This window comes from Coturnix japonica, chromosome 1, assembly GCF_054131305.1.
Source record: "Coturnix japonica strain WE chromosome 1, WE-NBRP24, whole genome shotgun sequence".
In the NCBI taxonomy this organism is placed as follows: Eukaryota; Metazoa; Chordata; class Aves; order Galliformes; family Phasianidae; genus Coturnix; species Coturnix japonica.
The window spans coordinates 155141162-155282098 of NC_140663.1; the positions used below are offsets into that span (position 1 = coordinate 155141162).

The 140937-nt window shown below is 44.5% G+C and overlaps 6 protein-coding genes and 2 long non-coding RNA genes across 20 annotated transcripts in view; 5 read left to right on the top strand and 3 right to left on the bottom strand.

The window, feature by feature from the left end:
• Positions 1-762: 762 nt before the first annotated feature.
• Positions 763-26775, top strand: THSD1 (thrombospondin type 1 domain containing 1). Of its 3 annotated transcripts, none has more exons than XM_015851881.3 (5): positions 763-892; positions 6366-6512; positions 10760-11713; positions 19074-19232; positions 22660-26775. In XM_015851881.3, the coding sequence occupies exons 2-5, from the start codon at positions 6455-6457 to the stop codon at positions 24033-24035; spliced, it is 2547 nt and encodes an 848-aa protein (XP_015707367.1). In that variant the 5' UTR covers positions 763-892; positions 6366-6454; the 3' UTR covers positions 24036-26775. The 3 variants fall into 3 exon arrangements, with proteins under 3 accessions (XP_015707367.1, XP_015707370.1, XP_015707368.1); XM_015851882.3 differs by lacking the exon at positions 763-892 and adding an exon at positions 1054-1179; XM_015851884.3 differs by lacking the exon at positions 19074-19232.
• Positions 26529-33952, bottom strand: LOC107308192 (fibrinogen-like protein 1). Its single transcript, XM_015851885.3, has 9 exons — positions 33834-33952; positions 33517-33575; positions 32544-32625; positions 31460-31670; positions 30862-31021; positions 29690-29787; positions 29523-29611; positions 28809-28999; positions 26529-28096 (listed from the first exon to the last, which is right to left on the bottom strand). Exons 3-9 carry the CDS (start codon positions 32613-32615, stop codon positions 27907-27909), a joined length of 1011 nt encoding a protein of 336 aa, XP_015707371.1. The 5' UTR covers positions 32616-32625; positions 33517-33575; positions 33834-33952; the 3' UTR covers positions 26529-27906.
• A 5133-nt stretch (positions 33953-39085) lies between these two features.
• LOC107308193 (phosphatidylinositol 3,4,5-trisphosphate 3-phosphatase TPTE2-like) lies at positions 39086-53339 on the top strand. 7 transcript variants are annotated; one of them, XM_015851888.3, is made up of 19 exons: positions 39086-39403; positions 40037-40102; positions 41875-41952; positions 43402-43449; positions 44134-44295; positions 44380-44499; positions 46216-46315; positions 47085-47148; positions 47609-47673; positions 48218-48278; positions 48499-48580; positions 48659-48747; positions 49728-49789; positions 50078-50158; positions 50803-50908; positions 51454-51551; positions 51848-51943; positions 52088-52158; positions 53071-53339. In XM_015851888.3, the coding sequence occupies exons 2-19, from the start codon at positions 40053-40055 to the stop codon at positions 53171-53173; spliced, it is 1536 nt and encodes a 511-aa protein (XP_015707374.1). In that variant the 5' UTR covers positions 39086-39403; positions 40037-40052; the 3' UTR covers positions 53174-53339. The 7 variants fall into 7 exon arrangements, with proteins under 7 accessions (XP_015707374.1, XP_015707373.1, XP_015707378.1 ...); XM_015851887.3 differs by having other exon boundaries at positions 39268-39403; positions 40034-40102; XM_015851892.2 differs by lacking the exon at positions 39086-39403 and adding an exon at positions 39511-39726 and having other exon boundaries at positions 40034-40102.
• Positions 53340-54682: 1343 nt separating this feature from the next.
• On the bottom strand, positions 54683-67986 carry SLC25A15 (solute carrier family 25 member 15). 4 transcript variants are annotated; one of them, XM_015851895.3, is made up of 8 exons: positions 67908-67986; positions 67278-67385; positions 65285-65414; positions 62380-62638; positions 58632-58769; positions 58141-58310; positions 57003-57161; positions 54683-56281 (listed from the first exon to the last, which is right to left on the bottom strand). In XM_015851895.3, exons 3-8 carry the CDS (start codon positions 65337-65339, stop codon positions 56157-56159), a joined length of 906 nt encoding a protein of 301 aa, XP_015707381.1. In that variant the 5' UTR covers positions 65340-65414; positions 67278-67385; positions 67908-67986; the 3' UTR covers positions 54683-56156. The 4 variants fall into 4 exon arrangements, with proteins under 4 accessions (XP_015707381.1, XP_015707380.1, XP_085392375.1 ...); XM_015851894.3 differs by having other exon boundaries at positions 67756-67986; XM_085536249.1 differs by lacking the exon at positions 62380-62638.
• A 3162-nt stretch (positions 67987-71148) lies between these two features.
• MRPS31 (mitochondrial ribosomal protein S31) lies at positions 71149-90297 on the top strand. 2 transcript variants are annotated; one of them, XM_015851896.3, is made up of 7 exons: positions 71149-71251; positions 73044-73316; positions 74310-74468; positions 79090-79236; positions 81790-81863; positions 85593-85736; positions 89996-90297. In XM_015851896.3, the coding sequence occupies exons 1-7, from the start codon at positions 71175-71177 to the stop codon at positions 90205-90207; spliced, it is 1086 nt and encodes a 361-aa protein (XP_015707382.1). In that variant the 5' UTR covers positions 71149-71174; the 3' UTR covers positions 90208-90297. The 2 variants fall into 2 exon arrangements, with proteins under 2 accessions (XP_015707382.1, XP_015707383.1); XM_015851897.3 differs by having other exon boundaries at positions 73115-73316.
• Positions 90298-93197: 2900 nt separating this feature from the next.
• Positions 93198-99430, bottom strand: LOC146762798 (uncharacterized). The gene is made up of 3 exons (XR_014942144.1): positions 99201-99430; positions 95281-95407; positions 93198-93592 (listed from the first exon to the last, which is right to left on the bottom strand). It is a non-coding gene; the product is annotated as an uncharacterized LOC146762798 (long non-coding RNA).
• A 6223-nt stretch (positions 99431-105653) lies between these two features.
• LOC146762799 (uncharacterized) lies at positions 105654-111788 on the top strand. Its single transcript, XR_014942147.1, has 2 exons — positions 105654-106072; positions 106172-111788. It is a non-coding gene; the product is annotated as an uncharacterized LOC146762799 (long non-coding RNA).
• A 1197-nt stretch (positions 111789-112985) lies between these two features.
• The window catches only part of FOXO1 (forkhead box O1), a 57624-nt gene continuing 29672 nt past the window's right edge, over positions 112986-140937 (top strand). The window contains exon 1 of the mRNA XM_015851898.2: positions 112986-113817. Within this exon, the coding sequence (XP_015707384.2) occupies positions 113212-113817 (606 nt within the window). The 5' untranslated portion in view covers positions 112986-113211. The remainder of the gene's footprint in view (positions 113818-140937) is intronic.

Here is a 140937-nt window from a genome sequence, read left to right on the forward strand (position 1 = left end):
CAGGCACTTACCTCGCTGCCCTGAACCTTCCCAACAGCACTCCAGATGGCACTCTGCCTTTGGAGCTTCAACACATAGCTGGTAAATGGTAGAGTAACAAACAGGGCCACAGTAGGAAGGGCTGTGGCATAGGACTGCTGCCGGCTGCTTGGCCTTGGCATGCCAGTGGGGCAGAGACTTGTGCTGCATGGAAGGCAGATGGTAACCAGGAACATCTCACCTGTGTGACATTGGTGTAGGGAGCCTGCTTTGGCAGGGGGGTTGGACTCGATGATCTCTAGAGGTCCCTTCCAACCCCTACAATTCTGTGATTCTGTAACAACGTTTTCAGTTCTGGATTAAAGAAGCATTGTTTCCTCTCTGTCTTCTGTAGGCCATGCCTATGGAAAGCGGGGAGATCCCCTGCATGGCGGCAGTTAACACAGAGGCCTCCTCAGATCCTTGTTTTGTGTGAGAGTGGGTATATGAAGCACAGACCGCACGTCAGGGAAATACAGGCAGCAGTGGTTTGGGATAAATTAATTGCTGCTGTGTAAAAATGGATGAATTCCTCTTATAAGAAGCCTCCCTTTAAGGCAGATTCACCCCGTACCATCCCCTCCAGTGGCGGCAGCCCCTCAGTCTCACTCATGACGGGCCGTGAGGTATCACGGGGCCGCCATTACCTCAGTCCCAGGGGCCGGGCGGTGTCATCCCCATCCCGGACGGCTCCGGTTGTGGGCGCGGGGCGGTGGAGCCGCCACACCCCGGCGGGCGGGCGGACCGGGGCGGTGCGGCCCCAGCGGGCTCGGGGCGGGCGATGCGGCTCTTCGCTTCGGCTCTTCGCCTCGCCTCGCCGCCAGGGGCGCGGGCTGACAGCCGCCCCGCCATTTACCCCGGCCCGCGGCTTGAGGTGAGCGACGCGCGCGGATCCGCGGAGCTCGGGGTGGGGGGGATCCCTTGGCTGCGGTGTGGGGATGAACGCGAGGCCGGGGGGGAGGCGACGCGGGGCGGGCCGTGCCATAGAGCCGGAGCGCTGTGCGTGTGAGGAGCTGCGGAGTAACTTCGGGCTCCGGGCACGGTACGGGCTGCCGTCGCCGGGTTGCGGCTTTCTCTTGTTCGTATCGGCGCTCGGTGACATTTCGGAGCTGATTCCAGCTGATTGCTGGAGCTGTGCGGTTCGTGCGCCCCATCCGTCAGGTAACTTCCCAAGTGGGGGATCCCAGAAACAATGGGCGATACGGGGAATAACAGCACGATCTGAAGCGGATGGCCGCGTCCGTCTCTTAACGCCACGAGGGTCGATCCAACGCCTTTAATTCTGCACGGTCGGCATTTATTATCGCTTGGACGTTATCCCGTCACGCTTTATGCTTCATAAACTTATCGTCGCTGTACATTTGCCACAGCAAACCTCATCCGTATATTCCGTAGGCAGCTCTCGTATTGCCGAGCCGATACCGGTCAGAGCTGAGAAATCACGGCGTTTCTCAGTATCAGCCCCAGATACTGGTGGCAAATATAATACCATCTAATTAGTATTATTATTTTCTTTTCACCTTGCACACGCGCCGTCGTTTTCAGCCCGGCGAATTGAGATGCCTAATTTCACCGCAGCCATTATCTGATAACGACGTCAAATTGTCTGATGTGTAAATAAGAAGGAGCGATGCCTTTGAGGCTGTGGCAGCCCCGGCCCCCCTGCTGCGGCATGCAGCCGTATGTGTCTGTATCTCCTTGAGCCCAGCTCCCAACCAGGGCTGTGCATACGGTCAGCAGCAGCGGGATGTCAGGCAGGTGATGCGCACCTGAGGAGCTCGTGCATTCGTTGCAGGGAGGGGAGGATTTAGTGAGAAGTTCTGAAGTTCCCAGCAGGTGGTGACGCTTCAATGGCTGCCTGATCCCAACAGCGAAAATCATTCATCTCCTTCCCGACGGACAGATGAAGTATCTCACAGTGGCAGATGGACGCTTCTTTTTTGTGTGTGCTGCTTGGCCGCTACCTTAAGTAAGAAGTAGGAAGGGTTAGGACTCGGTGACTTAGGCTGGAGCAGCTCTGAGCACTGCATCGAGCTGTGGGTGTCCCTGTTTGTTGTGAGGGAGTTGGACCAGATGGCCTTTAAGAGTCTTTTCCGACTCTTTAATTCTGTTCTTTAATTCTGTGACTTCCAGGATCTGTCTCTGGGCTGCTGCACCGTTGGCTACTCTCGCGCATGACACAAATAGGACTGCAATACTTTTCCTAATAGGCAGCAGTTAAGGAGACTTCATTTACCCGACAGCTCCTGGCTGGGTCCCTCGAGGTGATTGGGACACAGAATCAGAGCTGCGATGGGATGAGGTGGGTGAGGACAGACCTCCCTGCTCCTGCAGGAGGGTGGAGTGAGGGCAGGGGCTGCACTCCCAGGGATCTGCAATGAGAGTACTCATAGTTAGGGAGAATACAGGCTCTGTCTGATGCTCATATCATCTCAAAGCCTGGGGCTTGTTTGTGTGGTGGGTGATTGATTGATTCCCGATGACCCCTTCTTAACTGCAGCGCTGATTTGTCTCTTATCTACCCTATGAGGGGAGAATAGTTGCTGCATGATACATTGGTGAAGCTGCACACTTGCTGTCTGTGCACACTAGCAGTGATAGCACCGTCCAACAACCAGTCTGTTCTGTAGCCTTTGGTACTCGTGGAAAATGCACTGGAGGTCATAAATCCAGTAGGTTTTGTTGTTGTTGTTGTAAAAGCTGTGTGCCATCCAAAGTGATTTGGTTCTTGCATGGTTCCTGACACTGCAGTTCCTGCGTGCCTCACAGCTGGCAGTGGATTTGTTCTAACACCTCTGTCAGGCAGCAGAGTGCAGCTTCCAGCAAGGGGATGTGGCAGAGGAAAGCTAAGTGATGAGACCAAGGCAGAATAGGATAGGATAGGATAGGATAGGATAGGATAGGATAGGATAGGATAGGATAGGATAGGATAGGATAGGATAGGATAGGATAGAGTAGAGTAGAGTAGGGTAGGGTAGGGTAGAGTGGAGTAGGGTAGGGTAGGGTAGGGTAGAGTAGAGTAGAGTAGAGTAGAGTAGAGTAGAGTAGAGTAGAGTAGAATCATGGAATCATTTGAACTGGAGGGGACCCTTGAAGGTCGTCCAGTCCAGCTTCCTAGCAAGGAACAGGGATCTCTAATGGGTGTTTGTGGCAGAGGAAAGACTCAACATTTTCCTGTTGTTTGTGCTACACACAAACCTCTTGGTCTTCATCTCCAAGGCCTTTATGGCTTATGCCTTCCTCATCTGCCATTTCCAGTTCCTTTTGGAGAGGAAGTCTTTATTTCCAGTTGGCCCCTTACACCATCTCTCAGAGCAGAAAGCATCTTTTTGTGCTTCTGTGCCTCTGCTGCATCTCGCACAATGGAGCCTCAGTCCCTGCTTGTCCACCAGAGTCATAAATTAAAAAAGCCAATTATTCAAAGTCTGATAGTCTGCTCTGTTCCATCATTTTTCATCTCATCAAGCTAATGAACTCGAGGTAAAAAGATCTGCATACAGAAGAAACCCTTTAAGGTACGCTGTCTGTCTTGAAAAGCAAGATTTATGTGAGTATGAGAAAGGGAGAAATAGTAGAGCAGGGGGCAGGAGGAGAGGATTTGGGGAATATTTAAGCAAGGGAGGGAAAAGTTCTAGGAAGAAGATGGCTGAGGGAAGGCTGAAGGGGGGAAACACGAACCAGGCGTGGAGGTCAGTGCCATGTGTGTACAAAGCTGGGATGGGGAGGGAGAGAAAGTCTGAGAGGAACAAACATATGGGGAAAAAAGAGTGAAGGGAGAGGGGAAATGCAGTGCTAGGAATGGGTGGGCAGCTGGCTTTGTGTTGGATCAAAGCTCCATGGCCTTGCAGGGGCTGCAGGGCTGCACAGGACCCAGCCCCAGCGTAGGCTTCCCCAGGCACCTGGGTGAAGTCCCTGGAAGTTGGTCTTGGTGCTGGTTCAAACTCTTGTCTGAGCTTGGGTGTTGCCTGTGCACCCTGCTGGAGCCTTTTCCTAAGCAAACTGAGATAACGCAGATGAAAGAGCAAAAGGGAAGAGGGCTTGTGGTCGGGTTAATGGAACGCCCCAGAGGTGCTGGGCTGCATCCACAGACATGGTCTGAAAGAGCTTCCACCCTGCGGAGTTTCTGGTATAAATACAGCACAGGGGAATGGGATGAGAGGAGCTGATTAATGCTGCTATTTTCTAACACGGTGCATCTGACGGAGGCAGGAATAGGAGCAGAAGTCAGGTCTCCTGTGTCTCCCTCCAGTGCCCCATCTAATGAACCACGCTGCTCTTCCATCTGTCAGCCTGACATGTGTGAATTAAAATGTATGGCCTCTGTCTCAGGAGAATTCTCCCTCTCAGCCTTCTTCCTTTCTTCCCTAGGATGTGTTCTTTTCTTCTGTCGCTTTGTTTCTTCCTGCAGCGTGTCACTTGTGAGGCCTCAATTAGGATTATTTGGATTTTACCTGCCGGTGTGTGATGGTCTAAAAACAGCATGTGTGAAACACACTGGAGAAATACATAGCTGGGAAAGCTGGAGAAGGAAAGGACCCGGTGAAGCTTTCAGTACAGCGGTGATTATTGCCCACAAAGCATCTTTCTTCCCTCTTTAGCGCAGTGAAATTTCAAGCATTGCTGCTTAATTTGTGCTGTTTTCCTTAAGTGGTTGTGCTGTGGCTCTGCCAGCAGCCTGGCCCTGTCTGGAGGCAGGAGGTTTGTCTTCTGGTAATTCACAGCATATCAGATGTGGGTGTTTGGGGTATCGCTGATGCTATCTAATTCAGGAGCCCTGTCAGGCCTGTGGGCAGGTGATGATATTCCCCATCAGATGGGTACAGCTATTGCTGCAATGGGCCTCTGCTGAGCAAGCCAGAGAAATTATTCTCCCCAGCCACTTGAATCATGTGCATAAGAGAAATCAGAGAGCAAATTGGCATGGAGAAGACAGGAAAAGAAACTAAACCAATTTGAAAAGCTTTCAAAGAACACATCGGCTGCGTCGTGGGTCAGCAGCTCTAACAGCATTATTGTTGAAATACCTCATTATTTTTATGATTCCTGAAGATGCACCTCATCTTTGTCATAGCCGGGCCTTGTGTTTCATGTTTACGTTCCACCATGCCTGCTGCCGTGCCAGTTTTCTCTCATAAAATTAGGCTGTAAACTCCACTGAACAAGAACTTTTCTGCTTGTCTGAGTGACTGTGAGCGCAGTGAGTCTGACTTTCTGACACTCCTTTGCAATACAAAAGAGAGCAATTCTCGTATTTTGAGAGTGGCTCCTTTGAGCTGCATTTTCTCTTTGTGGATTCTCTCTGTCTTCTCTTTCTGTTGGTTTCACTGCAGTCCTTCTCTTCCAGCCTGTTTTATATGATTGCTGTGAGACTCGTGATGGCTGCTTTAAAGCACGTTGAAGTAAGATCCTGAAACTTTCCCAAAGGATCTCTGTTTTTGTTTGCACAGACTATGCTGCAGGGATTGAAAACTTAAGAAACTATGGAGAGGAAACTGCAAGTTGGCACTTGGGGTCACACAGCTGATGGATCTGAGAGACATAAAACATAGTTACAGGTCCTTTATAGAACCATGGAGATTACTAGTATTACATAGAGCCAGTGAGATAACAGTAGATTACTGGACCTGCAAACAGTTTGAATTGTGTAGCAGCAATAAACCTCTACTATCTACACTTGCTGAAGTGAGTTACATTTTGTACAAAATACTTGCTGTTTTGCTGTCATGAATCATAGAAAGGCCTGGGTTGAAAAGGGCCACAATGATCATCCAGTTTCAACCCCCTGCTACGTGCAGAGTCACCAGGCACCAGACCAGGCTGCCCAGAGCCACATCCAGCCTGGCCTTGAATGCCTCCAGGGATGGGGCATCCACAGCCTCCTTGGGCAACATGTTCCAGTGTGTCACCACCCTCTGAGTGAAAAACTTCCTCCTAATATCTAACCTAAACCTCCCCATGTCTCAGTTTAAGACCATTCCCCCTTGTCCCATCACTATCCACCCTCGTAAACAGCTGTTCCCCCTCCTGTTTATGTGGAGACTTCAGACTGGAAGGAGTCTTGATCTTAATGCATGGCAGCAGTTTCTGCAGCACAAAGGTAAATTCTTGTGGCCTATCTTTGTTGTTCTGGCTCAAGGGCTGACATCTCCAGAGGGAAAATTTATTCTGCAATGAAATACAGTTGTGCTTATCCAGACCCGTTGATCCAATATTAATAATGGTTGGATGAATGAGAGAAAAGTGTTAATTAATGTTAATTAATTTACTTTTTCTTACCAGTTGTAGAGTCTTCCTCCTTGTATTATATGAAACAAAGCCATCACAGCTGTAATTTTTTTAACTTTCAGGTGTTCTTGAAAACATTGCTGGCACTTTGAAACTTTGGAGCTGGAGAAGGACATGAGGAGTAAAAGGAGCTGGGATCTCACTGGTCAGAATGAAACAGATGTTGAAAGATTTTTCAAATCTATTGTTAGTAATGCTCTGTGACTGTGGTGAGTATTAGAGCTGACAAGGGATGTGACTGTGAGTTGCATGTTCATAAAGTGGTTTTGGATAGTGCTGTTTTCATTTTGTCTGCTGGAATAAAATCACTGCTCACACAAGCCACCAGTGATATGCCCACGATGTAGCCGATGTCTTATGCAATATGTAGGTGGAAGAGACAGCTTTCAAGAGCTGCTCCTTTGTGTCAAAGTGGCAGGAACCTGCCAGAGAAGTAAGCAAGATGGATGAGCTGATTTGTGTGGGCCTCTTGGAGGGACTAACTGTGTTAGAAGCAGTAGCAGGAGCTCTGCTCTCTTCTGACACTTGAATTTGGTAACATTTAATGCATGTTAGAAGATAGATCATTGTCTAGATAGATAGTTTTAAGTGTCTGTATCAGGGTGAGAGGAACCACAGCATACAACTGCCCATTTCTATAATATGGTGGCGGGATGAAATCTACTCAGTAAGTATGCAGATGACACCAAGGTGGGAGGAAGTGTCGATCTGCTCCAGGGTAGGAAGGCCATACAGAAGGATCTGGACAGGCTGGATAGCTGGGCTGAGGCCAATGGGATGAAGTTCAACAAGACTAGGTGCTCGGTCCTGCACTTTGGCCACAGCAACCCCAGGCAATGCTACAGGTTTGGGGCTGAGTGGCTGGAAGACTGTGTAGACAAAATGGACCTGGGGGTGTTGGCTGATGCTTGGCTCAACATGAGCCAGCAGTGTGCCCAGGTGTCCAAGAAGGCCAATGGCATCCTGGCTTGTATCAGAAATCATGCGGGAGCAAGGAAGTGATCATCTGTCTGTATTCTGCACTGGTGAGGCCAGACCTCAAGTGCTATGTTCAATTTTGGGCCTTTCACTTCAAGAAGGACACTGAGGCCTTGAAATATGACCAGAGAAGAGCAACAAGGGGTTGAGGTGCCTGGAGCACATCTTACGAGGGAACAGGTTGTTTAGTCTAGGGAAGAGGATCCTCAGGGGGGACCTTACAGCTCTCTACAACTGTCTGAAAGGAGGTTGTGGCAAGGTGGAGGTTGGCCTCTTCTCCTGCGTAACTAGCAATAGAAGTAGAGGGAATGGCCACAAGTTGCACCAGGGGAGATTCAGGTTGGATGTTAAGAACAATTTCTTCTCTGAAAGAGTGGTCAGGCACTGGAATGGGTTTCCCAGGGAGTCACTGTCTCTGGAGGAGTTCAATAAATGTTTAGATGTTGTCCTAAGGGACGAGGTTTAGTGGGGAAATTTTTGTGGTAGGTAAATGGTTGGTCTGGGTGGTCTTGGAGGCCTTTCCAATCTTGGTGATTCTACAGTCCTGTAAAACTGAATTCACTTAACCTGAGAAGGGAGGTGAAGGATTGCGATATCCACCGCTTCTTGGTGAGCCAGTCATGGAGGCATTCACAACTAGTTGACTCAGAGGTTAAAGCTATTATTCCAGAACTTTATAGAGGGTGTCACAGTGAGTAGTTAAAAGGTGCAGTTGAACGGCTGAATCTCTGTTGCAAGCTGTAGCTATGTAATATTTTCCCCTATTTCTAACGAAGAGTAGTCCATACTGCAGAAAATAACTTTCAAACAATTCTTTGTATGCAAATCTTTGAGTATCACATGTGCATACTTTTTAATTAACTGTTTCCTTCATATGCTTATCTGTATTACACCAAGACTGTGTTTTAAGTGTGTTTTAAATCATCAAATATAAATTACTGTAATGCTACAAAAAAAAAAAAACCAACAAACAAACCCAAACAACCAAACCAAAAAAGCCATACAACAAAACTCATTTCTTCTCATTTCTTATCAGTTTTTATGGTGTGTTTTTAATTCATAGCCCTGTGCTACTGGTTGCTGACAAGCCAACGTCACAGCCCAAGTTGGCTTAAACACAATTAAAAATAAATAAATATCAGAACAGTGCACTCAGTTCTTCTCACACATCAACAAAACAGGGTTTTCCTTTTGATCTTTCTAAGAGGGAGCTCTTGCAAAGACCACTGTGGCATTTTGTTGGCGCCGCAGCCAGGCTCCATTCAATGGGAGAGCATTGTAATGACAACTAAAAATATACAAATTGAAAACTGCCCTGACTGGCTGTCCAAACAATTGGGGCCAAGGTTTGGCTTGTGACAGAGATGTTCACATGCAGTAGGCTGGAGGGCAGTTGAAGGAGCGTGCAGTGGAAGCTGACTTCTGCTGATTGAGTGGCCTTCTGCAGAAAACATTGTTGCCCATATGGAGGTTTGCTTGGACTTGGTTCTTACCTAAGTCCTTGCAGATGAGTTTGCAATGAATTTCTCCAAAGGGTCAAACATACTCCATCTCCTTTTGGCTCCTCTTGCCAGCCCCATACAATACTCTGCGTGCTTCAGCCCAGGGCAGCAGATTTCCCCATGCTTATAGTATCAGGCCCTCAAGTTGCATATATTGGGCTCTCTGCTTCCTGTGCTGGCATGCTTGTGTTGAGAGATGGTTGTTTAGTTAACGTTTGACTGTTTTCACCTTTATGTCTTTGCCTTGGTTCCTAACACTCTAAACAAGAATAATGACATTTCCTCATCTTTCAGGGACATTGCAGGGATAAACTCATTAATATTTCTAATGCGCTAGTATACTATGATAAGAGCACAATAACAGGGTCCATGGGGGAAGTGAATAATTCTGTATTATCAAGGTGAATTTTGAATGGTGCACAGTCAATAATACATGGGACCACCCATGGAAGAACAAGAATAAAAGAGCCCTATGGTAACAAGCAGTATCCATCTGCCAAACGAGGCAGAATCTTGTGGAAAAAAATAGTATTGAGTCATTCAAATTAAAGACTGACTTACAATACATGTATGTAAGAGTATATACATCATTTATGTATGTAGGCTGTGCATACAGTCTTCACTCAGACATTATGGATGTGGTTGGAGCCGGCTATTTTAACCACATTATAGCTGGTGGGTCTTAACTAGTGCACACTGTGCCTCACCGTGACGTAAGTAGCCTTAGCTGGTCAGATGAATTTCTTCCTGAAACTATTTTTCTGTTGACAGGAAAGTGAATCCAAGGTGACAAACTCAAACTGAAGCTTACAGTGGTAGTTGTCTAGTATGCTGTAAGATGAGTCCTGCTACTCCTAAATGCTGAGTGCTTGCTTTGGCACTTGCAGTGTTTTTCCAGCAAAGCTTTCTTTGAGGTAATCTTAAGACATATGTAACAGATTTAACAAGTCGAAGTACTGTTAGTTGGTACTACTTATGAAAGGATTGCTTTAACTGAGGTTTTATGCTTCCAGAGCACCTTCCATCCAAGACTCAGAAGCCCTTTTCCAGACAATTTATTATATAGAGATGTCTCACGGCACATTCTGTATCTGGAATAGGTGTATATTTTAGGTGTTCCCATTTTTCAGGTAACCTTTCAATGTCTGAAATCCTTAAGTTTCAGATAACACAGAAAAACTAGCTGAGCTGAGAACAGAAATGTGATCTTCCCAATCCAGTGCTTTAGATATCATCTATCCTCACTAGTTACAGCATGTCTCGAGATAATTTGGCAGCTTGCACAAACATGGTCATGCAAGAAGTGCATCTAAAAAGACCGTGCCGTTTATTATGAAATTATGTCATTTAGACATGTTGCACCACATCTGAGACAAGAAAAGTGCTGCAGTCACCATCACTGTTATTTTCAGCTCTTTCACTCAAGTGTCTCTGTGATGCAAATGAGCAAAATGAAAGATTCATAAGACAGAGCAAGGGAAGAGGCTTCAAAAAGCATCATGCAGACTTAATATTTTATTTAATTTGAGGGATATTTTTCATGTTTCTGTATTGAGAAACTACTGTACTTTTTTACTGTGTTACCACTAAAGAAGATAGAACAGCTTGCCATGGTAGACTCTAAGAATCTGCAAGTGAAGGGAAGTTGAGGATTTTCATGGCCTATCCTTAGAAATGAAGTTTTCTGTAAGTGTTTTGTTTTTATTTGGGAAACCTTCTTTTAACCTTCCTTCCTAAACATGTTGTTACAGTGGACTTTGAGCTTTTGCAGATCCCATCCCTGCACAAAGGAAAAACAGTGAGCTATAACTGCTCTAGCTAGGGCATTCTAGTGAACCGATTCATTCACATTTAAGAGTTTAACAGCCATTTCTCAAATATCCACTTTATAAATACGTATGTTCTTCTGTATGTTTCATAAGCGGTTGGCTGCTTCTTTGATTCTTAATACTGTTGTTTACCTGTTTTCCTTTCAGTTCTCGGTGAAGTGGAGGACCTCCTGTTGAAGCACCCAGGTCATGTAGCCTTCAGCAACGACACAGTTTCTGTGGAATACCACTACTACAGTGGTAATGAGGCAGCAGAGAACCTGTCCATCCTATTGCTGGATGCCAACACCAACAAGATCATTGCAAGAAAACAGCTCCCAGCGAATCAGTCCCGGGGGATGGTAGAATTTGAGTGTTTCTATTTCACAAGTGCTGGAGACTTTTTGTTCAGAATGATCTCTCCTAGTGATAACAGCAGCGCTGCTGCAAGCAGAAGAACGTCCACCCTCCATGTGGAATGGCCTGTATTTCACATTGATTTGAACAGGACTTCAGAGGTGCCTGGGAGCTCCCTTCAGGTTGGAGTTTTTACAAATGAGCAGTTGTGTGCCATGAACGAGACGGTGGTTTCACTAGATGTGGTATTCACCAGCACACTTTACGAACTAGGAAGAATAAGCTCTGATGAGATGCTGGGCATTAGAACTAGCAAAGGAATCCCACTCTCTAGATCGCAGTGGGTAGAGTTTGATTGCCCTCATGTTGGTCAAGAAATGTACATCACTGTGTTACTGAAATCATTAGAAACACGTTCCGTTATTGCCTCTATGGGACCCATAGATCTCCACAAATTTGGATACAGACTGGTTGTGGCGCCGGAAGCAGTGTGCAGAACTTTGGTTCAGGTCTTCGTTGTGTCGCCACCATGCACTTCTATCAGTGGAAAAGTTGTTGTCTATAAAGAGGCTCTCAAGCATCCTAGTTTGAGAACAGCTTGGCTGTATGAAAACACTCTTCACCCAGGAGAAAACAGGACAGAATTTAACTGCACTTTGTTTGATGTCGGAAGGAACAAATACTGCTTTGACCTCTATAATTTCTCAAACCAAAGCCATTTCCCAACAAGAGTTAAGCAGTGTATGATGATCCAAAGGAATATAGGTTTGTATCAACATTTGTCTTGTTTTATCAAATATCAGCATTATTTCCAGCCAACGTGGTAATGATAAATTGTTTGACTGTATTGTCTTCTCTTGCATAACCATTTTTTGGGTGTCCTGCATGAGACAAAAAGTAGTTGTAAAGGTAGATACAGATGGGAACAGATTGGATTAGACCTGTGTAGGTGCATTTAGTACATTTAGTAACAATGACACAGTGGTAGCTTGAAACTGCTTAAACCAAAACTGTTTGGGGCATTTAAAATGATGTATCTATCTACTTCCAGTGAAACTGAAACTCAGTCTTCACAGTGATTTAAGAAGGCACCATAGTAGATCAGAACCATTGGAGACATTAAATCTAATCTCTGTACGTACAAAGATACTCCACTTAGATGTCTAGAAGCCAAGTGTCCATTTAGAACCCTTCTAGCTGTTTAGTCAAAAGAGACATACGTCTCACAAGGGTGATTCATCCCATCCAAAAATAGGTATAGAAGATAAATGGACTGAGTCCTTGTCTGGCTGTCTTTTTCTCTACCATTTGCTGTGGGAGACAAAAAACCTACCTACTTGATACACAAACTTTGGTCACATGAGTGAACATCTGGCAACAGCAGAAGATGCTTGTGGGTTTTTCCATCACCCTTCCAACCATGACTCTGTTGCTACTTAAAAGAGATTGTGGCACATTTTCTGATCCATAAGGCCACCTGACAGATCATAAGTCACACCTGTACATCTAGGCTCTTTTCTTCCAAGGAAACACTAGATTCATACAACTAGCTGGGGATAGTCTGTAGTCTGTGTAGTCCTTTGGCCATGACCAGGCATTCTCCAGGAGGGTGCTCATTGGCAGAAGCCAAAACCACGTGCAGGAGTATAAGTGATCACAGTCAAGGAGTGATCATGGTTAGGGATGAGCTTGAGCCCATTCCTCAGTCCTGTTTAAGGAATATCCATGCATTCTCTTTATAACGCTGCAGTGTACATGGATGGAACCTCAGAGTCATTCAGGGACAGCAGTCAGTGGTTTGGCATTGTCCACAAATCCCAGTAGCATAGAAGAGTAAGACAAATGCATTTTTTCCCTGATTTTTAGAGCGCAGCCATAATGAGGAATGGGCTGCATGTACACAAGGAGATAGGAGTTGGGTTAAGCTGTGTTTCCCACATCCTGGAACAGAAAAGTAAATGTTCCAAAGTCTTGGTGCAGGCTTGCATCCATAGGTAATGAATTAGTCTTTCCCATGAGCACACTTCAAAGAGCTTGGCTTGAAAGGCTGGAGATATATTCTATACCTCCCCACCCTGGTCTTCCTGAGAAGGAAGTGTAGTATCTGAAGCCAAAAAAGGGTCATTGCACTTCCTGGGCAGGTCTCGGAGGGGATAATCGGGGCCAGGAGCACGGAACATGCTCTATAGCCTGTGGTCCAGGCCCAGCCTGCTTTAACAAGGCTTCTAGCACTGTGTGGTTTTACTTCAGGCTATTTCACAAATTCTAAAACTGTTAGCCTTTTAATTAACACTCTGTACGAAGAATGACCTCTATTTTCACCACATGCCAAACGTGGAACGTAGTTCTTTCTCGCTTAACTTTCCAACGATATTCTCTGTTGGCACTCTCTCTCTTTGGCACAAGAAAGTCCGCCTGAAAATGAAAGCGTATTTCCTTAATCGAGGTAATTCTCAAGGAAAAAGGAAGAGAGAATTCTAATTCTTTTTCTGTACTTGGGTGGTATTTTTGTGTCATGCTGATACTATCTAGCTAATTACCCAGGGAGATGAATATGCAGGATATGACATAGCTGTGTTTCTGTGTCCAATATTTGACCATTTTAATTGGTGAAATCTACCTTAGGCAACGACTCCCTGCAACTTGCTTTGCTTCCCGGGGTTGCATGGTAGCACCATCCTTATGACTGCAGCCGAAAGAATCAGGCTACCTGCGTGCAGAACGGCTTGAAGTCAATAGCTGGCAAGTTAGAAGTGTCACATCCACAAAGCCGATGAAAGCGTAACCACGCCGCGTAGCCGTAAATAAAACGTCAGACTGAAATTAATTAGGCGGCAGCACATCTGTCTTCGTGTCTATGAGACTTCAAAGCCTCCAGGCAGCGTTGAGAGGAGCAGGCTGTGCTTGGAGGAGTGCGTCAACCTGAAGCTGTGGCAGGCAGTGTGAGCCTATGGTTCCAGGGATGGCTGCTGGCCTTGTGCTTCTGAGCTTGCTCAGTTTAGGGGCAGTTAAATCATTGACCGCGGTCTCCTGTGCAGCATGGGCCACTGCAGTCATCCAGTTACACTGGTAGGGAGCCTACAACCAGTCTTTGCATGCAACTGCTGCTCATCCTCCGGAGTCATCCAGACTTCTGTTGAAGGCACCACCAAACAAAGACCCTTCTGGTAATTTCTTTCAACACTGTGCTCTGATGTAAAAGAAGAAAGGGTGTGACATGCGGTTCATAATGAAGCTCAAATAGCTTCATCCTCTGGTGAGTGGCTCTTCTGCTGCTGTCTGCTAGACTACACAGCTGTTTCCTATCCATTGTATTCCCCTGCAGAAACGTTTGCACGTCCAAATTGTGTCAGTCCTTCCAGATAATCTCAGTGTTCTTTTTAGTAAGCTGAAAAGACTTTAATTGGAAAGCATTTGCTTCAGGATTTAATTAATTTTCTGGCTCTTTCTGCCTTCGTTTCCTTTTTTTCTTCTTTTTTAACAGTACTTTTAATGTCACAACACAGGCACCGACTCTGGTGTCTTCTAACATCCTCCTCACCGATGCCATTTGAGCAGCAGCACTCTCCTTACCCTGCCTTATTGCTCCTCAGCTTTTAATTCCACAGACAGCATTGCCTTACCCCTACAAACACCACCTGAGCTGTTCTTGCAGGTGACCTCTTAGTTACGATCTTCCAATTCCACAGCTACAAGCTCTGCTTTCTGCCTACGTTTTGCATTTTGCTGATCTTACAACTTAGCTGGCAGCCTCCTCTGCTCCATGCAGTTTCACTATATACTTATGTCATCACAGCGGTGACATATTTTCTCATTAACGATTTTATATTTACTTTCCTGTCACTGAGGCAAGCGTCGAACAGAACAAAGCATTATCCTAATTCCTTTGAAATCTCTCCAAATGCATTCCCGCTCAGTGATGATTTTCTGTTGACAACTGCATATCAAATCTGTCGCTCAGCCAGTTCCCACTCCATTTAGCATACAGTCTATTATTATGAAACAAAGGTATTGTCTTGTAAAGATGAAAGCTCCTAAATCATTAAAGTTATCTCCATCCAAACCGCAGAAAATGAGATATAGTTTGTTTTGCAAGCACCCATTTTCCACAGGTCAGGCATCAGTTTTGTTCCTGACCCTTCTTCCATCCATCTCATTACTCCTCATCCTTGGCAGAGCTCAGGCAGCCTGTGGAGCAGGAGTCTGTCTGCTTTGTGCCTGCAGTAAGGACAAGGTTCCTGCTGACCCATAGAGAGCAATAGCTCTTCCAGCAGGAGCTGTCAGCTTCAGAGCAACTATCTCAAAAAAGCCCCTGCTTTCCAAGGCTGTGAATGTTACCTATTAGATGTGGGGAGGTTGTCTATCAAATGTGAGCTGGTGCTTGTGAAACTTTCTGTAGACTCCAGCTGGAGAACCTGTGAAAAAATAGGAGAGACGTGAGTCACTTCATTCATCTCAGTGGGGTGCTAACTGTTTCACACAGGTGACTTAGAGAAAGCCATGTAGCTAATATGTTCCCTGTGTCTGACTGAACTGTTTGAGTGTCTGAGAAAGAAAAGTGGTAGGTGATTTTACCCAGAAGTGCTGCAGGCTCATTCATTTCAGTGTGTTATCCTGTGCTTTACATGTTAGACTCTGAGCCTCCAGCAGTGAGACTTGTGCCTTAGGCAAACATTCTAGATCTTAGCCAGTGTTAGGCTGGAGTCACTTGGGATGCCTGATAAAATTAATAAGTACAGCTACAGCGTATAAAGGGACATGCTTTTTGTGTATTTCCAGCGTTAATTAACTTTCTTTTTACAGTTCTTAGTTACACTCTCGAGGCCAGTTTCAACTCTGATCTAAGTCCTAGCGGTGCTTATTGCCTGTATGGGGATGAGTTTTGTTACCTTCTCCGACACCTGACTTCTTCTAACTATCCAAAGAAGCTACCGGGGGGCCCCCAGGGCACATGGAGTCCAGCTGTTGCCCTCAAAGGGAAAGCAGAAGGTGGGAAAAGACCTTCTGGAGGGAGCAGTAGTTGGTAAACAGGGAGTAGGTGGAGTATCCAGGAGTCAGGCAAGGATACAAGACTCCCATCAACTTCTTGCTCCCTGAGTAGTGTGAATCAGACCTGCCTGTTATCTGTAGGAAGATCTGGGAACCAATTAGCTCTGTTGCCTGAATCGCTATTTGCTTTGTATTTATTTAGAAACAGACTAATTTGGGGAAGCGCAGTTTGTGCCCCAGTCAGCTTCTTTTGTACCGTTGAGTTCTAAATCTCCATATCCCCAGCATTTCAAGAATACATCAGGTGTTGTGGAGTCAATGGGGCAGCTCTGAGCTTCTGAGAAAAGATTTTAGGCAATGCTCCTGTGGTTCTTAAAGGTGCTGCTTTGTGGGGAAAAGTCTGTAATTAGCCCAGGCAGAGTCTAGGTTTTCTTCTTTCACAGGGATTGTGGTCCTTTCATTGTCCAAATTAGCAGCTTGTCAGAGCATGCCACCATGTCAGCTCACCAGGGCTTTATTCCCATGGAAATAGAGAAGCACGGGATGGGTGAGAAGGATGTTTTCCCAGGTCTTACCCAAACACCAGCGCATCCAGTCTCAGGACCTAGAAACTGATCTCAGCTTCCACAAGTAGCCTGCACTCCCCCAGGCTAACAGAGGCTTTTGCATGAACCTGTAAATAGTGATTTTATCCCACATTACTGGTCTTGTTGCAGAGCTTAGGACAACCACATGTGTCAGGCTGGGAGGATGATGAAGAGCATCCCTCACTGGCTCTGCTGGATAGCACCGCAGACACCAGTCTTATGGAGTGAAGACGAAACACAGAAGTTTGAGGGGAGATGATGCTTCTTCAGAGCAACAATTAACGCAGTTAATTGCGTTTATCTTTCATGTCGGCAGATCTGCCAACTGTCAGCTATTTCAAGCTAGCTCATCACTGAGATGTCTTCATGTTGATAATTGATTCCTCAAATGCGTGTAGAAAAAACTCACACTTATTAGAGCTAGTTTGCGCTACGTACCTTCTGGTTTTTCCCCCGGCGCTTTGGATCTGTTTGTCTTAAATGGAGGTTAATTATTTTGTTTCCTTGGGGGAGAATAAACTCTGCTTCATTTTCCTTTGCGTTCTGGTAATTGCAGGAGGTTGCAGAGCAAGTTGCAGGGTTTAACTCTCTGTCTCTCACAGGGGCTGGAGCACTTCCTGCTGCTGCAGTCACACTTTAATAGCCCCAGAGCTATGGATGCCAAGTGCTCCAGCTAAGGAACTCTATGCCCTCAGCTGAAGCTGAGCTCAGTGAAAAGAGCCTCAGAGCAATGGGCATGTCATGGGGCTGACATTAGAATTACAAAATTACCCATCCCAAATGTTATGTACGTTGAAGCTCGTAGGCACAAGTGTAGAGGCTGTTGAGCACCCTCCAGTATCACCAGTGGCAGCACTGGAAGCAGACAGAACCTTTCTGGATCTGGCCCTCTATCTGACTGTTATTAGCAGACACTAAAATGAGCAGGGAGTGTGGAGACAGAGAAACGAGCTAGCTCATGCACTGGAAATGATGGGACTAATTTATCAAGCTGCTTATATAAATCAGTCTGCAAGGAGCCACATGCTTCTCCTGTTCATCCCCCTCTTTCTGCCATTGGTGGGATGCTGTTGTGGTCCTTCATGACACTGACATCAAGAAGAACATCCTGAGACCCCAAGGTACTAAGACACCATGTAGTGCATTGGAGGAGGGACCATTTGGCTGTTGATGGCCATGCTTTCTTGCTTTCCCTGATACCTGCTCATAGCTGGTGGGGCCAGGGTGTGTTCCTTCAAGCTTTGGCCCACGAATATCTCATTGCTGCTGTAGGGTTGGAGGCAAATAGAGTGATCCCTTGGCTTCATGTGGACGTGCCACCAGGCCTCTCTCGGTTCCCCTCCATGCTCCACAAGGCCATGCAGATGTATTGTAGCATGGATGTAGCCTGAAATCACAAAGTCATTTACAGTCACAAAGCACCAACAGCCGCTCAGCACTGTATGTTGCTCACCAATCAGGAGCACTGGGGAATGCCATTCACAGAGCAACTGTGTAAGAAAATTAAATATCATGACCTGGGTTGGCACTAGCAACCATAAATTATTAAAAAGAGCAAGCTTTAGCAAATCCAATTTGCTTTTTGTAATTTATCTGATTTTCTGTTTTATCTCTGAGCTGGGAGATGGAGTAATTGCTCTGTTGTTTTTCTTTCTGATACATTTTAAAGACAGGTATTGAGTCAATTGACCAACCAGGCAGTCTCCAGGGTACGTATCCTTAGGGACTGCACCTTTACTATCCTTGGGGATTGAACCTTTATTTTCCTTAGGGATTGCACCTGGACTCATCTGTTATTTTGGAACTGGAAGTCAAGAATGGTCCCTTGCTGTCTCTGGGTCCTCACTGCTATAAAGTTTGGGTGCTGAGCACTGGATAAGGATTTACCTAAGCAAAAAGGGATTGCATTTAAAAATGGAGTTAGCATCGGAACCTGAGCCTGCCTCCACTTAAGCAAAATAAATAAACATGCAAAATCTTATCTTGTGTTAATGGTTGAAGCACGAGAAATAAAATGACAGGGATCTGTAAAGCTGTCACATGAGCAATTCAATAACGTGTTTGTGTGCTAAGAGGATCATAAAGAGGAAAAACAATATTGCCTTTTCATTAGGCCTTGTAGGCTTCTCCTCCTTCCACAGTTATATAAATCAGGAGTAACTACACTTAAGTCAATGAAGTTATCCTGCTGTAAAAGCAGTATTTGTCAGGTAGGAATTGGACTCTATGAATATATAAATTACTAAGCCATTAAAAAGATTTGTGGATTAATTTCCATTTGCTGTTGTTCCAGGTGGCTCCTGCCAGCCTCAGTTGGCTGAGTGCTGCATAGTGTGGGGCAAAGGAAGGAAAGCAAAAATGGGAGCCTTGCCCCAAGCTGGTGGGAACGGGAGCAGGTCCCTGGATGCTGCTTGCTCTTTGGTGATACAGTTTGCACTGTTTAGTTATTTATTGCTCTTCTTCAATAACAGAGGACAGTTAAATGCCTTTCTCTGTGCGGACAAGGAGGTAGGTGTGTTTCTCATTGCTGTGAGCTTGTGTGTTTGCAGAAACGTGGAGCCCATGGCAGCCCTGGAGCCCCTGCAGCGTCACCTGTGGAGACGGCATTCGGGAGCGCTTCCGAGAGTGCCTCACCTCCTCACCTGTGGAACCAGGCTGTGCTGGCTCCCCAAAAGAGACCTCCTTGTGCTCACTGGAGGAATGCCTGAGTACGTAGCTCTGCTCTCCTCTTCCTGTGGGCTCATGTTGCAGAAGCCAACAATATGTAGTTAGGAGGGCTTTGTAGAATGGAAGATTCCAAACTCTCCTTCAGGAGGAGAGGAAAAGAGGAACAGGGTAGTGAGAGTGGGGCTGGTCTCTTCTCACTGGTGACAGGTGACAGGATGGGGGGAAATGGCCTCAAGTTGTGCTAGGGGAGGTTTAGGTTGGATATCAGGAAAAACTTATTTACAGAAAGGGTTGTTAAGCACTGGAAGCTTCCCAGGGGGATGACTGAGTCACCATCCCTGGATGCGTTTAAAAACCATTTGGATGTGGTGCTCAGGGGTATGATTTAGCCGGGGGTTGTTAGAGTAGTATGGTCAGGTTGTGGCTGGACTCGATATTTAAAGCCTTTTCCAACCTGAACAATTCCATGATTCTAGTTCTGGTACAGTAGCTCAAAGACTGTGGGTAGTGGAAATCAATTAAAAAGGTAATTTTCTGGCTTGCTGCTAGAGGGATTGCTTATTCTTTTAAGTAAGTCCTTTGGAACAGATGTGGAAAAGGCTACTGCCACAATGGAAGATAAATGTAAAAGAGCTGGAGATGTGTGTAACACGTAAAATGTGTGGTATGCTGGGATTCATGACTGCACAGAACCTTGTAGTTTTAACAGGGTCTGTAACTCTGCCGTAGTTCTGTGCTGCTTCATAATCTGCTTTCAAATTGTCTCTGCTTTGATGGGAGGGATTGAAGTCTCGTCTGCTCAGAACCTGACTGATGTAGGAGTTACAGTGTCCTCATGTCCCATAAGTGCCACTGCCTGGCAGGGATGGGCAAAGGGTGGCATACAGGGCCATGCAAGCTCCTGGGCTCTCAGGCTATAATTCAACAGATTGTAGCTATAAATTCTGTATTATGAAGTAAGTGGTGCCTTACTGCTTCCCTTGGCTGCTTCCATGCCACTTAATCCCTTGCGCTGGCAAAAGTGCAGTGTGGAGAACTGGATCCAGCTAAACAGTGGGTAGCCTGGGGGTTTTGTGAAGTTGCATAGCACATGGCCATTGCAATGCTTGTGCTATTGGAAATGGAAGGACAGCTGAGGGGGAAAACATGTAGCCACAGCAGGAAAATGCAGGACTGCTCTTTTGATGGGAGTGTTGGCTTGAACCAGCTTCAGGAGGTTTGTTGGATGTTATTATATTGTTCCTATAAGGTAGGAATGAAATGCATTGATGGAGCACTGTAGGAAATGGTATAGAGCAAAAGGTCAGGTAAAAGGACAGTATTAAAATACAACTATAAACATCATTACAAACAATATTCCATCAAGCCAGGTTTTGCATTTTGTCAGTTTTCAATTTAGGAGTTTGTTGTTAAGGTTTCTGATGTTTTTAATCACTAGATAAGGCTGGCTCTGTGGATTTTCTTATATTGTAAAGCTGCAAGTGTAAGCAGAGGGGAGCGACTCAGGTTTTTAGGGGCACTGTTTGAAGTTAATGTCCTGCTTTAGGGGTGGTCACCTTCTCTGTACCGATTCCTTCAGACTGCTGAAGGCAGTAGTCACACCATGGGTTAGCTTGTCTTCTTCTAAAGCTGTCTGATCTCAGCCGGGGATCTTCTTTCCATGTTCCCTCAGCTGCCCACACCTGCCCAGAGCTATTCCAGCCTGACCCTGTCTGCAGTCAGCAGTCCAGCAGATGGAGCAAATGGCTGAAAAAGTGGAGAAAGAAGCAAACCCTGGTTACTTAATCCTGTTTCAAACATCACTGTTTTCTAGCTGGCAGCTGCGTACTCCAAATGATATACCACAATGCACGTTACAGATAGAAAACAGATAGAGTATTTAGAAACTGAGCAAAATGAAACTGAGAGAAGGATGAGCAATGGGTGAATTACTCTGCACCAGTGCTAATGACCAGGTCAGTGAAGGTCCTGCCTTCTCTGCTGGGATCAGCAGTGCTCTGTGCTCTGGGTGTGGTGGTGCTGGACTGAATGAAGATATTTGGGATCCTCAGAAACATTCAAAGGCAGTGCTGTTGTTCCTCATGCTGATACTGAGCTCTCAGTGTGATATGAAGTTTAGTTCACAGCAGGGTTTTTCAAAGGTTTTGGGGCTGCCATTGCAGCTCTGAGTCAAAGAAATGGACCTCCAGCACCCAGTACCCTGCACATCCATCATCATAGCAGCCTGAGACCTTATGGGCTATGTTTGCCATTTGGGCATCCTGCACAGTTAATAGCTCACTGCTGAATGAGCATTTTTCTGGGTTTTAGGCAGTACATCCAGACTGGTGTCTGCCTCTCATTATTCTGCACACATGTTTTGCGTGTCAGACAATCAGTGCAAGGCAGGCAGGGGCAGATTTACAACAGACTGTCCATGGCTTTGGTGGAAGGCTCTGGGTCCTGGATCAAACTAGAAACTGGGGCAAAGCTTTTCGTGGTTTAGTCTGAGCTCACAGCTTCATGGCCAGCTCTTGACAACCACAACTGAGCGGCTTCGTTCTCCAGCATCATTTTCATGGCCTTATGAAGATGTTTGGCTGTAAGGAATTAGGAAATGAGTGCTGTCTGATACTAAAATCTGCTGCTGGAACAGCTTACACGCTTCCAGTTATGCTGTTTTCTGCTTGGGGCTGCCACTGAAATGCTGTAGACCTTATCCAAAACAAGAGTGACTGCTCTCTCAGTGGTTCAGTGTTGTGACGTAACATTCAGGAAGGAGGTTCAAATAGTGCTATGGAAAGCTTTGAGATGTTCCAATTTCCAGATAGCAGAATATTCTTCCACTTTTTGAAGGTCCATCTCCAGTTCACAACAGAAGAGTTTTAATGCTGATATGGCCGTGGCAGCAGAGCAATGGAACCTCATTTAGGAGCCTGCCATGCAGGGGGAAAGCTTTGTCTTCTGTGGTTGACAACACTGGGAAGTGGAAGAAGCACCTGCAAAGGGCTGCTCTGTAAAGTGACACTGTCACTGTTAGTGCTGTCTCTCTTCAAACTGCAGGGCTCACAAGCTGATAACTTTCACACCCCTTAAGTCACCCTAAGAATAATGTTAAAGTGATACCTGTACTACTCTCCTGTTATTTTTACTTCACTGCAGCACTTTTCAGCAGGAGATCTTGATGTACTCTATAAAGGAGGGCAAATATTATCATCCTGTTTTACACTATTTAGGAGTGTCTTTTGAAAAGAGCAGAACAGGAGAAGGTGACAATTACATTTGAATGATCTGTGGGTCCCATGATTTAAAGTAAGTAGATCCATTCCTGCCAGTTTGAAGTGAGCCATATTAAGTCACCTGCAGTGAGCAACTCGTACAGGCAGACCATGTACTGTACCGTATTAATTAATTACTCTATTGAAGCATCCATCCCAAAATACAGAATTCTGTTGTAACACTGGTGACAGTCTGTGCTCTTTGTTACAGCTGTCAAGCCTCCCACCCCACCTTCTGTCCAGCCAGGAGAGGACCAGAAAGCCAACAACATTGTCACCATCACAGGTATCTCCTTGTGCCTGTTCATCATCTTTGCCACTGTTCTCATCACCCTGTGGAGGAAGCTGTGCAGAGCTCAGAAGTGCAGCACGGCCATGCGTCGGAACTCCGTCCATTCCCCTGGCTTCCGTAAAAACTCTGACGAGGAGAACATTTGCCAGGGCAACAAGCAGCGGGACAGCTTCACCGAAGGAGGGGATGCCCCTGTTAACATCCCTCTGACCTACAGGCGTAGCCTTCAGTTTGCCCAAGAAGACGATGCCTCTGGAAGTGAGAACTTCCAGCCAAATGCCCAAAAAATAATCCCTCCCATATTCAGCTACCGCCTCGCACAGCAGCAGCTGAAAGAGATGAAGAAGAAGGGCCTGACTGAGACCACCAAGGTGTACCACGTCTCTCAGAATCCCTTGACAGACACAGTTGTCGGTGCCACCACGATGCTTCCCCTGAGTGCACAAACCCAAGAGGAGGGAGTGGCCAACAAATTTAGGATAAAAGCGCCATTTCTGGACCAGGCAGCTGGTCAGCCCAGATTTGTAGGAGAAGGCTGTAACCCGAGGCTGGATTTTCCATTCTCCCAGGCCAGTGCTGCAATGAGCCCCACCCAGACCTTGATAAGAAGAGCTCATTTCAAACACCCAGATAACAGAGGAGAGTTGTCTGAGAGGGGCTGCCACAGAAACCCTCAGTTTAGAAGAACAGCCAGCTTCCACGAAACAAAGAAGGCCAGGCCTTTCAGAGAGAGAAGCATGTCCACCCTCACCCCCCGGCAGACTCCTCTGTATACATCTAGGACCAGGACGTGGGACCAAGGCCTGGAAGACAGAACACGGCCAAAACTGAGGAACACAAACCCAACCTCTGAAAAGCTGGACCAACCCCACGGCACTGCACCGACGTGCGAACCACAGGGCCACGGCACGAAAGGCCACCACAGGGCATGTCCACCTGTGAAGAAGCTGGACCTGATCGCTGATCGGCAACATGGCGGTCAGGAGAGGGCCCCTGAAAAGCCTGAGCCCAGCCGGAGTAAGCGGGGCCCTTCACCTAACCCCAAGGGTGCGTGGCGGAAGGAAACAGGCTCTGCTGGCAAAGAGAGTTACCAGAGAGGCCTCACTGTCAGCCCTGCCCAGTACAGAAAGGACAAGTGCCAGAGCTTCCCGGTGGACCCTGAGTTTGCCTTCTACGATAATACTACCTTTGGCTTAACAGAGGCAGAGCAGCAAATGATCGATCTCCCTGGGTATTTCGGCTCAAATGAAGAGGACGAAAGAAGTACTTTAAGTATTGAGAAGCTCGTGATCTGAGGCACTCAGCGTGACCCTATAGGAGGGGCTTGTGCGGGAGTGGGTCTGCAACATCTGCTGGGTTCTGCTGAAAGGAGCAGTGGGAATTACGTTCCTCCGCTTGGAGAAGGAGAGAATTCCCAAAGTCTGACTTATGGGAATACATTCCTATAGAATTACTGGGAAGTACTTTCGTATAATTATTTTTTGTACATGTGTGTCTAGAAATTCGCACATAATAACCTGGGAAAGCCTGTATTAGCGAAGGTGTGACACAGGAGTAATGCACTGGGTTTTGCTGCATAAAGCAGTCACCTTTTATGCTTCAGACAATGAATCCCATTGATCTGGACATTTTTGTCTTGTGGAAGCCTTCTATTGGTGGATGATGTTGTCCTAAGAGATCCATTTTCCAAACATCTGTCCTAATTAGTGAATAATTTTCCATTTAGGAAACACAAACCCCAAGCTGTGAGCAATTCCCATCTCTTTATTCTTCTTTTTGTGGCCATTATTGAGCTGTGTCGATTGGCTGTAGTTGCTGAAACATGTCGTGTGTTGGTGCTCCTCTTCACTGGGTGGGTGAAAGCGCAAGCAGCGCATCCTGCCCATTTGGAGAGAAGATGGAGGGGGTATTTTTCCATCACTCAGTGCTTTGATATTCTCTTTCTGCCAATATTTGTAGCAAGAAAATACAGCGATGTGCAGATATTTGCAGGAGATAGTAGAAAAGGGCATGCTGGTAGGAGGGGCCAAGAGAATTATTGAGTGTAGCCCTTGGAAATGTTAGTGTCTGAACAGCCATAGCGGGCAGTGGGAGCAGCCTGACCGCCCGCCCATTCTGTGATCATCTTCGCCTTTATTGAGCAGTTTGTTTTCTGTGTTAATTAATTGACAGTGATGCTACCACAGCAAGTTTAAAATAAACTACGGACAAGCCCAGCAAAGAAAACATTCATTTGGTGAATACCTGGTTTGCAAACCAAAAGGAAAATGGCTTGACAACATCTGTCGATTCCCAGAGAGCCTGGAGGTGAAATGCAAAAGTCACATTGGTATTCTCTTTTTCATGCTCAATAATCAGGAATTATAAATCAGAGATTACTCAGTGCTGGAGGAATTCAGAGCTGGGTCAAAACCCTGACTGACAGCACAGACACAGCTCAGGCCAGCGAGAATGACTCAGGGCGTTTGCTTGGCGATCGTTGGAGCAGCCGCCTCTTCAGAGTCTGCAGGGACAAGGGGAGCACTGCTGGGTACAACCAGGGGAAGAAAAGATGCTGGCAGCAGGGGATGGGATGAGGGAAGGTGGGTTCAGGCAGAGAACTGTCAGTCTTCAAACACCCCATAAGCAGCCTGATCTGTATGGCAGGGCCCGCTGTGCTGGGAGGAGGCGGGATGTCAGCGTTTGGCCGCCAGCTGGGCTCTGCAGCCAAAGGAACATTTTCCAGCTGCTGCCGGAGCTCGGGGCCTGAGTGTCAGGGTGCTGAGTGCTGCCTCTTCCCAGAGCTGCTCCAGCACAGCAATGTGTTCCCATCACCTGTCAGCTCAGTGTGCTGCTCACAGCAGTTCAGAACAAGTCCGCACTTGAGGTCCAATCCAAAGCTAATCAAATGTAACTGGTCTTTAAACTGACTTAAATGAGCTGGAAACCAGATCTCTAGAGCAATTACCTCTTAGCTCACTTACCACCCCTGTGCTAAGGTAAACTTGGCTGTGCGGAGCACATTTGCCCTGAAGCAGTGATCTGTCAGCTTCAGAGCTACAGTGCTGCGAGATGTATTTACAGTCTTGTAAGGCAGGAGACCCTGGAGAAATGGATGATCAAATGTACTGCATAACAACATTCGGGAAGCCTTAATAAAACCTTCAGTGGGAGGTATTTGAGCTTGACAGTACTTCTCAGATCAAACTAGTACTTGTCTAGTGCCATTTTACGGTATTTATTAGTATTAAAGGGGTTCTGACACACTCAGTAGGGTTTGTTTTAGGTGCTGTGGGGTCCTGCCCAAAGCTTTGCGACTCTTGGGTCTCCAAGGAGCTCCCAGCACCCGAAAGAGGCAGCCCTGCTCTAAGCCAGCTGCTGCTTTCATAGAATCATAGAATGGCTTGGGTTGGAAGGGAACTCAAGGATCATGAAGGTCCAACCTGCCTGCCACAGGCAGGACTGCCAGCCACTAGTCCAAGTATTAGACCACCGGCCCATTGCATGCTGGCATTCACTTTTGCAATCATTGGGATGTCCAGAACAAGTGAGAACAGGATTTACCTCCTGAAAAAGCAGGGGGATCAAACCAAATACACTGACTGTTCATACGTCTGTGCATGGTCGCCAGGACAGCCTGAGACATAGAAACTAGATTTACTTTGCAGACCCCTCTGAACTACCCAGGACAGAAGGTACCTATGCACCAGAGATAACACAATAACGATATTCCCACATTTGGTGCTTTCTCAAGGTTTTCATCCGAACTGCTGTTCAAATTCCTACTCTTTAAAAACAGATACAATGTGTTCAATCCTACTCAGATGGTTTTATTTCACACTTACGGCTAAGTAATACAAATTATAACGTGCATTGTTCTAAAAGCAAAGAAATGAAAAATAGCCTATTTAAAAACATGGAAATTCAGAAAAGAGAGAAAAAAGAAAGGCTCATCCTGCAACACGGTAGTTAAATGATTTGCATCAAGTTGATATTGCTGTTCATTCTGACTTGTAGTTCCCAACAACTTGTGGAAAATAAATCATCAGTATTTCATTTCTTTCAGTCATTTATGCTCTTTCATTTCACTCAGATGAGATAACGAATGCAGTGTGCCTTGTGTTTCAGTCACTTTCTTTATGCTGATTCCCCTTCCCTCGCTAAGGAAAAGATCTTATAATAGGTTTGGTGAGGCAGTGGCACAGGTTGCCCTGATAGGTGGTGGATGCCCCATCCCTGCAGACACCCAAGGTCAGGCTGGACAGGGCTCTGAGCTCCTGATGGAGCTGTAGGTGTCCCTGTTCATTACAGGGGAATTGGACTTGATGGCCGTTAGGGGCCCATTTCAACTCTAGCAATTCTATGATTCAGTAATTATAAAGTGGTCCGGTAAATTACACGAGAACATAGAGATGGATCATGATTGCATTTTATGAACTCCCAAGGATATCTGCTATAATCTCAAATTTAGTAAAATCTGCCTGATTTAAATCCGAGACTTAAATATAATGATCAGCACTGCCTGTGATTGCATTAGCACACCTCAGCATGCTGTAGAAGTGGCTCTGCAGAGCAAAGCAGGGGCAACGAAATGCAGCATCAATATTGCCGGTGTTTTTGGGGCTTACTTTGAAGTAGTCTTACTTGGAAGTATCCAGGATGCTTCTTAGCTGTTCGAGCACATCCATCTTCTGGTTTGGTTTTGCATTCTAGGTGTGTTCTGAGACTCAATTGTGGCAACTGGTGACCATAGAGAGTGGCTTAAAAACATGCTGCTAACCCAAAACAAGACACTAACGAGGGCACACCAGATGAAGTCCAATTCCTTATCACCTCATTGTTTCTGTTCTCATGTTCTCATAACTCAGGCATCGACCATCACAATGGAGATGAGAAAGACCTACCCTTGAGGAGCACAGGTAGCTAAAAGAATGTGCTTGATCATTCGAGATCCAGAGAGCTTTTCAGAAACGCTCTGCAATGAAGTCCCAAAAAGAAAGCTGTAGTTCTTCCATACATTTTCCATTCTCTTGTTGGCTGGCTGTGCTCTAACAGCCCACAGCTTTCCCCTCATCTAGTAGGTGCAGCTACAGTGCAGTGCTGGCAATTGGCAGCAGCAGCAAGCTGGCTATTAATGTACAAAACTCTTTTCATCCTGTACTTTTTCTCTTTTCAAAGCAGCAGATTTCAGCTCCCCTGACCATCCTCACCATCTCCACTCTCACTGTCAACAAAGAATGGAGACCTGATTTTCATGGCTGAGGATTTGAGCGAGTACCACATGCCGCGCCACGTAGACCAAACAATGCCGTTGTCGTGGGATCCGTTGTACCTTCCTGTTTTGTAGTACCATCCATTGAGGTTTACAGCGTGACACCTTGGAATGATGTTGGGGAGGGAAAAAAGGAGATGATGTTTAGCCTGGGAAGATGTTGTGTTATTACAACAAGGTACAACTTTCATGCAATATACATTTGGAAATACCATGGGTGGGATGCACTGACAGGTTCAGACACTAGATATGTCTGTCATAAACTAGATATCTGATATCCTACTACTACCAATGGAGAACTGGTTAATGCAGTCAGTGGAGCCAAGAGAAGTATGTGGGTCATCCTATAGCAAACACCTGCTCTGGTTGGATAACAAAACCTGTTGGCTGCTTTGAATGTACTGACCAGGGACATGATTAATTTCCCTGAACAGAGATTTGTGGTATGCTTCAGCTCAAGCATAGGTAACTTTTGCATTCTTCCTCTTGCAGTGTCTATGATGACTTTCTTTCATAGTATATAACCCAAAGCACTTCCAAGTAATTTTCAGTCAGGCTCTTCTTCCAAGTCATTCCCCCTATACTTTTATTCTGGCATGTTTTCTTAAAATGAATGCAGCTGACCTGCTTGGCTTCATAACGAAAGCAGCAGATTGTTTTCCTGTTGGTGTGAGCATGTCGGATTTAGCTGTGTGAGGTGGCATGTGCCAACAGCAACCTCCATCTGCTGCAAGGCAGGCAGGTCCTGTTGGCAGAACTGCCACCCACACCTTGTTCATACTCCCAAAGGCTGAGTAGAATCAACTGCTTTCCATACCTGTTAAACCACCAACCACCACTGCTCTCCAATGCACAGTTGCCTGCCAGGAATCGATCGTGATCCTTGTCAGATGTGGTGAACTGCATCCCTCTGTGAGAGGCTGACCACTGATCTTCAAAACTGCTCCCACCAGACAGAGCGTCACCGGCATTACCGGAGTAGGTGCCAAACCATAACCTGTAGTTGTCCTGCAATGGGATGTAAAATGTGTCTTTGATATCAGATCTTATTTTTGAAGTCCAATTTTCTCTATCCACTGTATCCCCTGTCAAATAAGTGGAAGAGTTCACTCCATCCTCCTGGCACCCTCCCTCCAAGTATTTATACACATGGGTAAGGTCCCCCCTGAGCCTCCTCTTCTCCAAGCTGAGCAGGCCCAGCTCCCCCAGCCTTGCCTCATACGAGCAATGTTCCAGTCTCTTCATCATTTTAGCAGCCCTTCTGTTATAGTAACATTGTTAAAAAGGGCTTCAGGCTTTACTGATTTTCATGAATCATTTCATACACTATGCAACAAGCTGGAAAGCTCTGCCTGGCTCATTGATCACAACACCTGTTGCAGGAAACTGTGCCAAGCAGATGCATTCATAAGCTGGTCATGGTTCAGCTAGAACAGCTCCTGTAGCATCTTCTCTAAGACCTAGAAGTCATCTGATTTTTAGCCTAACAGACCTGTCCTCTCAGGAATTCATTGCTCTCTCCATTTCTTACCTCTTCATTGGTGAGCTGGAAGTTTTCATATATTGCATAACGTCTTTCCCCGTGCCAGTCCATCAGGTCGATCTTTAATGAGCTCTCTCCTAAGCACAAAGTGGACTCCTGTTAGACGAACTATCTCAGGTGAATTGGAAAAGTCTGTGGAGGGAGAATACTTGCACCTCTAGCAAGCAGGTCGTGGATGTGGTCATTGCCCAGCCAGTATTCATCATTCTTGTCCTGGAACTTCCCAAATCCCAGTTTGTAATCATTCCACTTCCTGCAATAGATACGAATACAAATTTCAGCATATGGGGGTAACAAGGGTCCGTCGGTGACACTTGCAGTCTAATATATACATTAGCCCTGGATGAATAAAGTGATATAGTGAAGAGTCTGAAAATGAGCAGAAGCTGCAAATAAAAGCTTCTGGATGAAGCTGGAAGGAAAACATCTGGATCTGCTTTGTGTTCCTGTTCCACTTGAGCCTATTTTTAATTCACTGACTGCTCTCACTTCTGTTTCTTTGCAGTGTCACCGTTTGTGGCTACTCGTCCTTTAAAGACACATACTTGTTTTTCACCAGAATCCTCCAGCTTTGTTGTTCTTAAGATAAATCTTACGTCATTACATTCTTCTAATCACTTCAGTAACTTAAATCCTCCTGTTATTTCTCTGCTGCCTTTGATATTCACATATACTACCTGAGTACTGTTATTTCCAATTAAATTAACCCTGTCTTTATTTGCTCTCACAGGTTGTTTGTGGGGATTTCAGTTCTGCCTGACCTACCTACTAGTCAATGCTTCTCCTTAGGATGTTTTCCACTGCCACAAATTCACTTTTGCTACGAGTTGAACTGCCATGGCTATATAGCTACCTATGGGGCAGGATAGCTTAGAGCCAGTTGACGTAGCTTTACAATGGGTCATACTTGATTTAAGAGACACTTAGACATGCCCTAAAACTCTGTGTGCTATGATTAATCTTCATGGGGACATTTTTTTCCAGGTAAAACACTTTTTACCATAAGGGATGTCAAACATGGGAACAGGTTAAGGGGCGTTTGGATCGGGCAGTTGGATGACCTTTATAGGCCTCTTCCAGTTGAACCACCTCATACAAATATGCATGCACATGCAATCTCAAATGCAGACAACCATGGAAAAGGCGTTTAAAATCCATCTTGAAAATGACCTCCTGTTACCAATATATACCCACACGTCTCCCTAACGCAAAGAGTTACTATTGTTATTATCTTGCTTATCCAGCTTCTCAATACTTGGGTTTTGCCATCCGGTGGGCACTGGGGGTCTCACAGAAGGTTCTGTTGATGGGACCTGAAGGCACCTACCTGTTGAAATTCTCTCTGCCATTACTCCGTCGCTGAATTACAGTCCACCCACCGCCATCAGACATGTCGCAGTACACCAGGAAAGGCTCTTGGTCTGCCCTGGGCCTGACCCGGTAGTAACCACTTTTGGTGTTCTTCCTATTATACACTGCAGAACAATCTGGGCAGAATGGTATCGGTTTGTTATATGAGGGAATGCAAGGGGGTATGTGCAGCTGAGAGAGGGCATCGCCAAGAGAAATAGGACAAGGACCCTTGGCTGGCTCTGCAAGGCCTGCAGTGCCAAAGCAGACAAGCCAGAAAGGTGTTAACAATGCTGGTTTCCAGAGCGGGGCTTTAGGGCCTTGGGAGTCATTGTGAAACAGGGGTGGGTACAGCTCAGGTGGGGCTACAGCATGTGGAATGTGGGAGCAGGGCTGGCTCTGTCAGCAGGCGCCATGCAGAGACCAGGGAATGGCATGGGCACTTGGCTGCGCCCAGCTGTACCTCAGACTCCCAGAATATCACATATATCTGTATGTGATACAAGGGACACTGCAGGAAGAATTAAGCATTTTTTACCAGCTGACTTTTCCACATATGCTAATGCAAAATGTACCTTGGTCATAGACTATCAAATTCCCGCTGGTTGTGGGTAAAAGAGGCTCATGCTGCATGCTCCTGTTGCCTGAGAAGATCCCACTTTTTGTCCTATGATAAGTGTTCTCCAGGATGTCCTTCAGCTGTAGTTCATACAAGTAAAGCAAATCTTGAAGATGTTTTAACCTTTGTCTCAATTTATTGTTGTCTAGGAGGCAAATATCCTTTTCCTGGGTGAGGAGGAACGGAGAAAAAATAAAGAACAAAAAGTAAAGTTCAATCAGTGATAGGAACAGAGGGGCAGAGAAGAAATGAGTGTGTATCTATTCTTGACCCCAACATATTGCTCTGCCTCTATGGATCAAGATGGTCCAATGGCAGTCCCTTCCCAAGAAGTATGAGTCCTGAAGCATGGGCTGCTGAGTCAAACCCAGTGAAAAGTGGTTTCTTGCAATGGTCTTTCCACTGATCTGAGCATTACAGAATATCATCAGATATGTGGAAAATTACTTAGGACAAAAGTCATTCAGCTCATTTAAGGAAATCAAAGGGAGTTTTGCAGACTATAAAACTCCTCAGGGTAATAAGAGCAGAAAATCCTTGCTCTTGCACTGCAGTCAGGCTAAACCAGCAAAATATCTTGTAAAACTGGAAGATAAAAGAGCTGAAAAGCAGTGGGCCTACTGGGATAAGTGGAGTAACTTCAGAGCTGCATTACTATAATCAAGGCCAGAATCCTGCCCACTCTGGCTGGGACTTTCAGCAACAGCCTAGTCTGTGGCTGATGATCCCCCATTAGTAACATCAACAAAACAGAGCAAAATCACTTCCAAGACAGACAAGCAAAGGTGTGCATAAGAACCAGCTGCTGGTTTTACTCTGACAGCTCTGGGCTCACCTCTGCCAAACTCTGTACCTCTTTGAGCTGGCCCAAGAGCGATTTGCTCATCAGATGAAAACAGGTTGCTTCAGACTATGTTGAGCTCCTCTTTCCCTGCTTCTTAAATTGCAATTAATAAAAAGAAGACAGTTTTCCCTGGAAACGATAACCCATTGGGATATCACAGAAAGGCTGTACAGACACTGGCTGAGGCAATACGCACCGAAAACCTGGGTGCAGGTGAGCTGAAGTTGACCAGAAGGAGCAGCAGCAACCAGGCCATCAACACACTCATCTCTCAGCACCTGAAAAGAAGCATTGACAGAGTGCACTGTTTCTTAAGCTCCTTTCACATCTTACCCCTTCTCCCCTACATCACAATCACATTTAACTCCCCAGTAAATGCTACAAGGTTGGATATTTTTTCACAAAGAATGGTGAGGCAGTGGCACGAGCTGCCCAAGGAAAGTGGAGTCACTGTCCTTGAAGGTACAAGAGCCACGTAGATGCGGCACATGGACAGGGCTTTGGGCTGAGGCTCAGCTAAAAGAAAACACATAAACAGCCACCACTGGGAGCATGCAGCTGAGTGCAGGAGAACAGTACAAATTGTTCGCAGAGCGCCTGCATGGTGTGCTTAAAAAATAACAACAACAATAAAAGAAATCGTAAAAGAATAAAACAAAATCTGAGAAATGGGATAAAGCAACTCCCCCTCTTCACATCTGGAAGCACTGCGGAAACTTGGCTCTCCAGATCTGCACTCCCAGGACTTGCTTTGCTTCAGCTTGCGACCCTGGGAGCAAACATATAGAGCTGGCAAAGCTGCTGTGACAGGGGAGCTGCCTGAAAGCCAGGGCCAAAGCAAAGCAAGAGAACAGCCCTGTGGAAGTCACTGATAAAAGCCGTGCAGGTGTGAGCTCTGGCACGTGGCATTTTTTCAGATGACGGAGAAAAGATTTCAGCGTTATAGAATGATTCTCTCCCAGCCCAGGACTGCTGGCACTTCTCCATCCTGCTGCCATTCTGGCACTGAGGTCAGGATCAGGCCCAGTGCAGAGAATGTGGGTGGAAGCAAAAAGCTAACAGGAAGGATGGATTGGAGCAATGACTCCTGAAAAATAGATAGTGAAGTCTAGAGGGGGGAAAAAGCGCCTTTGCCTATGCCTTTATCAACATATATTAAATCCACATACCTGCAACTTGCCTTTCCTTCAGACCTCCTCCTGATAAGAATATCTCCCTTGAAAGTCAACTGCAAAATAAAGTGATCATAATCCTGGCTTTCTTTCTAGAGGCTGAGTAGATTTTCCTTTCCAGATGGCCCACATCAAGGGCTCAGAAGAATGCTTCACCGCAACAGGCAGCTCCATACAAAACACAGGCAGTTTTACCCAAACCCTGATGTATCTGTTGTTACCCAATACCTCACAGTTAGAATAAGGAACAGTTATGTTTCTATCAGCAGTGCTCTCCAAATGAGAGTGACTGCTGGTTGCGTACCATTACCCACCTTATCTGACTGTGGAGCTCAACCAAGTCTGACTTGCTGAAGTGTTTATATGAATCACTCAGGCTAATGCTCCTCGTGGGAGTTTTATCTCGTGTTTAATACGGACGGGCTCATTGCAGTAAGCCCTGCAAGGTGGAATGAATGCAGCTTTTGTGGTTGATGTTTCTTTTGCCGTTTGATCTGGTTTATATGTCAAAAGCACAGTGCAGCCGTAATGCTGAAAGAGCTGAAAATCTGAACCAAGAAATGAACGCAGGGGTGTTGAGCAAGACTTGATGTTCAGCTGAAATCTCAAAGGGTTTGCAGTTGTGTAACTCCTTGGAGCTGGATGATCGTATTTGCTATTTAACACAAACAAGGACATTTGTAGAAGAGAGAAAAAAGCAAACAGATGAGTGCGTCCAGTTGTGTTACGGCCAAGGAATTACAGATTCTTTTAAATACAATAGCAGGAATGCTCCATTTTACAGGGCTGTGGTCTGAGGAAGGGCTGTGGGGCAAAAGACAAGGTATATAAGTAAACCCCTCGAAGACTTTTCTATTACCCTTTGCTGAAGCGGGACTTTACAGCTCTTCCAAAGTACAGCAGTGATGTTTATTTCTTAAAAACAGGAACTACAGACCCATCTCACCATGAAAGGATTATGTAAGCAGTGCTTTTCTCACCACTTATTCACTACCCCTGTTTTGAGGCAGGTTTTTGAAGCTGTTCTGGATGCCCCTGAGCAAGTGGGGTCTGTGTACTGTTCCCTGGGGCCGAGTCATTCAGCTCTTCTTGTGCTTTTATCCATGTTGTCTCTTTCTCAGCTTGAGTTAGACAGTGCTTGAGATGACACACACCAAATTATGCTCTTGCCTATCTGGCCAATGCACATGTCCTCTTGATCCATGGACATATCTTCATTATGGGGGAGAGGAGCAGGATGCAGCAGCATTAGAGCATCGTGGTCAGCCATGGGTGTTTGCAGGGTCCTATGGGGGTCATCAGGCCTCCTGCTGGTCCCTGGTAGGATGGGGCAATGGGGCTGCAGACCCCCTGGGGGTACAACTCCTCCATGTATCTTACGTGACTGTCACTTTGTAGGAGCAGAACTCAAAGTCCAACCCTCTTTCAGGGACTGCAAATGCCTCTCAGAGCCCAGAGGCCTGGAATACCCATGTTCTATTCAGGGCTTCAGTGGTGATAGCCTCGACAATGTCTGCATATGAAATTCCTGGTCAGCTGGAACATGTTCCTTGCATACCTGTTTCATGATGAATTTATTTGCCCAGGCTAAAAGAAGAGTCAGGAATACCTGAAGTACTGGAGAGAGGCTGCCACAAGGCTGAATTCCCATGAGGGAGCTCTAGCAGGGAGACATGTTCCTGCACCGCTTCACTGGCCCTGAGGTAAAACAACCAAGTCATTGTTAAGAATGCGGACAGTATGAGCAATAACGCATCCTCACAGATGTTGAAGTCTGTAGGCAATGGGGCTGTACGTGTCTTTTCTTCTTTTTTTTGTGTGTCTGGAATACACGTGCTTCACACACATACTGCAGTCCAAATTCCTGTTTAGTTACTTGGAAGGAGACCAAGTTCCCTCTTCATAAGACACTCAGTGATCTTGTCAGCAAATAATAACCATTTCATTAACTAAAAACTTCCCCACCCTGCTTTCTTCTTCCTTGCTTCCAGCAAAACTACGTAGGTGCTGAATAACAGTCATAAAAAACCCTACTACTCATACATTAAATGCACAGCCAGCACAGCAAGAATGTAAAGCAGTGGATAGAAGTGAGTGAACAGTGGGGCTGTGGGACAACTCTGGATATTCCTGTGGCTGTGGTGTGCTGTTCAACATGAAGACATGAAGATGACACCCAAAGGACATTCACCTCCCCCTAGGTTTTAATGGAACATCACTGCAGCTGGAAGACAAGGGTGGCATCTCCAAACTCTCAGGACAAGATTTTCTCCCAAACAAGTTCCCAGCTGTTTGTTTGTTCTTAAAGCAGTAAGGATTCAATGAACCAGCTGCTCCAAGGCTTCAAAGGAGTTACAGCCTTGAGGTTTTCACAGCAAGAATCTGGCTACCTACCTGCACCTGAGGAAAATACAGAGTAGTCCGGAGCCAGCTCCAAGCAAAACAGCTCATTTGCACTGAATCCAGGTGCTGAATCCATTTGCCGTTATTTCTGCACCTCTCCATCACTTTCCGCCTTCCATGAACATCTTGCTCACTGGAAGAGAGGACAGACCAGCTTTCTTTGTAGGCACGGCAGGTGTGGAGGCAGCAGCGGCCTGCAGGCGCTCCATGAGCCAGCTGCTATGCATCTCCTGCAGGAATGTGGGCTGCCAGGGATGGGTTTTTTTTGAGCAAAGCTAATTTATGAGGTCTGAAACAGTTGGTTTTTTCATCTAACAATAAAGGTCTTCAACAAAAGTATGATAAATTTAAGATATGGGGATGACGTCAGCCACTGTAGTTTCAATCTATGAAATAACCGAAACTGGGACGTACATATTAAAAGTTGGTGGTTTGTTAGCGAGGAATAACCACAGAAACCCATGCACAAAGGTGGCAGACCTTGAAACATGCCAGATCGGAATGTTTTGATAACGTTCAAAGAGCAAAGGTATAATTCAGTCTAAGAAGTCTACATGCAGCCTATGAGTATCTAATGGGTTGATACAACAAACATAATTAATTCCTAAGCTCCTGAGGGCAAGCGCAGGTCTGAGCCCATCTCATTTACATCAGGAATAGCTGTACAAAAGCGAATTAGTCACAAGGCCAGAGGGAGCGTGTGGATAATATGCGTGATCTTATACCTACCTCAGGTCAGAGAACTCCCCTGACCTACTTCGTTCCCATTTGAATGGGAGCATCTCTTTGAGAAATAGATATTTTGTTGTAAAATATTCAGTGTCAAGCAACAAACCACAGACCTTTCAGTGCTTAATTACTCCCATTGTTAATTTATTATTATTATTTGCCCTGAGTCAGAATCTGCCGCAGCCCATCCTCCAGCCTTTTATTCTCATGATGCTGTACTCTGTGAGCCCTCTTCTGCCAGATTTGTTTTTCTCTGCTTAAAGCCAAGTAACTATGAACTCTATGCCTGCCTCCAATTGGGATGAGGAAGAGCAAGTTCTGTTCCTGAGATGACTCCATTCAGAACTTCTTAATGCAGAACATGGACATAAAGTTGCAACGAGCTTTGGCTGGTGTTTGGTGGACTCAGGACTCTTTCATTTAAAAGCTATGGCTATCAGGACTAGAGAACTGAGAGAACGCAGAAGCCAAGTAGCTCCAGCAATGCCCTCAGCCTCACGTCGTTGCTGTTTGTGGATGTAAGAATCTTGCTATGCATTTTGCCACACAGACATATGGAAGGACCACCAGCAGCTGATCACTCCTTACTGCTTCTCCAGGTTTTCTCAGTTACTTGTTTTCACAACATGATCACTGGTGCTCTAAGTCTGATCTGCCTTGGTCTAAGTCACTGCAGTCAGGATTCAGTATTCTATCAACTGAAGCCTCTACTCTTCTTTTCTGGGAGCAAGGCCAAGCCCACCATCAGCTCATCCGATCTCTCTGCTTTGGATATTGGCACAGAATTGATCCCCTTTCCCCTCTCCTTATCTCCACATTTCCGTTAGCTCAAAACAGAATAAAAAGCTCATTATTTTTCTTGGCTCTCTCTCTTTTACAAGTATCAGATATGAATGATCTGTACCTACTTATCTTGACGTCTGTCAAGCTAAGAGATTCTGTTTATCATATCCCTCTCTGTTGTTTTTGGAATTTTAAGTATGTCATCACCTCTCTGAGATATACACACTTCATCCCGCTCTTGCCCAGCGTAACTGGATGATTTACTGAACATTTCCATCTCTTTTTGTTGTCAGTTCTGCTGTTCTACACCTATGATAATCATCCATGGATCAGAACTGGATTCTGAGGGGATTTTGAACGTCAGCATCATGAGTTAAAGGACAGAATATAATGAAACTGATTTACGAGACGTAAATTTAAAAACCAGAATACTTTAAATGCTTCTTTTTTCATTTCTGTTTCACAAACCTTGGGTCACAGAATCACAGAATGACCCGGGTTGGAAGGGACCTCAAGGATCATGTAGTTCCAACCCCCCTGCCTGGCAGGGCCACCAAACATACACCTTTACTAGATCAGGTTGCCCAGGGCCCCGTCCAACCTGGCCTTGAACACCTCCAAGGACGGGGCATCCACAACCTCCCTGGGCAGCCTGTTCCAGGGCTGAACCACTCTCCTAGTGAAGAACTTCCCCCTAACATCCATGTTTATACATCTTTCTCCACCAAAAACGAGAGCCAGAAAATCAGTTTTATTAACAGCTATATGTGGCATTTTTACTTTAGTCCTCTGACTTCAGAAGCTGTAGCTTGAAGAAAATAGATTGACTATCAGGAAACTCATGAAGATACATCAGAGCTGGCAAAACTGCTACAGCTATAGGATTAAATGCATTGAAAGCAACAGTTATGACTGCCAGCCTCCAGCCCCTTCTTGCACTGATCGTTGTAGGTTGTTAGTGTAAAATCTATTTGGTCAGAAAAGATCACCAAGATCATCCAGTCCAACCACCAACCCATCCCTCCGTGCCCATTCACCACGTCCCTCAGTGCCACATCTACATGGTTCTTGAACACCTCTGAGGATGGTGACTCCATCACCTCCCTGGGCAGCCTGTGCTGCTACCTCACTGCTCTTTGTGAGGAGATTTTTCTCTCTTAGGGTTACGTGAGAATAACACAATTCCCCACCAGCCTGACCAGCCCTGCAGCTGTGGGAGCTGCAGGCTTCCCCCAAGCGCTCTCCTGGAGCTCCCTCTGCTGCTGAGCGTGCTGCAGAACGCTGGTAAAGGACAGAGCTGGCCCCAGTGTTAGCGAGAAGCAGGTTTCTGCAGTAAGATGCTCATGTTAAGGGGCTGCTTGTTGATTACTTGACTGTTGGGGAGGGAGCAGCCACGCACCACATGCCTAGTCTCTATCACTTGACTCCCACCCATGAGTTATTTATAATCACTGATATGATCATAGAATCATAGGATGGCCTGGGTTGAAAAGGACCTTAATGATCGTTTAATTTCAAGCCCCTTTGCCACAGGCAGGGCTGCCAACCACTAAACCAGGCTGCCCAGAGCCACATCCAGCCTGGATAAGATCCTCCCTCAGCCTTCCCTTCTCCAGGCTGAACATCCCTAAGGCTCACAGCCTTTCTCACTCAGGAGGTGCTCTCTCTCTAGGAGACCCCTTTCTTCCTCGAACCGGGGAGCCCAGCACTGGACACAGTATTATCATGTTCCCACACCGGACCATGGCACAGAGGGCCGGTGTGGGCAACGCTCTTTGTGATACACCCCAGGATCCCACATCTGCCGGCTCACGGCCGACCTGCTGCCCACAGGACCCCCGGCTGAGGCGGAGCGAAGCCGTGTCCACGGCAGCGGGCGGGCCAGGCCCGGCCCAGGTGCGATACCGCGGCCCTTTTAAGCTCGTCCCGGCCGGGGGCTGTAGCGCTTTCTCTCTTCGTGGCTCTGCGGGTGAGCGGGGCTTCGGGCGGGAGGTGGGCAGGCTGTCCTCAGGAAGTTTAACGCAATTTTCCGCTGAGTCTGCGGGGCAAAGGGGGCGGGTGTCCGGGCTCGACTTTGAGCTGGGAGGCGGGTGGCCGTGCTGAGGTGAGGGCGCTCGGGGAAGCTCCCGGGCCGGAGCTGTGGCTGGTGCCGGACCGGGGTTCGGCCCGCACGGCCTCTGCTGGGCGGAGAGTGCCGAGGTGCTGCCCGGGGCCGGCCCGCAGCCAGCCTGGAGCCGCCTCTGTCCTTAGCTCTCCGGGTGGGGCTTCGCACTCCGAGGTCGGAAGAGCCAGGTACAGCAGCCGGGGGTGAGATGAGGGCATCCCTTCTGTACTGCTCCCCGGCTCTGCTTGCTGGAGCAGAGACCGGCTGGAAGCGGGGAAAGGTGCTGAGATAAAGCTGTCGTCTCTTGGGTGTGCTAGGTGTGCTTGGTTGTGCTGCTGAGTGATGGCTACTCTGTGCTTCCTCAGCTGTGAGGGAAGGTGTTTGAGGAGGGAGTGCAGGCCTGTCCTCTCATAATGTAAGAAACTACTGTAGATGAAGATATGAATACTCCTTGCTTCTTGTATTGCTAACTAGACATGCTTCTTTTAACACCAGCAGAGCAAGAAACGCCAAAATGACAACTGTGAGGTATGAACAGGGGTCAGAGCTCACTGAAGCCTCAAGGTGAGTGAAACAAACCGGTGCACGAGTTCAGACCTGAAGTGTGCTGCATGCAGCCTTCTGCCTAGCATTCCTTAGTGTGTTGGACATAACAAAGAGGAGATATGCTATGTAAACTTCAAGCACTTCATGCATGGACTCTATTTTTCTTGTTTCTTTTCCTTCCCTGAGAGCAGTGCTACTTGAGGAGTGATATCTCTGATAGGAATGTGCTTTTGTGATGGGCTTCTTGCAAGTGGTTGAGAACTGTAACAAGGCGGTACAGCTATCCTGTCCTGGTGTGCTGAGTTTGGGGCAGTAAGTTTTGCTTTCTTCTAGCTTCTGGGAGCCACTGTCAAGATGTACTGTAGTTAGCATATTGCTCTGCTCTCCTTATAAGCTTCCAAGTCCAATGCTCTCTCTAATTGTGAGCAGTTAGAGAAGCTTGTGTACTCTTTAGAGAGTCTGTGGGTAGACAGTAGGTTGTAGTATGCCTTCATTTTCTTCTCTTCTACCTTATGTTTGAAGATTAGACATAGGACCTTCTAGCAGAAAGCTTTTTCTAGTTTGGGCAACGGTTAGATGTAAAGTAAAACTACCTCTTAGGGAAGCATTGTTCAGGCCTGAATTACTGTGTGAGAACACAGTTTAGACAGTGTCCTTGGACTTGGCTTCTATTCTCTTCTAATCTTAACAGCTGGCTTCCCAACCCAAAATATACTGTAGCTCACTCTTATTTTTCCCAGAGTAGAAGATTAGAAGTCTGGCTTTCAGTTCCCTTCACTTGTATACAAATACAAGCAAGTGATCTGCAGTAGGAGTGCTACAGCAGCAGTAACACATCCTAATAAGTGAAGTGTTTCAGCCCACACTAAGCGGTTAACTCTGAAGTGAATGTCCTGTGAGAACATCTGGGAAGCTAAACTGAATGGCCTTAACATCTCCAGAGCCTTCCTTCAGTTTTAGGAACAGAGCAAGCTTGCTGGAGATACTGGAGATGGAAAATACTGTGCATACAGTTGCTTCTGTGTGAGTAGCAATGATACCAGAGACAGAGTCACAGCAAACACTGTTGCTGTGCTGTTATGCAATATACTATTTCTGTGCAGCAGGTTAAAAATGCAAATCACTGGATTTGACTGTTACGTTTGACTTTCTATGAAGTCATCTTGTGGCTTTCAAAGCATTTCAGGTGGTTAAACAAAATCCCATTTGAAAGAGACTCTTCTGAGGAAGTTATAGTGAGCAGCCACTGCAAAAAAGTGTTCAACTGCTGCTGCCCTGATCTTCCAGTTTCCGGTCTGGTATCCTGCTCAGCACAAAAACATTGCTGTGCTATGGCTTCTCCTAGCAAGTGCTCTATGAACAAGTACTTTACTGTAGTAGTGTTAATGTTTTGGGTTCTTTTCCACCTGAATTTTGCATATGTGTGTTTCCAGCACTTCCAGAGTCTGGGCTTGTCTGAAGTTCTTGACAGACTTTTGGATGCTTTACTTCAAAGTCCTTTATCTCATTACTTAATAAAATGTCTTCCCTTCCTCCCCCCAAAAGAGAACTTTAGTAGGAGGGTAGCAAGTGGAATTAGGTCAGTGCAAACCAAAGGCTTCTGTTGTGCCAACATATGGAAAGCTTTTCTTCTCCTGGTACTATTACTGTGCTTCAGCCTAGGCTGTTCCTTGCTGCTCAGCTGATAGTAATTAATATTACTTTATTGCTACCCTTTATTTCAGATATATAAAGTTGACATCTGTACTGGTATGTAATTTATATATTTATTTGTGCTGTTCCTTTGCCAGCTCTCCAACAGCAGATGAGCCCACAATAAAGATTGATGATGGTCGTGATGAGGATAATGAACCGGACAGCTGTTCCAAGTAAGCTAATGATAAACTAAGTGCCTTGTTTACCCCCCAAAAAAAAGTGAAAATGCCTGAGCCAAAATGAGAAGGCAGGTGGTTTGCTGAGAAGCCTTAATTGCTTTGATACCAGTGCTTTGATCTTGATACCTTGAAGCTGTGCATCACTTCATACCAAGACTTGCTCTAATGTATAACAGCGTGCAAGTCCAGGAAGCTTCTTCATACCTATGGAGATGAAAACCCAGTTCACCAGTTAGCAATAAATCTGTGACAGAGTGGAAAATAGGTAGTTCAAACTGCACTGCATATATATATATATATATATATATTCACTCAAAAGAATTAGAAGAAATTGAAGAGATGCTGGTGAGAAAATCAGGTGAATCAGTATCTGGAGCAAATGGCAAGCATTATGCCCTCAATAAGAATGAACTGTCTGAACCTGCTCGTGATCAGTAAGAACAGTAGGATTAAGCCTGTTATCTCAGTTCCTCTCCTATTGTCCTGAATTGTATGAATTCAGGTTAAGGAGTGCATTTAATAAAGGCTTAAATATGCAAGCAATTGTTGTGCCTTTAACTGCCAAGATTTTGGCAAGACAGATTAGATTCCCTTTTTAGTGCATCCAATAAAGGTGCTTGTCCTTAGGCTGTGGAAGCTGAAGTCGTCCTGTACATACTATACCTATATCATAGGGTTAGCTGGGCGAAGACAGAGTCATAATGTAATTATTGCATTGTTTTTCTTGCGTCCTGGGTGTTCATAAGTGCAAAGAGAAACTTCCATATGCTGTGTTCCCTTGAAAATAAGGCTTATTGCTTCATTTACAGTACCCACTTTTCACATCCAAGTTAAGGATACAGCACCTTTCCTGCTTGAAGGTGTAGCTGTTTAGTTGTTTATATTTTGAACTTTAAGCTTAATAATGAGGAATATGGGCTAAATCAGTGAGCCTATCAAGATGCTTCCTCTTCATCTTAAACATACTCAGCCTTGTCTTAAGCTGGATAGTGGAGTTAAGGTCTTTGACCAAGTAAAACGTAATGCTCAAACTACCCTGAAGGAAACAAGTAGTTTATACTGCACATCAATAATCTCATATAAATTACTGAATTGATGAATACTTCCTGTAACAGTAGCATCTCCAATGGTGTGGGTGGAGATGGGGGAGCATGGTAACCACACACAACAGGAAAAATAGGACAAATATGTGAACAATACTGACAGGAAGTAGTACTATTTTAAGGTTGTAGCTGATAAAATACCTCTTGTTCAAGTGATGGAAGATTATTTTTTTTCCATACACCACCTTAATGTATTTTCTTCATGACTGCAGCTGAATACTCTCTTAAATCACTGATACAGAGTTCTGAAAATAAAAGAATGAACTTCAGTAGCAGTGCTACTTTGGTTTAATCAGTAGCAAATCGTCACTTGTCTTGATGCGATTCTCTTTTCTTGCAGTACCATTAGGAGAAAAATTTCCCCCTTTGTGATGTCATTTGGATTCAGGTAAGAGATTATGCTTGTAATGATATGGGAAAGGTAGAAGTAGTTCTTTTAGGTGTAAGAACTTGAGACTTCTTTGAGCTTCTAACTGGGAAGCACTAAATCTACCTCTTCCAGCAGAAGGGAGGTTTCTTTGGGAAAGATGTCTTAGATGTCTGCATTCTCCAAGGAGGATGGGAAACTGTAATTGGAAATGCTACTGTCATTTATTGACATAAGAGTTGTTAATGTTGTACTAAAGCCTGTGGCAGCTGGTTGGTCTGCTGTATGCAATCTAGGTGCTAAAAGAAGGTGAGCCATTAAATATGGTTATTTCTTGGGGCCGTTCTTCATCACGAGTGGGAGGGAAAGTGAGTAAGTTGGCAAGCAGCACTGATGCTGCTGTGCCTTAAAGCACTCAGATCTGCATCATGCACGGATAGATACGGGATTATTGGTTAATAACTACTATTGTGTCTAAAAATGCACAGTTCCATGTGGATGGTGTATTCTGTGCAGGTCACTTAAAAAAATGCAATTTGAATCTTTTAGCTGTTACACAAGCAGGCCTTAATCTATAAAAGAATCCATGCTTGCTGGACCAGCTTAAAATAAAAACCTAGAGTTGCTATCTCCAGTTTGTATATACAAGTCACTACTGGTATGTATGTATATACCAGTTGACTTGTGTTTTTTTCCCCCTCGCAGAGTCTTTGGGGTTGTGCTTATTATTGTGGACATCATAGTGGTGATTGTGGATCTGTCCATCAGTGAGAAGAAAAGAGGCATCAGAGAGATTCTCGAAGGCGTTTCCCTGGCTATAGCACTCTTCTTCCTTGTTGATGTTCTCATGAGAGTGTTTGTTGAAGGGTAAGACATGAGCAAAGGAATTCAGCGTGGCAAGACCATCTGTAGGTGCATCTATCTAAAACTCTTCATTTTTTGTTTTTCCAGCTTCAAGAACTATTTCCGATCCAAACTGAATACTTTAGATGCACTCATAGTAGTGGGCACTCTGCTCATTAACATGACCTACTCCTTCTCTGAGCTTGCTGCCACAGATCAGATTCCAAGGTGAGAATGGTCTGACAGCAGTTAAATGTGATCTTTCTGTGATGGGCCGCTAAGAATGTTCTTGGGCATATCTGGGCTAGGTGAGTGTATGCTACGTCACAAATAAAGCTGTGACGGTATTTCATAGTACAGAATTCAAAGCAAAGTCTTTCTGTTCTTTAGGCTTACAGTTCTGTTGTAGCTTGACTGCCTCTCAAAGGCAGATATGATCTAAACATCTCCTGGTGTAACTAAAAGTGAATGGTGGGGCAAGTACTCCAGAGGGCAAAGGGGTGTTCCTGTGTTGTTCTATGTTGTTGTGGGTTGGTGTGCAAGTCCCTTGTATTCTGACTTGATGGAGGTTTTAAGACAGGCTCAGTTTTTGCACTGCTTAGTGCAACACACACAAAAACAAGTCCAGCTGGGATACTCAGCTAGGACCTACCATCTCACCCACGCAACTATTGAGTCCCTCCATAAGGCTTCTGTTGTTAAAAGCTCTTCAATCCTGCTCGGATATATTGCTGCCTTGCTCTAGATGATCCCATAGATCTGGCCAAATCTCACGTTTAGAGACAATGGCCTTCCAACCTAATCCTCCAGTTGTGACCGCACAATCAAACTAATTCCCATTGTCTTGCTCTTGGTTGTTCCTTCTGGTATGAACAGCAGCCTTAAAGTCTGCTCAGACTGTTTGGAGATTTGTCGAGTGCTTTCTGTGGGTGACAACTTGTCATACAAGTCAGATTTCAGTGGCAACCCAGAGAGGCAATGTCACATCCCTCTATCCTTTCTAACTTAGTCTAGCAGTGTGGATTGGAGTGAGTGTCTGTTGACCAATAGAAGGATGTCTGCAAACTAATGTTTAACTAGTTGCCTTTGCAAGGGGCAGAAGGCAAACTCTTCTTGTAAGGTATGGTTCAAGCTGAGGAGAGGGGCTCTAGTGTCTTCAATCCACTGTTAGTTCACGTCCTTGTCTGGCTTCTAGTTCAAGGGAATTCCCCAAACCAATAGAGGTACTATCTTGGACTAGAAGGAAGCTGGGGAGAAACTGAAATTTACCAGGCTTCTAGGACAACTGTGTATTATTGACTTCCACAAGCTCTACACTGGTGGAGAACTGTGGGTATTTACTGAGGTTCTTACCTAGGTGTAACAGGACCTGAAACATGTATGTGCTTCTTAAAAATGTATGCTCATATACCTCCTTAAGAAATTAATGTTAGTTTGTCCTTGTCCCTAAGGGTATGCTGAAGCAACTGCCCCTGTTTCTATAGAGCCACTCACATAAGCATCTTGCCTGATCCAAAGTTCAACAGGAGTTCAAAGTTTCTCAACTAAATTTGTCAAATTGTTGACTGATTAAAGAAAATGTTTCTTATTCGAGCATGTCCAGCTTATTTACCTTCTCTTTTCAGCTTGTCTATGAGGTGGCTGGTTCCACTTCAAGTGTTCACTTAAGTATCAAGGGATAACTGACAGTGTTAAGGGAATTTGTTGCTTGCTGGCTGGAGATAGCTGAGGAAGTTCCTAGAATAGACTATGGAATCTTCCAGCTCTGTTACTGCTGCAGAATGTGCATCCCCAGTGCCATCAACAATAAAACTGTGGTACTCCAGATCTTGTTTTTTTTGCATGAAACAAAGTGTTTTTTAATATTCTCTGAAACAGCTTTTAAATAATTTCACGCTTTATGCTTAAGCTCAATGCTTTTTACTACAAATCTCTTTTGTGTAGAATGGTTACTCTCCTTCGAGTTCTGAGAATCGTCATCTTAATAAGAATATTTCGCCTGGCATCACAGAAGAAACAGCTTGAAGTGGTAACTAGAAGAATGGTAAGCTGGCCAAGTAGTATGTCTAGGCAGATGTTACTATTCCTTTGTCCAGGAAGCTGTCAAAATATAGCAAGCAGTAAATCTGTCTACAGCATATTGATCTGAAACTGATAATGCAGCAGAAGCAACATGCTTGCTCTATGCCCTTGGTGGGCTATTGCAGTTCTGCTTCTGACTGCAGAAGAGCTGGCAGTTCTTGCCTCTGGTTGAGCAAGAAGCTGCTTGACCTACAAAGTCGGCATAGCAGTGATTGCCACACTGTGGTGTGTCTTGATAATTGCTGGTTTGTGTGGTGCATGGACTGGTTCTTCTTTGGCTGAGGAGAGGTTGGTGGAAAACAAAACAGCTCATCTGTTACATGCATTAAAGCCCTATCCACTTTAAATGCCTCTTACATTCATCAGGGTACTAAAGTAAGATCTGCAGCTTTGAGTTCAACCCCTTACACAGGAGCAAATACTTGAATATTTTGCTCTAATCATTCTCTTCCTTTTACTCATCCCACGAAGACATTCATGCATAGTTTATAGAGAATCTGCAGTGTTGTTCACTGGAGTAAGCTTTTATACTTCAAGGCAAAATTACTTTAGGTAATAGGAGATTATTCAAATAACACAGTCACAGCATTATCTGAGAGCAAATAACTCTGCAAAAGTAAAATGAGGTTCTGGAATGTGACTTAGTGACAAAGTCATTTTTTTCCTAATAATAGACAACACTTGTTGATCTGTGTCATGCTCTTGAGAGATTGTCTGCTTCATTTCCACAGGTCTCTGAAAACAAAAGGCGTTACATGAAAGATGGTTTTGATCTGGATCTCACTTATGTTACCGGTTGGTAGAAATCCTATAACAACAGATGAAACTTCACAGTGTGAAAACACCCTACTAACACTAACCACTGCTTTCAAGGTTTAGCCTTCAGGGTGAGAGGTTGTAGTGCTATATCTACATATAGTGATACATAGTGATAGCAGTTCCGGGCCTATGGAAACTAAGGAACTATTGATTAACTTACTGGAGGGCTTTTGTCTCCAGTTCCATGGAGTCTGGCACTTAAGATAACTAATCCTTTAGGAAGGTCTATTAAGCTTGCTCTAGCTGTGCTGATTATGGGGATGGGGGGAAGAGCTCCTGGAAATGGTTAGATGCTTTTCCTAAGCAGTGTGCTCATAGATTAGGAATCAATTAATCCATATAATGTTCTCTGTCATATAGTTCTTGGGTGGGTGGGTGAGGGGGGGTGAGAAGTCTGCCTCCATGTTGTTACTTCTGGTTGCTGTTTTCTCCACAGATCGTGTTATTGCAATGTCTTTTCCATCTTCTGGGAAGCAGTCTTTCTATAGGAATCCCATAGAGGTAAGAACCTCTCATTACCAGGTTTAGTATTTCTAAATGCTGTATCACTTCTAGGTGAACTAGAATTTGCAGGTAAACTAACTTGTATGTAGGTTACACTATCAAATCCTAGTCCTGGCTTGGCTGGTCAGAATGATTTAATAGTGATCTCCCCTGTGCTGCATTGCTGTGTTGTAGTCTCAGACTAAGATGCGTCTTGCAGTGTGGACAGACTGTTCTGATATCTCTTCTCTTGGAGAATCTTTTAGTGAACCAAATAAATTCTCACACAGGTTAGTGATATTGTCATGATTAGTTATTAATCACACTGTTTAAATGCTTGTAGTTGTAGCCCATTTAGAACTGTGCTGTCTGACTCCTACAGAAATATATGGAGTAAGGAATTGAATCACAGTCATGCTTTCTTAGAATTGAGATGGGAATTTGAACTATTGGGTTGATGAAGAGGCTTCTTGTTTAAGGACTGTTCATGAATGCACTTGTTCAGCTTGTGGTGATGGAAATAAAGAGCAGAGCACTAATTACTTTGAACTTGTTTCTTCAGGAAGTTGCGAGGTTTTTGGACACCAAGCATGCAGGTCACTATAAAGTCTACAATCTCTGCAGTAAGTATGTTTAGCTGCTGACTATTGAAAGGAGGCTAAAAAGAAAGGTATCACTTCAAGGTGTGGTATTGATACATCAGGTCTTCGGGAACTTAAAATCTATCAAAAGGACTTAAACACTATTTTATGCTCAGACCATCAGTCTTGTATCATAAGCTACTTTCTTTGTTTTAAGCTTTCGTTGCTCTTCCTGGTGTAACACCAGCTCTTACTTTTGTAGGTGAGAAAGGCTATGACCCCAAGTACTTCCACTACAGGGTAGAAAGGATCTTTATTGATGACCACAATGTCCCAGCATTACAGTGAGTCTTGTTAATAAATATTTGCAGCATAACTTCTCATGCTTTTGCTTTGGCTGTGCTAATTTTCTTCTTATTTAGGGACATGCTGAAATTCACTACCAGTGTCCGTGAGTGGATGAATCAAGATGAGAAGAATATCATAGCAATTCACTGTAAAGGAGGCAAGGGTAAGGCTTCTTGTGTACAACCTGTGTATGCTGCAAGTTACACACTCCTTGTCAAACTACTTTGACTTAAGTATGGTTCAGTGCTTTGAATGCATCTATGCTATGAGTTAACTTCACAGATTCTATAGGTGTTGTGACTAGCAAATTGGCAGTGCAGTATACTTTGAGCTGCTGAATTTCTGGGGGGGTGTAGTGGGAAGTTATCCAAAGTACTGCTGGATCCTTAAGGCACATAAGGCATTGGGAAAGAGTACATGGTAGCTTTGTAGGGACAGGCTTTGTGTGAGCTCCTGTATAAGATGACCTGCGGGTGCTATGTGTACTCTGTAGTAGTGCAGGAGTTGTTGAAGTACATTAGTAGCTGTGTGAACAAGCCCTGAAAACGTGTCACATCTTTACGCATAAACATCTTTAGACAAAACATCAGGTGGCTACAGATTCTGGTTCACTTGAATCAGATGTCTACAAAAGCTTTTTCTCTACAGCTGGGAACTGAGCTTAGAAGGCTTAATGAAACTGAATGCTGAACCTACCTGACGAGGGTAGAGAAGGGTGATGTGGCTTCAGGCTTGAATTCAAGACCAAGGTAGTGTTGGAGACCTGTGTGCTAGTAGTCCTGGTGCTGCCCTAATAGGGCTGAGGAGGAAAAGGTGGAGTGGAGAAGTAATTTGTGAGACTCCAGCTGACACTGGCTGATGCTATAGTGTTATTTGGTAAGGTATGCTTGACTCTCTCCACTGCTAAATAGAGGATGCAGTTACTTTAGTGACTAATTAGATATTTCAAGTAATACCTTTAAGAGCTGCAGGGGCTGCTTTCAACAAACAAGGTAACAAAGTGCAATGTTTTTTTCTTCCCAGAAATACAGGTACTTGTGTGCTACTTATCTCCCGTTACCTCTGTTTCAAGTTATGAATTCATTTCCACAAAACCCATTCTCAAACCTTTGAGCTTATGTAACTCCTTCTCTTGTAATACAGGTAGAACTGGAACAATGGTCTGTACCTGGCTTATACACAGTGACCAGTTTGAGAGTGCAAAGGTAAGAACTAGGTTTTATTTCTGCTTCTTTCAGTAGTCAAAATACCCTCATTAGAATCTGCTTACTTGGCGAAATGCACTGATATTATTAATTGTATTGTGGAACTCTGTATTGAAAAAAATAAATACCTTGCAGCATGTGAACTTTCTGTTCCTGACTATTCCTGATCAGGGAACGTGGCCTTTGAAGTGTTTCTTTAGAACCTAGAGTTTCTCTGCTGTGTGCTGCCCTCAGGAAGGGGAATGGTGGTGAGGTATTTTTCACTCTTGAAACAATCTCCCTATATAGGAAAGTCTGGATTACTTTGGGGAGAGAAGGACTGACAGAACTACAAGTACCAAATTTCAAGGAGTTGAAACTCCATCCCAGGTAAGTTTGAGCACGTTTTGTAATGAGCCAAACTAACCCTAACCTTGTGAGTACTTAAACAAGGTGGCAGAGATGGAGCAGCTTCAGAGAGGTTCCTACTACTTAATTCCTGTACTCTTTGCTTTAGGGGTTGGGCTATCAATCAGTAGGGTTGCATTGTATCTTTCTTATATGCCCTTGTTACAGCACATTTCTTATGCTGCTTCTGAGTGCAGTATTTAATGTGATTATGGTATCTGGGCTTCCAGCCTTCTGAGACTAGGAGAGCATCTAGTCCAGCCCTACTGTTTAAGGTGAGCAGAGCAGGCTGCCCAGAACCATTCCTGTTTAGTTTTAGAACATCTCCACAGACAAGGACCCAGTTTTCTGAGCAGTCTGTTCCAGTGTTGAAGGCATAACTCTTTAAAATTTCTTCTTAAAACACCAAGTGTAAATGCTGTTTAGAGACAGGTGTAGGGCTTGTGTGGAACTTTAACAACCAGATGCTTGAACTGCGGAAGGAAAAAGCAAATGGCTTGATTTCTTCTAAGCCTTGGACTTGAGAGAAGAACTCAGTGCAGATCAACTCAATCCTTCTTCTACCTGGAACTGGTCTGTGTGGGATACAGAAACTGCATAATGTGTCTGGGTTTTTTGCATTACAGAGTAGGTATGTTGGGTATTATGAGATCCTGAAAAACAAGTATAACTTCCAACTCCCACCAGAGAGACAACTCAAAATAAAAAACCTCAAAATCCACTCTATACATGGTAAGAACTTTTGAATTTGGGCCTTTCTCTATCTGGTGGTGGCTTCTTAGCATGGGCAGCTCATCTTTGTACTGTCTCTTCTTAAGCCTGAGGTAGGAATGTAGACTTGCTGTGATTTGAAAAGGAAATCTGAAGTGCAGTTGCTTTGTTTTGTCACTTCTTGGGTGCTGTTTTGGAAGAGGAATCAGTTATCAAGTAGATTAGTGGATCCAATGCAACATCTGGAGCTGCAGTTTCTCAGCTTGATATACATAAGTTTTTGTTTGTATGAACTGATCACTAGTACTATAAGTTCAGTGGGGTTTTTTTTAGGGGGCCTGAACTGCTATTTTTGTTCAGTCTGTTCCTGCTCCATGAGTGGGATTCACTGTTAATTCAAAATCAAGCCCTCAGACACTGGAGCTCAAGCTGCCTTCAGGGTTTGAGTTCTCTGAAGTCTGTATCAAGGCAGTTTTAAATAAGATTGATGTACTTGGTTTTGATTTCTACTTAGTTTTCAGCAGATTTGTGTGTGCTCCAGTGTAACGTGACTTCTTTCTTCTCAGGAGTTGGGAAAGGCAACGGAACTGATATGAAGGTGCAGATAATAATGAAAAAGCAGGTTGTGTTGGAATGTGTGTGTGCCACACAAGGAAACTGCAAGGTGAGAGTATGAAACTGTGTCAGCTGAGTCACAGAAGCTGAATATTGGACATGAAACTATCTAAATAGGCAATATGAATCTTAAAAAGATGCAGCTTTGCTAAGCCTTAAGAGAAATAGTGTAAGGTAGTAAAGAGCTTTCTTAGAAGTCACTTAAATGTACTTAATGGTTCATTCTGACCAGGGAAGCTTAAATTGTTGTCTAGTATTCTAGCATTGTTACTGTATTTATACATGATGAATTAGTAGCTTATGTTGTCATCAGCTGACCATGAAATATATTTCTCTGTTACCCAGCTCTTCTTTGATTCTGAAAGTGACTCTGTAGTCATTGGCTTGGAAGACAGCCCTGTTATAAGCGGTGATGTGAAAGTCAGATTTGAATCCAATTCTGTAAGTACAACAGCATGAAGATCCCCACTTTGCTCTGAGGAGGGGCAGCAGTACAAATGCCAGCTGGGTCTTAGCTGGCTTAGCTCTGTGGGGGCAAAGTCTGCTTTTATTTGTGTTTTTTTTAAATGAAGAATTTCCTTTCAGGATCTTCCCAAAGGCTATGACGACTGCCCATTCTTCTTCTGGTTCAACACTTCCTTTATTGAAAATAACAGGTAAGTGGTCACAGTGGCTGCCTTCAGAACCTGACTTTTGGCGTCTGAACAGAGCTGGCAGTTACTGAACATGGTGCTGAGAGTGTGCTAACCAAACCAGCCTTAGCTTCTGTATGGCTTTCTGACATTCAGTTCTAACCTGTGATCAGGCAGTTGGCACACTCTTGTGCTGTGCATAGTGGTTTAAACATAGAATCATAGTATGGCTTGGGTTGGAGGGGATTTGGGTTGCCACCCAGCAGCTCAGGCTGCCCGGGACCCCATCAAACTCAGTCTTGAGCACATCCAGGGATGGTGCACCCACAGCTTCTCTGGGCAGCCTCTGTTAGTGCTTTACCACCCTCTGAGTAAAGAATTTCCTTTCAATATCTAATCTAAATCTCCCCTCTCCTTAGTTTAAAACCATTCCCCTTGTCCTGTCAATTACCTTAATCCATTGCTTTGTTTCCCAGCACTCTATTGTTAATAATACCTTTTTGTTCAAGGTAATTAACCATTCAGATGTCAACAGCACAACTGACTGAGGCTGGAGCTTAACATTAGCCTTGCTCAGCTGCTAAATTCAGAAGCTAAATATCAGTGTTTTAGATCCCAGAGAGAGGCTCCTGACCTACTGGTTCTCATGCTGTTATTAAAGGTTAAAAACTCTTGTGGGCTTGTTCTTGTTGAGACCAGAGTTTCTAGGGGAGATCCTGCCAGCAAAATGCACATGGCACCTGAACTGAGGTAGTCAGGCAAAGCCAGTAGCAGGAGAAATATGTGCCTGTGGTCATGTAGCTCTGCAACTGTATTATATCAGAAGGTGATGTGTGGGTGCTGTCAGGTGAGTGCTAGAAATGAAGTCTTCTCCACAGTCTGAATGGAAAAACATTCCCCAGGCCCTAAGAAACACGACTTGATTTTATCTTTCAGACTGTACCTTCCCAGGAACGAGCTGGATAACCCTCACAAGTCGAAAACATGGAAAGTCTACAGTGAGACGTTTGCTGTAGAGATGAACTTCACTGAGCTATAAGGGGAAGGTGGAAGAGAAGGAAAACACTTTAAACTCACTCATCTCCTGTCCTGATGGTGCCTTGCTGCTTCAGTATAGTGAAGCGGTCTCACTTTGTACTTAATGTATTTCTATGTAGATACGGTATCTCAAATAAACCAACCTGAAGTTCTGTTGTGCAGAGCAACACATCTCTGAAGTTATTTAATGTCATGTAACTGTGATGCTATGTTAATGTGCTGATGGATCTGCTGGTGCCTAGATGTGTTTATATGCAGGTAAACCCTACTGTAGGCTGTGAGTGCTGTCTGTCTCTAAACAACAGCAGCCTGCAGGTACTGTTGGAATAGACTGAAATCCTTCCTCCAGCATCAGGTCACCAGAACTAAGGTAATGTGGAGGGGGACCTTCCGGATGCTCAGCTGAGGGTTGTGGCGTGCTCTGAGGTATGGAGGCAGGCTGAAGTTTGGCTGTTGCTGAATGATTGCCGGGTATTTAGTAAGTGGGGTGTTGAAGCTCCCACCTAGTTGGAAGCAGCTTCTCTGAGCACTGTGCTTCAAGTACAGAGGTCTGGAACTTACTTTGCAGGTACACTCTACAGGCACTTAGCACTTCCATAAGCAGGATGCTGTGGGCCTGGGTCACTTACATGGAAGTGTGTAGTAAGATATTATTGGAGCCGCTTCTGAAAGCGAAGTGATGCTGGTGAGGTTAATGCTCTGCTACTGGCCTGAAGGCAAAGGAATTTCACCCTTATAAAGAGGTGAGAAGACCGAAGTTCCTTCGCTAGAGGGCGACTGAGTAAGGCAGCAGGCCAACGCAGACGGGACATACTAGGAGCTGGAATCCAACACTGTTTTATTGCAGCTGGAAGTGTCTGATGACAGAGTTCCTTTTAGCTCAGCTTTGGCGGTGAGACAGCGTTCACCTTAGCTGCCCTTTCTAATCAGCTGTAGGGCACATAAGGTTTTCCGTCCTGCCTGCGAAGGCTCTAACAGCAAGTCAGGGCTTCTTGTCCCTAAAGCAGGCATTTCAATATTACAGGCAGGAACAAGTAACAAAATAACTACAGGAGCTGCACTGCATCTCATTTTGAAGATCCAAAAGCTGCCAGCTGTAGTTCCTGAACTTCCTATAGCAGTAACCTCTGGCTTCAGCATAGTGGAAACTCACCCTTTGCTTCTGGGAGCCTTGTGTGACCCAAGTTTCCCTATATTGGACTACAGGCAGGAAAACCACTTGTAACGTGTCTCATGTTAATTGGGAACTTGATGTGATCCTTAATCCTAGATGTGACTTTGGTACTGACAGCAGGCTGAGGGTTAAGCTGTGGTTATTTCACACAGTGGTTTATGTAGAATATACAACTGTTTTCCCAGCACCTTCTCTTTGCTCACACTCAAATCTGAGGGCTTTATAAACTTGGTTGTGGATTCTGAAATACTTTTTCTTTAATTCTAGAAGGGTGATGACACTAAATTGAGCCTCTGTTTGACAAGCTGGGTGTTACTGAAGGACAACAGCCTGCCAGGCAGTTAATCAAACTTTATTGCCATGAATTCCTGTAACAACGTTATGAAGTTCTCAGCTGAACAACCAACTCCATGTGTGCAGCTTAAGTGCAGCTGTAGAAGTTACCGCTTGGTTCAGGTAAGCTCTCAATGCACATCTGTTCCTGCCACCAGCTTCCTGCTGTCAGTGGTTCTAAACTCCTGCTTCTCTTGGAAGCCTCTATATATATAGTAATTAAACATTGCAACTCAGCTTTATAAAATGAAAGCAAAGACAAATCTAAGAATTAGATTTCAGTATTCCCCTGCTATGGATTCTGTTATCTTTGTATGCGCTTGTAATAATCAAGAAAGTTGATATTATTTCTCTTGGATAAACAACTTTAAAAAGGAGGAAGCTTAGGACTCTTGAAATCCTACCCCTTGTACCTGAATTATTCAAGCCTTTGCCATAAGCTCCTTTTTAAGAGGTGACTCTGTGTGGTGTTACTCCCACATGTACAGGTGAGTTGAGGAGAAAAGGAGGGGAGCAACTAGAAAAATAGATGCTACGATCTCATTTTGGGTAACACTAACTGGCCTGAAGTTGCATATTTAAGCAAATACTGGGGAAGGCAGACATGCCATCCAGGCCTAAGGGTGATGTCAATGGCCCAAGGCTGTGTTTCCACCCAGCTGAAGAGCTGCAGCAAGTGGCACATGTGACAGGGCTCCAATTGGAATAAATTGAAGCCCGTGATGTCAGCTGTCTTCAAGAACTTGGCTCTGGCCTTCTGTTCATCTTCCTGCCTTCAAGCACGCAAACTCATCCCTATCAAGGTGACCTGTGAGCTTGCACGTTACAACCATGCTTCGAACAAGCATTTGTTTCCAGCAGCCCTCCTGTGTTATAAATATCACTGAATTAAACTAACACTTCAGCACTGCCTGCAGCAAATAACTGTTACGAATTCTGCCTTGACTCTTTACACCCAGTAATCTTAAATGCAACCCTATCTTGGCTATAGGTCATAGAATAGTGGAAGTAGAGGGTGAACACTTCTATAAGGCCAGGCAATGATCCTGGAGAGTCATAGGGTGGGAGGGAGCAAGGAAAAGGCAGGTGCACTCAGTAAGATTAGACAAGACTGGAATTACTTGGAATCAGATACTGCCAGCAAGAAACGGGAAATGCAGCAGCCACAGCACAGGCTTTAAAGCAGTGCTTTGCCTTAAACAAATCACAGCCTGTTCTGTCTGTAACGTTAAAAACCAGTGTGTCTTCTTAGCACCATTACAGGCAGGAAAAGACATCTACAAGATGGAGCCAGTCCTGCCAGTCCAATTCAAGAAGCATCTCCGTAAAAATCACTTTGAATTTAAAAGATAGCAAATCCTAAACTGGAACTGAGCTCCTAAAATCAAGTCAGTGATCTGGTACTGCCCTCGGATTGTTATGAGTCCTATAGGCTTTGATCATTTATTGAAAAGGTTTCTCTGTTTGCTAGAAGGTATCAGTAAGAATCTATCTGTTTCATCATAAGTTTTCGGCTGTTCTCATAGGCAAGAAACAGTGCCCCATTGGCCAGGAATGCACGGATCATAGTTGGCTTTAGTCCAGAATACAAGGCAAGTACACCTGGAAATGAAATTAGAGCTGGTTAGAAATTCATTATAGTGCCTTTTAACATCAACTCTTATGCTTTCAGCTTTCAATGGCACTAAAGTTAGGGTTCTGCACTTCACATACCCTCACACAGCTCAAGTCTTTGCTCCTTTCCAGAGAGGATGTGCTTAGGTAGAAGCTCCAAGCTGCCAGTCTAGATCAGAGTGGTTTATCAAGCAGCCCTCAGTCAGCCATAAATCAGCTTCTAGAGGTAATTTCAGCACACTACTTCTTTAACTGATTCCTTCAGTTTTTATACTTAACAGTTTACTTACTTGTCTGCTTTTAATGCTTAACAAGCTTTTGTTACTGAACAGGTAGAGGAGAATGAAGCACATCTCAGCTTCTAGAATCCAAGATCCCCAAACTAGGAGAAGCAACAATGGTTCTGCTAGAAACTGTTACTAGAAGCCTCTAACACATTGTCAACAGACAAAATTTATTAAGCAGCTTCTGGTGCTGAAGAGAACAGGTTTGAATCAGGTTGTTCAACAGGTTGTTGAAGCCCTGTCCTTGGAGGTGTTCAAGACCAGGTTGGACGGGGCCCTGGGCAACCTGATCTAGTAAATGCGTATGTTTGGTGGCCCTGCCAGGCAGGGGGGTTGGAACTACGTGATCCTTGAGGTCCCTTCCAACCCGGGTCATTCTGTGAATCTGTAGCCCTACAGCATCCCTTGCTCTCGTGTACACTCACCTTCAGTTCTCACAAGGGTTACAAACGTTCCCATGAAGCCTGTCTGCTTTCCAGCCATTGAAAGAACCTGAATTCTAGATTTGACACAGTCTATAGGATACACAGCAATCCACAGACAGCTGCCTCCAAAGCCTCCGCTGAGCAGCAAAGGGACGGGACCTAGGGTTAAGAAATGAGCTTTTATGCATACCACAAAACATTTACAATGTCCACATCACAGTATTTCAACTACAGCCGTCAAAAAAGAACACAGAGGGTCTCACTCATAAAAGAAGAGCAGTTTCTGCTCCCTCAGAAAGCTCTAAGTTAATCTTAAGCCACCGCTGTGCTGCAGGTTTAGCCAGAAGCTCAAAGGTTACAAAGAAATGTCCTTTAGTTTATTGGCCATATTAAGAAAGCACAGCTCCGAGCTCTGTTCTGACTGTCCACTAAATTAACTCCACTCCTTTCACACCTTTAATCACTTTCCAGTGTAAATTATGAAGCAGTTAAGAGAAATGCCACACAGGGACACTGATCACCTATTCCTTGGCATGGTGAAGCTATTATGTGATCAGTCATTTTTTATGATGCTCTTACTTTGTGATTCAGATCACGTTTTAATGAATATTTTGCAACAACAGAGTTCAGAATATGCACAGCTGAAGTTCAACCTCCCAGCAAGACAAAGTATTATTGTTCAGCCTTTGAGAAGGAGACAAACAATCTCTATTCTCTGTTGGCATCTCCTCATTTCTTGTCTGATCTTAATATGTTCCCTTACTGTCACTGTAATGACATCTAAAGGTCAGCATACATTTATTTGTACAATGCGATGCACCAGAAGACTTCAAATCTCATTCCAAACAGCCTCTGAGATGAAGCAGCTCAGAGGTGTTATATGGTGATGTTAAAGTTCTGGAATATTACTGTTACCTTACAGCATTTGTTTTCCATTTACAGTGCATCCTGCTCCATCCAAAGTGGATGACTTCAGTAATTGATTACTGTATATGCACAAAGTGTAGATCTCTCTCTAGTCAGTATATCCAGTTCCCTTTGTTTTATATATGCTGTGCATCAACCCTTGCAGATACACCCCCTTCCTTACGAGCACCATGACACCGTGCTGGAATCCAGCTGGAAAAGGCCACCGTACCCAATTCATCTTTCGATCTCCCAGAGGCAAAGAACGTCCGGCTCAGTTCGTACCCTCCAAAGAAGAAGAAATAGCCTGGGACTTCCCGCAGCAAAGTGCTCGACAGGCCCCGGTAAAAGCCCAGGGGTCCCTCCTTTTGGATAACGCTCTTCACTACTGACCAAACTGTGCTGAGGGAGAGATTGATCCAGTTAGCGATGCTTAATGACTCAATAACAAGATTAAGGAAAAGAAACGATTAAGAGTTAGATCAGTGTACAGAACAGGACCCACATAAAATTCAGAACTAGGTCCTGCCTAGAGTCTGTCCGTGGCACCATCTTTAGCCGTGCTTGTGGGGTCTCCAGGTGTGGACCATAACCCTCCCATCACAGCTCTATTCTGGCTAACAGCACGTTACCAACGTGGCACTACTGAGATGACAGAATTAAAACCAACAAACACACGTACATACAAAAGATTCAGAAGCTTTGAACGTGACCGATACTTACTTTTGTCCCTGCATTATCTTTCCTGACAACTGCATTTCGTGCATGGCCTGCAGCCGGCACTTCACCAGCTCCGTGGGGCACAGAACAAGCGCGGCAAAGGCAGAGGAAAAGGAGCCCGCGGCAGCGTTCTGTAGGTCACTGCAAAAGAGGAAAGCACAAAGCTCTGAGTGCCACCTTCAATGCAGCGCAGCTGGGTTTGACACCCCGTGTCAATGCAGAACAGCCCTGGGGAGGGCGCCCTCAATGGAGAACGATAGCGTGAAGCATGGAGACAGCTAACAAAACTCATCCCTTTTTCATATCCACCTCAAATATATCCTTTTGACGCCTGGAAAGATGCTACAAGTCTGAAATGAAGGCAGAGTGGATCACAACGGATGTGCTGCCACAAACGCAACCACATGAACTGGAGACAGTGAGACAAACATAAACCATGCTACTGAATAAGACAGCACTGCAAGCTGTGAACTCACAGCATTACGCGTTAGGGACTCGGTGGTGATCTTAAACACATTGCAAAGAATGCACTGGTGAGCTGCCAGGAATCAGAGGCTGACACTCCAGGATTGCACTGCTTGCTTTACAATACATATGAACAGGCTCCTGAAGAAGTTATTTTGGATAGAATCATAGAATCCTTAGAGTTAAAAGGGACCTTTAGAGGTCATCTAGTCCAACTCCCCTGCAGTGAACAGGGACACCACAGCTACATCAGGTTGTCCAGGGCCTGATCCAGCCTAGACTTGAAAGTCTCCAGGGATGGGGCACCTACCACATCTCTGGGCAACCTGTTCCAGTGCCTCACTGCCCTTGCTGTAAAAGACTTTTTCCTTATATCTAACCTATATCTACCCTCTTTGAGCTTGAAGCTATTTCCCCTTGTTCTATCACCACAGACCCTGCTAAAGACTGTCCCCTTCTTGCCTGTAGCCCCCCTTTAGAGACCAAAAGGCCACTCTCAGGTCTCCCCAGAGCCTTCTCTTCTCCATGCTGAACAGCCCCAGCTCCCTCAGCCTGTCCTCATAGGAGAGATGTTCCATCCCTTGGATCATTTTTGTGGCCCTCCTCTGGACACACTCCAGGAGGTCCATATCTCTGTTGCACTGAAGACTCCACATCTGCACACAGTGCTCCAGGTGAGGCTGCACAGTGCAGAGGGGTAGGATCGCTCCCTCACCCTGCTGGCCACACTGCTTTGGATGCAGCCCAGGATACAGTTGGCTTTCTGGGCTGTGAGGGCACACTGCTGGCTCATGTCCAGCTTTCTCATCTACCAGTACCCACGGGTCATTTTCAGCAGGGCTGTGCTCAATCCTCTTACACCCAACCTTGTACTGTTAATGGATGTAGCCTTGACCCAGATGCAAGATCCTACACTTGAATTCATTGAACCTCGTGAGGTCTGTCTAGGCTGTGGTCTTCAATATAGAGGGCCTCAAGGCAAAAGCCACAAGACTTGAATCCTGTTCAAGTTCCCTCTCAATTCAAAATGAATAATTCAGTATTTTTTCTGGAAAGTTTTGACTACGTAGCACAGGAATGAGAACCGTCCGCTCTTTAACACCATTGATTCTTCTACCAATGGCCTTGTTTTGCAAAGTAAGTAATCTACTTAAGATGACTCGTCACGTACTGAGAAAGCCAAACTGAGGTAAACAAGGATAATAGTTGCCTTGGTTTAGACTTTAGCATGGGACAAGACCAGTTTGGTTGGACTTAATGGATACTAGAAGCAAACTGGAATTCAACATTTATTTTCTTTTTGACTTGCGCATCAGTGGCGTCTATTTCTTCAACTGGAGAAAGTGTCATTTTGCAGCTGTCCTTGCATGTGTTTTGACCTGGGTATCCACAAACACAGGGAAGAAAGCTGACTTCCAAGCCATTTGGACATGCTACCAAAAAGCTAAACAAAGCCAAAACCAAACTAAGGCAGCAACTGCTTTGCTAAATATAAGGTCAGGTTCACCTCAGTTTGTGCTTTTGAAAGTTTTCTATTTCAGGGCAAGATAGCACAACAGTTCTTAAACTACGAAGGCAGTGGAGAGAGCTGTAGTTGTTTATTTGTCGCATCTGGAAGACATCCACCTCAGTTTCTACACCCCTGCCCCATTCCCACCTCAATGATATACTACAAATGCTTCTTAGCTCTTCCAAAGTGAGAACTGGTGAAGATATGTTTCAGCTTATCTTATTTTCTCCTATCAGGCAGTAGTATTAAGATATAGCACAACTTAACATGGGGCAGCAGAGAACACCAAATTAACACCACTTTTAGACAGCTTCATTCAGGCAGTTATCCATGTCACGTCAGAGATCTAAAACCAAGTCATGGACTCCCCCAGCTACTTCTGGAAATGACAAGTGACAGGAGGCAGAACAAAGCTATTTATAAAAAGCTGAATGAGGCTCAGCCTCGCATCTTGGAATAAACTGTGTGCCCAGGGAGGTGGCAGAGTCGCCATCACTGGCAGTGTTCAAGAAGCGTCTGGATAGGGAGCTAGGAGATATGGGTTAGGGGTTTACTGTAGGTATGGTAAAGGGAGGATGGTTGGACTAGATGATCTTATAGGTCCTTTCCAACCTTGTGATTCTATGAAATGAAGCTAGGACAGGTATGAGAAGTCTTCTATACACAGTGTGGCAGCACAAGGATGAAGAAGGTTCACTTATTCTCACTATTGAACCCAAGATGTAGTTTGAGGGATGCTTAAGAGTAAGGCACACAGACTGTTGGAATTGAGACACCTGGAGAAAAGCCATCCTAGCTAGAAGGAGATTATCATTATGCCAGTGCATAAATCTACGGCTTGTTCACACCAGGAATTTTCTGCACCGCTCTGTTCCCCTGTAAGAGGAACCATTAACTCCCCTGTACGATCAGAGCAGCTTGGGAATTGTAAGTTGCAATGCTCAGTTCTTTGGTAAAATGTTCCAGGTCTTGAACATTTCAGCTGAGTTGTGAACATCTAAACCAGTCAGCTTCAGCGATGAGATGGCTCTGTCATAGTAAGACACCACATAGAATCATAGAATTACCCAGGTTGGAAAAGACCTTGAAGATCATCAAGTCCAACCGCAGCCTAACCAGAACCCTAATTCTAAAAACCCTACACTAAATCATATCCCTGAGCACCACATCCAAACGGCTCTTAAACACATCCAGGGATGGCGATTCAACCACCTCCCTGGGGAGCCTATTCCAGTACCTAACTACCCTTTCTGTAAAGAAGTTCTTCCTAATATCCAACCTAAACTTGCCCTGGCGCAACTTGAGGCCATTTCCCCTCGTCCTGTCACCTGTCACTAGTGAGAGGAGACCAGCCCCACTCTCACTGTAAGAACCTTTCAGGTACTGGAAGAGAGCAATAAGGTCTCCCCTCAGCCTCCTTTTGCCCAGACTAAACAGCCCCAGCTCCCTCAGCCTCTCCTCATAGGGCTGATTCTCCAAGCCCTTCACGAGCCTCGTTGCCCTTCTCTGGACCTGCTCCAGTACCTCCATGTCTTTCCTGTGCTGAAGTGCCCAAAACTGAACACAGTACTCGAGGTGAGGCCTCACCAATGCCGAGTACAGGAGCACACATCCTAGCATGGACATCTACACTTCAAAACACACTACACTGCATATTGGCAGAAAGATACCTGGGATACCAGCTGCACCTAGAAAATGTTTGCAAGTAGCAGTTTTGTAATTGTATTTAAAACAAACTGGGAAAAAAAAAAAAACCAACAGATTGATGGTACCAACCTGAGCTTTGTTTTCCTGTCAACTCCAACAATTCTTCTCACAATCTGTTGGCAAAACCCATAGCACATGAAAAGAACAGAGTTCTCCGCAATGCTGGCTACCAGAGCAGGTGTGGTCCCCTTGTAGAAGCCTCCAAATCCCACTTGTTTGTAGGTTTTCATAAAACAGTCAACAACTCCTTTGTACATGTCAGGGAAGGTCTGCATCTTCACCTTTGCTGTGTCGAAGGGTTGGCCAGTCAACACGCAGGCTGTCCCACCTAAGCAAGCAGTGGAAGTTAAGAGGGTGACTGAAGGTTATCGCAGCTGAAAGGTCTGCACACAAACACTGCTAGCAAAGTCATGCAGAAAGCAAAGATGAATCAGTTCTCTGCAGGAAAAGACAATTGCACTAAATTCAGCACAATAGCATCTATTGTCAGAGGTGGACTCAGTCACCTGAGGAAAAAAAAACACCAATACATAAAGAGCGTAATAGCTTCATTCTCAGTATGCGCATCTCTACTGTAATAAAAGCAATCATCTAAATCCATCTTCTATCTTCTATAAAGGAGGAGTGAATTAGAGCTATTCTTTGGCAATCAAGGCATTTGTGATGAGCAATGTTTTCACTTCTTAATGCAGTGGATCAGACACTATCTGATTCTGTGTTCCAGCAATAACAGAACTGAATGATTTGTCATCAGGTGAGACAGACTCCAGGACAAGAGAAGTACTGCTGAGAGAGCTAAAAACACATTATAAATTGAGAACCAAAGACGCAAATCCTTCCCTTCCAAACTTCAGATGGAATTTCTTTACCTGTATTCCTATATATTGGAACACTGTGCTCAGGAGAAGTTAAAAAGGGCAAGAGGGCAAAGTTCCCTAAGCTGTTATCTTTTCCAAACTGAATTGCAAGGTCAATACCCTGCAAACTTGTGAGATACGTCCATCAGTGTTGTCAATAACCACTTTGCACTCACTATAGCGTTCTTCTGTGAAATCCGACTCAATTCAATAGTCTACTATAGAAGTTACACAGAATCTGTTTCAATAAGAATTACAGGAGTACATTGGTAGCAACCTGCTGGGAGCTGACACCTAATAGGAAGCATATAATAGGTGTCTGTTTTAGGGCTTTGCTTTTAAAATGAAAGAAAGGACCATCCTACAACAAGAACTGACCTTTCAATATGGTACCACTGCCATGAATGTGCCCTAAAGAGGGCAGATGGACAAGATGGTGTTTTTTTCTTTATTATTGAACTGAAATACTTACCTGTAAATCCAGCTAAATGCACTGAAGTAAAAACAAATGTGTGTATGTAAGCAGTTATTTTTCTTCTAAAAAGAGAGACAAAGAGTAAGCAAATGCTTGTTTATTGGTGTTTGCTTGTTTATGGTGATGAATAGTGATACTTCGTGGTTATGGAGTTTGATTCCTCAAGTCAGTGATTCTCAACCCATTTTCCTCTTTGCAAATACACTTTATTGCTGCTCCTCTGCAAAAAGGCACTTTGGGCCTCTAAGAATTCAGGAACCCAGCTCTCATAAAACTGGATTCTCAAACCACATGGATCACTGCAAGTTTCAGAGTAAGTCATACAGGGAAGCATGAAGAGCTGCTTGCTCTGGGAGGGATAACCAAGGAGAAGCAGTAACAGCCATGTAAGCCTCAGATGATAAGCAGAACAGAACTCTAGAAAGGGTCAGCAAATGCCACTTCCAGCAAAGCCAAGAAAGGGCAAGTGTCAGGTTCCTGTGTAAGGATAGACCTAAAACATACGAGTCATAAAATAATGGCTGTTGAAAGTAATCCAAGACCATCAGTGATGGCTTTGAGAATCCAAAGCTGGAAAAATGGGAGTTGACTGAATGGATGTTCTAAAAAGAGAAAGTGTTCTTCTTACAGCATCTTTGGAGAAGGCATGAGAAGCCCAATGAAGTACAGCAATGAACTTTGTAAGCCTCAAGACAAGAAGCCCTGGTTAATATCTCAAATATTAAGGGAAACAAAAATAAGATGTTCTTCCAGTCAGCAGCAGAACATCTGTAAAAACAAACAAGCAAAAACCCTGCTTGAAAGCTTAGGCAACTGTGGTCCTAAGAGTAACAGCAGCATGGTGAGAAGGGTCCAGCTTTAAGAAGTGATTAGAGGTTGCTCAGATCCCAGCCAAAGGACTATGACCCACAGGCACATGAATGACTGATTTATTACTGCTCACAATTTACTTACCCCAGAACAGCACAACTTATCAGCTAGCTGAGACTATTTGTAGAGGAAGGTAAAATCAGGCTACGCATTTGTTCAGGAACAAGCTGTTTGCCTTGTTAAATACACTTCCTAAAGGGTGCAAAGATGCATGTAACAGTAACAGGCACAGCCAGTCAACCTAGGCAATACTGAGCAAGTATGCTGCCTTGCCTTAGCATTGTGCAAAGACTAACACAGCAAGCACTACTGACCAGACAACATGTGTTGGAAGACCAAATGCTTTATGAGGGTGGTACACTGGACTCTTATTGTTACTTTTGCCTTCGCAAAACCAAAAGCTTTACTACATGGCTCTTTCTATGTCACCCAGAGATGAAGCTTAGAATCTCAAAGACTGCTTTCCCTGGTGAGTTAAAAAACGTTCATCCCTCAGCCATGGATGTAGCTGTGGATGTCACTGTTCACTAACAGGGAGTTGGATTAGATGACCTTTAGAGACCCCTTCCACCACAGATGTGTCCATGGACATTACCCATCACCAGCACAGTAATATCAGAGAGACAATGCAACTACTTCTGCCAGCCAAGGTCAGCTGTTTTACTTCCATATCCTTAAAATACAGATGGTGAGTGTTCCCCCCTCCCACCAAGCAGAGGGAAATTGCTCTTAAACACTTATCAAAGCTATTAAAACCATCCCTCAGCACTACCTGCAGCTCCTGCTGTGAGGTCAATAGCAGCCTGAAGAGCAGAGTTGATCCTCATGCTTCACACTTGTTTATTGATTATTGCAGAGTGAAAAGCCTCCAGCTTCCTGGATGGTGTCAAGATATTTTCCTCCTGAGGGAAAAGTGAAATGAATCACATGCAATTCATAACAATAATTGACAGGCAAGAGTGTCACTTGAATGGTTTTCATTCAGTTTGTTTCAAGGTAGTTGTGAAGATGCTCATCCCCAGAGCTAAACCGAAATGTAGTGAACCTGTATTTTGATTACTTCTGCCACATTAGGCAAACCCTCTGGAGTATCACCACTTGCTACAGCTCACTTCTGCTTTCCAGTTACTAGTACCCTTAGATCTCTCACATAAACAGTAGGGAACACTGTTGACTACTACCTTTCTACTGATTACAGAAGCAGCGTCTCCATCAGGTGTCCAAGGCCAACCAGCAGGAATAATTCCTTGTCTTGGCTCTCTGGATGTAGAGCAAAATAGAATTGTTCTACTTACAGTGAACAGCAGCTCAAAAACTACATGCGTGATCACACAGATAGAGGCACGCCAGGTATTTCTATGTGGCTCTCAGAAGATACAAGTGGAAAACAATGAATATGAATATCTAGAATCGCGTCCAGCTGTCATGTTCCCAGTGCAAGTCCTTACACAACGATATATTATAAAGTAAAATAAGAACTACAGCTCATCTCTCAGGAAGGCAGCAGGAGAGCAGGAATGCAAAGACAATAGTTTCAAAGAAAACATCCAAAAGAATTCAGTTTTCAAACTGGCAGCAAGGTAATTTCACTGGGTGAGCTGTTAAGACAAGCCTGCTCATTTAGAGTAATTTGGAGTCAGAACAGCGAGCCAAAGAGATCCCACTGTTTCAGAATCATGTTGCTGAGCGAGGCACTTGGCTGCTGCTGCTGTCAAAGCAGCTACATGGGTCTTCAAAAAGCACTAGTACACACGTGAATTGGTGCCTTGTCTTCACACAGAATAAACAGTATTTTCTATCCTTCTACCCACTGTAGTGCTTCTTTTGAAGCCTGTTGTGTCCTGAACAGTGTTCCTGAGTAACATTAAATAGACATATAACTTTATGTAGGTCATGTTGGAACAGTTAAAGCTTTGTTACAAGCATGGGCATTCATGTACAAACAAGGTTTAAGAAAACCTGTCTCTGAACATGTTTGTTATTCGCGGAGCTTAAGAAAGCAATAGGCCAAATGCTGTCACTTGGTGAGTTCATATATTACATTGGTTTAGAGGCACTGTGTGAATCAACAACAACAAAAAGGGTTAAAAAACCAAAACAACAAAACCAAACCCTAATTTTGTTATAAATGACACCAATACTTAATATTTCTGCGGTTACAGGTTAGTGCTGGCACAGGCTGACCAGAGAGGTTGTGGATGCCCCGTCCCTGGAGGTGCTCAAGACTAGTTTAGATGCGGCTCTGGGCAGCCTGATCTAGTATTAAATGTGGAGGTTGGCAGCCCTGCATGCAGCAGTTGGAGCTTCATGATCCCTGAGGTCCCTTCCAACCTGGGCCATTCTGTGATTCTGAACTGTTTCACTGCTAATCACACGGTGAGCTTGATGTTCATTACAAAGCAGAGGCTCTAGGACCAAGCTGCGCTCATTATCCCGCACACCTCATTAGTGTTCACACAGCACTCCGCAGCTTTGCTTCTCATTTAGAGAAAGAGCAGAAAGGCAGAGCAGCGAGGCAGCCTCTGAATGAAGGGGATTACCAGAGAGCAACCATCACCTGCCTGGCAGAAGGCATCACGCTGAGTGCTATCAGCTTGTGCCAGTCCCCAGAGCAGCACATGCCACCGAATGCTTAGCAGCAAAAAGAAAAGCAAAGGAGTAAGTGAGAGGATGAAAGTTTTGAAAGCCCATCGTTACTAAGAGCACGCTGCCACTTGGACAAAGCTAAGACTAGTCAAAGCTGCAGATATTGCACGTGTACATACCTACTCCTGTGTCTTCTTTGTGATTACACGGTTCTATTACAAACTACCGGTGGACATGCCGAGTTAACGACTGCTCTGCCACTTCTACAGCAAACCCAGAGCTCGGACCTGCGAACACAGAATCATCAGCGAGCTCAACAGGTCCCCAGGGCCTTCACCCCCACCCCAGACACGTCGCCTCCCCACACCCGGCCACGAGGAGCCCCGAGGGCTGGAGGTGACATCGGGACTCCGCTGCCAAGGTCAGAGCGGTCCCGAGTGCAGCGGGACACCCCGGGCTCAGCCTCGGCAGGCAGCTCATCGCCAGCCAACCGGCACAGAAGGGTACACGTGAACGGGGCCACCTCCCGGCTGGGAAGGCAGCAACCACCCCGCTGTCTGCCGATATCAACCCGCGTGGAGCAGCAGAGCTCCGGCACGCTGGGACGAGGGGAGGAACAGAAAGAGGAACGGAAGGAGGAACGGAAGAAGCCCGCACCCGCCGCTCTTAGCCGAGCCCCAGGTCCGCCCGGCGCTGCAGGCCGCGGGGAACCAGCGCCCAGGGCCCGCTCCGCGCCTCCACCCGCTGCCCGCCGGCCAAAGCTCTGGGAAGCGGACAAGGCCGGCCCGCCCCCGGCCGCCGCCACTCACCGCAGCGCCCAACCGCCCCGCCGCCGCCGCCGCCCCTATATAGGCGGCCGGGGAAGGCGGCGCGGCCCCCCGCGGCCCCGGGCAGCCGGTGGGCGGGACGTGGTGCCCCCGGCGGCCTTCCCAGCGCCCTTCTCACGCCTCTCCTCGTGATGTGGCGGCAGTTTTCGCTCTCGGCTCTGCCTCACACACCGGTGGGGCCTGGGGACGCTGCCTCAGGATCCCTGCGGGAAGCACGCACGGGGTGCCCGGCGGGGAACGACGCCTCCCACAGGGGAGGTTGCGGGGCCTGGAGCATCATCTCGTGCCGTCCCCTGCGGTGGGGTTCCAGGAGCTGTGGGACAGCAGCATCCTGCTGTTTGGGTCACACAGACTGTCATCCTCCAGTCAGCATTTGGTAACCATGAGGAGGGTTCTAACATCACTTCCCTCCACTGAAACCCTACAGAGCTCCTTGTCCCCATTTCACACAGAATCACACAGAATGACCCGGGTTGGAAGGGACCTCAAGGATCATGTAGTTCCAACCCCCCTGCCTGGCAGGGCCACCAAACATACACATTTACTAGATCAGGTTGCCCAGGGCCCCGTCCAACCTGGCCTTGAACACCTCCAAGGACGGGGCATCCACAACCTCCCTGGGCAGCCTGTTCCAGGGCCTAACCACTCTCCTAGTGAAGAACGTCCCCCTAACATCCAACCTAAATCTTCCCTCTTTTAACTTAAAACTATTTCCCTGTGTCCTGCTATTGTCAGCCCTTTCGAAGAGTTTACTCCCCTCCTGGGTGCAGGTTCCCTTCAGGTACTGAAAGGCTGCAATGAGGTCACCCCACAACCTTCTCTTCTCCAGGCTGAACAAACCCAAATCCCTCAGCCTGTCCTCATAGGGGAGGTGCTCCAGCCCCCAATTTCAGCTGGGAATGAATTGAAATGCCTGCAGTCAGGCTGTTGTGAAGCAGTGCTCAGCTGAAAACAATCAGGCACTGTGCAGCCCACCCATATTTCCATGCCTCAAGGCACACAGACCTATGTGCTCCAGCTTAGATCCACAGTGTTTTCTCCTCGATAAAACTGCTCCTGTTTTCAGAGCCCAAAGCAAAGACAATAATTTGGGGCTAATCTTCAAAATATGGCAATTATTAAGGAATCATAGAATCATCCAGGTTGGAAAAGACCTTGAAGATCATCAAGTCCAACTGCAGCCTAATGAGTACATTAACTCTAAAAACCCTACACTAAATAATATTCCTCAGTACCACATCCAAACGGCTCTTAAACACATCCAGGGATGGCGATTCAACCACCTCCCTGGGGAGAAGGAAGAGCAGACTTAGCAAATTGTGAATTTTTTACCTAAGAGTAGAAATTATAGCTGAGGCTTTGGTAACCATTTAAGTGGCAGCAGGTTAATTGCGCATCCCAAATGATCTGCAGCAGATTACTGTTTAATTGCAAGGAATTTTCAGCTGCGTTGACTTTTTAAAGTTGAACTGAAATGCTGTTGGGGAATCCAATTGGTGAAGTCCTTGTGGGATGTATTTGGGACATGGGGGTTGGCCTCTTCTCTCGTGTAATCAGTGATAGAACTAGAGGGAATGGTTTTAAGCTGTGCCAGGGGAGATTCAGGCTGGACATTAGGAAGTATTACTTCTCGGAAAGGGTAGTCAGGCATTGGAATGCACTGCCCAGGGAGGTGGTGGAGTCACCGACCATGGGAGTGTTCAAGAAACGTTTGGATGTTGTGTTGAGGAATATGATTTAGCTGGGAAGTATTAGTGATGGTTAGAATAGATGATCTTCTAGGTCTTTTCCAACCTTGATAATTCTGTGATTCTGTGAATGATGCAAAGTACTGGAGATGTTGCTTGGCTAAGTTTAAGAGCTGTGAAATGCAGCGCTGCAAGGAGCACATTGCCACCATGTGGTTCTCTGTGTTACTTGCACTCCTTTTTATAAACTCCAATGGTAAACTTCTACGAGGGTTTCCTTACAAAATACATTCATTTCCATTCCACAGGACCCCAGCGTCCTGGCTCCTGGGCCCACTATCTTCAGTCAATCACATCAGAAACCAGTTTGCCTTTCCTTAATTCATCCAGGATGATGAACATCAGCTTTTCTAGAGTGTCCTCCTGGAATAGCAGTGGAAGCTGCATAAATGAGACCGCCAAAACTTACCCAGCTATATGTAGAGGTGAAACAAGCCATACAGTGCCACTTGGGGGTTGCACAAGGAGCAAAAGCAAGATTGTTTCTGCATTTCAGGCCTTAAACAGGTGATGGCAATCTGAGTACTGAAGGAATGCTGCAAGTAAAAGGACAGAATAGGCCTTTCCAGTGTGATCCAGTGCAATCGATGAAGTAAAGGTCTGGGAACAACTTTGTACCATGTATTTAGGAGGGATGTTTGGTCCACTGGACTAGACTGAACCTAAAGCAAAATAGACTCCCTGGCACATAGGTGAGGATCCCTGGCATTAGGCATTTCAATCTGAGAGTCCATTTCTGCTTAGTTATTAGTGTAGGCACTAATAGGTGACTCCACTACCCCCCTGGACTGCCTGTTCCAATAGTAACATGCAGGTAGGTCTTCAGAGGAACATTTCTTTGCAGATACTATTTCTTTCCTGATTCCATTTCCTATACTTTGACCACACAGTAAATCAGGTTTAGAATGGCTTAGGTTAGAAGGACCTTAAAGATCACTGAGCTCCAACCCCCTGCCATGGGCAGTGCCACATGGCAGCTCAGGCTGTCCAAGGCCCCATCCAAGCTGGCCTTGAGCACCTCCAGGGATGGGGCACCCACAACTTTCTTTTTGGAACCTAAATCAGCTGCTGGCAAAATAATAATAATAATAAAGAAATATACTCTTAATACTCAGGTAAGCAGCAGTGGTGGGCCACCTTCCTCTTGTGGCACGGCTGGTGGACCCAGAGCCAATGTAATGACTATCCAGGGATGGAAATAATGCAGCTATCTGATTAGAGACACAAACTTGACGTACAGGAGCCTCTTTGTCTCCACAGAACCCATTAGAGATAGGCGCTGTGAGAGCAGGCAGGCTCATCCCTAGGTAAATCCTAAGCTTTATGTGCCTGCAGCCCACCAGGAGTCCAACCCTGCGGTGAAAACTGCGTAATGTGGAGGTTTACACCATTCAAAGCACTACTGGTGCCCCAAGACCCACAACCGCCGCGGCTCGGAACGCTCGGCGCAGTTCTCGTTCCCGGCCGGCGGCGCTGAGGTGACGCCGGGGCTGTGAGCGCCATGTGGGGCGGCTACAGACGCTATGGCCGCATCCTCCTCCTTGCCGGGGCGGCTCGGCACTGCGGGCGGCCTCACAGGTACCGGGGAGCGGGTCCAGCTCAGCGGTACCGCGGGCAGCCCCGCGCTTCGGCCTTGAGCTGAGCCTTGCGGTGAATGGAGCGGCTTGCGGCCTTGGGCCTGAGCCCGGCTGCATGCTCCTACCCGGGCAGGAGGGAGGGAGGGAGGGAGGGAGGGAGGCGGAGTGCGACCGTCTGTAGGCTGCAGCGTGCCGCTGGATACGTGTATTGGTTTATTGTGGGTTATTTATGTAGTGCAGAGTGACTGAGGTAGTAATAGAGACCTCAGTACGGGAGGGATGTGGACCTGTTGGAGTGTGTCTAGAGGAGGGCCACCAAAAGGATCCAAGGGATGGAACAGCTGTTCTATGAGGACAGGCTGAGAGCTGGGGCTGTTCAGCATGGAGAAGAGAAGGCTTTGTGAGGTGACCTGAGAACATACTTTCAGTATCTAAAGGGGGCTTTAAGAAGGAAGGGGACAGACTTTAGCAGGGTCTGCTGTAACAGGATAAGGGGGAATGGTTTCAAACTAGAAGAGGAGAGATTTAGACTGGATACAAGGAAGAGGTTTTTTACAGTAACATTAGTGAGGCAGTGGCACAGGCTGCACAGAGAGGTGATGGATGCCCCATCCCTGGAGACACCCAAGGTCAGACTGGACGGGGCTCTGAGCAGCTGATGGAGCTGTAGGTGTCCCTGTGCATTGCAGGGCAGTTGGACCAAATGGCCTTTAAATGTCCATTCCAACTCAAATGATTCTGTGATGCGTTTCCTAATACAGCTGCATAAATGCTTGGTATGAATCGCTTTTGTAGTTGTTATGCTTTTTTTGCTTGTTTTGTTCTGGCTTTTTTAAAAAGTCCTGTGATTTTCTGATCATTATTTTAATCTATGCTTACAAAACTGCAAGTGACTCATTCAGGTTCACATTTATTAGGTCATAATCTGTAGCACAGAATAAAACCAACACCAGCAGTAAAAGGTAGAAGCTTTAAACTCTGTCTGCGGCCTAATGTAGAGATACTCAACATTTTGTTACCTTCAGAGATTAAGCACAGTTTACTCATGAAGGGAATAAAATCATTTACATGCTTTTTGTGCTGAAGGAACCGTACATTACCAAGAATTGAAAATAGCGCCTTGGTCCTTCTCAAAGAACAAAACAATATGTTTCACATGTACTTAACATAGACAGTTTGCACATGATTAGGCCTAGACACTTGTAAGCAATTTTGTAAGTAGGTTTACAAAATTCAGCCTTGGAGTCTATTAATAAAATTATTAATTAAACCCAGTTCTGGGCTCCCCAGTACAAAAAGGACAGGGGTCTCTTGGAAAGAGTCCAGCGGAGGGCCACAAAGATGGTGAAGGGCCTGGAGCATCTCCCCTATGAGGAGAGACTTAGGGAACTGGGTCTGTTTAGCCTTGAGAAAAGAAGGCTGAGAGGGGATTTGATCCAGGTTTATAAATACCTGAGGTGTGGGAGCCGTAGTGGTGAGGCTGGTCTCTTTTCAGTAGTGCGTGGGGACAGGACTAGGGGTAATGGGATGAAAGTACAGCATAGGAAGTTCTGCACGAATGTGCAGAAGAACTTCTTTACAGTGAAGGTGATGGAGCACTGGAACAGGCTGCCCAGGGAGGTGGTGGAGTCTCCTTCTCTGGAGATATTCAAGACCCAACTGGATGCCTACCTGTGTGACATGGTCTAGGGAGCCTGCTTTGGCAGGGGGGTTGGACTCGATGATCTCTAGAGGTCCCTTCCAACCCCTACAATTCTGTGATTCTGTGTAATTAATTTTTCTGTATCATTTAGCAAAACGCAGGGACTCTTCAGCACTAGCAGTGTGCTCTCTACTACTAAAGATGAATCTACCGCTTCTACAGACAGCGCCACCAAAGCGACATCGAAGGAGGGTGCGGAAGAAACACCAAAACAGAAATTGCTAAAAATTATCGGTAATATGAAAGTAGAACTGACCACTAAGAGGAAATTTCAACAATTAAAAGAGCAGGAGATCAAAAAGCAAGCTGCTAACAAGCAGGAAGGCCCGGACAGTGAAAGTAGCACAGAAGACAACGTTCAGCGGTAACGTATAACATGTGCACTTGAACAGGTTTTTTCCCCCCACCGTTTTTCTTTTTTTATCATTATTTGGGACAAAATGAAGGGTCAAATGCAGTTAGCAAGTATGGAATAGAATCTTTTAAGAGAATGTAGTGTACAACTTGGGTTTCAGTAGATTACATGGGAGAATCTGGCCAAATGATGTGTACTTCTTATGATATACTGCCTTATTCTGCACTGAGACTCTTGAAAGCACTGGAATTTGTGGAAAGTTTCTTTAGCGGGAGGAAGAAAATACAATATATGTTATGTATATATATTTTTGTAAGGTGGAATGATACAAAGATGGTAACAGATATTCAAAAGGCTATTTATGAGGAAAAACTCACTGATATGAATGCCTTTGTTGGGAAATGCTAAGGCAGTATCCACCAGGGAGCAATCTCCAAGAGACTCTACTGCCTTAGTGGAGGTTTAGAGGAGGTGGAGTCAAGCTCCACCCCTTCCGGGAGCACAGCTGAATTACTCTCACCTGTGCTGACCTGATACTTGCCTCAGCTGATTAATCAGGTTCAGGCTGTGATTACCAATTTCCCATACAATTTTATAATATATATAAAAAATAGATAAAACGTGATGAGGAAAAAGGGAAAAATAAAATGAGGGCATCACAATGGAACCCCTCCACAATGTGTTATGTCCCATGTAGAGCAGTGCAGGTCGGTCAGTGCTGCTTGTGGTCATCAGCGTTTCACTTTTGACAGGCTGTGCAGTTGGTAAAGCTGCTGTTTCCCCAGATTCGAGAAGTGCAGCCTGTCAGTCTCATTTGGCAATTGGTTAGTGAAATATAAGACGAATCTGACCTTCCCTCTGTTTACCTACAGCCCCTTTGGGATTATTTGCAGTTGTGATCGCTGAGATGGAAAGATACAAAATGACTGTACAGAAATGACAGTTTTAATATATTATGGCTTTTTTCAATCTATGTTTCCCTATTTGTCGTATCTCTTACAGAAGCAGGCCTTTAAATCCAGAACTGGTGCAGGCTGCATCTGCTGTTGCAGCTTCCTTCCCACACAGCAAGGAACAGGCAGAATCAGAGTTACTTGCACAACTTAGAAGGCATGAAGAAACCACAGATAAACAGAGAAGGGGAGGAACTATTAACATACGGTCTGTATACTGAATGTTATTTTCAATAATGCTTGAAATTCTAATTTTGCAGTGTCATCCTGAAGGTGACTGGACTCTCTGTTGGAGAGGTGGCCCTAGAAGATAAATTTGGACCAGTTATCCATGGAATTAATGAGTAATGGAGATATCATTGGTCTGGTTATACCAAACCTCTTAAATTTTGGCACCTTCATTCTAAAATGTTTTTGCAGAAATGGAATTGTTTTCCTGCCCAGGGTCATTATTTTTTTGGATAGGGTTAGCAAAGTAAGTTTGTTTTTTTTTCAGCTTCCGATATTTTCACACAATGGAGGGACTTGTGGATGTTTCAGACATTCTGTCTGGACCAGTGAATTTTCATGACAGGTTTGAAGAACTGGACTGAACTAATGCAGCTCTATTTATAGCCCCACCCTTCCTTTCCAAACTTTCCAGTCAACCCAAGAAACTCATCACTTGGCTCTGGTCCGTTTCCAGTCCAGCTTTCAAACAGATGAGAAACATTTGTTTGGAAACTTGAACGGTTGTTGCGTATTGCTCTTCTTTGGGATGACAGCTAAATACAGGCTTTTTGTTGTCTTTTTTATTTGTTCGGCTTATATTCGTAGAACTTCTCAGAAAATAAGGCATTAAATACGGGTGAAATGTTGAACTAAACAGGATCATGAGCAGAAGAGGCATATGAAATCTTTCTGGCTTTTTGCAGGGTGGACTTCAAGCTGATTGTCTTAGTTTTAATTTATTCTTGGGAAATGAATTTGTCCCAAACCAAGATTCAAGCTTGGCCCACGTACTATTATTTGTAGGTTGCTATAGGGATCTGTAAAAGATTTGTTTGTGTGTTTCACACAGAGCTGCAAACAGAGCACCCAAGAACCTCATAACGTTTGCCACAGATTTCTGCCTTTTTAGTGAGGGAGAACTAAGGGAGAATGTGACGCTGCAGATAGATTGTGTATTTGGAAAGCACAGTGCTCAGTGAACAATGGTAAACAAAATGCATATTCTAGAGGCTATGGAAGGAAAGGGGAGAAGCTACGCAAGATTTCCTCTTAGCCTGAATTCAGGATTTCTACCTAGATTTCTAGTGGATGTTGTACAGAACAGAATGGAATTCTCTTCATGTGTTTGAAGTCCATTCTATAAGTGGAGGTATGGCTTCAGGTAATGTACACAAACATCTCCCGAAGTTATGTATATGGTGTTTTCATGACCTCTCCTCAGGCTGAGTGTAAGCAATCATGAGAACCTGATTGAAGTTATCTCTCCACAGGCTTTTGGAGCCAAAATGAATTGCTCTAGAAATCAGAAATCTGAGTGTTTTAAGTAAAATCAGTGTATTTCAGCTCTTTTTTTAGTTTGTTTTCTGGGCAGCGTTACCAGAAACCTGAGATGCTTCCTAATCACAAAGAATAAATGAGGAATGTTTTAAGAATGTATTTGTTAAACTGTCAATAACCAGTGAGGTCATTCCATTTCTATTGCAAGGGATTTTAAATGAGCAGAATAGGCAAATGTCTTAATAGTGCTTTAGGCTGTGAGTTATAGATTTAAATGTAATTAGAATATTAATTTCTGATAAGATATTGGAGGGTCACGCTATTACTGACCAAGCTATTAAATGCCGTGGTTAACCTCAAGTGCACCTGCACCTATTTATTGAGGCATGAGCTCTAAATTTGGTTGTTTTGCCTACTGGCAACAAGGGCTGTCTGTCCTCACCACTCACTGCACTTGTCCTGAAGCACATACCAGCTGTGACTGCTGTGGAAAAAAGGTGTCTAAGGAAGCTGTAGTGTAAGCAGAGAGGCTTTTCTTTTTTTTTTTTTCCCTGTTGAAATTCAAGAGAGTTTAAATTCTACCAACATTTAAAAGCCAAAGTTCCTGCATTGTGTGGATATGTTGAGATCTGACTGCTCATTTATCCTTTTTAGTTGGTTAGGAAAGTAACGTGCTGATCACCATGACTGAAAATGGGCTAATAGTAACCTTTTGTAGTTAGAATCTGAGATTCATTTGTTACTTTTAGCTATCTGGTCAGTTTTAATAACGTTGATTTGGAAGGTCCAGTTGATTTCATTCATGCCATTTGGGCAAGAGGTCATTCTCCAGAAGTGCTTCAATCTACATACAGTACTGGAATCCTTTTAATATATCAGAAGGTGTTAGTTTTTTCGCAAATAAAAATCAACACAATCTAAAGAAAATGTGGGCTGTTGAACTTTTTTATTTTTAAAGTATAAGGTTTTGCTCTCAGTATACCGATAAATTAAAAAAAAATAATAGATTCCTCTTCAATTTAAAACAATTTTTAAGATGAGGCATCTTCACAAGTGTTAGCCTAGAATCATAGAGTCATTGAATGGCTTGGGTTGGAAGGGATCATCAAGTTCCAATCCCCCTGCCACATGCAGGGCCACTAGCTTGCACATTTAATAGTAGACCAGGCTACCCAAGGGTCCATCCAACCTGGCCTTGAACACCTCCAGGGATGGGGCATCCACAGCCTGTCTGGTCAGTCTGTTCCAACACCTCACCACTCATAGTAAAGAACTTCCCCTTGACATCCAACCTAAATCTTCCCTCCCTCAACTTAAAACCTTTTCCCTTGTCCTGCTATTATCTACCCTGTAAGGAATTGACTCCCCTCCTGTTTGTAGGATCACTTTAGGTACTGGAAGGAACCACATAATGCCCAGCTGTGGAAAATTGAGATTTTTGAGGGTATGAAATGTATATTTTCTCGATCATTTGATTTGTGCTGTTTTGTTGTTATTTTTTCCTGTTCTTTGTTCTGACCTCCAGAGGTCAGTGTTGTACAGCTGTCTCATTGCCTTGTTTTGTAAACGTGTGAGGACAGCGTGTTCACAAGGAGGGGAAAATATTAATGATACAGGAATTTATTTTTCTTGGTGTGGAATGAAGTTTCACTCAATGGAAATTACAACAGCGCTGCACCAAAATAAAACCAGTGGCAATACAACTTGAAATTTCAGCTCCCGTTCTGTGTAAAGAAAATAAGTAATTGGAACTTAAGACTAAAATAGATGTTAAGCTTCCTGGGTCTTTGTTTTTGGTGTTATAATTAATGGTAGCCAGGAAAGAGGGAGGGTCTGTGTTGATTATAAAAGCTCAATTTCTTCTCATATCTGGAAGGCAGAGGTATCTAGAAATTTAAATTCTTAACCTCATGCTGGGATGTGAGGTTTTATCATGTAATATCTAACCACTGTACACGCTCAAATTGGAGTATGAATTTGTTATCTGATGTTTTTCATTGTAGACAGTGATAGAAACATCACTGTAGTTTTATTTTTAGGGAATAAAGGGGCACTATTAATTATGGAGTGATGAACATTGCAGCCAGTAACGTTCACATACAAGCAACAGGGTGACATTAGGACTTTCTGATCAGAAACACGAGATCGTTGACTGCATGTGCTAAATAGTTTGGTGGCATAATCTGTCCAGAAGGAAGTATGACCCACCGTGCAAAAATGCTACTAAATCAACCCCTGTCACGAGGAGAGTTTCTTGGAGGATGCCTCATCCCCCTGTAGTATGGGGAATAGCACAGCCAAATTGCGCAGTTGGCCTGGACTGCGTGTGACTTTAGAACGATGTTTGCTTGACCCTCACAAGTATGTTGGGTCTCTAGCCCACTAATACCATGAGGCACTTCATAGAACAATTTGTAGTGTGAGATCTACGGGTAACCTTAGTTCACTTTACCCTTAAAGAAAAAGATTACAACCTTTTATTTATAATTTTTTTTTTTTTTTTTTCAGAAGCCTTCATTTTATAGTAGGTACTTGAAGAGCTATGCTACTCTCGTTCTAATAGGGATAGCTGTGAGGAATAATTGCCTCGGTCTTTCCCAATCAACATCTATAGCAGCTAAGGGACTTAGTTGGCAGGGGCAGGTATGTGATATGATTTAGCCTTTATGTTCAGTATAAACTGCAAACTGCACTGGCAAAGATAAGTGTGTTCTTCGTATACGATTTTGGCTGCAGAATTACAAAGGAAGATGAGGTTTGTAAGTGCTGTAACACGATTATGCAATGCAGCAGATTGCAGTGGATCAGGAAAGGTGACCTACTTATTAGGGTGGCATGATTGACCCATGTCAGCTGATGTGTGAAAGCAAGCTTCCTTTCAGTGCGTAACAGCACAGCTCTGTCCCTGGGCAGAGTTGATTCCTCTCCAGCTTTTTTTTTTTTTTTTTAAATGCCTCCCTGCTTCAGCAGATTCCTTGTATCTTGAGAACATTCTCATGTACCTGAGCAAGATGTACCTAGTACATTCTGTGAATATGGAGATGCAGATTATGAAATGATAGTTTTCTTGTAATTGGAAATGAGATAATTTCAAAGAAAGTATTAATTGTAGGCTAAAATACAGCTTCCAGTTGTTACATTCTGTAATGTGGATGGTTTAAAAAGTAACACTTGGGTATTGGGATGACTTAAAAATAGATGCATTTTGTGGGGAATGTATTAATTCTGTCTTAAAGAGGCTTTTAAACCAGTGGAGAGTGGACTTTCTGCTTAATAAATGTGATAAACTTCTTTTCCCTATCAGTTTGTTGAGGTTTTTATGTTTATATTTTTACTTTCAGCAATGTTATTTCGGAAATGGCAGTTAAGAGAGAGTCCCCAGCTCAGAGAGGCGCGAGTATATCCAGACGCATCTCCTTGGAGGTGGATGAGGATGGTCAAAGAATCAAGCCTGGAAGACCCTCATCTCGCTCTCTTGACTCCACAAGGTACTTCCCATCTCTCAGAGGAGGAACATATGAAAAATTACTGATGGGTAACCAACTTTTTACTCAGGTAGACAGTGATAGGACCAGGGAGAGTGGTTTTAAGCTCAAGTAGAGAAGCTTCAGATTGGATATCGGGGGAAGTTCTTCACAGGGAGAGTGGTGAGGTGCTGCTGGAACAGGCTACCTGGAAGTTGTGGATTCCCCATCCCTATTATTAAATGGGGAGGTTGGTGGCCCTGCCTGTGTCAGGGGGGTTGGAACTTCATGATCCTTGAGGTCCCATCCAACCTGGGCCATTCTACGATTCTATGATATTCAATTCAGTCGTATATATTCATAATACCATGATGCTTCAAGGTTAAAAGGAAGAAATTTAAGTATTTTTCAAGTGATGTTAACGTTGAAACATAACATCTGTGAGCTTTTTACATGATGATTTCAGGTTACTCAGTAAACTCTTGCTGCTCTTTTACCTGGCCGCTCTATTTCTGAGTTAGTCCCTGCATTCTTTTTACTTTCCCATGACACCTCATGATTGCATTTCTTCTCAATGTATTATTTCTCTTGCGGTTCTGTTTTTATTAAGATCAACTTCTTTAATTATAACGACCTTTAAGATTAACCCCGCTTTCTTGAAGGTCTGGAATTTGAAGGATTCGTTTGTGTTTAGGGCGGATAATGCTGAAGAAAAAATGTGGAGAACTGAGGATAACATGAGCATTGTTATAGATGAGTTATATATAGAGAGTAGGTGTACAGTGTTCTGCCCTCTTTGGCTGAGACATCTATTTGACTATTTTGTAAACAGAGTTGTGACTTCCCACAGGGATCAAAGTGGAACGTACACACCGAGCCATGTAGATAATGCAAAAACATCAGAGGAGATTCTATAGCCAGTTGTTAGAATAACTTGGCCTGCTTGTTGAAATGTTCCTATGTGACTTCTTCTTTTCGTGAGGTGCCAAGTCATTATGGTTAGGGAATTATCTCTTGGGACTTGCTGATATTTTAATACAAGCAAGAAGTGTTTGCCTTTACTGATAAAAAACATGTAGAAGGTGCAGGAGGTGCTTCTTGTATTGAAAGCTTAAGAGAAGAATTGGAACAAGGTTCTAGACCAAGACGTTCACAACTCTGCTATTTCTCTTTTGGGATTTTCATTCAGCTATGAGCTGTTAGCCTACAGAGTAGGGGAACAGCCTTTGTTAGGCTTAGGCAAGGCAAATTTGAAGAATGTTTGCTAAATTTCTGGTATCACAGAATCACACAGAATGGCTGAGATTGGAAAGGATCATCCAATCCCCCTGCCACAGGCAGGGCCACCAACCTCCCCATTTAATACTAGACCAGGCTGCCCAGGGCCCCATCCAACCTGGCCTTGAACACCTCCAGGGACGGGGCATCCGCAGCCTCTCTGGGTAGCCTGTTTTAGCACCTCTCCACTCATAGTAAAGAACTTCCCCCTGACATCCAACAAATGTTCTTCCAAGTCATTCTTCTATCTTCAGCCAATGTTTTGGGGAGTTAACACACAGATAGGAAAATATAATCCTAAATCAACATTCTTTTAAGGCTGTGTAATTAGATTGCTCTGTGCTGAAGTGGATCCAGGGTGGTTACATCAGTAAAATGTAATATGACAAGAGCAGGTTTGCAGAAGTAGTTGTTGCCATCAGAAATCTTCAGTAAAACCAGAGGTGAAATTCTAAGGTCAAGAAAGGCAGATGTTGCCAGGGCAGCTGTGAGTATGTATTAACGTTATGTGAGAGCTATTAGAATTTCAGTGGGAACCTACAAAACCAAGGACGACTGTGTGATTAGAAGAATCATTTATCCTAAGGTTGTGTGTTCTGCAGTAAAGGCATTGGTTTTCCTTAGTTTCTGTTTATATGAAAATGTATTTTGATTAGTTGTTGAACTCTTGGAATTGATATTTAGTGTAGGCTCTTGCCTGTTTAAAAATAGATAGAGTAAAATATTTTCATACTCAAAAGGGAGAGCACTGGGGTGACGCTGTGTAAAATATATCGTGCAAATATGCTTTATGTGTTTGCCATATGGCACAGGAGGGGGCTGTGTAATCTTCCAAAAAGGCTATTTATGTCCAAAAGCAGGAATTGTTTGATTAAACTGTTGCCTTTTGTCTTCCCGAATTGTGTAATAATATTTACATTAAAAAAAAAACAATCACCGAATTCTCTCTTCAGTTACAACTTTGTGAAGTCACTTAGTACTGTACTTTGATACTGTTGAACTGCGTTCCGAATCCTAAATATTTCAGTAAAAAAATGATTGCAAATATAATATTTGACTTAGGCTCATTCTTTCACGCAGGACTGTTTTGGGAAGCTCTGTAACAGAGTAATAATTCAGTCATAAACACTCAGTTAAAAGCCTGAGGATTTTGTGAGAGTCACTATCTTGTTTTTTTTCCCTCCAGAGATCTGTTAGTTCACGAGCATATTTTGTGCTTTTAAATGTCTTTTTGTCTGGCAATATTGTGAAGTGTTGTGAAATACTAAATATCATTTTTCTTTTTTTTTTTGTTTATAGAAGTCTTAAAGCAGGAAAAAGACTTAATATATTCACTAAGGCTTCTCCAGAAATGGAAAACGCACTGAAAACAGGTTAGTGGAAACTCAGTGATGAAAAACGCAGTGGAGCCAAGTTGTGAGCTTTTAGGATATGAAGGGATTCACTGTTGTGAAGGAGACTCGTGACATGTTCGCTTCTTGCTTTCAGATCTGTAAAAAAAAAAAAAGTAATAATTTTAATATTACTCTACTTTTTAGCATACAAAAGTTCCATGCTGTATCATGGGTTAATATTTTCTGTACTCATTGGAAAGTTCTCTTATTGACCTTGGGCAACCAGGTTTAGTACCAGATCTGGAGGTTGGTGCCTTGCCTGTGGTAGGGAGGTTGGAACGTGATGATCCTCGAGGTCCCTTCCAACCCAAGCCATTCTATGGTAAAACTGACATTCTGTAGGGTAAAACTGACTTTTTGTCATTAGATTGGGCTTGTTTTGACAATATGAAACCACTTTGGAGAATGGGTTTGTGGGCTCTGTTGGTGAATTTGTTCATTTCAAAAGCTTCTTGCTTTCATTTAATGGCACAACAACTCAAAGCTGTAATCTCAGAGCAAAAAGTTTGCTCTACACAGAATCACAGAAGGACCCGGGTTGGAAGGGACCTCAAGGATCATGTAGTTCCAACCCCCCTGCCTGGCAGGGCCACCAAACATACACCTTTACTAGATCAGGTTGCCCAGGGCCCCGTCCAACCTGGTCTTGAACACCCCCAAGGACGGGGCATCCACAACCTCCCTGGGCAGCCTGTTCCAGGGCCTAACCACTCTCCACTACAAATAGCTAGGCCAGAACAGAGTGGAAACAAACTATAGACTGAATGTTTGGTTCCTTTGGGGACTTCTTTCACCTGCTGCTTAGTGTTGAAAGATCTTGTAGTACCTGACAGATGCCTTGCTTTACCTGTTGCAGATCATTCTTCATATATGCACACATAAAATATACACCAAGTTAAACTCAAAAGGTGGAGAAATGGAAATGATCCACCTTTCTATTCACTGAATGGCACAGGTCTGCAGGGAGAGCCTCAGTCACTGTGTAGGCAGGATGAATTTCACACAAGAAGACTAGTGCTGAGTTATGACTTATTCACACACCCTCAGTCTGCAGTATGGGCAAGTCATTTAAAGTAGTATCTCGCTTGCTTTTGCTTTCTGAGCAGTGAAACTCCATTACCAGCTCTAATCCCTAGTGTATTGATTTCACTAAACTCTCCCGAGGTGCTTTGGAAAAATGGATTATTGCAGTGTAATGACTTAAAACTGTATATAAAGATAGCACCCTTAGAAGAAAAATCATTCCTCTCTGGTGTCTTAGAAAATGGTGCTCATTTCTTCCATGACTCTGGATGAGTAGTTTTCTACTTTTTTATTTTTTAACACTTGAAACTCCAGGGATAAAATAATGAATTTATGTAGTTTCTCCAGTAAAGCTTCAGACGTCACTATTTGTGTGTTTTCAAGCAACTGTGAGCTTTCTGAATGCAGCTATTTCTGTGTTGGACTATGAAAGTTTCTCCCCTCAGCCTCCTTTTGCCCAGACTAAACAGCCCCAGCTCCCTCAGCCTCTCCTCATAGGGCTGATTCTCCAAGCCCTTCACAAGCCTTGTTGCCCTTCTCTGGGCCTACTCCAGTACCTCCATGTCTTTCCTGTGCAGAGGTGCCCAAAACTGAACACAGTACTCTTGACCAAAGGGAAGTTCAAATAATGTTTGAGTTGAAACATTTACTTCAGGTGAAATGATCAGATTTTAGTTAAGTATTTCTTGGATGGCACAGCATAGATGCGGTGGCAGGTGGTAGTCACACCAAATATGAACTTAAGATACTTAAGTTTTGCTGTAAGTGATGTAAGACAGCAAGTGGATGTTACCACGTTTATATCAGATATAAAGAAATAAGGTTCTTTCAGCTTAGATGGCATTTTCTTCTGATTCCAGGTTGCCTTGAGAAAATTATAGTGCCTTCTAAGAGAGAAGGCTTGTTAAATGGTTTATTGACGAAGCTCAAAGACAAGATCATAAATCAAAAATTAAAATTAATCTCAGGAAATACCAAGCTGCTACTTGATACCTTGTTCCATTGGCTTCCATTTTCGCTTTCTTGGCTCACGCTGGTGGAGATCATGAGTTAAGACATTATTTATAGATGACAGAGAAGCAAGTTCTGTGTTAAGTATTGAGTATTTATGTTGAAATACAACCATTAACTTTAAAGCAAATTTGGGGGAAAAAAAACAAAAACAGAACATAGAATACCAATATTACTTTCAGTTGCACAGAGGTGAAAATACATCATCTTTACTGTAGGCTTGAAAATAAGTCCCCAGGGAGGTGGTTGAATCGCCATCCCTGGATGTGTTTAAGAGCCATTTGGATGTGGTGCTCAGGGATGTGATTTAGTTTAGGGTTTGTTAGAGTTAGGGCACTATGGTTAGGCTGCAGTTGGACTTGATGATCTTCAAGGTCTTTTCCAACCTGGGTAATTCTATGATTCTACGATATGACTTCTATTCTTCTATTCTATTCTATTTGAAGATGTGTTAGCACATTATTAGAAGGTATTCTTTAAGATGGGGATGATAATTATGGCATTGTTTTCTCGTGTTATCTTTTACCTGTTCTTTACTACCTCTAGCCTTCAAATCAAAGCAGGCAGCTTGGGGCGTATAGTTCTTAGCAGGGAAATTTGCAGATGCAATTTGAAAAAGTATCTTCTGATTTAACACAAAAATGAAAACACTTCAGCATGTGAAGCCCAGGATAAAATACTGTTTGTGCTTCTATTTCCTAAAAAGGAGAGGGAGACTCTTTTTTAATTCAAGTTGTAATTCATTGAGGCAAAGATTAAATTGTATCTTAGTTTCAATTATGAGTAGTAATATAGTAGCTGGGTGACTGTCATCCACTTCAAGTGTAACATTTGAATTCACACCAAAATTTCTGTCCCAGGAAGTTCAGGGTGAATTGATACCCACAGGGGGACAGAGGGTAACAGGACAGGGATAGGTTCATGAAGATTAATAGCTTGCTCCCTTCATGTTCCCTTCACTTTAGTGATGCAATTCAGTCTGGGCTCATGACCAGTACTCCTGGGGTAGAGGGGAAGGAACTCTGTGTGAGTAGCTCCTGCTGTATGAGTACACTTGGATTTAAAACAGAAATCCAAATTCATAGACATCAGGAGAGATGCGTCCCTTAAGGAACTGCTGGACTTTGGGAGAAGCGTAGAGGATCAGGATTTCTCAAGCCCAAGAGACTAAAAATTAGGTCTCTTAAGAGGATCAAAAGAGGGGTTGCTATAGTTTTTAAAGAAGAGTTGCCCCTTGAAAAAGAGTGTAGTTGTGAAGTGCATGACAACTCCTTTAGTAAGCAAGATTGCTTTAGTATAGTGTACCAGCCAAGTTCAGAGTTTGTCATGTATTTAATTTATGAAAGACAAAAAGGGGGAAAAAGAAACTGTGAAAAAAATCATGCTCTGAGTGACAGACTTAAAAATAAACTGAGCTCTGGCAGATCAGATTTGTTTTCAGTGGTCATTTGATCATAGAGTGAATTTTCATTTCAAAAGAGAATTCTCACTGAAGAAAGATGATGCTGGCATCTAAGATGGAAAAGCTTGCACAGCTGAAAGTACTAGTCTCTGTGAAGGTCAATATTAGGATACAGATATGTATATATAGGGTACATATATGTAGATATAGTTTTAGCCAAGGAGAAATCTTTGGCATACTGATAGATCTTATTAAAAAAAATTCTTATTTAGTATCTTCGCCAACAATTTGGGATCTGGAATTTGCCAAGGAGATTGCAGCAGTAACTGAGCAGCCTCCCCGGAATGGTTTTGAGGAGATGATCCAGTGGACCAAAGAAGGAATACTGTGGGAGTTTCCAATTGACAATGAAGCAGGTATGTGCACTGTTAACTTTGATTTTTTTTGCATGTATTTATTGTTGTTGAGAATTGTAGCGTGCTGTAACACTTGGGCTGTTTTAAAACGTAGCGTTTCAGATTATGATAGTAAACAAATGTAGCTTTCCAACCGTATCAAATGATCAAAAAGAATCTCATCAAATGAGAGATTCTTCAGATTAACTCATTCTGGCACTCTCCTGGTGAAGTCCTGCAGGTGGTTTGGCTGATCTGATCTGATCTGGCAGTTGGCTGCTACCAGGAAGGGCTGCGCTCCCTCCCTGCCTTCCAGTCCTGATGCTTTCAACACCACAAAGCTGTTCAAGTCTTATTACATAATACCTTTTACTAGGAAATGCCTTTTAAGTAAAGCTTCTAGCAGAAGAAAGAGACTTTTAGAACTGCTGAGTGTTTTATAATGGCTAAACCGTTCTTTGGTGTGGTTCATAGACACAGTTGCTAACTGTTTACCAGTTCCATGTCTGCAGTGGCTGGGTGTTGAACAGTCATTTGCTCCTTTTTCTCTATCAGTTTCCTAACAAAAATAGTCACATTATTCACTCATTCTGGATATCTATCCTGACATCTTTGTGCTTTTATTTGCTCTTATTTCCATTTATTAAAACAACAACAGCAAACAACAAAACTCTGTGTGAAGGTAAACCAACAGGGAGAGAATGCTAAGGGAAGAAGAAATACAGAAAGCAAGCGTACACTTTAGGAATAGAGACTTCATAACTTCAGGGAGAGCTTAAATGCGGATTTTTTACTTGAAGACATCAAACATAGTTACTTTAAAATCATTCTGAAAGCAAAACAGCTTAGTATCTGAAGCTGGGAGTCTTTGAAAAGCTATCCTTCACAGAACTGCAAATTGCATGATATGGTTTATTGTTTCTTGATATTTATTCTCAGCCTATTTTGGCAGCTTCTTCACAGAATTTAATCCCTGGTCCCAGAATTTGTCTGTTCCATCAGATAGAAATCCAAGTGTCCTCTGCTCGTGTTTTTTCAAACTTAAAACCTCACCACGGCCAATGGTTTTTCTGTGGTTGTAATGTGGCTGGAACCCCGCTGTCTAGGGCTGTAAGTGGACCAGGCGTCTTTGGCAGCCAATGGTTTTTCTGTTGTAGCAGCGTGGCTGGAACCCTACTGTCTGGGATGCAATATTGGATGGACAAAGAGTCTTTACATACAGTCAAACAAGAATCTTTATTGATTTGTCCACAACGACTGGTCATGTGGAAAATTCCAGTGGAGCGTTCCAAAATCTATCACCTCTCAGGTTGAAATATCAAGTCAGGAAATTCAGTCCTCTCGAACTGCCAGCACTATCACAAGCTGTTAATCAGACCAGGTGTGTCAAAGTACTGTTAAAAACTTCAGAACCTCGCTCCAATTATTTCAACATAATCCAATTTCAAAAGAAAGTTGCCCATTCCCACTGTTAATTTTGCAGTTTGGTAACGGTCATCCTTCATCTTGTTTTTGGTATCAAGAAATGAGTGATCTTTTATGTGCAAGCACATGGTTTTAAAAACATCTATGTAATTAAATTTTCTACAGAGGAAGCATATGTGCTCAACTTCTAGCATTATGGGAGCCTTTAAAGTAAAATATGAAGAATAAAGAAGACAGTTTGTCACTGTTTGTCTTGGCTTCAGAGCATCTCCAGAGTTCTTTTTTGAGTGCTTTGCTGAGGCACTGTGCTTGCTTTGAGGCATTGAGGCAGGACATGATTTGTAAAATTTGTCTGGCCCTAATGGGAACATCTGAAGATGTGGCCAGACTTAATGGCTTGCTGCAATGGCCGGTAGCAGTCTTCCCCTTTTTCCTGTTGTTGGTTCCTGCATGCATGTTCTTGATGTTCTTTCCCTTCTCTGATGCAGCTGAAGTCACTGCTAGGCAGAAAAGAAAACCTTCTTTTTCCTTCTCTCCTGCCTCTGATTAGGTTTTACTAGATCAGCAAGCCGTTGGTATAGCTCGGGTAACATGATTCTCACTCTTCCATCTGGTTGTCTCTTCTACTTCTTGTGGTGGTACTTCCCCTTCATGATTTACCATGGCAAAAAGTTTAGGAGGGTGTCCATTGCTGACCTTCTAAAATGAGTTCTGTGCATTTGTACCTTGATGACTCAGATCAGCTTAAAAAGACACTGCGTGGTACTTTGCTTTAGCTGCTCCTTCAGAGGGGCAAATGCTTCAAGTATATCAGAGATTGTTACAACATAATCAATGGGCTTAGTGGAAGTCTTAGTAAATTAAGGCCTCAATTGCTTCCAAAGGCTTCTGTAGGCAGAACACAAAGTCCTGTTCTGATTGTTCTGCTGCAGTGCTGTTCCCCAGCATTGGGTAAGTTAACCAGGAGAGATGATGGATGTTATGCAGCCATTTTAAGGGAGGGATTTTGTTAATTTTTGGTCTTTTCTAGGGACCTACTGTAAAGGCTCAATTTCTCCCTTTCAAAACAAATTTGGTCTTTTTTATTTACTATGAGCTTGTCACCGGGACACCCCATAAGGGTAGACATTTATGTTTGAGATGCTGTCTTTAAGGGTAGGTTGGTCATCTCTTAATAAGAGTTAGAGTGTTAGCTAGAGAAATTCTTCCAGACTTTTGTAGTACATAGCAGAGATAGCAGATATAATAGGATATTGAGAGTAGATGACTTTTTGCTTCGAGGCTGATAAAGAAAATCCTCTGCTTTAGGCTCCTGCTGTGCATGTTCTTTCAAAAGGGGTTTTTGAGGGCAGTTAAAGAGAGAGTGAGGGACAGGCTTGTTCTTTCCCTGCAGCAGAAGGTATGACTTGCTGGCAGGGGGAGAATCATGCAAACGTATCTAATCAGTTTCTGCCAGAAGTCACAGCCTCTGATGCTTTGGTCTCTTTTTGTGATGCACGCTTTACTTTTTTGAGGACTGAAAGATGTGATCTAACTGAAATATTTGGACTTAGCTCTTCATCCTCAAACCATTCATCCTTTCTTTGGCAAATGGGAGATCAAAACAGATGACTTAATCGTTCCTCCTGGCCTGAATTTTTGTGTGAGGCTATAAATGATTTGATTTCTTATAGGATGGAAATGAAAATTGGAGAAATTATTAATTAGACATACTCTCTTCCTCTACCCTTTATCACCAAAAGAGGAGCATCAAAAAGACAGGGCTTACTGGCAGCTCTATCCAGATTCTATCAGTACTGGGTCATTGCTTTATTTCTCTTGGATTTTTGTGACCAACAGAAGTAGGAAATCTGGAAATGATGTTAACTTCCGAAGTCAACTGTCAGCACAGTGAGGTACAGTGAGATTCCACCTGCTCACGGTGGGGAGAAAGTCAGTGGATGGCTTGGTAAAATACCAGCTCTGTGCTTCTCTAAGTGGATATTGTTTTTCAAGCATTCTCATCCAAAAGTGATCGAAGTCATTTTTTTTTTTTTCCTTCCTTTTTTTCATTTATCAGAAAAGGAGAGCTTATGGAAGAAGGAAATAGGCTTTCTGTTTCAGAGCAAAGACTACTGCAGGACCTGAGCTGTATTTGATTAGAGATCTAAACAATCCCTTATGCCATTTTCCTGTGCAACTAAATGCTTTTGAAGGCAATATCTTTTGCATTGGTCTGTACTTACAGGTAGCAGCTGTTGTGACAGACAACATTTATATATCAGAATGCATTCACAGATTTGAAAAACGTTTGAAAAGCAATTTCCTATGCCCATTTGATAGCAGAAGGGTACTAAAACTATGACTTGTGATGAACATGCAAGTATTTCTTAACTGTTCTGTATTAGATGCCTCAAGATCCTGCATCCTTTATTCAAGACTAACTTGTGTTCCTTCCTCCTCTGTAGAATTAAGCAGTCAGTGTTTTCCTCAGGTGTTAAAAATGTTGAGAATCTAAAATGTAATGCACATGGTCAATAAAGGTTTCGTGTACTGGGCATTTTTTTTGGAAGAGATGAGCCTTCAGCAGGTTTACTATCAGATAGCCTTATAACTAAGGGTATAAAATGAAGGTGACGTGGCGGATGGGTAGGGGTTTATGCTGACATTTTCTGTATGGAGGGAGAAATTAATATCTTTGAGTTCTGAGGTTTCTTCCGCTTCTTTGTTGTTTGTTTGTGGGCCTTTGAATTCTTTCGGAATAACAGTTAATTTTTCTGATTAAAGGTCTGTTTACGAGCTGTATCCTTTTTTATGTAATTAAATTCTCTGTTACGTGATGGTAATGACCTGTCATTTTGTGTCCCTTCTGGTAGGGATGGAAGATGATGCTGAATTTCATGAACATATCTTTCTGGAGAAACACCTCCAAGATTTTCCCAAGCAAGGACCCATTCGCCACTTCATGGAACTGGTCATCTGTGGGCTTTCAAAAAACCCATACCTCAGTGTTAAGCAGAAGATTGAACATATTGATTGGTTTCGGAATTATTTTGAGGAAAAGAAGGAGTATCTTCAAGAGGTTTGAGACTTGGGAAAGTGGAGTGAAGAAAATGTGCAGTAGTCACATGATCTGAAAGTTGCATTTTAAATAATAAAGGCCATATTTCTGTGTGCACTTGTCCACGTATGTGTAGATCTCTCTTAGCAACAAAAGAAGGAGCTGAACAGTCTAGATTTTGTACAACGTGCATTTAATATTAAATTGATCAAATTGATCAAATCATTGTCTTTTAAACATGAAACTAATCTTTTGACCATAGAAAATATTAAATCTGATTCCGGTTCTTACTGCCTTCACGTTTGGTGTGTATCTGGACAGGTTTGTTCATCTTTCCCATTCTTGAAAACTTGCAGTGCTTTCACTTTTAAAAATTCCTAATGCAGCCTTATTTATTGAAACCTGCTACTGAGACAGTAACAAGCTCTTCATTTAGCTGGTTCACTAAATGCACGGGTATTGGGATGATGTTTGGAATGCCATCATATTTCATTATATCATCTCTCTTGGTTCATTTTAAAATGTAGGTAGTGACTAGGTCAAATGAGAGGAATCCTGAATTCATCTTCTCAGTGAAATGCTGTTGTATTCTTGAGATATATGCACAGCATAATAGTGGTGAGTTACATAAAGTAACACAAGAAGTCTCTTCTACCATTCGTTCAGCAATTCTGAAGCCTTTGACCAACTTCTGATCAGTAGCTGCTGCTTAAGAATAGCCTGGTTGTTGAGTAGCCCACAAAATTGTATTTGATTAGAGCAGGCTTCCTTATGATTGCTGCAAAGTCTGGAGCTGAGACCTTATCTCCTGTATCTACTGGACAACAAGGGGGACTTGGTTCTGCTCACAAGGAGAGCTGTTGCCTGTTGATTGTGGCTGCATTGTGCTACCATTTTCTGTCTAGTCCTGTGATGCTGAAGTAATTAGATGAGCCTTATTCTAATTAAATGCATGTGGTTCTTTGTATCTATTAAGCAATGCAGTATATTTACTTGTCCTCAGTTGTCTTTTGTCGAATTTTCATCCAGATAATTAATTCAGATGTTGAGAATCCTGGATTACATCTCACTACTTAGATTTCTAGGGCATTTCCAGCCTCGTGCATTGAATTCTTGCTTGCTTTCTGCAATTTACAACAACCACTTCAGCAGTTAATAACCCTACCGGGGTTATTCCTGTTTCCTTATAGTCAACGCGGGAAGTTTTGTAATGAAGATAAAGCACTGGCTTCACGTGCGAACTGTTTTTTAATCAGAATCGCACAAAACAAATGAAAAATGGGAGGTGCCCTTTTTCTATGACTTGAGAGTTTTGTGGAAGGGATAAGCAGCTCTTCAACTTTCCAGCTATAAGAGCAACAAGGTTCAGATTTCTGTAGGGCTGTTCAGAGATTTCCTGACTTTGGAAGGCAGAAAGCAAGAATTATATCGAAGTCTATCAATTCGATACTAGAATAGTTTTAATTCTCAGTATGATGCTGAGAATTGCTTGAAGAGACCCTCCTGAAAGCCTGCATGTTGTTGTATTTCAAGCTCACCCATCAGTGTGTGTTCTTTGCATTGAACCTGTGTTTTGTTAGGAAAGACAGAGTGCCTTCACGTGTTGTGCCCCCAACAAAAGAGGTTCAAGCATGTTTTCGTTTCGAATGTTTTCTTCGAAGCAGAGGTGCATGTTATCGTTTAAACTGATTTATTAGGAGGTCACTACTTCGACAAGCTCTTAACAAGAACTCTTGGTGCTTAGCATCTTTGGAAAGCTGTAGTAATTCCTTCTTAGGTGCTTAAATATAGATTTGGGAGTTAATACAGGGCAACAGGATTTGAATAATCAGATCTAGCTACACATATGTATATATACTTCCTGGGGCTGCTCAATGTACATTAACAGCCTAAGTGGCAGGGATTTCATGTGTTTAGTTTGGGTGGGTCTTTTTTGCTGTTTTTGTTTTTTGAGGTGAGGGCATGTATTGGAGGGGGGTGCACACTTCTTATTCATCCCAGAAGAGTGGTCTTGGAGGAATTTAAAGTTTTGCTAATAGATTAGTCGCTTAGAAGCAAGCATGAACATTCTATTGTGGCCCAAAGGGCGAAAGCTGGCGGTTGATGGGTTCAGGATGGAGCTAGCACTGGAGCTATGGGTTCCTTCACTGGTCATTTGGGGGTTTCTTATGATGACACTTTTAACTGGCTGGGTGTTATGTGTAGCGTAATACATTCAGCATTGGGAGCTGTTCAAGGTGAAATTGTATCTCTTATATACTTAGGCTTAGATTTCCTTCTTTATGCCTGAAGCTGAGGACTTACTAATGTACCGCTAATGCCATTCTCCTGTGATATGCTATACATAGCTATAGCTGCAATGGTTGTGCAGTGGAACAAAAGCATCTCGTTGAATGGAGATGGCTGAGCTTTATCCAGACGTACAATAGTGTGGTTGGACTTTCTGGTAGGGTTTCAGAAAGGTTCTGGCCACCTCAGAGGAAATCAAGACTGGCTGTTATGGTTTGGTGTCACAAGAACTGAGACAGAGACAGGATGAGGTGCTCTGAGATGTGGTGCCTGGCTGAGCAGAGCAGATCAGTTAGTGCTGAGAACAGGACAGCTCGTTCCCCTCTGTGCCTGTTCCCAGCCCTGAACCAAACCCATGCCGAGGCTGGTGAACTGGCCTTTGGCCAGAAAACAAGGTGTGGTGTCAGAGTGGTGCAAGCGTTTTGGGTTGTGTGGTAGTTCCCTTCTGTATTTTGAGGTGGATACCACAAAGACAAAACAAACAAACAAAAAATACCCCCCAAACAAAACAAAAACAAACCCAAACGCCCCCTACCCTCCTCCAGAAACCACGGATTCAAGTTGGAATGAAAAGGTTGAATGCGTACATTTTCTTAACGCTCCCTTTCTGCCCTCGTAATTTCTTTATCTCTGCTTTCCAAATGCTGATCTTGCCCTGCCCCCCCCCCTCAGCGGTCTTATTGATTATCATAATGAGCTTAAATGCAAAGCACATGTTTGCAACTTAGGGTTAGCTGGGGTTTTTTTATTTCAAGTTGTACTTAGCTGAGTTTGCTGCTTTGGTTTTGGGGTAGCGTACCAAATGGATACTCTGTGGTGGTTTGTTTGCTTCATTTTTCCAGAAATATCAGACATTCCTTCTCCTGACAAGCCTTGCTTTGTTCAGAGCCTCAGACTGCCCGGGTTGCAGTGGCGCGGTGCTGACTTCATTGTACAGACTTGTGTTCCCTCTCATCAGGCATCTCTTCATCTGAGCACTTCTGGGTCTGACGGGCGGCCGGGCTCCCGGTGACATCCATCTGCTTACAGTACTTGGGAGCCTGCTGCTGGGTCTCTCCAACTTCACCTGATGTGTCAGAGGTTTGGCTGGGGGAAAGCAAAATCCTCAGGGATGGTTCCATGCCTGAAGGGAGGGGATGGAAGACCCATGACAGGCCAAATGACTGCGTTAACGCGGAAGGTGGCAGTAGGATGTTGATGCCACCTACTTTGTGCACCAACCCAATCCTGTCTTTGACATTTGATGGCATACTCTGCCTTTTTAAACCTATTTTATATGAATGATTTGCTATAAATTGGATTTCTATTATTTATTTTTTTATTTTTACCACCTACTAAACACTTTCTCCCCGGTGTGGTATTAAGAGGAAGCTGAAGGATTGATGCTTTGGTTGCCAGACTTCATCTGTGATGGAGTTTCAGCTCCTACTCTCCCAACCAGTCATACTGTGGCATTGGTGTGGTGTGCCTGATGGGAATTTGTACTCCTTGACTACAAACATTTCCCTGAGTATTTAAACCATATATTTTTAAGATGTAGAGGAGCATTAAAGGAGTCCTGGAGCGCTACTCAGGTCCATTTTCTTCCAGTGCTTACAGAGATAATAAAATTCCAGCATGAAAATAGCTCCTCCTCAGGAGCTTGTGCTTTGATGAGGAGCCTGAAGCATCGCGGCTCTTGTGAAAGAGGAGCCACACCATTGCTTTCAGTAACGATTTGAAAGTAAATAGTCTCATTGTAGCTGGAATTGTAAGGATCTCTTGGCTAAAGTCTTTTTCCTGATTGTTTACGGACAGAGAATAGTGACTGAGGTTGAGGGGACTGGTTTTCCCTGCAGACAGTCTGGAGGCCCTCGAGGCAGCCCATAAGGTGAGGTCTGAGTGCCCAAGGTGGCGGCCTGACAGACACGGGTTCCTCTTGGCCTCAGCTGCTGTGTCAGTCAATCTCTCTACTCTTGGTGGCTACACCCGTCCTGGTCTCGTGATCTCCACAAGATGTCAGTGTAGATTTATGAGATTAGACAGCAAATCCTTGTGCTGTTCACTCGACAGATTAAAGCCCAAACTTGTTTTAGAGCAACACAATCGGTTTGATTGTGCTTGGGAATGCATCGCCTGTGGAGGAGCGAGGCGGCACTGGGCTGCAGGGAGAGGTGTGAGTGGTACCCCAAAATGGGAGAAGGACTCCACAAAATGGATGATACATTGGTTAAATTAAGGTGCCGGTACCGCATTGGGCTAATGCTGAATGGGGATGAAGGATGTGTTTGAAGAAAAGCCATAAGAGGGAGCAAAAAAGCAGCAGGGCAGCCTGGGGGAAAGGAAGGCTCCAAGGGCGGTTGGATCAGGGCTCTTGGTGCAGGAATGTAGCTGCTTGTGCGTGGTTACCAGAGCTCATTGGGTTTGTTCCACACAGAAAGTGGCCTCACAGTGTGAGTGATGAGCGGAAACTCTGCCGGGAAACGTACCATCCCATGTATCCCTTGCAGTTTTAGAGCTGTCTTCTCAACCAGCCCCTGCCCCGTGTTGCTGCCTGGCTGTGGGTGGTGATGATTCATTTATGGCCCCGGTGCTGCACCCCATCACCCGCCAGGGAGAGAAGCAGTGAAAGGGGACAGTATTTGTCAGCAGGGTCAGAAATTAGCTGCCTTTTAGATTCCAGTGGGCAAGCGGAGAGGCAGGAGGAGGGAGAGCAGTGCTGTTCCCCAACGTCTCAGCAAGGTTGAAGAACCCACTGTAAAAGCAGCGCCCCGCTGTCCTTCCAGGGCCCAGCTCTAATGGCCAGCTAAGGGTTTGTCCATCAAAACCTACCTGTTGCTGTTGGTATGGTGCTGCTCAGCTAGAGACAGAGTGGAAGATGCCTGTACCCTCCATGCACGATGTATAAGTTCTCCTTGTGGGCTGCTGGGACTTTTTGGGGATCCAATGAGATGTGCTCCTGGGATAAAGAATGCTCTGCACATCAAAATACAAAACTGTAGAGATCTGACCATGCACACTTCCCACAAACCATCATACAAGAAGGAAACTAAAAGGCATGAGTGCTTCTAGTTTAGCTCAGTTTTAAGGTGTAAACTAATGTCGTGGCAGTGTTGCTTCCAACGCAATTTCTGGATGTTTCTCATGAGATAAAGCACTGATGAAATTATTGGAAGTTTTGCTTTTTCTTTTCCTGCTCCTGAAAGGAATTTGGTATTGCAACTTCTTCTTTGGGGTTGTTTTAGGACAGTCACAAGATACTCAGGCCAGAGTGTGGCAGTGCTAAATCAGATTGGCAATGATGCCGAGCAGCACTATCCAGATCCAGACTGTGCCAATATCTGCCTTGTTAGGGTGTAAATTAGGGTTTCAGATTGCCAGAGTGGTTGCCAGGCATGTGAAAGGTTGATTGTCTGAATCAACCATAGCTGCGATGGAGTTGTCTCTGCTGTTGTTACAAACTGTACGACTTAATAACCAGAGGGATGTGATTTGCAAACTTTAGATGCTGCTTTGGAGGCTGAACAGCTCGTGTCCTCACCCTATAGTGATTTTTAAAGACTTGGTATTGCAAGAATACCCAGGTGCTTGGTGTGCCTTTTCTGTTGTTACAAAGTCCAGCCCTATAGGTTGGAGAAGTCTTGGAGGTGGCATCTGAGGCCCAGCTCTGTGGGTTACTTCTAACAGGATCTTTGCCACTGATGATGTTGGTCCCAGCATCAGTCCCAAGATTAGAAATGACCAGCGTTGGTCATTTCAGGCTTGGGTATCCCAGCTATTGTGATCCTGCTGGAAGACGCTTCTCTTGAGTCTCACGTAGCATGAAGCTCACCGGGGCTGCAGGAAGTGTATGTGAGACTTGTGGCGTTTGTGGTGATCAGCTTGCCTGGGACAGCTCGTGGTTGTACATCCGACAAGAAGAAATGGAGGGGATGAGCCTCCTCCAGACAGGCATTGATTCTCTGCTATGTGTGTACCATATAATACAGAGGTTTGGTTTTAGGATAACTGCCACTTGAGGCAGTTTTTCTGCAGTGCGATGATAATAGGACTGACTAAAACTGTAGCTAAAATACCCAGCCCTGACATTTTGCTGTTACCAAATGAAGGGCTGCAGATGGCGGGCTTGCTGAAGCTGCCCAACTGTTCACTTTCTGCATGGAAAGCCGAGGAGAGGGGGGAAAACATGAGCTGAAGTCCCGAGCAGGCAGCAAGCCCTGAGCGCTGAACCAGGCTTCAATAAGAAGTGTGTAACCTGTTGAAGGAACACGTTTGAGCCTGGCACTGGGTGCAAGTGAGGTGGGTTTGGGTGAGCAGATGAAGCTCCTTGAGTCTCAGCCCTGGCTTTTCACAAGATTTTGAAAGGAAATTGGGTTTCTCTCTTGGCAGTAGCATCACTTGGAGTTTGAAGCGGGCTGTGTGAGGCTTGCTTTGATTCACCCCAGCTGTTGGCAATAACTTGTTCTTTTTCTCCTTCTGCAAGGCTTTCCCCAAATGGGCATTTAATTGGATGCACATGTAGCAAGCAGACAGCTTTCACCAGTGCTATCCTCTGCCCTGAAATATTTAAACCGTGCTAGGGTTTTAAAAGGGGTTCTGCATCCTTCCATGGCCCACCTCTGGGGATCATTCAGGTGCTCCTTTGGTGATGCGAGCAGGCTTGGGAATGGCCACATCTCTCTGTCCCTGGGATACTTTGGTTTACAATCCCTCCATGTTGAATGTTTCCATTCCCAAAGCTTGACCCCACAGCATTCTGCTCCTTCCAGCAGGCTGTGTTGGCAAATGTCATGACAGTGGAGGAGTCTGACATGAGGGAAATAATAGATGAGGAAGGGACAGCCAACTTGGAGATGGACTGGTAGCCACCCGGAGTCTCTTACAGCCCTGTTTTGTGTCCTTAAAATGCAGTTGCTGTGGCTGCAATTTAGGGTGTTTTGTCCTAAAGGTACATCATTTTGGGGGTGAGCATGGTGGGACGTGCTCTGTAGGTACCAGTGTTGGAGTAACGTTTGGTTAGAGGGTGATGAGGGTGTCCGTGGTCCTCACCAGGATCCAGTTGCATACCTGTAAGTGTGTGCCTTTGCTTTCCCTTTCACTCTGCCCTGGGAAAGTCCTATTCATCAGGTCTCACCACCACATGGAAGTGGAGAGGGGAAAGCCTGCTTCACTCCTCATGTATCTATGATGGGAAAGAGAAGCAGCATTTACTTTCCATTGCCATGTAACCAGGAGGAGGAGGAGAAAGGAGGATGTGGAAAGGGAGAAAGGAGAAGTTTAGGGTATGGGTGGTTCCCACTGATTAACACACTGGGGTCCACTGAAACCTGAAATTGGCATGCAAGGTTCAGCAATCTGCAGCACGGCACCTGTGCTTGTAGAAAACTTGGGTATTCAGTTGTGGGCTGGATGCCACTCTGGGGCTGGTGGTGGAGGAGGCAACCTGTGGCTTGTGGTGTTACTTGGCTCTGTTTTTTCCCTTTTTGTGCCAGTATCATATATACCCAGGAGGAATTGTTGCTGCTGGAAGAGGAGGCAAAACCAAGCATCAAATGTGAAACATGAGAAGAAATTCAAATCCAAAGGCAAATTTTCCCTCTTTCTTTTGCCCTTTTTATACTAAGAGAAGCTCAGAGGTCTGGGAGCTTTCAGCAAGGCTTTAGGTTGGTCTTTTGGCTGCAGACCTATCCTGTTATCAGCAAAACCTCCATAATTTGCTGGGGTCTGGTGTAATAGTGCGGTGTGGGATGGGTTGCACGAAGCCTGCTTCAGAATGGTGACACTGCCCAGGATGAAATGGCTCTGATAAAAAATTAAATCAGGCTCTTAACACGCCTCTCCTCACTCAGATTCTCGTAATTAGCCCATATAGAGCAGCTGCTAATTTGAATAGTTTCTGTGGCTTCCTTTATACCGTCTTTGCAGCAGTTATGTATTTTAATTGGGCTGCGGAAAGACATTACACCCTTCTGAACCATTTGAGAGACCTACTCACCCCCACAAATGGTGACATGATTTTTACTGCACAGAAGCCAAACATAACATATCAACAAATAACCCGTGGTATCTGATAATTCAGGTGACGCATGTGTATAATTGCTTAGAAACTTGCAGGAAGGCACTCAAATGTTGTTGGTTTTCTTTTTGGTTGGTTTGTTGGTTTTTTTTTTTTTTTGATGGTGACAAATGAACTGTGAGTATCGGGCTGCGTGCTTTGGCTTTCAGCAGAAGCGGAGATGAGGTGCTGAGTCCAGGCCGTCTCAGACCAATTCAGCTTAGTCCAAAGGTCCTTGCCAAGGGCTTTTCTACGAGAGGGATCTCCTTCACTGTATGTTAATATTGCTCTGAATGGACCTAGTGGTGCTATGAGATGGTGCCTTTGCTGAGGGGAAGGCTTTCACACCATGCTTTGCCACCATGAAGCTCCTGTACCGAGACCTTTCTTTTGTGGCTTGTGAAGTCAGAGTGTGGCAACACAGACCACTCATTTGATATCACGTACAACACAAGCCAGTTGGCTTATTAGTTCCAACTAAATCAATGTTTTTTAGCTTTTATTCTATTTTTTTTTCTCTAGAAAAACAAACAAGCAAGCCAGACATTTGGGACTTAATAATTTCCAGTGATGGAGAGTCCGTGGCATCTCTGGATAAGTTGTTCCAGTGGTTAATTATGCTGATGAAGTCAATGGAGTTACTGTAAACTGAATTTATACCACCAGTGTGACTGAATACAGAATTTGGCCTACTTACCAGAAGGGAGTAGCACTTTGAAGTCTCTGCATGTCTTCAAATAAAATCATTCTCCTGCAGAAGGCATGGAAATGCAAGACTCTTCTTCTAAAGCAGCTGTCAGTTGGCCTCCAGTATTCTACTGAAACATTACTACCAAATACAAATTGGGCACGTATTTAAGGCAGTTAATTGGGCTTCGTTCATACACAAGTCTGTGCCGTCGTTAGGGCTATGTTACTGCTGGCTGTGATAGCATTTTTATCTGTTAACTTCCAAGCTGCTACGACTGACACCAGCTACTTACGGAATGAGTCAGCTAACTTTCCTTTTAACCGTTTGCTCTGCTCCCCGGAGGTGTTATGAATGTTGTGTTACGACAAGCCGGTCGCCACTCATTCCTTTAGAGCCTCTGCAGCAATTCTTTTGACCCAGCAGCCTGTTTAAAAATGGGGCCAGAGTTTCTTAGCAGCTGGGCTGTAAGTTACCTTTTCAGTGCAAGGATCTGCGTGCAAACAATTGGTTTTGATTTGTTTAAAATCACCTTACAATGGAAATTAGCGTTATAGTATCCAGTTTGTTGCTCCCACAGGAACAATTCTTACAGGATGTCTGCTTTATCCAGAAACTGTCAAGGCAGATTTGTACTTGAACTGAATTATAAGGAAACATGCCACAAACCACTGCAACAGATCGTTACTAATCATGATCGACCTGCGTGATTAAAGGCCTGAAATCTATCTTGAAGTTGCATTAATGGATTAGGGATTGTATTAAAATTACGTTGTGGTTCTCAGTTCCAGCCCCTCACCCAGTGTGTTTGGAGGCTTTACCTCAAGCTGATGTCCCAAGAAATGACTTTTCCTTCCCAGGGGAAGTCTCCTCAGAAGGACTGGAGATGCTTATATGGGGAAAGAACGGACAGAGAAGCCTGTTGTTAAGCACTGGAATAGGCTCCCCAAGGAGGTGGTTAAGTCACCATACCTGGATGTGTTTAAGAGCCATATTGATGTGGTGCTCAGGGATATGATTTAGCAGAGGGTTGTTAGAGTTAGGGTACTATGGTTAGGTCATGGTTGGACTTGGTCATCTTTAAGGTCTTTTCCAACTTGAGCAATTTGATGATTCTAGGAGCTGTCCCTTGTATACTGGTCACACTCTGACTCAGGTAAAATGCTTTCAGAGCAGCTAACTTATCTCTTCACATGTACTATGTCTGTGGTATTCTTCTTAACTTCCTGTATCTAACTGCTGGTGTTGTTATTGCCGTGCACAGACAAGGAGCTATTCCTTCCCACCCGAGTTGTGAATAAAGTGATCCAGTGTATACTTAACTTTTCTTGAGTACTGCACTGAAGTATTTCAAGGCTCTTAAAGACCCTCTGAAGGCATCTGTTTGGTATTTCAGTAACCTCCTGTAATCCTTTGCAAGCAAAGGATTGTTCTTCTTTCCTGTCTGTGATGATTTACTTGTTCCTCCACCTCAGTGTTTATTTCATATGGAGTACAGGAGCCATAAACCATGGCTCTCCCATACATCATTTCCTGAGGCGTCTTTCTTGTTGCTGGAAGAAGGTGAGAACCAAACTCCAGAGGAAGTTTCCGGGGAAGTTTACCTCTGAGCTGCCTGTTGCCCAGTGCCCTTCTGAGACCATCCCTTCCAGCTGCTGTGTCATGGTAAACTGTATGGAGAGCAGCAAGCAGCAGCAGCAGCTCACAGGGGTTTCAAGGCTGCACAGCCAGGAAGATCTACCAATGCCTTTGTTAAGGTGCACCCATATCCCAGTACAGCACAAGCATCTATCTGAGTCTAAGAACTCGTTGAGGACCTCAGCCTTCTCCATGTCTGTTGTTGTCGACTCTCCCTTCTCATTTATCAGAGGGGATATACTCTCCTTGGACTTTGTTTTCTGACTAATATACCTATGGAATCCCTTCCTGTTGTTTTTCATGTTCTCTGCCAGTTTCAGTTCCATCTGTCACCAGAAGCCCTCCTGCTGGTGATGCTGCTGGTGGTGCTGCTGCTGGTGTAGAAGTTGATAAGCTGAACTGATAATTACATCTATATATATATAAAACAATAAATGAGCAAACACTTGAGGAGGAAGAAACTAGTGAGGGGAGAACTACCTGTATTTGTCGCTGTGTCGATGCCGGACTAGCGGGATTATGTGTGCTGGAGCTGTTTCAAGCCACAGTGTCTCAATGTGGCAAAAGACTTTCTGCAAATGTGGAATAGCCATACAGGTTTCCTCAGATTTAATATGCACCTGAATGGAATCACCTCCACCCGCACCTGATGCTTTTGTGAGTCCACGGCACATCCCTACAAGCATGCACACTGCACATGCCACAGTTTCAGTTCATGTGTTGTCACCAAACAGTTTTTGCTTCATTTTTCATCGTGTTTGTAGGACTTCCATGTTTTTACAGTCAGGAGGTATTTGTTACCCAGCTGGAGGGATGGGCTCACAGAAGTTATTCATCTCTTCATGCCAGAGATATTCATCCTGACTTCATGACAGAGACTTACTGACTTGCTTGTTCCTACCACTGTGAGCCCTTGTCCCATGGCATAGGTTCTCTATGGGAATCATGATGTCTGACCCTCACATCACTCCTCCATTCCCTCAGACAGTATAACTGCATATTTGGGGCCGTGTTCTCCCTTTGTATTTAAGCTTATGAATATTCTCTACCAGAATGATCCTCTCTGAGCTGATCATGAGATGCTGTGTTCAGCAAAACTGAGGTTGCACTTCAAAATATTTCCTGCTGCCTCTTGGTGAATCAGCTTCTAAAGAAGAAGCAGCTCTAGTCAAGGTGGTGCTTCAGGCACTAAGCATAGTCATCTTCTGAATAGTCTCCCTTTCTCCTATTGAATCTTTCCCCTTTTGACTGTGCAACTTCTGCGTGCTCTAGTTCTCAGTTTGAAGATTCTTGCAAAAAGGCTTAGCTTCTTTCAAGTTAAATAGCTCTTTGAAGAGGCAGACTCCGCTAGCGTGTTTGCTTCTTTCCATCCTTCTGCTCATCTCTCACAGTTTCCTTAAGTTCATTTTCAATACTTCTTGCAGGTGTCTCCCCAAATCCTCAGTCTGCTTCCCCTTTCTGTGCACAGTACTTCAAAGCAGATCTTCCTGTCTTCATGAGAGGACAAAAGCAATCCTCTCACAGCCATCAGTACCTCCCTGGGATAGTTTGGCTCTGTTTGCTGCTGGGTGACATTCCCTCTCAGCCTGTTACCCTCACTCCTCACCACTGGCTTCATGGCCTTTTTTCCCCCTGTATCTGGAAGAAATCACCCTTCTCAACTGGTAGCTATGGGGAACCCTGTGACAGAGCTTAATCATCGTTATAACAACAGGTTAAAGGAGCAATCTGAAAGGGAGAGAAACCTGCTTTACTCTGTATAGGTGGTGGCACCAATTGGCTGCATCCTTAGCTCTTCCAGGCAAGAGCAGTCCAGTCTCCTAAGGCCACTAGTGGCTCAAACTATAACCTATGTAGGAAGATCACACTTTAAAGTCAATCTGTCTTCTCTCCCTTTCCACTGACACCAATCCACTTTCAGGTCAGCTCCTTTATTTTTAGGTTGCTGTTAGGCTTACCACACCGACACGGCATTTCAAAGTAAATTTAGTAGCAGGGGTTGAACGAATAATAATTTATTACTGATGACTAAATTACTACAATCTTCTCACTCTTTCCAGGAACACCAGACGAATCAAGGTTCGTGCTTCTGTTTTTAAGTCACTATTAAGGCTGTTACAGTGGTAGGTATTTTGAAGTAGATTTAATAGCAGAGGTTGAACAATATTCACAGGTTTCTAATTAGCATAGCTTTTGCCACAACAACATGCACAGGTGCTTTTAAGTAATAGTGTCTTTTATTAATACCATCTATGCTACTATTACATAGTACTACCAAACGTACAATTTTAAGTTTAGCTGTGAATTTATTTTACAGAAAAGAAGATAATTTGTAGTTGAAGCTAAAGATCTACTTGGTTAAGGAATGGTGTTGTATTTGGCCTGGTTTTGATTTCACAGAACTGTAGAATGGCTTGGGTTGGAAGGGGCCTTAAAGACCATCCAGTTCCAAGTCCCCTACAATTGGCTGAGACACTTCCCACTGTACCTGGTTGCTCATGGCCCCATCTATTCTGGCCTTTAATTCCTGTGGGAATGAGGCACCCATAGCTTCTCTGGGCAGCCTGTGCTAGCGCTTCATTACCCTCATGGTGAAGAATTTCTTCCCATTACCCTCATGGTGAAGAATTTCTTCCCAATGTCCGAATCTATCCTCTTTTAGTTTAAAGACTTGTCCTATCAGTGCATTCCCTATTAAAGAGTCTCTCCACAGCATTCTTGTAGGCCCCCTTTAGTTACTGAAAGGGCCATCTCTTCTCTTGAATCACGTGATTCACCTCCGTACAAAGCAAATGCCCTCTCTGTCTTCCTTGCCTACTGGGTGTCAGCAAATCATCTGAAACTTAGCAATACGTGAAGGCTTTCCATCTGGAACAGAGGCAATGGCACTACCCAACATGTTACCTTCAAGCACAGCAGTTGCCTCAAAACTATCGATTGATATTTGACTTAGACCAGATTCAGCATTCAGCAGGCCTTCAAGGAAATGCCAGTTGACTGATAACTGTGAAGGCAGTTAATTTTTATTAATAATGCTTTGAGGAAGAGCTTTCTTGGTCACTGACCTGATGGTTGCATGGCTGTCAAGTCTGAACCAGAGCCAAGTCTTACCAGCACACTCCTTGGCATGCTACTCTGTCTGATTTTACAAAGGCGGAGAGAACTGGAATTACCCTTGGAGGACAATCATTGGCTATTAAAGCAGTTGCACATATTTCTAGTCACGTAATATTTTGGTTATTTTTGCACCCAGCAGTGGAGGTTTGAAGGCAATTCATGTCCAGGTCAGAGCCAGCTTTTCTTTGTGTTCCCTTAAAATCAAAACAGAGAGAGGCACCATCAGGGTATCCCTTGGGTCACCTGGATTTGGATAAGTTAATTTTCTCCACTGGCTTTTCTTCCTTAAGTACAAATGGAGTTGAAGGTGATTGGTAGAAACCTAAACACTAAGTTTCAGATCACAGCTGGTGAACCTTGCTAACACTGAACAGCTGAATGGAGCAGCTTGCAGGGTCCTCAGTGCCCATCTCCCCTGAAGACTCAACCAGCACAAAAATGACTTGAAAGCCACTATACCACTTCATGACCATGAAGATTGCAAGTACTTTCCTCTCTGCCAGGAGATGTTGTTAGAAGGCAGCAAAGGCCCATTTTACTGCCATGGAGAGTTAATTAACTCAATTTTCCCTCAGTGAATGTGAGCAAAGATTCTGTGTGAACCACATGTGTTATGTTGAGAAATAGGGTTTTTCTCCCATGTTCTTGCTGTGCCTACAGTGATAGGGCTAAGAAAAGCAGTTGTCTTCTCAGAAGGGAAATTGTACTCCTGAATTGTTTCCAATGGCCTGGATTGCTCTTTTGGTTTCTAACTAAACTTGCTGCATTAGAAGAAGTTCCTGTTGTGAATCGCCTGTTTCCCTCACCAAGCCTTCGTGAATCATCTACGAGGCAGCAATACGGTGCCGCTACCGTGCTGAGCGCTGCAGCTGCCAGGCTGCTCGTGGCGCCTGCTAGGAGACGATACCCAATGTGAGCATTCTGCAGCTTTCTTTGGTCATTTCTGTCCCTTCAGTGAGTCTGCCTTCTATCTTCCCTGCCCCCGGATTGATTCAGAGAGACGACACTCAAGTCCTGCAAGTTTTCCATGTACTTTTTCATAGCAGGGTCGCCTGTGACAAGATGTGTAAAAGCTTCTGCAAATGAGGAAGCTGTCGTTCTGTGATGCAGTCTGCAGAGGAAGAAGTTCACTCACTACTTTTGGTGCTTGGCTCTGCCAACTGAGGATTCAACATCTCGCAGCTTCGATTCCTGTGAAGCACTCTCAAAATATTTGTCACAGACTGCCATTGCTTGAAATCTACAGGAGCGTCACAAGCTGTGTGAGACAGCGTGCCAGCATGCTTGTGAAAAACCCCTTCTGGATGCTTGTCACTTCTCTGCTTAACATTTACCTTTGGCACGTCCTTGACCTTGCATTTGCCCCCATGGCACTTACCACTTCCTTGCTCAGCTGCAGACCTTGTTGGCTGGCTCCGAGGCTGCTGCACAAGACGCAATCTGGCAGCAAGACAGTAACCCCACTGAGGAAGAGATGTGCTGATTTCATCTGACATTGGCACATGAATTCACTTAAAATATCAAAGACAGAATCCATTGACGTAGATGTTTTTGAAGACCCGTTTGCACGACTTCAGAGAAGTTTGCCAGATAGATGTTTTTCTCTGACCACTGTAGGAAAATTCTATTTGATCATGAAGGAGTCACTGCTACCCATGCTGCAACATCGGGGTTTGGGATTAAGGGTTGTGAAATCAGTGTGCCAGTGCTCCACAGCCAATGTTTTGCAAGCCACCCATCTGGCTGCTGAGCTGCTCTGGCCACTGCTTTAACAGCACCAGTGACTGCTGAGTCTCCTTTCTTACCTGCAGCCAGCTCATGCTGAAAGCCAAAGTGAGGATGAGGTGATGTGGGCAGCTCATCCTGAAGAGACTTTTGGGACCTTCCTTCCTCTAGGCTGTGTCAGGCTGCAGAGTACTTTCCTGTACCTGGAGAAACAAGGTTCGAGAGGATAGATTCTAATGCAAATCCCTTGGTGCCGCCAAACTGGAATAGGATGGAGGTACATTCCTGAAGATCCGTCAGAAGAATGAATGAACAAAAATAAGAAGTGTTTCAGTTGGCAGTCACTGGAAACTACAATCTGTGATGATCGGTCAGCTGCTACAAAATTCAGTGTGCTCCTGGTAAGTTGCATGATCTCTTCTTGCAGACCTCAGTCATTTTTTGAGGTATGGGATGGTGTATTTTTGGTCTTCTTTGTCCTTCTCCTTTTCTTATTTCAGCAGTTATCCCCACAGCCACCTTTCCATCCTTCACAGAGACCTCCATAGGATGACCGAACATCACCTTCGCTCTTTCTTCAGCTTCCAAGTGATCAGCCCTGGTTAAAATCAGTGCATTGGAGGGATCTGATTGAAGTAGGAGCCAACAGTGTAAGATAACATGGGCGACATTTGAGGAACATGGTTTAATAGATGTGAGTGGTGGACTGATGACTGGAATAAATTATCTCAGTGGTCTTAACCCAACCTGAATGATTCTATGATAAGAAGTATAAAGAGGTATATTGCCCATCGTTCAGTCTCCAAGGAGATAAACCCAGACGAACTCAGTCATCTCTCAGCCTGGGGCTGCTGCCTCTGGAGAGGATGAGCCCCTTCCTTGCTTTTTGGTGGGCTGAGGCACGAAAACATGCCTGGTATGGGGAACATATACTGAGAGAGTTGCCTGCTGCTGTGCTGTGCTGTGCTGTGTTTCAGGTCTCAAGGAGGCTTCATACCATGGGTGCTCCACTGCTTATGGGGACATTGAAGAGGAAGGGTCTATGTAAGGTCAGACTGTTGTCTGTTTTTGCACTCCTGATTTAGTCTGAATATGAAGAAACCCAAACTCATTAGATTCACATGATGGAGCAGCAAAGAAAGTGCCTATTTATGGAGGTTAAGGAGAATCCAGAGATATGTAGATTGCTGTTATCTGTCTGAATAGTGCCTCCTGATATCACGAGGGGCTGAAAAGACTTGTTCAGGAGCAGTGGTGACGGCAGCTCCTACTGGCTTCACACAGCATTTCCAGCACCCAGAGTTGCCTTTCTTGTCTTCTGTTACAGGAGTCTGCTATCTTAATTTGCAGTAAGTTTCATGCACAGGAAGAAGACTGCTGCTGGGTTTTGTGAGAAAAGTGTGTTTCTTGCTAGTTTTCAGAGTGGATTTTCATCATATAGTGGAAGTTTTACGAAGAGTCAGATTATGAGTGTAAACAAGAGAGAAACACAGAGTTGTGAGAAAGGTTTCACTGGAAAAAAAATATATAGGAAGATATCGACTGAAAGGAAAAAGCATTTGGCAGATGTAGAAAAACAACAATCTGTCCTGCTTTTCTGCACCAGATTTCAGATGTATGTTGCCATTTTGCAACCAAACTGTACAAGGCTCAAGTTGTTAACAAACCCACGTACGTTAAGGAATTATGTATAATTTGTTTTTCTTTTGACTCCAAAGTCCATGTTTGAATGTGTATCTAAGCCCTTGGTAGTCATCGTCTCTCCCGAGTGCTCCTAGGTAAAGTACTAGCAATGGGTGCTATGGGGCCTTGGCATTTCATTCTGTGGGCCATGGAAAAGCAGCTGTCTGCCAAACCCCTCACCTTGCCCGGAGTCCCTGCCTTCCTTCTTGTATCTCCTTCTTCTCTCAGAAGGAGAGAGGCTGATCGTTGGCTTTTGTGAGAGCACGGTGGGTAAGCTCAGATGCTATGGAAATGCAGTTACTTCCATCTGATCCTAGAGGAGGTTCAGTCTTCAGGGTCTGGCAAATGCAAAATTGAAGCTGCTGGTGGCTCTTCTTACCTGCTTCCGTGCTTCTACAAAGCATGCTTCTGTGCTTAGGAACATCCTAGGCTGGCACCTAGCTGGTTTGAAACCAGCTTCTTCACAGAGCAAGGCTGAGCAAGGTTTGCATGTTCAGCACCAGATCTCAAAGTGCTCGAACCTGTTAATGAACACAGTCCCAGCAGACAGCCATTATTTATACCCATTTTACAGAGAGGTAAACAGAAGCACAAAGCTACCAGGTTTGCCAGCAGGAAAGTACAGCTGAGTTGTCTTCCTTCTGGTGCAGACCCTTGGCCTCGCTGCATTTCTGATATGGCCCTACCATAAGCATATCCATGTGTGGGATGTTCCTTACCTACTGAGCATCCTGTCCCAACACCGCCTTCTTTAATGCCTTACTTACCAGCAGTGTAGGAATATATACATATATGTCAAAACACCGCCTTACTATTATTGCCTAACCACGTCTCCATCTATATAAATCTAGAGTAGAATGTATATAACGATACCATGCATATGTGTAGCGTATGCATAATGCGCTCATTTGTATGCAAATGCATTTTTATGCAGATATAAATACGCTTTTCGAGCACGAATTCAAACAACAGAAAAATATGTTTGTTTTTGAAAGTGAGCCTTTCTTGTGCCACCTCCTCTGTGCCCATTTTGGGTGTTCATGGTTCTGCTCGGTGATGACAGGTAGCTATCACTGTTCTGGGGGAAATAAAAGGGAAGGAGATGAAGCAGTTCTATGATTCTGGTTGTCAGGCACTGCGTTGTGCTGCGCCATGAATTTTCCCTCACTCAAGTTCAAGAGAAACCACTGAATTACACCGTAACTGTCAAACATCCTGTTTTTAGTTTGTTGCTCAAACACAATCCAAATTATTTAATATACAAAAGCTATCAGACGGAGCCAGTCAGTTTTTCCTCAAGCGATACAGAAAGGAAAACAAGCACCGAGAAAAGGCACCTGAAAGCGCTGAGCCGCTGACTGGAGGATGTGGGAGAATATTGTAATGGATCGTATTTACGACAAAACAGAAACCCAACACCCTGGAAAACATACGTGCTGCTCGAACTGTGTTTACTTCCAGGCACATTGGCCTTTGCATAGGGGTGGGTCGGGTGATTCAGCTGAATCTGAAACCCGATAAACTCTTGCCTTCTGTTTTTACATCACGCTCGGTGCTTGCACATGACACAGTGGGAGCAGATAGAGCTGCTCAGGAGCTACCTTTGGTATTTATTGTATTGATCCCAGTGAGGATCACTTCTTGGGCACACTGCACTTCAGTCTTTCACCTCGGTGTGTGTGCATGTGGGTGTGAGCTGGGGCATGGTGAAATGCTGGGGCTCAGCCTGGGCAGATTACTTAAGATAAGGGGCTGTGCTGTGGATTTCCTTTGGCTCACCTTCCTCTTCTGCTTGGGGAGTGTGGTGGCAGCTTGTGGGTCCCAATGATTATCCCTCTCTACTATGCCTTTGTGAGTCCCCATCTGGAGTACTGAGTCAAAGGTGGGGTCTCCAGTACAAGAAAGACAGAGACCCTGTTGGAGAGGGTCAGGAGGACCACAAAGATCAAAGGGCTGGAGCATCTCCCCTATAAAGATAGGTTGAGGGAGCTGGGCTTGTTCAGCCTGGAGAAAAGAAGGCTTGTTACAGCCTTCCACTATCCAAAGGGAAACTACAAACACGAGGGGAGTCAGCTCTTTAAAAGGTAGATAACAGCAGGACAAGGGAAAATGGTTTTAAGTTGAAGAATGAAAGATTTAAGTTGGATATCAGGGGAAGATCTTTACTATGAGAGTGGTGAGGTGCTGGCACAGGTTGCCCAGAGAGGCTGCGGATGCCCCATCCCTGGAGGTGTTCAAGGCCAGGTTGGATGGGCAACCTGGTTTAGTACTAAATGGGGAGGTTGGTGGCCCTGCCTGTGGTGAGGGGGTTGGAGCTTGATGGTCCTTGAGGTCCCTTCCAACCCAAAGCATTCTGTGGTTCTATAATTCTATGTATGTCTCTCTGGGAATATGATTTTGTCCAACTCCTATTAACCATGCCTGGTGCGAATCTGAGCCACATTAAACACACCAGCCAGTAACGGCATATTATAATATCTCATCAGGAAAAACATCCAAGTATATGTATATATAAAATTCCAATTCTTTCAAATAGCACAGTTCAGAAGTATAGGTAACTAGTGATAGGATGAGAGGTAATGGCCTCAGTTTGTGCCAAGGGTGGTTCACACTGGATGTTAGGAAATATTTCTTCTCAGAAGGAGCAGTGAGGCAGTGGCACAGGCTGCCCAGGGAGGTGGTGGAGTCACCATCCCTGGAGGTGTTCAAGAACCATGTGGATGTGGGTATGTGGTGAGGGGCATGGTAGGGATGGGCTGGTGGTTGGACAAGATGATCTTAGAGGTCTTTTCCAACCTTAATGATTCTATGATTCTATTGTTTTCATGAAATTTTGCTCTCAAATGGTAGTTGTTTACATCTTTACAGAAAATGGGGCTATGAACCTGCCACCAAGAGTGGTACCACAACGGGATGATGGGGCAGGAGGGTGGAGGGTGGCCATGGGCAGCTCCTGCTGAACAGCTCTTCCAGCTGCAAGAGGTGAGCAGAGACCAGGTAGCTTCAAGCCCCAGCCAGCAGGTACTCTGGAAGCTCTGTAGGTTGTTCTGAAAGTAATGCCTCTTATTTATTTCCATGGAAACCACAACAGATACAAAGAGCACAATAACACAGTTTAATAGAGCAAATTCTCATCTACAAAACTGTTTTTTTTTGTGTTTTTTTGGTTTTTTTTTTGGTTTTTTTTTTTTTTTTTTTCAACATAGTCACCACTGTTAGCTATGCATTTTTACCAGTGATGAATAAAAGCTTCTGAGGCACCTCTGTTGTTGAGTTGAGGAGTGCTGCAGCCCTTCTGTGCCATATAGGGCAGAGCTGTCTTGTCCCACACATTGCCCATAGAGATCAGTATGCTCCTGCTTGTTGTTTCTGACTGGCACTGGGCTACCAGACACTGATGGAGCACTGAAGATCCTGGGGATGGCATGGCAGGGGAGTTGGTGGCTAAACATGCTGACAAATGTGCTTTAAAGTCAGACCCCGCTGAGAGAGGAGGGAAGAAAACGGGGATGCTGAGCTCCCCCAGCCTTCCTCCGCAGTCACCTTCCTCCCAGCACAACAGCTCCTGTCACACCTGGCACAAAACTGATCCTTCATCACGGCTTACTGCTGTGTTACACGTGTGCTCACTCACCGTGCACACACACAGCCAAAGGAGCCCTGCACAGAATGGGGTTGCCTGCAACTTGTAATGTAATGTAATCCCCTGCTGAATGTGATCAAAAACCTCCGAAAGTGATTTAGACATACAGTAGTAAAAATGCAGCACGGAACCTTTATTTTGGCTGTCTCAAACCCAGCATATGAATAAGAGGCTCTGCTTTTTTTCCACCGATGATAAAAGACAATCTCCAAGTCTTTCATTTGGCAAAACACACGTGGATGCAAACGATGAGGGGAGAAACTGCATTGTAGAGGAGTAGAAAATGGGAGCAGGAGTAGGAGGAGAGAAATGGAAAGGTGGAGTGTGGGAGGAGGGCTGTGGGAGTAGAGAATGAATTGCGGAGCATCCATCAGCATTTAGGCATTGTGGGAGATGAGATAAACTTAACGCTGTCATTCGTAGATGGGGTAACATGTCTTGCACGGAGCCAGCAGCGTGCTGAGCTGATTGGGAAGGAGTAACTCTGCTCCAGCAGCTGAATGGAGCGTTTTGTTTGCGGCAGCATCTCCTGAGGGTTCTAGGTGGTGTTTGGGCACACGGAACTCCAGAGATGCCCACCTGCAAAATGTGGCCGTGAGCTGCACAACCACACGGGCTGGGCTGGGGATGTGCTGGTGCTGACCGGGGAGTCCTCTGCAGCCTTCGTTCTGGTTGGCACAGCTCGTACGGAAGGAAAGATGTGTGTAACAACAGAGGTCTGGTGAGAACAGAAATGTTATGGAAAAAACTAAAAGCAGCAAAAGCTGGAAATAAATGCATTTCCTCCAGCACGATGGGTGCCGGCCTGGCTCTTTGGCTTTTATTTCAGACACCGGGAAAGTAAAAGGAAAGGGTTAGTTTATCCCCTTTTGCTTTAGCTCCCTCCAATGCACCCATTCGCATCCCACCCCGCGCAGCCCCGCTGTCCTGAGCTGCGCTGGGGAGCGCGGGCACACATCGCTCCCCGGGGCTGGGACGTGGCACAGAGAGTGTGAGCAGCTACTATTCCGCTTTTCTTCTCCATTAAACAGACATAAAAATATATGAACTTTTAAAAGACCTGTGGGCGAAACGGTACCGAGCTTCTGGCTGAGTCCTCAGCAGGCTTTGGAAAACGCAGAAGGGACTTAAAGCAAAAGGGATTCCGAAGTGCGACAGGCTGCAGCCAACAGCGGTCGCCTTTAGAGTGCTGGAGAACGTTCAGTGCCAGCAGGTCCTGCCCGCTTACACGCACGTAGAGGTACAATCTGTGGGCCTAAATCCAGTCTCCTACTGTACTCTTCTCCTTAATATTGTAGAGTATGTTTTTCGAGGAGCGACGAGCTATATTTAAGTAACCCCGACACTCTCAGGGGAGCGGGGACAGCCCACGGCCCGACGGGACGGGACAACCGCGGGACGGGCAGCGCCCGGCTCTGGGCTCGCTGAGGGTTTCGAGGCTGAGGCTGCAGTGGGTTGTTTAAAGCGTTACGGAAAATGAGGCAGATCTCGTTAAAAAATCGGCTGTGTTGTAAGGGATCTCATCCCTGCGATCGCCTCTCCCGGCAAAGCCGACGGCATCCGCTCGGTTTCAAACACGGGCAAAACTTTGCGGCTGCCTCCGCCACACGCGGGGGGCCGCTCCGCTCCGCTGCCGTCGGGGCCGGGGGCAGCTCCCATACGGGGACGTTCCCGCACAGTCCCGGCCCCGCTCGGCGACAGAGTTCGTTCCCAACGGGACTCGGCGGCTTCGCGCTGGAAAAAAAAAAACACAACAACAAACCCCCCCCTTAAAAAACAGAACACTACACCCAAACCCCAAACACACACAAACCGCCCACTAACAGCACGGGGGCACCGGCACCCTCCCGCAGCAGTGGCCCCGCGGCGGGAGGCGGGCGGGCGGTGCGGCGCTGCCATTGGCGAGGCTCGGGCCGGCCCTCCCCGCCGGGAGGAGGAGGAGGAGGAGGAGGAAGGCTGGAGGCGGGGCGGGCTCTGCAGTCGGTGCGCGCCGGGCGGCCGGGTCGCTGCTGCCGCCGCCGCCGAGGGCGAGGAGCCGGGCAGGGCGGCGGGGCCGGAGCCCGCGAGGTCGAGAACCGCGAGTGGAGTCGTCGGCCGCGCCGCGCCGTCGGGGTCGCGCAGATCCGCGCTCGGAGCTCGCATGGGGCGGCGGTGCTGAGCCCGCTCCGCTGCCCCCCCGCCGTCCCGCTGCCCCCCGCCGACGCCGCCGCAGCCATGGCCGAGGCCCCGCAGCTGGTGGACATCGACCCCGACTTCGAGCCGCTGCCGCGGCCCCGCTCGTGCACCTGGCCCCTGCCGCGGCCGGAGTTCAACCCTCCCAGCTCGGCCACCTCCAGCCCCGCGCCGTCCTGCGGAGGGCAGCCCGACGGGGCGGCCGCGGCCGGAGCGGCCGTCGCCGTCGCCGCCTCCGGAGCGCTGAGCGCCGACTTCATCAGCAACCTCTGCTTGGTGGAGGAGAACGAGGACTATGCGCTGCCCCCCGCCGCCGCCGCCCCCCCGGAGCCGGCCGCCTGCCGCTGCGGGGACTTCCCGGCGCCCGAGGCCGGCTGCCGCCTGCACCCGCCGGGACCGCCGCCGGTACCGCCGGTACCTCCGGCCGTGGCCGCTCTGTCTCCGGGCCCCGTGGCCGGGCAGCCCCGCAAGAGCAGCTCGTCGCGCCGCAACGCCTGGGGTAACCTGTCCTACGCGGACCTCATCACTAAGGCCATCGAGAGCTCCCCCGAGAAGAGGCTCACCCTCTCCCAGATCTACGAGTGGATGGTCAAGAGCGTGCCCTACTTCAAGGATAAGGGCGACAGTAACAGTTCAGCCGGTTGGAAGGTGAGGGCCGGACGGGACTCCTTTCGCATTTTCTTTTTTTTTTTTTTTTTTCCTCCCTAAAAGCAAAGAAAAAAAAGACAAAAACTACAGAAAAAAAAGACGCGGTTCTGCCCTCCCCCCGCAAGGCTCGGCTCTCTCTGGGAGGAGGGCCCCCCCCTCGCCCTGCCCCGCCGAAAGCAAAAGTTCACGCCGTGTCACGGCGCCGGCCCCGGGCGAGGAGGAGGGATCGCGGCTCCTCCCGGCCCCCCCCGCCGCTGCGGGCGCTGAGCGGCTCCGGGAGATCCGGGGGGAGCCGTCGGGAGACGGGGATGGGGCAGAGGCAAACAGCGATGGGGAAAGAGCAGGGGCAGGACAAGGGTTGCAGAAGTACCGTGTGTTTAATGAGTAAGCGCTCTGTTTGTCCCGGTGGCTGCGCTCAGCCCGCTTTGCAGGAGCGTGCGTCCTTTTAAACGTTGGTACTGAGCTTCCTGCGATCTCGGTGCGGGCCAGCAGCGGGGCTACCGGTGTAGAACCTGTTGATTTGGGGTCTTTCTGTTCAGCCCCTCCGCTTCCCGGCTTCACCCACGCGTGCGGTGCGCACCGCGGTGCCGACGAACGGGGTTTGCGGCAGCGCTGCGTGTGAGCGGCCAGAACCTCGCACCAAATCTTCCTCCTCCTCTTCCCTGCAGGGATGGCACAGGGCTGCCCTACTCCTGGCTCCGCACCGGTTCTGCCCGTTCTCGAGTTTTGCTCCCTTTACCTCCCAGTATCTCTTAATATTTACTTTATTTATTTATTTGTAAGCTCAAATCCGATATTTATATATTGTAACGTATTAACTGCACACCTCGAAATGGTTATTCCATCTGATTTTTGTAGACGTCATTATTTTGTGCAGGTAAGAGGTGCCCTACTAAAGAATCGTAGGTGAGGACCTCAAACTCCTTTTTGGTTTTAAGGCTCTTAAAGCTCTTAGAAGTAATGTGTTAGTTCCTATCGACATGTTTGGCTATAAAAGGTAAAGAATAATTGTCTCAAGGCGTCCCTAGGAGAGGAGTGATTGATGGGTGACAACTTTGAGACAAGGGAACTCAGCACTCACAGAATCACAGAAGATTCTCAAAGACGCTGGGTTCTTTTTCAGTTGTATTTTGGTCGGCTGGAAATAAAGCAAACTGCATTTGCACCATGAGCAGAAGAGACTTAAAACAGAGCAAATTTAATCAAAGAGCTCCCAAATTCAAGCAAGCAAATGTGAGCTCTTCTTGCTGCCCGATGGATGATGTGCTTCTTCTTGTGTTGCTTCAACAACTAATAGGGCTCACACACCTCTTCCTATGCCCACACACCTATGCTGTGCCGTACTGTACAGAAGTGAGCTGCTGGGTGATGTACTCTGTGGCAGGGCACAGAAGATACGCTGACAGTAGATATGTCCTGCATGTGCCTTGCTGTGTATGCTCTCCTTTTGACAGGCTGATTGGCACGATGCGGGATTGCACTGGTGCTATGTTTCGCTGAGTACCTTTTGGGGAGGGATTAGGGGCAGCCCCCATTCCCAGCCCCTGAGGAGTGCAGCCCAGCAGCACTGGGAGTGTGGCTCAGCCCAGAGCTGGGCTTGGTGGGGTCAGGAGCTGCAGGTGCCAGCAGAGCAGAGCATCACCCTCAGCATGGAGCCAGCAGGAGGGGTGCGGGTCTGACCTAAGAAGTGGTGTGCTGCTGTTTGGCAGCCTGAGAAAGAAAGCGTTATCTTGTTTCCTCCTCCTAAATAAGGCTTCGTCGTGTTGCAGCCTGCTGATTTGTGAGGGTAAACAAGTCACCTTTGAAATCATACACAAACCCTATGAAATACACAGCAGAACGAGCACCTTGTGCCCAGTGGCACGGTTGTGTTTGTCACCCGGAAGAGGAGAGCAGTGCTGCTTGTGAATGCGTGTGGCCCCTGCTTAATGTTCACAACTCAATTGCTTTTATTTTTCCACTGTGTGAAGAAGTTCAGAGGTGTTGATATAATCTACTGGGAGCTCAAAATAGCATTGAATTTCTGCTGAGCGAAAATGTCATTTTTAATAAGGGTAGAAGCCAAACACGGTAACATGAATTTATCACTATTAGCACAAAAAGTAGGTAAAATTATTCTGAGCCCTAAGAAGAAAGCGGCTCATTTCAGATTATCTTAGCACAAACTACTCTAAAAACCCAAATCCCCATTGAGTACTGAGGGAACAAAATGGGGAACCCATGGCTGGAGTGCCCACATTGTACCCTGCCTGTCCCACTGCAGTGCAGGACATGGGCATAGTCTGAGTGCACGCAGCCCTGCTCAGAGAAGGCTGAAGCAAGAACAAGATCTGCTTCTGAAATAGCTGAGAGATCATTGTGAAAGTTGCGTGGAAGAGTGAAACTTTGATCGCAGCAGTCAAGTGAAAGCGTTGTTTTCTTCTATCTGTGCTGGTGGGAGACTGCGTGTGGGACTTAAGGCACTTTGTAGGCCTCGAGGAGCTTCATCACAGCCATGGACTGGTTTCTTTTTACTCAAATCTGTGATAACTTCCTGGCTAATCACCATTTGCAAAGAGTGAAACTCCTTTGTGATGGCGTATTTCATAATGTTCTTGCTCTGTGTCAGAATCATTGTGATCTATTGTAAGGGGAGCTATCAGAGCTAAGTTTCGTTAGATGGTCTCAGTCTCTTAGCCAGGTACTGAAAACAGGTCCAGATCACAATGTCATGACGTGTGGTATTACTGTGGTTTTATTTGGTGATTGTTTGGATAGAGATTATTAGGTTATAAGGCAGAAAACACCGATTTTTGGCATACCCATCTCAAGGTGGCCATGGTGGTTGTTTTTCCCTATGGGACGTGTTAAGGTGGCACATGTATTTATACCTTCTTGACTTCTAGACCTAAGGAAACTTGATCACCACAATTTATTTGTAGCTGTTGCTGAAGGAGTGAGGCTAGATGGTATCCAGCTGCAGAAAGATGAATGGACATCAGCCTGAAGGCCTGAGAACTGATCCGGACTGTGGGGGGGCTTTGGGTGACCTCCTCATAGACATGCTTGGTGGTCACAACTCTTTTGCAGTGAATTGGTCCCCGTACAAAATCAGTGCTGGGGTGTGGTATGTTTGAGTTGAAAGCTACACGTGTGTTATCGAGTGCTGGAAAGCTCTAGGAAATCAAGAACCATCTTCATGGTCATCAAAAGCTTTTGATTCTAGATCAGGGAATAATTCTGCAGAGCTCAAGTGTTTAAAGTGGAACAGGGAGATCTTGGTGAGGTTTTTATTGTGCATTTCTGTTTCGATGAGGAAATGTCACTTTAACTGAAGACTGTCTGGAGGAATTGCTCTGTGTTCTCTCAGTGCTGGTTGTGTACCTGCAAGTGTTTGACTGTCCCTTTGTGGTAAGGCTACTCAGGTAAATGCTTACCTGGGAGACTTGCAGACCCCCTGGCATCATGCACTGCATTATGCATATGTGCAACACACACGTGCATGTACATTTGCATATGTCTATTTATGTATCTCCTGAGATAAGTCTTATCACGGCCGTGCTTTTGTACATGTGACGCTAGCAATAGCCTCAGCATTGGGATGTTGCCTTCACTGCCTGAGTCACCAGCTCCAACGCTGCTTACTAAGGGAGAAGCTCCATTTTTGCAGGTGCAGGGTGCCTGTGCATTGGTAACTAATGGTGAATCTCCTCAAAAGCTTGTTCTTTTCAAGCTTTGTTCTCCTCACCATCTATATTTACCTTTCAGACTTAGGATGTGCAGAAAGGATAAGCCCTGTTCAGGGCTTAGGCCTACCTGCTCCTGCCCTGTGTTCCAGGCTGGTTCGGCCAGCTGCTCCTGGGCCTTGCTGGCCTCCCAGCTTCAATTCTGTGCTGGCAATATTTTAGCTTTGTATTTTATTTTTATTCTAACAAGACTGCAGAAATGACGTACTCCTGAGATAGATGTCTGTTCAGATTCTCTCCAATCTCCACGACGTACCGCTGCCTAAATATATGCAGCTCTGTCGACACGACTGGTGAATACTTTGCAAAATGAGCTCTTTCCTTTTGGAACAAATATGCTGATATAGTTTGCAGCCACAGATTTGTGAAATACGGAATGCTGTGGCCACGGCCTACAGGGGGTCGATCTTTAGCTTTTACTGCTTTGGGAGAAAGTTAGTATTTGAAGCAGGGATTTCACCTGGAAACGGTTTTTGTAACCTTGAGTGATGAACAGTGAAAAAAGACGTACCAAAGATACCTCATAAGTAACTTCTTTTCCTCTTTCAGAATTATGCAAAATGTGGATAAATTTACTTTATCGTTAAGTCCTATGAAGAAGGAACTTAAAATTCACCGATCCTGACAGCAGCTAACTATAGTTAAGCATATGGCAGTGCATACTAATATTGCGGTGAATTTTGTAGCATTCTGTGTGTAAGTTTGGTGTGCCAATGTGAGTTTTAAATGGGGGGAAACACTGCTTTTTGTGATGACAGTCTGCACGTCAGAAATGGATGAAGTTTGCTGGGAAGAGTCGTGTTTAGAACAGCGTCTGCTGCTGCGCAGAGAGCTTCGGCATGAACTGCATTCATCTCCGAGGGCAAGTGCTGTTCACATTCAAACATTGCTTCTAAATATATTTGGTGAATGTTATTCACGTGTGTTCATCAAACAAAGCTGCTTCGTTCCTGCGCTTTAGTTTGTAATATGCAAACATCTTCAGTTGCTGTAGCAGCTGCAGGTCTCCATTCCTAGTGTAGGAGGTGGAGGAGTAACGAGAATGAAGTCAACTGCTTTACTGTATTGATGATTATCTCAAACGAAGCACTTCATTAGACCTTGTGCTAGATTTTTGTAGTGGCTAATGATCTCTACAAAATAATATCTAAGGAGGCAAATGTATTCGGAAACATTTCTGTAGTAGCTGGTAAAGGTTTGGGAGCGCTTTCCCATGTGATACGTGGGGTGGGAGGTGGCTGGGTTTGAAAACACAGTCACTGAAAGTCTGCTGTGACTCCAGCAGCTGCTGCATCAAGCAGAAAGTTGCTGGAGAAAAGAAGGGCAGCACTCAGTTTGCTCAGCTTGCTCACGGCATCGTGCATCACTGCGTGATATCAATGATTTTACAGTTCTGCTTGCAAGCACTTTTTATTCTAGAGTTAATTCAACCTCAAGCTACAAGTCTTCTCTTGTTCTAGCCTTAGAAACTTAATTTTTGGGAATGCTTGGAATCCGCACAGCTGGAAATGTGCTTGGTCCTGTTGCTGCTCCAAGTCAGTGGCCTGGGGATGGCTATGGCAGCGTTAGAACAGCCCGCCTGTCCCTGGCACATTAACTGCATGCTGGTGTGAGTCTGTCAGGGCTGTTTCTGTGGTTCCTACCAGTGCTTTGCAAGATGTAAGAGCTCTTATTAATTAGCATCTTTAGCATCTGAGAATCTGTTGTTCAGAGCTCATTTCATGCTGGGAGTTCCAGCGAATGGGCAGCGGAGAGCCTTTGCTTTTTCTTTCCCTTTAGGAAGGAGAACTCTGGAGCATTGGAGCACAGACAGACGTTCATTTTCTAGGGAAAAAAAGTCAAAGCGCAGGCTTTTATATTTTTAATCTTCCCAAATATGGACTATCTGCGTAGTCCAGAGTATGGACTTTAATTATCCAAATACCGTTTGCAGTCTTGCTTGCAAAGAAGTAGCAACTTCTTCAGTTTTCTTATGCTCAGCTCCAGAAACTGTGACGTGGGTGGAGTTTCAATTACCCATCACTGACTTTTCAAACTACACAGTTAGATAAGGCTGAAGCAACTCGCTATAAATGCGGTGACTTGTTAGACCACATTCATTGTGCAAAGGAGCTTACATCCTGCAAGGTCAGCAGAAATGCTTAATGTTTGCCTGGCTGGAAATTAATTAAATTTGGCGACTGAAATTAAAGGAATGGATTTGTTGCCCGTTGTGTGTTATACTGTGCTGCCTTTCAGTTCCCAGACTGTGAATTAGCACGGTTGCAAATGGTTTTTTGGCATGCGTGAATTTTGGGTCCAAGTTGGTGCTGTCTTTTGGCATCTGTAGTGTTTTTAGATGCAGACAACTCGTTTCACTTTGGCTGCTGTCCTTTAATGTGTGTTTGAATGTATCTGAAGCAGCTAATGGGGTTAAGGATATCAGCAATCCAAAAATATGATCTTGAGGTGCTGGGGGGTGCTGATTTGCCTATATTTGCTTAAAACTGATTCTACTTAATCTACTAATTGGAATGTAATTGTTGGAATAAAAAGAAAACAAAAACCAGCTACCTGAGCTGTACATATATCCAGATTTCAATTTTGATTGCCAAAAATCTACTTACAGAGTGAGAGATCTTTAGTGTTTGCCAACTAAATTATATCTTATAGTGGGGCTTTGCAATATGTAGAAACTCTTAATTAGGTATTCATAAAATGAAGACGTTGTTATTCAGAGATGCTTCATAGCAGGCCTCCGCACTTCTCTGCTGTCAGGATGTGAAAGGATTATCTGCTGCGTGCTCCCATTTGTCGTTAATGTGTTGATTTCTCTTTCCAAAAATACTCTGATTAAATGCGAACTTTCAAATTAAACAAAATTGTTTGCAGCCCCCACAACCCTTTCTTCCCAGAAAACCCAGCTCCGCAGGCATCCTGGTGGTGGGCCAAAGGAAGAGGGATAGCTCTTGTCAGATGGCGTGAGGAGGTGTGGGGGCTCAAGATGGGGTATCCTTGGGGAGGTCTAAGGCCTGGCTGCTGCCCTGGTGCTGGCTGTGTGCCTGGTTAAAAGGTTAAAACATTTCAAACAGGTAAGGTTTTCATCCCTTGGCCTCTTGGGAGGTTGTCTGGAAGCTGCGTCTGTTTTTCAGGAAGATGCTTCAGCTCTTGAGCTTCAGGATGAGAAGAGTAGCTGTGCTGAATGGAATAATCCATGCAAGTGTCATTACTGCTTTAAACTATAAGAAGGTAGATTTAGAGTAGACATTAGAAGGAAGAAATTCTTCACCATGAGGGTGAAGAACTGGCACAGACAGCACAGAGAAGCTGTGGGTGCCCCATCTCTGGAGGTGTTCAAGGCCAGGTTGGATGGGGCCCTGGGCAGCTCAGTCTAGTGGCAGGTTGTCCCAGAGGGACTGGAACTGGATGACCTTTTAGGACTCTTCCATCCCAAACCATTCTATGAGTCTATTCTGTTTTTATTCTTTATTATTATTTTATAATAATAATCAGCTTTGTGATGATGTTAATGAAGGTTAAGATGCAGGAGCCAGATCCAGCTCAGCCATTTGCAGATAGTGGCAAGATAAATTTAGGTCTTGATTAATATCTAGGAGCTTATAGAGAAAGAAGTAACACCAAAACCCTCACATAACACACACACACACAATAGCATGTACATATACATACGCACATATGCATTCAGATGTGAAAACCTGGAACATCGTGCCGTGCTCAAATCAGAGCAACTTCCTTCTTTCCATAGTTACGATATGCCCTGCTCTCCTTGGGGCAGCACTGAGGTGAAAGGCACTTCTGCATTTAAATGCATGTGGCATAACACTTGAAAAACTCGGAGAGTGCCAGAGAAGGCTGAGCTCTCTTTCATTTCAAACTGGATGTGAGTAAGTTTTTTTCCCATCTTGTTTTCTCTTCTTCCTTGGTGACTATGCTGTCACTTTAACTGGATCTTTCCTCAGGTGAAACAAGTGCATATTCTAGCAAGCAGAATAGTAATGCAGGGCTAAGCTCTGCTGTTGCTCGTGTGTTGTACCCCTATTCACAGATGCAGTAAATCCAGTTCATACGCCCTTGAAATAAAAGTGAGGACAAGAGGTTCAAGCAGTGTTTTAAAATGCAGCCTGTTGCAATTGATTTTTCGGGAAATAAGTAGATGCTGTCTTAATGCAGGTTGTTCCATGCTTGTTAGGAAACTTGAGTCGCTCTTGAATAATCCAGTTCGTTTAGTCTATGAAAACCTGATACTGCACTCTTGCCTACTTCTTCTTTACAGTTCTATGGCAATTACATAGCAATAAGTATTAAAAGGAGAAAGCATAATCTCCTCTGCTTGCAGTCTGAGCCGGCACCAGTCATCTCCTGATGCTATGAAGTCATCCTTTGCTTTGAGGTTGCTAACTAAAGCCTTGCTCCAGACATCTGCTCCAGGTGAGCAGTCACGTTTCACTCTCACTGTGTCCAGGCTCACTGCAGAGCATCCTCAAGGGGCTGACCCACAGTGTAGGAGAGGAATAATGCGGAGTTCATCCTGTCATTCAATGGTCTTCGTCGTTTCCCCATTTTGGAGCACTGGAACAAAAATGAAGATGTAAATGAATCTGCAATTATTGCACAACCTGGTTATGCAACTAGGCTGACGTGGTAGGGTATATACATGTAGAAAACACCTCTTTGAAGAGGTGGCATTAAGGACAGTTTCAATGCTTTCTCCCCAAAGATGAGGGCAACTGTGTTACTGATTTCACCCCCTCCTTGGTTAACATGGGCATTAAAGCACACAAAATATTCTGCTTCTGTTGACCAAGGCTTATTGCTGATAAAACAAAAAGTAAATTAGTTCTTGTGGACTGTTTATTTTGGAAGGAGATTTTTTAGCTTAGGGCCCAGAGTTCAGGCAATTAATGTTGCAGTCAGTATAGGGACGTGTCTTGCACTGTAGTGAATTCTTGTACTGTCAGCACAGTCTAGAGCATCTTTTAAGTGTGTTTAGATTTTTTTTCTTTTAAGTGAGGGATGGAGTTTCAGTTGAAGTCATTGAATCCAACAGGTCTGTGGGTGAGCTCTCAGCCTTCTTTGCAGCTGGGATCTAGATTTGTTATTTCATATGTTTTAGTATTTTTTCTGGAAGAAAATGCCTTGCATGGCTGGCTCCAGCCCTTTGTGTGAAGTGGGGGACTGATGACAGAGTGCTGTAACTGCATTTCTTTTTGGAAGGCTGGTTGGTAAGGCTTTCTTGACACCAAATGTGATGTGTGTGTCCCATCCCTGGCAAAGGCAGCGTGGTACCACAAAGCTTTATTGCATGTCTTCAGCTGAGCAGATTCACGTTCAGCCCCTGGGTTGGTGGGAAATTCTTCTCCCAGCTAAGCTGTACAGAGTCTAAAAATGGAAGTATCCTGTCCTGCCATACACACTGTTATTAGTGTGATGTGTGGCCTGAGTTTTGTTGGACATCTTTACTGATCTTCTTTGCCGTAGGAAAATACTTCCACATCCAGCCCAGTTGCTTCCCTTCTTGCTTCCGTCTGTATTAACTCCTGGTAGGCGCAACAAATAAATGGCATCTCTGTGCATAATGTGAACTGCTGATTGAAAGAAAAATTCTGCAGAATAAGCAAGTAGACTGACCTGAGAGCTTCTCATGACAACTGCCTGGTTGAAGTTAACATGCAGGGTGTTTTTGTCCTAGTTTACTCCTTAGAGGCTAATAGAGGGAATGCTGCTAGAGTAATTTTAAGATGAATCATGCCATCTGCCATGTATGGTTTGCTGTTTCAGCAGTAGAGTAGAAGAGAGAATACATGCATACAGTGGTCTGAAACAGTGTGTTTGTATTCACTCTGACACTAATTTAAGTTTCAGAGCTTTCATTTTTTCCTTGCTGGCATTTTATATCCCTTGCTTCAGCTTGGGGTTCCAGCACTGATACTGCTCTGTTGGATAGGCACTGTCAAACCCTGCAGCCTCTTCATTCTGCTAGGATTTGGAAGGTACAGGACATACCCAATCTGGCTTGCCAGAGTATTGAAGTGAACCACTGCAAAGTCCTTTTTGGAAAATGCAGTCCTAATGTTGACCTATAGCCCTAAGAAACTGAGCCAGATGTAATTTAAATGGCATGGAAAAATATTAATAGTAGTAGTAATAAAGTTGTAGGCATATGGTAGCCTGGAAGCGTAGTGTTGAAGATCACTCATGGATTGAGTTATGTACGTCTGATGCTAAAGGCTTGTTTCTCCAGGAGCCTTCTTGATCCAGAGGAGGAGCATCCCCATCACGTGGCTGTTTTCCCTGTGGGAAAAAGCAAGCTGGCATTTGAAACTGAAAAGTCGTAACCACAGCGTAGCATCAAACGTGTCGTGTCTCATCTCGTGTTTTGTCCAGGAGCAATTATTTTGGACACTGGCCAGTCCGTTAGTAAGGTTCATGGGTTTGGACTTAGGAATCGAAAGGGGTGGAATTGTAGTCTCACAGGGTTTGTACTTCAGCTCTATCACATCTTTGAGTACTGGCTGCGATTTTAGATAATGATTTAATTATTACCAGCCTGAGTAAATTCTTCTGTTCCAATATATTAAAAGCCGTCCCTTGCTGTCAGTCCTAAAGATCTAATTTTCTCATAAACTGGTTTGGCTGGTGAACTGTTGCACTGAACAATACTGATAGATTTTGTGCTTTGTTCGTGTCTTAAGCTTTTTATGAGAACTTTATCTCATGCCCCTGTTTCGAGTGCCTTGACAAGCCGTATTTAAAGAAACCGAGAGTGGAATATTGAAGCGTGTAGCAATTAAACTATTTTCCTCTCTTTCATGCATTTCACCCCTGCCCCTCGAGGGAATTATATATCTGGTAAACTCCAGAATTAATTATGTGAGGTCAGTTGAAGGCCTGAACAATAGCATGCTCTCTTTTTCAGGCAAGGCAGACAGCTTTTAAATACCAGGAATTAAGAGCAAAGATTGCTCGCCTATGGAGAGGAGTTGTTGCACCAGATACGGAGCTGACATGCAGGCAGATCTCTGCTACCCTTAGATGAGGATTAATTTATGCCCTGAGGCAAATGGGTTATTAACTCTTGTAATTTTATTTTAGCATGTTTAACAACAGATACTGTTGTTTATAAAATCCATTTAATCCTTTTTTAATCACTGCAAGTTATTTTCCAGTAGCTATCCTGCAGCCACGGGTTCCAATAGTTAGTTATTTACTGAGCAAAACATAGCATTTCTCTGTGTGTTTTTAAGTTGCTCTTTAATTCCTTGAATTAGAGTTCATTGATGTGTTTGTCTAAGTAAGTTGGGCCTCTGATTCTCTTGCCTTCTCCCTCTTCACTACACATTGAGTACCTGTAACAGCACCTTCCTTTTGTTTTGCGGTCTCTCTCTGCAGCATCCTTGTTTCACTTTTCCCTGGCTGTTGCTGCTAGTGGTGTGAAACACCAGCAGATAATCCAAGCAGATTTTATTTGCTTGGGCTTTGCTCTGCACCTTCAGGCATTTATTGATAAATAGCGGCCTTGTATTATGGGATGTGTGAACCAGAGCTTGTGACTGCACTCTTGTGTTGAGCATGAGAATGTGTGAAATGGCCGCAGTGGAGGTGTTGTCATTGTACTCTTCAGTGCTGTTGAGAGCCCATGGTATGGTGTGAAGGAGGTTGCATGTGTATGAAATCAAAGCAGTCATCTTCAAAACGACCTGTAGCTGAGAAGAAATATTTTCGATTTAGATGGACCAGATGGTCTTAGAAGTCCTTTTCAAGGTCAATGATTCTATGGCTTTCAAATGAAAGTAGGCAAGAGAATAGCAGGGAGAAGGGACATGAGGTGAGGAGGAGAGCTGTGCAGCAATTCCAGGGGAGCTGCTGTAGCTTGTAGAGAAGGAAGAGAACAACCGTTGTAGTTATTGGTATCACTGCTTGATGTTTTCCTCATTTTTCCCCATGCACTCCTGAGGTGAGAGCTGGTTTTTGCTCAGATACCTGGCAGCCCAGCAGGTGCTGCAGCCTGTCCTTGGAACCTGGGCTGAAGTTCATGCACACCAATTATCTTGATGATGAAGGTAGAGCTGGTGCCGTGTGCTCACGCAGTGACTGAAGATAAAGAACTGCAGCTTTTGGAGTAAGTGATGTGATTCCTATCTCCGTTCTTCATTGGAGGTCAAGGAAATGGGAAGGGAGAATTTTGCTATTCTGTGTTTGGCCACCTACTCTGAAAAGAAGGATATCATACAAGATTGGGGACTCTCAAGCCTTCTCGAGTTTTTCACAAAGTCCTGGTTACCATGGGATAGTGTAGGACTATTAGCACACAGCAAGAATTTGCCCTTTCTGTGCCAGTCACTGGGATGCAACACAGCAACGCTGCCTTGCACCTAGAGTAAGTTTTCTGGTCTCTGTCAAACGTATGAGCTGAAATGCGCCTTTTCACCCTCCGAGCTACTTTCCAATGCAGTGTGAAAGATTATGAACGAGGAGACAGGGATAACATTTATGTCTTTCTGGCTGTGGGAGCTTTGCCTCCTGGCTGTGATTATGCTCGTGTTTAGTCCATGAATATTTTTTTCCTGAATGTTAGGAGATCTGCTATTATGAGAGATTTTACCACTGGGGCTGGCTGGCATAAAGCAAATGCCTGACTGACTTGAAATGATTTGATTAGTCTGTCTTGCGCTGGGAGAATCACTTGCTCAGGTCTATCCTAAGGATAAATGAATCATGCCAGAGGAGAAGTCAAAACTGCCAATGAAGACTTCACGTTTGTTGCTATTAAGTGGCAGCAAAAAGAGCTTTGCTGTGGGAAACGTGCCTTTTTTTTTTTCCAGAAGTGTATTTATCTTGGTCTGAGCTATGCTGAAATGTGAAAACTCCTTCCAAATTTAAGAGAAAAAAAAATCAGGAGACAAAATGTGTTTTTATTATCAGAGACTTCTAACCAGGTTTATTGCTTGTACTGTTGATCTGCTGAAGTACCTCTTGGTAGCAGAAAAAAGAAAGAGAAGACAACTGGAAAAGAAGAGGGTTATGTAGTCTCCTTTTAGCTTGGGAATCTTGTCTGTTTGGAGTTCTTCCATAGTCCGTGAAGGATGATAGGTTCCTGTTCTGTTAACAAGGAGAAAATTCATCAAGTGCAGTGAATGATATGGCACTGAAAGACTGGGAAGAAGGTTCTCTAGGAAGGATTAAAACAGCAAAAGTCTCCTGGTCTGAAGTGAAGTCATAATGTTATGTGCTGCAGCAACAGCCTGCTCCTCCAAGAAGGTAGAAGAGTGACAGGTTTTACATGGGTTCAACCAGTGACTGGCTCCAGCCAGCTCAAGTCTCTTATGAGACAAACTGCAGCCATGGCATCTACACATATAATAGGCATATTTTTCAGTTAAACAGCATAACTTCTGTGTCTGTACACTCTTCAAGGGTTCTCCCCCTTCTCCATCTGGAGGGAAGATATGGGATACTTAGCAGCATGCTGTGCATCCTTATTACATGTGATGAAGCGTGCTCTGTGAGCCAGAGATGGCTGTGATGTCTGTCAGTCAGAGTGCTGCATGCCTCCAGGACAGACATGAGAAATATCTGAGCTGCACATTGTTCCGTGCTTTCTAGAAAGTCTGCAGACTGGATAGTTTCAGTACGTGAAAAGACTATAAGCGTACCCGTAACCTCAGTGGGTTGCAGGGAAATTTCCTCATGTTTGGAAGCAGTGGGGTTTTGCGAATCAAAGCAAACAAATATGTTTTGGTTGTGGTATTTATAAGAAAAGGCGACAGAGGAAATGAGAAAACTTTGAGAAGTGAGTGAAGTAGTGATTGGCATGAGATGTGTTTTTTTTTTTCCTCATTTCTTTTTGCTTTGTAAATTCCTGCTTTCTCTTGCCGAGGCTTAGCAAGGAAAGTTTTACTTTCTAAAGAGAAGACAACATGTGTCATAAGGAAAAAGAACATCTTAAAGATATGCAGTCTGTTATGTAATGGAAGGTTTTGTTATGGAGAATGTTTGCAACAGTAAGACTGTATAGGATTTCCTATTCAGAAAAAAATACAAGCTACCTGTAAACATGAACTCTTCAAGAGTGTTGTCAATGCTCTTTACAGCACAGAAAGAAATATAAGGAAAAGATCTAGAACTAAATGAAGACTGCAAAAAAACTGAAAGCAAAGGGGAATGTAACGTGCTATGAAGTGTAATTAAGAAAATGGCTATTCCAATGCTGATAAGTCATATAACAGTCAGTGAGGAGCTTGTGAATGTGGCAAGATGGGAGTTGTTGGCCTCTTCTTCCACTTAACTCGTGATAGGATGAAAGAGAATGGCCCCAAGTTGTGTCAGGAGAGGTTCAGGCTGGATATTGGGAAAAGTTTCTTCTCCAAGGGAGTGATCAGGTGCTGGAATGGGCTGCTCGGGGTGGGGGGTGGTGGAATTACTGACCCTGGAGGTGTTCAAGGAACTTTTAGATGCTGTTTGTCCTGAGGGACATAGTTTGGTGGGGAAATATGGATGGTAGGTGGGTGGTTGGACTGGATGACCTTGGAGGTCTTTTCCAACCTTGGTGATTCTATTATTCTGTGATTTTATGTATTTCAGAGCTAGTTGCCCAATGCAAGGTCTGCCTGCGAATCTTGTCTTTAGACATACGTAGTTTTTTCCATTATATTTAGGTGAGAAGGAAGAGGCTTTTTGCTCTTGTTGGTATACAGTAAAAAAGAGCAGAACTGTGCCTTCCTGAGTAGTGCTGTGTAATGTCATTGAATGATCTGCTCATACCACTAACCAAAATTGAAAAAAGGTAAGTAAATTCCAGAGCTTAAAACGAATCAGTCTTCTGTATTTCTAAGGACTTATATCCAAAGGTATTAGAAAATTGTTTGGTGGCCCTGCCAGGCAGGGGGGTTGGAGCTTCATGATCCTTGAGGTCCTTTCCAACCTGGGTCATTCTGTGAATTGTGAGAGGAGGTTAACTGTTATATATTTGTGGACTGTTTGTAAATCCTCATTTCTTACCCTTCCAAATGCCAAGTGCTTGTGTATCCTTGTGTTGTTAATGAAACAGTTTTTATTTGTAGCACTGTGTGAAGCACAGCTCTGGTGTGAAAGGTGGCCTTCAAATTGTGGAAATTTCACCTGGGTTAGATATAATCTTTAACGAGGCAGTAACTAATTCAGCTTTTGTGCTCATCACTTTAAAATCATTATGATGGCTGTCCTAAACTACAGAGACACACAAACAAAAAGGTTCAGTTCAAGAGTGAAGTGGCCTTGCCTGGACTGTCTTTTGGCCACCGTGAGCTCTGCTGGGGCTCTTTGCCCTCACTGAAAGCTGCTGGGAAGGAGGGCTGAAGGATGCTGGGTGCTTGCAGTGTTTGTGAACTGCAAAAGGTGAGAGAGAGGAAGTAAGTGTTGTGGTGAAAGAATGCAGAGCCTGGGCTTGAGGTCATGTACCTGGGAAGCTGTGTTGGGCACAGGTGTAAATCTGTAGGAAGCCATGGCTTGTGTAGCTCAACCTTCCACATGCTAATGTTTCCACTCATTATGACCTGTGTTTTGAGTGAGGACAGCTGAGAGGAGCCATTTGCAAGCAAAGGCAGCTCTGAACATGTAAGAAGGCACTGAACACCTTATAAAAAGCCAGCGTGAAGCCTAGGGAGACCCAAGAGGAGTGAGTTATTGGTGTTCTATATGCAGTGATGGAGCAGCTGAGAGGGACTGAGAGGAGTAGAGCTGAGCCCACTCTGGGCCCTGCAGTAGAACGCAGTGCTGGTGCTGGGGCTGTGAGTCAAAGCCCCATGACTCAATCGCAAGACCATTAGTCCTTTTAAGTAGCTGCCTTAAGGGCTGCCAAGAATTAGGGCTGATGGGCAGCACCAGAACAGGACATGAATTATTAGGTGTTCCTTTCCAGCTGGAAAGCAGCAGGGGGTAGAAAGGACTGCTGCAGTGTGTCTCGCAGGCAGACTGGCACAGTGATAGGTGCGTGGGGAGAACTTGCCTGCTGCAGCTCTGAGCCCTGACAGTGGCTACCCAAAGGATCCTGTGGTTTTAAAGGTCATGATAGATTTGAGTTACTGAAGCATGAGTAAGAAGCTGCAGAAAACATGGGCAAGGCACAGAAATTGTTCAGTTGTACATTTGAGCTGGATGCTTAAAAATCTTGCAGCCCAGAAATAACACTTTAAAAGCAAGTTTGTACTTTTATTTGCCCTTTTCTAGCCCAGTGTTAGATGTTTGGTCTTAGTAGCTACTGATCAGCAGTTTATTAGCAGTACTGCTCTGGGGATTAGCATATGCTTTTCCTACTGTGCTCTAAAGCATCAGTTTACAGTTATTCTGTATGTAATGCAGAACAGTAACTCCCTTTTTTTTCTGCTTTAATGAAATATTGGAGAAATATTATATTCTTAGAACATGTTATTTTCATTAAAAATAATTCTGCATTTTTTAATGTCGAATTCTACTTACTGTGGTTTTCAAATACACAGTCATAAAGCTTGCAATTCTTTGAGACTATTTCCAGGGGAAATATACATTAGGGTTGTCTTTGTGATATGCAGATTTTTTTCCTTTTATAGATAGAATGGCTTCTACTTTTTCTTCCCTCCCTTCCCGTCCCCTCTCTTCATAGAATCATAGAATGACCTGGGTTGGAAGGGACCTCAAGGATCATGAAGTTCCAATCCCCCTGCCTGGCAGGACCACCAAACTTCCACAATTACTAGATCAGGTTGCCCAGGGCCCCGTCCAACCTGGCCTATAACACCTCCAAGGACGGGGCATCCACAACCTCCCTGGGCAGCCTGTTCCAGGACCTCACCATTCTCCTAGTAAAGAACTTCCCCCTAACATCCAACCTAAATCTTCCCTCTTTCAACTTAAATCCATTTCCCCGTGTCCTGGTATTATCAGCCTCTTATTCATGCTACTTAAGGTACTTATAAATACATTTCTAATTTATTTTTTTATATTGTTTTCATTTTTTCCCCCTATATTATTCTCTTGTTTTAAAGTTTCTATATATCTCTGTGTGTGTATAAAATACACACTCTGAATTTGAACTTGAAATAGCCATCGTAATTTGTCTGTGCCTTTGGCCCATGTAGAAGCATGATGCTTATTATCTCCTGCTAGTTACAGTTTGTTAGTTTGTGAGTGGTGTGAGGACTGATGGCACCTTGCTTGCAGTACTCCTGCTGTCACATATGTTAGGCAAGGAATAAGTGTTTTGAGGGATGCTGGTGTTTCATCTCTTCATACTCTTCAGTGGGTTTGTATGTAGTGTGTGGGCAGACCTACTAGATGCGAGGCACTGTTTGCTTGCTAGCAATGCACAAAACAAGAGGTGGCAGCTTCCCTTAGAGTTTACAACCAGAGGACCCAGCTTTGTGGAATTGCAGCGCTGTAGCTTTGAGTGTGCTGCATGGGAGCATGATGAAAGACAACCTCTTGGGAGCAAAAGTGCAGGCAAGGTTAGAGCCTTGATCCTTACCTCCACTGTTTACAGGAGCAAAGTGGTGGAATTGCTTTGGCAAAGTGGCTGTTTGTCCCAGATTCCATATTATTTGGCTGTTTGTGCTGTATTTTTTTCTTCTGTATTTTTTCCTAAGGTATTGTTTTTGCAGACCATATTGAAAACATGCTTCTTTTTCTTTCCTAATTTGATTGTAATGAGGGCTTTGTTAATCAAAAATAAGTGCAATAAGGCAGAATGACTTGGTTATTTTTACATTTTCCTGTTTAAAAGAGAGAGAGAGAGAAAAAAAAAAAAAGCTCAGTAAGTGAGCCACAATGAGCCGTGATGTATTTCCTCCATCAGGATGGAAAATAAGCCATTTATTATTTCAGCTCTGACTCACAGTGAACCTGCTGACACTGAGACATTTTATAATCATAAGGAACAGGTTAGGGCAGTAACTTGGACGCCAGGATGGGGATTACCTACTTATTACAGTGTTTTACAACCTGGATGCTTTAGGTTTTCTGGCAGAAAGTCCTAAACCTCACACTAAACACCACGCTGTTATTGTACAATTACTGCTTGCAGGTCTTGCTGTAGGTGGTGCCAGCTAGACAGATGCTTTCATTATAATTATCCTTTTTACTATATATAAAGATTTCATCCCTTTAATCCATGTAAATTTTACTGCTCTTGAAAGTGACACTAATAGTTATACTTTGAGCCTTTCCTCCTTGTCCTGTGTTTCCAAACTGACTTGGGGATGGGCTTGGTCAGTGCAGAAATGGGAGATGTCCAAGGAGAGCTCCTGCAGGAAGCGGTGCTGATGACTCAGTAGACAGCTCTGGTGGTCATTACACGGTCCCCTGACACTGGCTGCAAGAATAGCAGCACTAACTCCAGCATTGTGGCCAAGCTCCAGCTGAATAATTACTTTCTGCCTGCCTCAAATTCCTCCACAGCTTCAGCTGGAGATGCTGAGCTTCGTTTCCCTTCTTATAAACAGTCTCAGTGCTTGTGCAGAGAAGCTGCCTCTTTGCACCTTGGAATTAACAGTATTTCAATGCTGGTTGAGTGACTTTATTCTTGTAGTTGTGTATAGCTTGGGAAATACCAGCTCCTAACATGCTCCTTTTACCGAGGTATGTGTGACAAATCATCTTGTACTCTGCTTTTTTTTTTTTTTCTTCTTTTTTTCTTTTTCCCTTCAGTAATAGCCTCTGAATACCATTGCATTTGCTGATAAATTAGGGCATCTGTGAAATTCATGATCACTTGACAGCTAGATGTTGAAAAATGACTGGGAAAGGGATAGTGAAGTCCTCATTACAGTGCAGTGAACCAGGAAAACTCTTCCCACATAACCAATTAAGACCACCTACTTGGTGTGGTCTCTTGCTCTTTGACTGGAAACCTGTAACTGAACGTTTCTGATCTACTGGAACCTACAGCTCCAGATGGGCAAATATATGGTGAACCAGAGAAATAGAGCTACATCAGGAAGTGATACTTCCTTTGAGAACGTCTTCACAAATATGGGCACAGCCAGTTCTCTGCTCTGATCACTGGTGTTCAGAGGCCCATCACACCATGCTGGCAGGAAAGCTGTTACTCACTGGGAAGGACCAGCCCTGCCTGGAGGTAGATGTTGTGGCCCTTCCGTGTATGGTGGCTCTGCCAATATTTCATTGCTCTTCCTGTAACAGCAGTGACCTGAGGCAATCCAGTAGATTGGCTTTTACTGTTCGGTTGTGTAGTCTGGTACCCACCTAATATGCTCCTCCAAGTTGCAAGACTGACAGACCCTTATGTATCTTGGTTTTGTCAGCAAGTGGCAAATGGAGGGTGCTTTAGATGTTCCTTTACACATATGAGCAAAAGTTATTTGTGAGAAACTGCAGGTAGAACAACTGGTTGACTGAAGGCTTTGGGCCCCTGACTTTATAGTGGAACTCATGTACAAGAGCCTGATTTGTTTTCCTGTGAGGGAGGTGGAACAGCTGACCTTGGAGTGACCCTCAAACTGAGACTTTGTGTGGAGCTCATCTGCTGGAGGTTGGATGATCTTCCATTTGTCAGGTATTGAGTATGTTTGAGTACAAGCGCTGGGTCAAGACTTTGTGAAACATCATGTAGGAGCTACCTTTCTGCTGTTTATTCTTCTGAAGAAGTTATGCTTTGCATGATCCAGTCTTAATGGCCCTTTGATTGCTCCATCCTGTCTCCTCTTGACCAGGAGACTACACATGACTTCTTGAAGCCTGCTACTTAATAGCATTCTGCAGTTAAGCACCAGATCATCTACTCTTCATGCAACAGTATATTCTGTCTCTATCCCCCAGAGCTCAGAGAACACCTCAGAGTTACAGCATTTGTATCTTGCAATATTGAAAATATGCAACATCAGGTGTTTGATCAGAGTCAATATAACTGGTTGCTTAATCAATGAAAGTTACCTACTTCTCTGTGCAGGGTAATTTGAACAAGCTATCAAGAAGACTACTTAGTAGTCTGCGTAGATCTTCTGAGGTGAAGGGGCATCACTGGAGTCTAGTGACTCTAAAATACACACTGGTGAATCTATTCTGACAAACCTGTGGATGGGAAGAGCCTATACAAAGTAAAGGAGGTGAAGAAAGTATGGGAATGAAGGGGGAATTTTTATTATAATGTTTTATTTACCATAGGAAGCATGCAGGTAATCTGTTAGTGACTTTAATGAGCAGTTATTATTATTATTATTACTTATTTATTTGGCCTGGAGCTCATATTGAAAGGAGAACTGGAATACAGAAGTTATGGGAATGGAAGCATAAGCAGAGCACTTCCCCCAATGGGAGATTACCATCTGAGTGCCACTGGTATTCCCATGGGATGGAAAGGTGGCAGTCTGGAAACCAGGCTGTAGCTAGTAGGTGCTTCCTTTGGAGTCACGTGCATGTGTGAGCAGGAGATCTAAAAGGAGATATTTAGAGTAAGAAATTATGTTTGTATGTGTATCAACAGAGAATGTATTAGTAGGTATTTGGGAGTTACAGGGCGGGTTGTATTTTTTTTTTCCTCCTGAAACTGAGATTGTTGTGTTTGTTGTCAAAATACTTTGTATTTTCTCTCCTGTTGTTACTTAGTGTGGCTGTAGCACTAACTTGCTTATTTGTTACCACACCTCCTTTTCTTCTCTGGGGAGGAGAGGAGAGGTAATGACTTAAGTGTTCTCCAAGGAGTGTGGGTTATAGACTGTAATATGTACAGGTCTTTAGCTCTGATGCTGTTAGAAATTAATCTATTAATGTAGTTAAAGGTCTTTTTTTTTTTTTTTGCTTGATAATTTCCTTTAAACTTTAGAAGAGATGCAAATAATTTTGTTCTATGAAATGAAAAAGGAAGCATTGCACAAGTTTTGCATGGAAAAGTATTGAGATTAAAATAGAGACAACTCTGAGTTGCAAAGACTAAATAAACTCTAGGTACTTCAATGCAGGTTAGTAAAGGAAAAGTCAAGGGTAACATCTTCCCTTAGCATCACAGTGCCGGGGAATGAGTAGCTTGAGTAGCATCATAAAGCAAGAATGTAATGATGATTAATGCCGCTTAGTATGTGCCAAGTATCTTTCTAATACAGTTATTTGACATGATTAGCTTCATGCTTACTAAGAAAGACTGATTTAAGGCTGAGAATGAATGAAATTCCGCAACCTCATCTTCTCATCAACTTCAAATCTGGATTTGTATTAAGCTTGAGCATGTGGACCTCTCTGAAGACTTTATGGTACGGATTTTTGTTGAGAAACTGTAGCTGAATATATACATATACATTTTGCCCTGTATTTCTGGAGAAACTTGAGAGTGTGAAAATTTGATTTTACTTCTAAGAACAAATGTTTATAACTTGGCCTATTCTGAGTTTGCCTTATGCAAAGAGACTGAAAAAAGCCTTCTCTGAGCTGTATTTTGCCATATCCTATTTGTGGCAGTAATCCTAAATATTTAATAGGAAGTATATTTCTAGGAAAAATATTATTTCTTGAGAAAGACTACAATGAGAGCACTGAGCTCCCAGTCAAACTCTGACTTTGTCTGAAGCCAAGGTGTGATCCTTGTCTCCAGTCACCTTCCTTCTTTGAAGCGTTGTTTGCACATGGTTCATAGTTTGACCATGAAGTCCTTGCCCCCATGAGGTGATATCCAAGGAAAATTGAAGAAGACAGAATAAAGTTGAGCAGTTGCAGTGTAGAAAATACTTTGTTTTGGACTTGAGTCTTCTTTCTTCGTATGAAATGGAAATGATCCTTTTCTGACTGTAGGGCCTGCTCATTGGGAAGGAGAACTCCACTGCTTTGTGCAGTGCTGCTCAAAGCAAAGATGCTAGTCAAAGCATCTATCAACCTCATGTTTCCATCCCTACTTCTGTGGCCCCAAAGCTCCTGGCTGTGATTAGGGCCTGCATCAGGACGAGGAGGATGATGATCTGCTGAAGGCATGAGGCTCTGGCAGATGTGGTTAGTTGAGTCTGGGTTTGAGAAGATGAGATGGGCACACTACGGTGGGAGTATGATTAAGGTGGATGGAAGATGTCGTGCTGCAGGGAGTGGAAAGCACCTCTGGGGGCTGTCCTCAGCCTCTTGTTTGCCAGTCTGCTGTTGCCACCAGATTCAGTTTTGCCTACAATGTTGGGAAACACTGAGCTGGTCCTAGGCAAGTATCAGTCATCTGTATTTTGTCTGGGTCAGGATCTGGTGCCAGAATTGCTAATCGGATCAGGAAGTCTGGGTATGCTTTTTTCTGTAGAATGTGTGGGCAGAATGCCGTGCCTTCTGTTCCCTCGGGTGATTGAACTTGCCGGGTTTTACAGCTTTGAGACTTTGGCCTGTATCACATGTATCAGCATGAAAGTGGTGCCAGGCTAGAGCTTCTGAAAGAGGCGTTTATGTGGGGAGGCAGAGATCAAAACCACCCTTGCAGTCACTGGCTGGGACTGCACGCTAGAGGGGCTGTAAAGTGCAAGGGAAGCTGTTACTGAAGTATTAGAATATGCCCAGCTAAATCCCAGTGTTTCTGCTGTCTGGTCTTGGCAAATGGGAGTTCTGACTGAAATTAGGTAGAGAAACGTAAGTTGTAGCTGTCATTTTTTATTCTGGAGTACATGGACAAACAGATCAGAGACTCTTCTATTGTCAGGATGGGCAGCTCACAGTGGATATTAAACTCATGTTTATACTGGAATTTCAAAAAACTATAAATAAATGCATGGAGTTAGAAGTGTGGAAAACAGGATAGACACATGACTGAGTGTTTATGACCATCTTTACCAAGCCAGACCTGCAGTGTAGCATGTGATGTTGTTATTTCTCCTCCAGCAGAAGGTAAAGGGACAACATGGTCACTGGAGCAGTGCTTTGGTGTGGCCTCAAATCCTTGCACAAGGACTGTGTTAACTTAAATCACGCAACATCTCAAATCATCTAAAATAAGTTTATATTTCTCAGATACCCTTTATAGAACATCCCTTTGTTCTGTTGTGTTGTGCCAAACATTTAGCAGCGTTGGGGACTGCAGCCACACACAGCTGCATCCCTTAGAAGCCAGAAACCTGTGTTTTGGCTTGGTGGATGCTTTTCTGCAAAGGACTGACTTGTGGCTACTGCTGGAAGACTGTGGAGGAACTAGAGATGTCCTTCCTCTGTGGAAAGCTGTGCTGAAATATTTCACAGCTGGAGTGGGAGAGATGCTCAAATTCTTGGTGTGGTGCTAAAACACTGAAAAGCAGAGCCTGGGCTGAGCTCTGCCGCAGCACAGAACTAGGCAAAGTTGACTTCACAACCACAAAGTGCAAAATACGTTTCCTCCTCCTCTCTCCTCTCTGCCCCCTGGAACCTGTAGCTGTGGAGAGGCCCCATGCTGGCCAGGGCAGCGTCCTGGTCCTGCTATCATTTCCTGTATGAACCTCTGCCCTCCTGTCCCCGGGCATAGTAAATCCAGGGCCAGGCTGTCACAAGCCTTCTTCCTGTGATTGTTATCCCCACATCAGCCCTGGAGTTTGTTTAAGAGCACAATGATAGCTAGTAAAGGAGGAAGGAGTGGGGAGGAGCTCTGGCCCCAATTGGGTGTCCTTCCCCCGCTTCTGCTGTCTGTTCAGGCAGTGCTGTGCCTGGTTACTCACAGGCTGCCAAAAGGACTGATGGACAGGAGGGAGCAGCTTGCACTCGTGGAATCAGGAGATGCTTGATCCACTGTGCTTAATGTCCAGATCAAAACCAGTCCATCTGAGTGCACTGAACACTGTCTTGGTTTTCATGATCATAGAATGGCTTGGATTGGAAAGGATCTCAAAGCCCATCCATGGGTAGTGCCAGCCAGCAGCTCAGGCTGCCCAGGGCCCCATTTAACCTGGCCTTGAGTGCCTCCAGGGATGGGGCACCCACAGCTTCTCTGTGCAGCTGTGCCAGGGCCTCACCATTTTCAGAATAAGGAACTTCCTCCTGATATCTGACTGAAATTTCCCTTCTTTTAGTTTAAAACCTTTCCCCCTTGTCCTGTCACTGCCAGATTTGGTTCCTGGCAGTAGCCAAATGCTGTTTTAAAGTGCATTTCAGAACAGACATATGGCTTTTACTGAGTTAGGCCTGAACTCCCTCTACCCCAGTATTTCCTCTGGGACCTGCTGCACTTACAAGTTCAGTGTCAAGGCATGCCTGTGTCTAGGGGTCAGCCCTTACATTCAAGAAACAATTTGAATTTATTTTGTGGAAAGAAACAATTACAACTTCCAGTAGATGGTTAGCTGGAATGCTTTGCATTTTCAAGTTACCTGTGCATACTCCTAAACAGTGTATTTAGGGTTTCATTTGTCATGTTAGTATATGTGAGTACCAAATAATGTTAATGGTGTCACGTTGGGTTTCTTAATTGTGATATAGCCTTACTGTCATTTGTGTGCATAACATGCTTGTTAAATTTTACAAGCTGAGAATCTTCATTGAGAAGGTTCTGCTGTTGATGAAGCTTTCTGTCACATTTCTTGTGAAGAGGAAGAATCATGATGGTATTAAATAATAAAGGAAAAGTAAATTCTCATGGCTATTTTGGAAAAAAACACACCAAACTCTATAGGAATCTATGGTGCTCTAGAATAACTTTCAATAAAACTATTGCTGCCTTCCTAGGGAAGGTGTGTGCAATTAGCTTCAGTCCTAGAAGCAAAAAGGCAGGACAAGGAAGACCTGCGTGTGTAGACATGCTGCAAATAGCATTGAGGACAGAGCGTGCTTGTCAGCTGCTAATGCGACTTGTGAAGGCAAACTAAAATACTATGGGTTACTTAATTTAAACCCTTGGTTAAATATGAAGTCAGAGCAAATGTGGAACATAAAAAGCAATTGAAAACACGTGGCAGGCAAAAAATGTTCCAGAATTTGTGTTGGTATGAGATATAAATGAAAGTCAGTGATCTGAGCTTATCTCTGCTGATCCCTTTTGGGGTGCAAGGGAGAAAAGGAGGTGTTCCCAGCTGTTGTGTGCTGCGAGGCTACAGGCTGCCTCACTGGAACATCTGAGGAGATATATAGATTTAAAATCTAACATTAGCATCTGTATGCTAAAATCCTGTTTCTGCAGCAGTTATTCTCACGTTGTGGATGTAGAATTGAAGCCAGAGCACTGTGTTGTTATCTAATGATTAAGGTGAATCAGGCTTGAGACATTTCTTCTGGTGATGAAGTCTTTTGTTTTTGTAGCCTCACTGCTAAGTTTCCATGCAGATACTTTCTTTTTGAATAGAATTTTTGCTTGCTCTCAACTTGTATCTGTACTGTGGGCTGTAGTTATTTTCAGTCAGCTTGCACATTGTTTAATAACGTGCATTTTCATAGGAAATGAGTGAGTAGAAAATACTGTTTGAAGGATGGTGCTTAAGCAGCCCTTACATAGAGGGTTGTTTTCTGTTCTTATGGGTTTGCCACTAGACTTAATGCACAGCTGAGGAGAGCTATTTTCAGTAATGTCTACATAAATAACTTGGCTTTAGCGGCATGAATGGAACGAAGGTATCCCAAGACCCAATTTCATGCTTAATCCATTTCCTCTATTCACTTTTCACTTGGTCATTATGGATAAGAGATATTCTGGAAACAGAAAGTCATAATCATGGAACTGGTGGGAGGAAGAGGGTTTTTCACTGGATCATGTGCCATAAATAAGAGTAACCTATAAATTTTTCTGGCAGGATGAATTGCTATGCCAGAGCAGTGTTCTAATGCAGCCTTTTAAAGGAATCTTTGCAGACAACAGAGCTTCAGTGCATGGTGCTGCTAATGAAGCTATCGGCTGATACATCCGGAAGACAAATACACACTTGGATTTTGTTCATGAAGTATAGTTTTCTGATGCATAAAGAACCAAATGTCTTGGAAGAGAAACAGTTTTCTCAGTCATACTGTCTTGGTCTTGCAGGATGGTGCATAAAGGATGCTTTCAGTTTCTGTCTGCAGATCAGTTTTGACTTGTAGAAGTCTTAGTGGGTAGGTGTAGATGAATCTGGGAGGAAGGCTTAGTGGGTTGGTGTAGATGTATCTGGGAGGAAGGCTTGTTTCCAGCTTAGTATGTGTCGTATATACCATCCTCAGGCTCTTTTTGTAGTCCGACTGTCTTGGGCTGTCAGCCTTTTGGGTGACTGACTCCATAAGCCTCCGTGCCTGGCACAATGAAGCCTCTTTCTGAGTGAGGTCTCTGGGTGCTACTGCAGTACAAATATTTAATGATAAAACATGCTTATCTCCCGCCAAAAATCTGGCAACATCCTTATCAAGATATTATTAAATTGTCAGTTCAACCATATGCCGAGCGTTTTAGGCGAACAAATGTTCATGCTGGCTCTTGCATGATACGTGAAGCTCTAAGGGAGACAGGTGGCTGTGTTTGCACCATCAAATACTGCCCAGTTCCTTACAGACAGAAAGTTGCATTAAGGGACTCTTGGTTTATACAAGCTTAAAGGTTTATGGACTTGATATGCTTGAGACGATGGTAATTTGATTACAGTGAAAACATTAAGCATGGATTGGTGGAATCTTCTTGGTTTGCATATTAAAGGTATCTTGGCATTGCCTGTGAAAAATAAATGGGAAAATGAAATTCATCAGACACTCCTCATAACAAAACATTGACAAGGAAAGCGTGTTTTAAAGTTCATTGGTGTCGTAGTAATTAATAGAAATATGCTGTCATCCATAAACTGAATTCCATCTAGTATTTGCCACTGATAAATGTTAAGGAAGATCCCGGTGCCTTTTTAGGCCTTGCATTCCACCTTTTCATCTGCTTTCTCTAGATAACATCACTATTTCACACAGGTCCTTGGAATACATGAGTATACACAAAATAATTGTCAGCTCTTTCGTTTTATCTTCAATTTGTCTCTTTTTTTAGGAGTGAGAAGTGGAAATGTTGTTCTGCCACTGCACCAGCATTTTTTCCCACACTTTTATTCTTGGAAGGTAGCCTGTCTGGCAAAATATCAAAATAGTCTGATTTTCTGAACATGCCTGGAATTTTCTTTCAGACATCTGTAGTAATACTGCACAGTCTTAGCTGTGGTTAATCAAAATGATATTTTGATTCATTTCACTGCTGAATAATTTTTTTTTACCCTTCTCCTATGGCCATGTTTTAGAAATAAATTAATAAATTAGCTCATTGTGACAATTATGTGCTATGAGAGCTGTTTGTATTTCGTTCAGAGCTGTATTCTGTCCTGGGGGTTCACTACAGACTGTGACATTTACTTCCTCTTCCTTTTTTCCTTCATAATCACCTCTTTTATTTACTTCTTATTTTAAGGATAGAATTTGTCCCAAACTTCTGTAATGACAAACTGGAAAAGAGAGGTGTATTAATTCTTCTTTCTAGTCTTCATCTGATGATGGCATTTTAATGCGACATGAAGTAATGAGCTGA

Bases quoted from the DNA above. Each gene is read 5' to 3' on its own strand.
- THSD1 (XM_015851881.3), top strand. From the start codon at position 6,455: ATGAAACAGATGTTGAAAGATTTTTCAAATCTATTGTTAGTAATGCTC. The intron at 6,513-10,759 runs GTGAGTATTAGA...TTTTCCTTTCAG, and splicing joins AGTAATGCTCTGTGACTGTG to TTCTCGGTGAAGTGGAGGAC. The intron at 19,233-22,659 runs GTACGTAGCTCT...TCTTTGTTACAG, and splicing joins CTCACTGGAGGAATGCCTGA to CTGTCAAGCCTCCCACCCCA.
- LOC107308192 (XM_015851885.3), bottom strand. From the start codon at position 32,615: ATGAGTGTGTTGATGGCCTGGTTGCTGCTGCTCCTTCTGGTCAACTTC. The intron at 31,022-31,459 runs GTACATTTTGCA...CATTCTGCCCAG, and splicing joins TTTGATAGTCTATGACCAAG to ATTGTTCTGCAGTGTATAAT. The intron at 29,788-30,861 runs GTAGGTGCCTTC...TATCTATTGCAG, and splicing joins GGCAGAGAGAATTTCAACAG to GAAGTGGAATGATTACAAAC.
- LOC107308193 (XM_015851888.3), top strand. From the start codon at position 40,053: ATGACAACTGTGAGGTATGAACAGGGGTCAGAGCTCACTGAAGCCTCA. The intron at 44,500-46,215 runs GTGAGAATGGTC...TCTTTTGTGTAG, and splicing joins GCCACAGATCAGATTCCAAG to AATGGTTACTCTCCTTCGAG. The intron at 48,581-48,658 runs GTGAGTCTTGTT...CTTCTTATTTAG, and splicing joins CACAATGTCCCAGCATTACA to GGACATGCTGAAATTCACTA.
- SLC25A15 (XM_015851895.3), bottom strand. From the start codon at position 65,339: ATGAGGATCAACTCTGCTCTTCAGGCTGCTATTGACCTCACAGCAGGA. The intron at 58,770-62,379 runs GTTGGTACCATC...CCTCTTTTGCAG, and splicing joins GACAGGAAAACAAAGCTCAG to TGACCTACAGAACGCTGCCG. The intron at 58,311-58,631 runs GTAAGTATCGGT...TCTCTCCCTCAG, and splicing joins AAGATAATGCAGGGACAAAA to CACAGTTTGGTCAGTAGTGA.
- MRPS31 (XM_015851896.3), top strand. From the start codon at position 71,175: ATGTGGGGCGGCTACAGACGCTATGGCCGCATCCTCCTCCTTGCCGGG. The intron at 71,252-73,043 runs GTACCGGGGAGC...TGTATCATTTAG, and splicing joins CACTGCGGGCGGCCTCACAG to CAAAACGCAGGGACTCTTCA. The intron at 81,864-85,592 runs GTTAGTGGAAAC...ATTCTTATTTAG, and splicing joins GGAAAACGCACTGAAAACAG to TATCTTCGCCAACAATTTGG.